This window comes from Nycticebus coucang, chromosome 3 (assembly GCF_027406575.1).
Source record: "Nycticebus coucang isolate mNycCou1 chromosome 3, mNycCou1.pri, whole genome shotgun sequence".
Classification (NCBI taxonomy): domain Eukaryota; kingdom Metazoa; phylum Chordata; class Mammalia; order Primates; family Lorisidae; genus Nycticebus; species Nycticebus coucang.
In genome coordinates this window covers 18194405-18338583 of record NC_069782.1, presented here as the reverse complement: position 1 = coordinate 18338583, position 144179 = coordinate 18194405, and the positions used below count along the sequence as shown (strand labels likewise).

General features: G+C 40.3%; 2 protein-coding genes across 4 annotated transcripts; both read left to right on the top strand.

The window, feature by feature from the left end:
- Positions 1–67322: 67322 nt before the first annotated feature.
- On the top strand, positions 67323–143782 carry TXNRD1 (thioredoxin reductase 1). Of its 3 annotated transcripts, none has more exons than XM_053583578.1 (15): positions 67323–67544; positions 69224–69331; positions 89253–89375; positions 91204–91276; positions 93275–93394; positions 96543–96685; positions 96879–96994; positions 99231–99456; positions 101738–101830; positions 102657–102733; positions 103185–103341; positions 107203–107310; positions 125685–125780; positions 129321–129455; positions 141883–143782. In XM_053583578.1, exons 3-15 carry the CDS (start codon positions 89289–89291, stop codon positions 141943–141945), a joined length of 1494 nt encoding a protein of 497 aa, XP_053439553.1. In that variant the 5' UTR covers positions 67323–67544; positions 69224–69331; positions 89253–89288; the 3' UTR covers positions 141946–143782. The 3 variants fall into 3 exon arrangements, with proteins under 3 accessions (XP_053439553.1, XP_053439554.1, XP_053439555.1); XM_053583580.1 differs by lacking the exon at positions 67323–67544 and adding an exon at positions 67553–67681; XM_053583579.1 differs by lacking the exon at positions 69224–69331 and having other exon boundaries at positions 67324–67544.
- Positions 79762–81959, top strand: EID3 (EP300 interacting inhibitor of differentiation 3). The gene has a single exon (XM_053583581.1). The coding sequence runs from the start codon at positions 79840–79842 to the stop codon at positions 80950–80952; it is 1113 nt and encodes a 370-aa protein (XP_053439556.1). The 5' UTR covers positions 79762–79839; the 3' UTR covers positions 80953–81959.
- Positions 143783–144179: the final 397 nt, after the last annotated feature.

Here is a 144179-nt window from a genome sequence, read left to right as displayed (position 1 = left end):
TTGGCCTGCTTGGCTGTGAGCTGATGTACCTTGATCTGTACCCTGTTTCTTAGGTTCCTAGAAAACTACCCAAAACAGCTCACAGACCTCTTGTGGACACAACTCTACTAAAGGAAGGGAGGGAGAGAGAGAGAAAAGAAAGAGAAAGAAAGAAAGAAAGGGAAGGGAAGGGAAGGGAAGGAAAAAGAAAAGAAAAGAAGAAAGAAAGAAGAAAAGAAACTAGCTGGGCGTGGTGGGCTCCTATAGCCCCAGCTTCTCGGAGGCTGAGGCAAGAGGATTGTTTGAGCCCAAGAGTTTGAGATTGTGAGCTATGGTGATGCCATGGCATTCTATCCAGGGTGACAGGGTGAGACTCTGTCTCAAAAAAATAAATAAATAAATAAATAATTACCATTTTAAGCTTTAAGCCAGGTGTGTGGCTTGGTGCCTGTAGCTCAAGCAGCTAGGGTGCCAGCCATATACACCCAGCACGGGCCGGTCAGACAGCAGTGACAATTAGAGTTAAAAAATAGCTGGGTGTTGTGGCAGGTGCCTGTAGTCATGGCTGCTTGGGAGGCTGAGGCAGAAAAATCGCTTAAGCCCAAAAGGTTGCTGCGAGCTGTGATGATATGGCACTCTATAGAGGGTGACATAGTGAGACTATCTCAAAAAAAAAAAAAAAATAGCCAGTTGTGATGGTACATGCCTGTAGTCTCAGCTACTCGGGAGGCTAAAAAGGGAAGATCATTTGAGCCTGGGAGTTTGAGACCAGCCTGGGCAACATAGCAAAACATCTCATAAAACAGTTTACCATTGTAACCATTTTGAAGTATAAGTTCAATGACATTAAGGACATTCATATTATTGTGCAACCATCACCATCCTTGATCCACTGAACTCCTTTTTATGTTGTAAAACTGAAATTTTGTAGCTATTAAGTAAGTACTCCCCAGTCCACCTTCCCCCAGCCCCTGGAAATCACCGTTCTTCTTTCTGTCTCTATGAATCTGACTGCCCTAGGTACTCCAAAAGTGGAATTGCACAGTGACTGACTTATTTCTCTTAGCACAATGTCTTCCAGATTCACCAGTGGTGTATGTAGCACGAAACAACATTTCCTCATTTTTAGGCTGAATAACATTTTTTTTCTTTTTCTTTTTTTTTTTTTTTGTAGAGACAGAGTCTCACTTTATGGCCCTCGGTAGAGTGCCGTGGCCTCACACAGCTCACAGCAACCTCCAACTCCTGGGCTTAAGCGATTCTCTTGCCTCAGCCTCCCGAGTAGCTGGGACTACAGGTGCCCGCCACAATGCCTGGCTATTTTTTGATTGCAGTTTGGCCGGGGCCGGGTTTGAACCCACCACCCTTGGTATATGGGGCCGGCGCCTTACCGACTGAGCCACAGGCGCCGCCCCTGAATAACATTTCAATGTACACATATACCGCCTTTGATGTACCTACTCCTCTGTTGATGGACACACGGGACGCATCCACCTTTTGGCTGTTGTAAATAATGCCGCCAAACCTGGCTGTAGAGTCTCTGCATTTTATTAGTTGTGCACTGGGAACAGCGAAAGCTTTATTCTAGAATTCAGATCCTGGGCCCTGAGAGTTGCAGCCGCATCAGGGGAAAAGCATGCTGCATGTGTAGGCAGAAGACGTGGCCTGAGGTCCCCACTCTGCCACACGTCAGCTACATGTCGTTGGACAAGTCACCTCTCTGAACCTCACCAGGATTTCTGAGGGGACTCAGATGGAAGTAATAAATGTGAAATGACGGGAAAGATGGACGAAGAGGGAGCAGAACTAATAATTGTGTACTTTCTTAACTCCTTTACCCAGCTCCTGGCACGAGGGAGACCTGAAACGTCCTAAGTTCTCAGTAAATTTCTCTTACTCAAATAAATTCCGGAGTCTTTGGGTAGAGTTGATTCATTTTTAAAATCCCTTTCTTTGTAAGAGCATCATTAAATTGTGAATGTGATCAGACGCCATCTTTTTCCTTTTATTACTGTGTAGATAAAGATTCCTCAGGACAATATTTTTCAAATAGCGCACAATATTGTTTGTTTTTTTGTTTTTGAGACAGAGTCTCACCATGTTGCCCTCGGTAGAGTGCTGTGGTGTCACAGCTCACAGCAACCTCTAACTCTTGGGCTTAAGCAATTCTCTTGCCTCAGCCTCCCAAGTAGCTGGGACTACAGGCACCCACCACATACCCCGCTATTTTTTTTTTGTGGTTGTAGTTGTCATTGCTGTTTGGCAGGCCTGGGCTGGATTCAGACCTGCAAGCTCTGGTGTATGTGGCTGGTGCCTTAGCCGCTGAGCCACACAATATTGTCTTAATATGGAATCTAGTTACAGGAGCATCTTTCTACAGGACACCTGGGTCCAGAAGCTCAGAGCTGAAAACCCATTTTAATAAAATAAAAATCCAATTTGTTCCCAAGCTGGTTGGCCTTAATCCTCAGAGTTCTTAGGCTAATATGATTTTCCCCTCAGAAGGCAACTGATTAGAGTGCCATTGAAACTCATTCCTCATTTGCCTGACACAGGAAAGAGCCCCAGTTCTCATCTTAAAGCTGTTCCCTCATTATAAATGCAAAGATTCCCTCTGAAAGGACCATAAGAACCCACTATCAGTAATTGCCTAAAGGCAGAGGAATTTGGGGGTTGGGGTAAGATGGGAGAGAGACTTATTTTTTAGTGTAAATTACATGCTTTTGCTTTTTTAGGAAAAAATGTTTATATTGTTTTTCAGAGTTAACTAAAACAGAGTACTCCAGAAATGCACAGTATTTAGATTGCCAGCATTTAGAGATTAAAGTCACCAAGTGATTGTGGAACTTAACTGAACTGAGACTTTATAGCCTTGTTCATAAACTCCAACTGTGGAGTGGCCCTGGAGGTGGACTGATAGTTTATTTTAAATTGGATATTCTGATTGTTGTGTGTGAAGTACTTACAAAACAAAAACAAAGATCCAGTATTCTTTTTTGGGGGGGAGGGGATAGTCTCACTTGGACATCCTGGGGTTGAGTGCCATGGCATCATCATAGCTCACAGGAACCTCAAACTCCTGAGTTCAAATGATTGTCCTGTCTCAGCCTCCCAAGTGTTTGGGACTACAGGTGTCTGCCACAACACCTGGCTAGTTTTTCTATTTTTAGTAGAGATGGGGTCTCGCTTTTGTTCAGGCTGGTCTTGAACTCCTGAGCTCAAGCAATCCACCCACCTTGGCCTCCCAGAGTGCGAGGATTACAGGCGTGAGCCATTGTGCCAGGTCAAGACCCCCAGTATTCTCAAATCAGGAATAAGTACTAGCCACGTGTTAGCCAACTCTGAGTCCCTGGGAGGGAAAATTAAAATGGCAGAGGAAAGGGTTCTTATATTAGAAGACAAAGCCAGTGCTAAGAAAATTATTCATTTGTGACTAAATGAAGTTGCATTAGAGGGAATAGGATACACCGTTTGGCAACACCACGAGAATCAGATAAAATTGCAAGTTCTAATTTTGCCCCCCTTTTGCCTTTTTTTGTTTGTTTAGCAGGCCCTGGCCAGGTTCAAACCTGCCACCTCTGGTACACAGGGCTGGTGCTCTAAGCTTTTGCCTTTTTGTGTATAAAAAGAAAAGAAACGTTCTGGGGCGGCGCCTGTGACTCAGTTGGTAAGGCGCCGGCCCCATATGCTGAGGGTGGCGTGTTCAAACCCGGCCCCGGCCAAAACTGCAACCAAAAAATAGCCGGGCATTGTGGCGGGCGCCTGTAGTCCCAGCTACTCGGGAGGCTGAGGCAAGAGAATCGCTTAAGCCCAGGAGTTGGAGGTTGCTGTGAGCTGGGTGAGGCCATGGCACTCTACCGAGGGCCATAAAGTGAGACTCTGTCTCTACAAAAAAAAAAAAAAACACAAAAAAACCCCCCTACAAATTCTGGTTAAAAAAAAAAAAGAAAGAAACGTTCTGTATCTGGATCACCAGTGTTTAAAGATTAGATTAAAAATGTAATTGTAGAAGTCTTTTTTTAGGAGCAAAAAGTTTTCCCACTTTTTAGACTCAAAGTCATGGTTTCCTCATTTGCAAAATGGGGATAGTAAAGCCCATCTGTTATCACAAATGCTGTCAGGTTATTTGGAGTTTTTTCTCAGGAGACCTTTGGAGGACACAACCACCAAGGGACTCAACGCCCATTTCTCGAATTGTTTATCGTGTGCTGTTTACCATGCTGTGTGCTTGCTTTTATTTTATTTAACGTTCATAGCTATCATGCCAAATAGGCATTATAACAGTTCCCATTTTATAGAGAACGTGGAGGCTCAGAGAAGTCCAGTAACTTGTTCAAAATCACACAGCAAATGAGTGCCAGAAGCAGGATCCGAATTCAGGTCTGCCTGCTAATGAAGCCCAGCTGCTCACCCTAGTTGGCTGTAATTTCAGTTGCAGGACTGCAGTTTGGGGGACCAATCTTGACTAAAATGCATCAGGAAGATTAGCCCTTCAGGTACCAATCCCAGTGACCTGTCACAGATGGTTTAGGAGTTCACCTTTCCATTTACCCGAAATACCGTAAAGGAAACTAGCACTCATTTTATCTTTATCTGGAGCCTGACATAATTGGTTAATTTCTTTGGCTGAATAGACCACAGATGGTCCTACAAATAGGTAACCCAGTGTAATGATCACCTTTAAAATGCAACCTAGAGTTTGTGTGTAACTCAAGCTAAAGTTCTAATTAAAGAAGTTAATACTGGAAGAAAATATTCCAGGAAATGGCTTTAACATCTAAATATTTCCATGAAATATTTCCAGAAAATGGCTTTATAAATCTAAATTCCAGTGTAAAATTCAAACAAGTAGAAAGCTCAAATAACCAAAATGTTTTTCGATGTATAATCGAGCAGTGTTCTCTTATAGGTTGGTCACATTAATTCTCTTAGCCACTAAGGGACTCAAGGTGAATTAGACACAGGCCTGCCCTTAACAAGTTCACAATCTTGTAGGGAAAACAGTGGTGGTTTCGCAGGGTAGCTTGGGGGGAATTGTAGTTGTCCACTCTCCCAGCCTCCCAGCCTCCTCCGTCCCTTGATATGGATAGAATTTTCTCAATCTCAGGTGAAGTACTGGGCCAACCCAGCTTTAATTCTTTTCCTATCCAATCTCTGCCTTTTGAAGTCCCTTGAGGAGGTAACCACAGTGCAGCCCAAGTGCAATGATGGAAAAAGGACAGAATATTCTGGAAGCGCTTGGCCCAGACAGCTCAGGGCTGAAAGAGTAGGGGTAAGCCCGCCCAGGGAAGGTGTTGTGGTTTTGCTGAGCACTTCCCTTTCAGGAAAGCAGCAGGAGCGCAGCTGAATGAAGGGCCAAGTCCTGCACCACACCAGGGAATTTGCACGCTGGGTTTACACTGAGATGGCAGGACACTTGTTTTATTCTTCTTTGGAGACCTGACTCCTATCACAGTGACTGATCAGGCTATAGAGACATCAAATATGTATGCTAAGTGCATGCAGGTTTGGGGAGACATAGCAGGTGGGGTGTGTGTCATGGAAGGACACAGTGGTGACCATGCAGAGGGGAGACATGAGGGGAACAAGACAAAGACACTGGAGGTCAGGGCCCCATCAGGGCGGGGGTGGGGAGACGAGGCCCTGACAGCAGACGGTCTGGTGAGCAGCACAGGGCTACAGAGGAGGTAAAATGGGCGTCACTTGGCAGGGTAGGGATGATGTCTGGATGGTACCAGGAGTAGGCGGGGGGAGGACAATCCATGTAGGGCAAACAGAGTTAGCTAGAACATGGTATTCCAGAAATGCACAGTACCGGGATTGCCAGTACTGAGAGATCGAATTCAGAAGTAACTGGGAACCACATTTTGGGGGGGGAATTTTCAGCCTCGTTCATAAACACCCCTCTGAGGCGAACTGATGGTTCTTTTTTTGAGACAGAGTGCTTACTTTATTGTCACAGCTCACGGCAACCTCAAACTCTTGGGCTCAAGTGATCCTCTTGCTTCAGCCTCCCAAGTAGCTGAAGGGAATACAGGTGCCTACCTGTAGGGAATACAGGTGCCTGCCACAATGCCCGGCTATTTTTAGAGATGGAGTCTCACTCTTGCCCAGGCTGGTCTTGAATTCCTGAGCTCAAGCAATCCATCAGCCTCAGCCTCCCAGAGTGCTAGGATTATAGGCATGAGCCACCACGTCCAGCCCTGATGGTTCATTTTAAATGGGCTGCACTAAATCTGGTCTGACAGCTTTTACGTCAGCCGTCCCAATCTGAAAATTACAAATCTGCTAGTAGAGGTGGTGGTGAGGGTTAGTTCTATAAATTGTTATCCTGTGGTGACTAGAATAGTGCCCTGAGCATAGCAAATGCTCTCGGGTGAGCCCTTGGGTTGGCCCAGCACTTCACCTGTATTTTTTTGAGTGAATGAATGAATAATGTCCCAAGATCATCAACTTGTAAATCACTCTGATGTTCCTTCTTTCCTTCCTTCAGCAAGTATTTATTAATTGCCTGCTGGTGCCAGGGTGTTCTGGGTGCAGAGGGAACTGGAGTACAAACACGACAGACAGGAATCCCTGCCCTGGTGCTTTCTGTCCTTCTGTGGGAGGCAGATATTCACCAAGTTGATTAAGTGAAAGGTAGATAGCGTATCCCAGTATGATGGTATACTACAGATCACCTTATGGTGTCATGATCATTTCAGGTTGTATTATCCAGGTGGTGATAATGTCTAAGGAGAAAATTAAAGCCTGAAAGGGAGAAGGAGGGTGCTGGGGTCAACAGCAGAGTTGGGTGGGGGTAGGTTATAATTCTGGAAAGAGTGGCCAGGGAGATCTTTCTTAAGAAGGTAATTTTGAGTTAAGATCTGAAGGCAGGGATGAACGATGGAGATGGACCAGGGAAGAGTGGTTCCGGTGGGAGGAATAGCCTGTGCAAAGGCTTGAGAAGACAGTGTACTTGGTGGGCTCCAAGGAAAAAAGGTGTCCAGTGTGGCTATGAGGAAGGGAGCAAGAAGGTCACCCAGTACAGGCTGATGATACAGCACGGAAGATCTTTTAGGCCACTGGTTTCACTTTGAGAAGACTGGGGGCCATGGACATTTCTGGGTAGAGGAGAGACACAATTTTAACAGGATCCCTCTGGCTGACTTGCTGGGAAGCCGGGTTGGACATGGCGGAGGCAGAGACACCACTTGGAGGTCGTTGCAGTGGTGCACATTAGGGCAGGGTAGCAGCAGAGACACTGAGAAGTGATCATGTTTGGATCATCTTTTAAAGACTTCTCATTATGGAAAATGTCAAATATATAAATTAGAGTAAAAGGCCGGGCAATCCTAGCACTCGGGCACAGTGTCTCATGCCTGTAATCCTTGCACTCTGGAAGGCCAAGGCAGGTGGATAGCTTGAGTTCATGAGTGTGAGACCAGCCTAAGCAAAAGTGAGACTGCCCATCTCTACTAAAAATAGAAAAACTGAGGCAGGAGGATCGCTTGAGCCGAAGAGTTGGAGGTTGCTGTGAGCTATGATGCCACGGCACTGTACCCAGGGTGACGGCTTGAGACTGTCTCAAAATAAATAAATAATAAATAAATAAATAAATATTAGAGTAAAAGCAGAATAAATTCCCATGCACCCATCAGCCAGTTTCAACAATCCATACTCGGCTAATCTTATTTTATCTACAGGGCTGACAATTAAGTTCACGAACTCATCTTAGAGAAAGAGCTTCGTACGTCATTGCTGAATATCACCAAGGTCACATTCTAAGTACTCCTCTTGGGAAGCTATGCAGTGACACCAGAGCCTAGTTCATCCCTCAGAGAAGTTTTGGAACTCTTTTTTCTGAAATAGCCATCAGAGCTCTCACCGGACTTGTAGATTCCCAGTGTTATGCAGCCATCACACCATCCACGCCCAGAACTTGGTTGTCCTCCCAAACTGAAAGGCTGTACTCATCAGACACAGACCACCCCACCCCCAGCAACCAGGCAACCACTGCTCTCCTTTCTGTCTTTGTGAATTTGACTACTCCAAGCTACATCCCAAGTCTTAGTGATAAACTCCCACTTCCTCCTTTTCTTCCCTTGCCATTAGTATAGTTGTTGATGAAATGGCCACAGTCTGGATTTGGCTGACTACAGCCCCGTAGTGTTGGTGCACTTGTTCCTTTATCCTCTGTTTCTGTAAATTGGATATAGATCAATTTTTGTTTGTTTGGTTGGTTTTTGATTTTTCAGTGTCATTTGAAGGTAGAGAAAATTGAATGTGGGATGTAAGAGAGAGGAGTTAAGGATGACTCCAAGGTTTTTGGCTTGAGTAACTAGACTAATGGAGTTGGCATTTTCCTGAGATGGGGAATACCAAGGGAGGGGTAAAGTTTGGGAAGAGGACAATCTGTTTGGACACTTTATTATTTATTTATTTTTTGAGACAGAGTCTCACTCTGTTGCCCTGGATGGAGTACTGTGGCATCATCATAGCTTGTAGCAATCTCAAATTTATGGACTTACAAGATCCTCTTGCCTTAGCCTTCCCAGTACCTGGGCCTACAGGCACCAGCCACAATGCCTGCCTAGTTTTTTTTTATTTTTATAAGATATGGGGTCTTGCTCTTGCACAGGCTGCTCTCCAACTCCCAAGCTCCATCAATCTACCCACCTTGGCTTCCTAGAATGCTAGGATTATGGGCTTGAGCCACCATGCCCAGCCTGTTTGGACACTTTAGACTTACAATGTTTATCAGACACTCCGTGGAGATGCCAAGTGCCAGATGGAGCAAGAGATAAACATTTGGGAGTCATCAGCAGATAGATGACAACTAAAGCTTTGAGACTGGGTAAGATCACCTAGGAGCAAATGTCAATTAAGAGAGAGAGAAGCAATGAACATTCAAAGACTGAGCATTAGGGTGCTTCAATATTAAGTGCCGGGGACACTGGGGAGGGACCAGCAGAGAAGGACTGAGAAGGGGCACACAGCACAACAGCAGGAGATCAAGGTGACTGTGGTATCCTGGAAGCCAGTTGTTCTAGGAGGAGAGAATGACAAAGGGATTAAATACTGTGGACAGTGGAAGTAAGATGAGGACTGAGAATTAATTATTACTGGGTGAAAAAGAGATGTCTTCCTCTTTGATGGTCTAAAACAAATTCTCCAGGGAAGCTTTTTTTTTTTCATGCATAGGGATTATAGACTACAATGTTATAGTAACTAGAGTGGTTAATGGTTAAGAGAAGAGGCTTGGAAATCAGGAAAACTGGAACTAAGTATCAAGCTATTTGATTTTGGACAATTAACCCACTGAGCATCAGGATTCTCATCTGTAAAATGGAATAATTCTGGTCCCTGCTACATGAAGATAACATGAGATGATGCAAATGGAAGACTTAGCAGGGTGCCTGGCTCATTATAAGTGTCCCCCCAAATGTCAGCTATCACACATGAGATACGATGACACAGGTAGGCACATGAGTCTTAGCTATTTTTTCTCGGGTACTTTAAAAAATGAGAGGCTTGGCAGAGAGGCTCATGTCTCTAATCCTAGCACTCTGGGAGGCCAAGGTGTTACTGGACAAAGGAGTCCACATGCTTTTCACTGTCAGCCAAAATGCAGAGACTGGGATAGAGCCACCAAACAACTTGTCAGAAGGCACAGTGAGAGTGGTCTCTCCAAGACTGTTCTGTTCTTTCATTTCTAAAATCACAGTTTTATACATAAAAGTTAAAAGCAAGAACCATACTAACCCTTATCTTAAACAACAGTATTTAGCCCTTATTTTAAACAACACCAATTGCCGTAACCCATGATCCGTAGTAAAAAAAATAATTGATGGGCGGCGCCTGTGGCTCAGTCGGTAGGGCACCGGCCCCATATACCGAGGGTGGCGGGTTCAAGCCCAGCCCCGGCCAAACTGCAACCAAAAAATGGCCGGGCGTTGTGGCGGGCGCCTGTAGTCCCAGCTGCTCAGGAGGCTGAGGCAGGAGAATCGCTTGAGCCCAGGAGTTGGAGGTTGCTGTGAGCTGTGTGAGGCCACGGCACTCTACAGAGGGCCATAAAGTGAGACTCTGTCTCTACAAAAAAAAAAAATAAATAAATAAAATAATTGATATGGGCGGCGCCTGTGGCTCAGTCGGTAGGGCGCCGGCCCCATATACCGAGGGTGGCGGGTTCAAACCCGGCCCCGGCCAAACTACAGCCAAAAAATAGCCGGGCGTTGTGGCAGGCGCCTGTAGTCCCAGCTGCTTGGGAGGCTGAGGCAAGAGAATCGCTTAAGCCCAGGAGTTGGAGGTTGCTGTGAGCTGTGTGAGGCCACGGTACTCTACCGAGGGCCATAAAGTGAGACCCTGTCTCTACAAAAAAAATAATAATAATAATTGATATATCCCATGATCCATATAACAACATTTCAATTCAAAAGTTAATCTCTTAAATCAATTGCTCTAAAATACTCAAGATATACACTTTTAGGTTAAATCCGAATTTGTAAAACCACAAGGATGGAAGACAAGAGGTGAAAGTCACATAGGACCTAAACCAGCCAGACCAGCTGTGTTGTCTCACCCCTAGCCTACCTGACTCCATATTATTTTCACTACTGCACTCTCAAGGTGGGAGGATCTCTTGAGCTCATGAGTTTAAGAACAGCCTGAGCAAAAGTGAGACCCCCATCTTTACTAAAAATAGAAAAATTAGGCTGGCATAGTGGTGCTTGCCCATAGTCCCAGCTGCTTGGAACACTGAGGCAAGAAGATTGCTTGAGTCCAGGGGTTTGGGGGTATTTTGAACTAGGCTGATTCTGCTGCACTCTAGCCTGGAGGGGTGAAGAGTAAGACTCTGTCTCAAAAAAAAAAAGTCATCATTTCAGTTAAACATGGGCTTTAAATAGAGAAAAGGTAAAGGACAACTATAACTGAAATTTTGCTACTAAAGTAGTAATTTTTGCATAAATTGAAAGCATGTTTTAAAAAAAATCTCTGAAACAATCATCCCAATTGAACAAAAGAAATATAGACCTTTTAAAAGGTCCTGGCTTAGTTTTATTAGTTATTATTATAATAGACACCAAACACTTGGATGAGGTTGTTAATAAGATTTACTTTAGCTTTGTGCCGTGTCTGTTTTTAAAAGGCTTTGGTTCAAATTTGTTTGTTTTATGTACTTAAGCAAATAAACACCCAGTGTTTTCCAAGAGCATTTTGACTCTGAACTGCTCTCTGGAAAGGCAGGATATAATCTTGCCCACAAACCCAACTCAAAACAAAGCACCATTGCCACACACATGGTGACCAGACAAGTTTACTAACCCTCAGCTGGGTTGGAAGTTCCTTAAGATTGGGGAATTTGTGTTATTCGCTTTGTAACCCTGAACAAAGTGGGGCATGAGTTGTATGCTTAACATGTTAGTTAATTGGAAGAAGGAAAAACAGCACCGCACTGATTAAGGACAGTGACCCTGTACCCAATGTGGCACCATGTGGCTTTGGTGTTAAAAAATCACTCTCATTCATTACTAGTGGGTGTGCAAAGGGGGAAGGACCACCATTCTGGAGAAGCAATTTGGCAACAAATAACGAGAGCCTTGAAACCATAACACAAAGATGTTCTCTGCGGTCTTATTCATAATATTTTAAAATAAGAAATGAACTAAAGACCTGTCTTTGTGAATTTGTTCTAACAATAGAATAGTCATTCTGTTGAATGGACTATTGATAGTTATTCAAAATTATGTTTCCCTCCTTCTGCTCTTCTTTCTTTCAATGTTGAATTCATATAATGTCCCAGGCATTGCTCTAGACGTTTGGGATACATCAAAGAAAAAAAAACACAAAGGTGTGATTTTTAGCAAAGTTTACCTTGGAGGATGAGGGGAATGGGAGCAGGAGACAGAAAACACAAGGTAAGGGAGCAGGTTCTCAGTGCTGGTAAAATAAAACAGAGTAAGGTATGGGTGGGGTTAGAGTTGGGGGTGGGTGACCAGGCTTCTGTTGTTTTTTTTTTGTAGAGACAGAGTCTCACTTTACCACCCTTGGTAGAGTGCCATGATGTCACAGGACTCACAGCAACCTTCAGCTCTTGGGCTTTGGCAATTCTCTTGCCTCAGCCTCCCGAGCAGCTGGGACTACAGGCGTCCGCCACAACACCTGGCTATTTTTTGGTTACAGTTCAGCCGGGGCTGGGTTTGAACCCGCCACCCTCAGTATATGGGGCCGGGGCCCTACTCACTGAGCCACAGGTGCCACCCCAGGCTTCTGTTTATAAAGAACGGTCTTTTTGCTGTGAACTTAAAACTGCTCTAAAAAAATACACATCACTTAAAAAAAAACCCAAACACAAAAAACCCTTCATCTATTGGCAAAGAGGCAAAGACTGTAGCAAACAGGTGCTTATAGGAAAGGGTGTCTCACAGGACTATGTGACAGGGGATATAGTATGAAAAAAGCTCTTGTAGTGAAAATGCTTGTATCAAGTGGAAAGCAAAAGTATTCATAGGGAGGGAAAACTGGAAAAAGTTAATAAATAAAGCAACAGAAGTTTCTTTACAAGATGAGTTTTTATTGTCATATTATTTTTATTAATTTTGAATTAAAATCATAACTGTATACATTTACGGGGTACAATGTGATGATGTGACGTACAATGTGGAACGCTTAAATCAAAGTGATTAAATCGCCATCACCTCCCTTATTTATTTTTTGTGGTAAGACAAAATAAGAGCAAATTTTATATGAAGGATGAGAATTTGGATGATGGTTGTCTTCCGGTTCTGCGAACCCATTATCTTTAGCGGACGTTTTTTCAAAGCTTAAACAAATCAGGAACTTGACAAAGAGGCGTGAGTTGCCGGCCTCTGGGATGGCCCCGCGCGCCCCGCCCACTTAGTGCCACGCCCACCTCTAGCCTCGCCCACCGCGTTTTTCCGCCCGCGGCCGGCAGGGGGCGCGCGGCCCCTCTCGGCTTCCCTCAGTCCTGCGCGTTCCCCACAGGGCGTCGCGCACCGTGGGTTGCGCAAGGAGCAAGAAGGCGAGGGCGGCCACCCGGTCCCAACTAAAGGCCGAGAGCAAGAGCGGGGGTGGCCGTGGTGGTCGGGTATAACCAAGGGTGAAGGCGCGGCCCGGCGGGGCGGCCGGACTTAGGCCTTCCCTCCAGGTCTGGGGGTAAGGTGCCCCGGAGCCCCCGGCCGTGAAGGTTGCGGGACCGACCGCGCGCCGCGCTGGAGACCCGGAACACGCGGGCGGGTGCTGCCGCGCGACCTCGTCGGTGCGCGCGAGGACCGGGGCCTGCAGGCTGCTTCGAGCGAGGTGGGAGGCGGAAGGACGACAGAGGCGCGTTCGGACCCAGACCGCGGGGCGGCGACCCTCGGAGCCCGTTCCCGGCCCTTGGGGGCTGTACTGTGGTTACGAGCACCGTGTCCCCAAGAAGCGTTACGGGGGGTCGCCCTTCACCTTTCGGGACGCCCCGGCCTCTCACGGCGTCCTCCCTCGGAGAACCTGGAGGGACGGAAGTTCCGTTCCCCCAGCGCTGTCCCCCCCTCAGCCGGGGGCGCGTTCCCGACACCACGACCCGTGTATCCTTTGCGTTATGCCCCGAGGCGAAAAAGCGGCTCCTGCTTCTCCGCGCACCTGATTAATAATCGTTATAAGCAGTGGCCGCGCCAGGGGCCTGTTGGAAGCGCTTTGCACGGGTGATCTTGTTTCGCCTTCCTAACCACGCAGTGAAGTGGGTCGGAGAAGTTACGGAACTTGCCCGAAGTCGCGCAGCTCGAGGGTGCTGGAGCTGGGTTACAAGCGGAGGCAATCTGACTCAGAAGCTCTGGTCAGGATCCCGGTGCTGACTCCTTCCGGTTTAACTGGACTGGAAAAGTGAGACCCGAAATTTAAGTGCCTCGTCCAATCGCTAGGATGATCAAATGCTGCGGGATCTGGCTCTTTCAGAGGCCACAGTTTAGTTACCAGGCTGTACATGGCAGAGTGCTAAGAGAAATGGTTAAAAAAATAAAAAACTCAAAACCAGCTGAGCAAGGATGACAGCTCCCTTAGAGCAGCGGTTCTCAACCTGTGGGTCGCGACCCCTTTGGGGGTGTCCTGCATATCAGATATTTACGTTACGATTCATAACAGTAGCAAAATTACAGTTGTGAAGTAGCAACGAAAATAATTGTATGTTTGGGGGTCACCACAGCATGAGGAACTGTATTAAAGAGTCGTGACAATAGGAAGGTTGAGAACCACTGCCTTAGAGGATCTGGCAGGGGTATCTCTGTGAGTGGGGAGAACGTCCTAGAAAAATAGAGGTACGTCGAAGTTGAGGACTTGGGTTGCGAGGAGAGGATGAGAGAGAAGAGGAGGAGCAGTTCCTGATGAAGGTCAGGCAGCTAGTTAGGGGCCTGTGCTTATTCTCATCTGTACAATGAAAGGATTGAGTAGGTGGATCCCAAATTTACCTTTTTATGTACTATCTTAAGGATTTTCCTGATATCCACGAACTGTCTTTTATTTACTACATTCACTTTTATTGTGGTAGAAACACATAACACAAAATTTACCATAATAACCATTTTAAAGTATAGGGTTTAGTAGCATTAAGTATAATATATTCACGTTGTCATGAAACATCTCCGAAATTGTTTCATGTTGCAAATCTCAAACCCCATACCGTTAACTAGAAGCTATACAACTCCCCATCCCTCCCCACTCCAGCCCTTAGCAATCACCATTCTACTTTCTGTTTCTGTGAAATTGGTTATTTTAATTTAATTTTCTTTTTTTTTTTTTTTTGTAGAGACAGAGTCTCACTTTATGGCTCTCGGTAGAGTGCCGTGGCCTCACACAGCTCACAGCAACCTCCAACTCCTGGGCTTAAGCGATTCTCTTGCCTCAGCCTCCCGAGTAGCTGGGACTGCAGGCGCTCGCCACAACGCTCAGCTATTTTTTGGTTGCAGTTCAGCCGGGGCCGGGTTTGAACCCGCCACCCTCGGTATATGGGGCCGGTGCCTTACCGACTGAGCCACAGGCACCGCCCTTAATTTAATTTTCTTTTTTAATTTCAGATTAATGTAAGAGTACATATGATTAGGTTACATTGTTTGCTTTGTTAGGTAAAGTCCAAGTGGTAGTTGAGCCCTTCGCCCAGGAGGTGTGCCATACACCCCTACATTGTGCCTGTTAGGTGAGAGCACACCAATCTCCCACCCATCTCTGGTCATGATCCCGGTGCTGACTCCTTCCGGTTTAACTGGACTGGAAAAGTGAGACCCGAAATTTAAGTGCCTCGTCCAATCGCTAGGATGATCAAATGCTGCGGGATCTGGCTCTTTCAGAGGCCACAGTTTAGTTACCAGGCTGTACATGGTAACTGAAATAACCCCCCTTTAAATTCCTCTTCTAAGTGGAATCACACAGCGTTTGTCTTTTTGTGACTGGCTTATTTCACTTAACATAATGTCTTCACATTTCATGTATGTTATAGCATATGACAGGATTTCCTTCCTTTGTAAGGATAAATAACACTCCCTTGCATGTACAGACCACATTATGTCCATCCATTCAGTACATTGACCTTCTTAAATTATTTTTTTATTGAATTATATATATAGAAAAGTGCACTTATCCTAATAAAATTTGCTAAGTTTTCCAAATTGATCATATGCATGCAGCTAGTACCCAGCTCAGGAAACAAACCTTTCCAGTACCCTAGGAGCTCCCCAATGTCCCTTACCCACATGCCAACAGCAACCACTACTCTGATTTTTAACAGCATAGAAGAGATTCACATGTATTGCATTTACTTTTTAAAAGTTAAATTTAGGCTTGTTTTAAGTGTTAATCTATGAAAGCACTGCATTGTTCTAGTTTTTATACACACACACTTATACATAAATATTGACATTAAAAGTGAATGCTTTTTTGTCTGTGACCTACAAACATTCTAGAAGCCCTCTTCCTTGAGTACACTAATGATCTGCTTACCAAATTTATGAAATAGTGGATCATATGCTCTCTAAATTCCTTTCCAATTTGAAGTTAGGAGTCAGGTGTGATGCTCATGCCTATAATCCCAGCACTTTGGTAGGTCAAGGTGGGAGAATAACTTGATCCCAGAGCTTAAGACCAGACTGGGCAACATAGTGAGACACTTGCCTCTACAAAAGAAAAGAAAAAATAAAATTACGTGGCTAGGTTTTAAGAAACTGGTTTCTTAAATAAGCAGGCAGAATTTAATATAAGTTGTCTCACAATCTAGTCCAGGCTGCTAATGACTCTTCAACCAAGCATCTATTATTTATCAGGGACTGAAGACTCAGGAGTAAAAAAGGCATGACCTCAGCCCTTCAACACAGTCAAATGGACAGAAAATGCAGTGTCACAATGTGTAATCATAAAGGTAATGGGTCCAAGGTACTTCAGGGGAATGGTGGAGGGAGTTAACATCTTGGCCTTAAGCATTCAGTATGTATTTTGGCTGTGACACACATTCCATTCTATTTAAATTACCTTATAATAAACATTTTTCCTGCTGTTCTTTTGAGGATCAGCAATTTGTCTTGTTCTTTATTTTATCTCCCACAGTCCTCGACACCCTAGACTTTATCTCCGACATCCTTGGCATACTGGACTTTATTTTATCTCCCACAGTCTTTGGCACACTGATCCTACAAATCAGTAAATAGTTCACAGGGCAAAGGCAAACTTTTATAAGCGAGGAGACTTCTACAGCCAATGCTGTTAACACTGACCAGCTTCTCTAGTGAAGAAAGGAGACAGTGTTTCTTAAAGTGTAGTCCTAAGACCACTGGCAAGGGAGTTAATAACAAGCTGGAGATTTGTAGCTTAAAAAGTGGCTGGGCGAGGTGGTGCAGCCACCTGTAATCCTAGCCCTCTGGAAGGCCAAGGCAGGTGGATTGCTTGAGGTCAGGAGTTAAAGACCAGCCTGAGCAAGAGCGAGACTCCGTCTCTACTAAAAACAGAAAAAGTAGCAGAGCATAGTGGTGCACATCTGTAGTCCCAGCTACTTGGGAGGCTGAGATAAGAGGATTGCTTGAGCCCCAGGAGTTTGAGGTTGCTGCGAGCTTGACACGATGGCATTCTTGCCTAGGGTAGCAGCGTGACACTACCTCAAGTAAAACAAACAAACACCCCACCTTATTTTCCTGGTCTCCACCTTAAGCCAACAAACTCAGTTTCAGAGCCAAGAGGGACCCTGTTGGTGCAACAGATGCTTTTATTTCAGTCAGGATCTGAGATCAGCACAGTATGGTGTTTTGGCCAGAGTTAAATTACCATTTCTGAGCAGAAGTCCCTGTTCTCAGCAGTGGAGTTGAGGTTGGGGTGGAGGTAGCCACTGCAGATCATTGAAACTGAGTGAGTCGGATTTAAAAAGAAGCAATTAAAAGCTCTGGAGTGGAAGATCATCCCGACTGACATGCAGTCATGCAATCTGGAATCAGAAGTTAGTATTGCATGATGTACTAGATAAGTGTAGGGTAAACTTGCTTTTTGCTCATTAATCAGATGATTTGAGGACTTATTACTTGGATTTTCACACTTGAACGTCTACCTCTTTGTATTAATGTGTACTACGTATTTAAAGCTTTGAAATTAGTCTCTTTAAAAGTGTCTTATAGACTTACAGTTGGATTAAATCCTTGTAAGAAGGACTTAATCTGTAATGTCTTTATCTTCATGGAAAATGAGGAAATATTTCATGAGTTGTTCCTCATAACCTGGTCTCTGGCTCGGAGCTGTACTTTGCTGGGGGAAACTAGTCTACATGTGTATATCTGTAAATCACTATCACAAGTCAGTCTTGGATGTTAAAAACAAACTACCTGCAAGGGTCCTCAAACTGCGGCCTGCGGCCCACATGAGGCGGTGTGAATTGTATTTGTTCCCGTTTTGTTTTTTAGTTCAAAATAAGGTATGTGCAGTGTGCATAGGAATTTGTACATAGTTTTTTTAAAAAAAACTATAGTCCGGCCCTCCAGTGGTCTGCGGAACAGTGAATTGGCCCCCTGTTTAAAAAGTTGAGGACGCCTGGATAGTGCATTGGTTTTCAGCTTTCAGCTTTCAGGTGTGCCGAGAGTGCCTTATAGATATACTACTAACCTTGACTAATGTGTCGGTTATTTTTGCCACAATAAGTGTGTGTGTGTTTGTTGAAGGAAGGTCTATGTACAGACACATACACTTCAGATGCTGGTGTCAGATGAAAAACTGAGCTGGGCAGGTGGTGGGAAGTGCTATAGACTGAGGAATAACTCATTAGGAGAAGAGTTAAAAGACTATATAGTCGATGGATTGAAACTTAGAACTGTCTCTAGCAGTGTGTTCCAACCTTTTTTACCTCATGGTACCCTTGAACCTATAGTTAAGCTTCCAAAGCACACTTAAATTATGTTGATTTAAAAAAAAAAGTAAAAAAAAAAAAGAAAAGAATATACTCTCTGTGCTTCGAACTTCTTTCAAAAATGATGTAATTAATGATATTTAAAAATTTTCTCTGCACACCTAAGATCCTCTCAGGGCACATCAGTGTGCTGTGGCATACAGGTTGAAAATTACCGCTTTAAACTCTAATAAAATGGTAATAGCAAAGTCAGGTACAGATACACTTTTCTTAGAGAATTAAATGATCCTTGGGTGGGCCTGTTAAACATGCTCCAGTATGGCATTGAAAGGACAGTCAACTTCTTCCTTTATTTCCAAGTTTTGGATACTTTTAAGTATCCAAATATCTTAACAAAATTCTTTTTCATGTATGTGCAGCAGTCTCTCAAGTACATGCTTTTAAACTTTTAAACCTTTCTAAGTTTAAAAAGGTTTAAAACCACCATGAGCAAAATGAAGCCTTGCCCCACTCCCTATCCAGTCAGTGATCATTTCACTGAGTGCTTTATTGCAAGGATTGGTCTGGAAGTCGGCATAGTGTTCTTGGTCATCAAGTTTTAGGTTTACAGAAGTTGTCTTAACTATTGGAGCAAGAGCTAGATTTTCTTCTTTTACATAATAGAGATCAAGGAAGAAGGAGAGTAGAAGGAACTAAAACTCAGTAAACAGCTCTCCACTCCCAACTCAATTTTGCCAGAAACAATACCGGACGCTACCGTTGTTAGGAGAGCAACGAATATGGTTTCATTGTACCTTCAACAGGGCTCCATGGGATCTTCCTGGATGTGGTGTTATGTGTTAGACTGGTAATGCACAATCCTCAGGATTTGGCCAGGCTGATCTGGGTGGAAGGGGTTGTGGTCTGGGTGAAGCAGAATAAAAGGAAATCTGAACAAGGACTTGGCCTTCAGTCAAGCACAGAGAATAAGTGGTAGAAGCTCTTGAATTACTAAGAGGCAGCTAGAAAGGTAGGATTGGTGAGGGGAGCCTGAGCCAGCTGTGTCTGGCAGCTGGTTTAAAGGTACAGTAGCTGGAGCAGCTACAGGCTAGCTAAAGAAGGCTAATTAAAACAATAGCAACAGGGCTGTGCCTGTGTCTCAGTGAGTAGGGCGCCGGCCCCATATGCCCCAAGGGTGGCGGGTTCAAACCCAGCCCCGGCCAAATTGCAACAAAAAAATAGCCAGGTGTTGCGGCGGGCGCCTGTAGTCCCAGCTGCTCGGGAGGCTGAGGCAAGAGAATCGCGTAAGCCCAAAAGTTAGAGGTTGCTGTGAGCCATGGCACTCTACCCAAGGGCGGTATAGTGAGACTCTGTCTCTACAGAAAAAAAAAAACAACAGCAACAGCAAAGGAATCAAAGTTCCTATGGCCCTGGGTGAGGGTAGAGTAGTGTGGGAAGGAAAGACCATATATTTTAAATCCCTTTAAATATTGGATTTGGATGTGAGATATTTTATTTTTGCACTGATTAAAACCATTCACACTAGTGTAGATCAAAACTATAACTCCTGGTGAGCTTCTCTTAAGAATACAAGACCTTTGACAGGTTTAGGCTTCCTTTTAGGCAAGTAATGCCATTTTTTGCCCTGTCCCCTGACCTTGCCAGGTTCCCTCATTCATCTGTTCATGAATATTTGGTCTCTTCTACCTAGAATACCCTTCCTTATCCTCTAGGCTGATCCAACTTTCCTCACCCATCGAGACCCAGTCTCAGTGATAGTTTTGTGATTCCATAAGTAGGGGTAGTTTTGCCCTTTGTGGACTCCCGTGGCCCTTCCAATTTCTGTTATCGGACATTTAACATATTGTTAGTATATTCTAATAGACCAAGTTCTCAGAGGCAAGAGTTCAGAGCTGAATTTCCTGTTTGGGGTAGTTCATGGCACATAGCAGATGTTCAGTAAATGTTTGAGTCAAATTTGGTTCAGTTGAGTCAAGTTCTTCCCTCCTGTCTTATTTCTGTCCAGGAGGGGAATTACCGGAGTCCAGGAGGAATCCTGCTTTCTCCCTTGGAAACTTATTTACCTCTTTTGCCTTTGTTTGAAATCTTACAAATGGACCATCTCAGGCAGGTAAATAAATCCCAGTGCCATTGTTACCAGGGTAAGAGAATGGGGACTTTTTACAGGGTATTTCCAATATCTCATATGGAATATTGTATTTCTCAGGAATACAGTTTTTGGAAGGATGAGATAACTCCTGAGGAAGTCTTAGGTGCATAAAGTAGGTTACATTTATTCATTGAACACTTAATAATCACCTTCTACATGGTAGGCCTTGTTGTTGGTGATGGGGAGACATGAGTAAACATGGACTTATGCAGTCATTTTCCAGAGTAATATATAACTTCTGAGACTTTTATGAAAGTAGTAATATTTATCAAATGCTCATTATAACCCAGGAACTGTGCTGAGTGCTTTATATGTATTAAGTCATTTAATCATTGCAATAATCAAATGAGGAAAATGGGGCCCAGAGAGGTAAATGGGATACAACTAGTAAGTCATGGAGCCAAGATTCTCATCCAGAAAGCCATGTTCTTCTTTTTTTTTGTATTTTTTTTATTGTTGGGGATTCATTGATGGTACAAGAAACCAGGTTACACTGATTGCATTTGTTCAGAGAAAGCTGTGTTCTTAACCACTGTACCATACTGCCTCACTTAAACGGGCACATCTAATCTAATGAGAACCCGGATTCTTCCATCCCCTCATAAGACTTGAAAGTAAAGCATTGTTTTCTTATTAAAATAAGCAGTTGGATTAAAATCAGACTTTTTGGAGGATTGCCAGTATCTGGAAACAATAGAAAATGGAGCATATTCAGAACAGTTTAACCTTACATTTAGGGATAGGTAGAAATTAGTCATAGAACTGCTTAAGGAAGCCAACAATGTCCAGCTGAGGTTGTGATCTTTGCCTGTAAAAGCAGTGCAGAAAACCTTTATCACTTCATGGCCCCAAATTTAATCATGCCCCTAGAACACAATCTTGAACTGGAAGAGCTTGATATAAAACAATTCAGCGGCTAAGGTTGATCCCTAATATAGGACTGATTTACATAGCACTCTGTTCTATTTAGGGCTACTTATTTAGATACATTATGGCTCCACAAATCACCTGAGGGGGAGTGGGAAGAGAATAACAGTCAAGAGAAGAGAGTTCTAATTCCTCTTATAATATCAAATAGCTATGTAGTGTTAGACAAGTTCCAAAATACCTGTGGCTCAGTAGTAGGGCGCCAGTCCCATATGCCGGAGGTGGCAGGTTCAAACCCAGCCCCGGCCAAAAAAAAAAAAAAAAAAAAAAAGCCAAAATACCTTTGACTTCCCTCATTTGCAAAACAAAGTGAATGGATAAAGCCTGAGTCCTTTCAAGCTCTAAAATTCTATAGATCTGTCTCCCAGAAAATTTTAAACATTAAGCCAATAAGTACATAGAACGTACCTGGCGTTTTATAGGATTTCACAATACACGTACGCAAGGTAATTTCACATGTATTATGTACGACATGTCTTTTTTCCAGTCTTCACTCCAGAAATGCGAGTTTGAATGACTACTGAGTTTTTAATTCATTCACTTCATTTTATGTCGGCAAGTCAGTAACCAGATAGTAAGGAAGAGCTTGTTTTTATGTAATAGATATGTATTTTAAAATCCAAAATACCATCAATTGTATTTGGAAAAGATTTGGGTAGAGAATTTGTATAAATTCAAGTACATTTCTAGACCAGTTTTCTGGAAGGTATGATCCTTAAATTCATGTTCCTTCTCTGTGCATAAGATTGCTATTGCAGTCTTGGGTTTTTTTTTTAATAACAACTGCTTGATAATGAGTATATCTATTGGGGTATCTTTAAATTTTTTAAATTAGCATACAAGTAAAATTGACTATTTGGGGTCACTTTCTGAATATTTTTCTTTTCTTTTCTTTTGGAGTCAGGGTCTCACTTTGTCATCCAGGCAAGAGGGCAGTGTTGCAATTAATCACAGCTCACTGCAGCTTTGAGCTCCTGGGCTCAAGCAATCCGCCTGTCTCAGTCTCCCAAGTAGCTGGTACTGCAAGTGTATGCCACTACATCCCTCTAGATTTTTCTTAAATTCTTAGAGATGGGGTCTCACTATATAGGCAGTTCCTGAGTTACCAATATCCGACGTAAGTATAACTTGCATTACAAATGGAGGCTATTCCAGGTAATAGGTAAGTATACATAAAAATTCAATTTAAGAACAAATCTGCAAAACTTATCTCATTCGTAACCCAGGAACTGCCTGTATTGCTCAGGCTGGTCTCAATTCTTGGTCTCAGATAATCCCCCTATTTCAGCCTTCAAAGTAGCTGGGAGTTCAGGCATGAGCCACCACACCTGGCTCATTTTTATGAATTTTAACACATATATACATAATCAGGATACATAACAGTTGTATTACCTTCCAAAATCTCCCTCATGCTATTGTTTTGTGGTTGCAACCTCCCCCGTGTCTAATTCCTGACAATTACAATATGTCTTTTCAGCAACGTCACATAGACGGAAGCACACAATATGTGACATTTTGAGATCGGTTTCTATCCCACAGCATAATACCTTTGATATTTATCCAGTTTGTTGTATATATCTGTAATTTATTACCAAGTAGTATTACAGGACAAAGTCTGACAATGAAGTTCATGAATTTGCCACTATGCCCTTATGATGGCAGTGCTGCACAAACAACTTGGTAAGGTTTCATACCCTTGGTACATCAGCATCTCACAACTGTGTTTGTGTCTACGCGTGTGTGGCAGTGTCTTGCTGAGTCGCATTCATTGTTGTTGCATGTTCTGTGTGCTGTCAGAAGAATGTCAGAACTTGAATTAGAGCAATGAACAATCATTTGTAAATTTCTCATTAAACTTGGCAAGAGAAGAAGTGAAATCAGGGACATGTTAGTCCAAGTTTATGGAGATATGAAGAAAACAGCAGTGTACGATGGAGTAAACATTTTTCTGAGTGAAGAAAAAGCATTACTGATGAAGAGAGGTCAGGGTGGCCAGTAAAAAGCAGAACTGACAAAAACATTGCAAAAATTCATTGAATTGTCCATCAAAATTGTCAGCTCACTGTGAGAAACATAGCAGACCAAATAAACACAATAGAGAAATAGCATTAGGGAAATCTTAACTGAAAATTTTGGCCAACAACTCATAGCTCTTGCACCAGTTCACACATCACTGTCTGAGGGAGCTTTTCTTTGTGAGACAGTCTCACTTTGTTGCCCTTGATAGAGTACTTGTCACGTCACAGCTCACAGCAACTTCAAACTCTTGGGCTTAAGCGATTCTCTTGCCTCAGCCTCCCAAGTAGCTGGGACTACAGGTGCCTGCCACAATGCCTGGCTATTTTTTTATTGCAGTTGTCATTGTTGTTTTAGCTGGCCCAGGCAGGGTTTGAACCCACCAGCCCTGGTATATATGGCCAGCTCCCTAGCCACTGAGCTACAGGCGCTGAGCCTATGAGGGAGTTTTTAGCCAGCGAAGTGATACCCTCCCTACTCACCTGATCTGGCTCCCAGTGACTTTTTTCTTTACCTGAAGATAAAGGAAATATAAAAGGAAGACATTTTAATGACATTCAGGACATCAAATGTAATACAATAATAGCTTCGAGGGCCATTCCAGAAAAAGGCTTGCAAGTTGCTCTAAAGGGTAGACTAGGGACTAGTGTTGTACACAGCTTCCTAAGGGGAGTACCTCAAAGGTGACTGTAGTGATGATATTCAGCAATGAAGCAGGCAGAACTTTTCCTAGGATGAGTTCACAAATTTGTTAGACCTCATGTATGAATGTACCATAATTTGTTCACTGGATTGTTTCCATTTTTTTTGGCGATCTTAAAGTTGCTAGAAATAATTTGTGTATAGGTTTTTTAAAAATTGAGATATAATAACATACCATAAAATTAACCATGTAAAAGTACACAGTTCAGTGGGCAACCATACCATTGTCTTATTTTATAACACTTCCATTTCTCCAAACAGAAACTCTACACCTATTAGCAGTAACCCCCACTTTTTCCTACCACTAGGACAAGGAAATAGCTAATCTACTTTCTGTCTCAATAGATTTACCTATTCTGGACATTTAAAAAAATGGAATTGTACACTATATGGTCTTTCGTGATTGGACTCTTTCATTTAACATAATATTTCAAGCTTTGTTCACTCTGTAGCATGTATCAGCACTTCCTTGATCCATTGTTCAAATATATCAATTTTATCTACCTGGTCGTCAGATGGATATTTGGGTTGTTTTTATCTTTTAGCTATTATGAATAATCTGGAGAATCATGCAAATTTTGTGTGGATATATATATACACACACATATGTCTATACACACACACACACACACATATATATATACACACACACACATACATATATATATATTTAAAATAAGGTCTCATTCTGTTGCCCTGGCTAGAGTGGAGTGGCATCATCACAGCTTGCTGCAACCTCAAACTCCTGGGCTCAAGTAAGAGAGAGAAAAAGAAAATGTTGCCAAATCAAAGAAACCTCATATTGGCTAAATATGTTAATGTACTATGCTTACTTCACTTATTGGCTGTTATTAACACTCACCAGGTAACATTGTAACATGAAAAATGCAAAACGTTTTCTGTGTATTTGAATGAGGCATGCTTAGCGAAATTGTGAGCTGTTTGTCTAGTATAGGTAAGAGGATTTTTTAGTTTTGTTTAGTTCTTAATTGGTACTGAGTTATGTGTGTGTATGAGGGATCAGTTTAGTGATTTTCCTGATTCCTTTTAATGTTAATAACTGTAGTTCAGCTTTTATAATCAGAAGTGGAACCTACATTGTGTTCCAACTGTATACTTTTTGTCTATAAAAGACTTATCTGCAGAAATTTTGTATGTATCTAAACTACCTCCTATGTCACAGATAAATACAGAAATTGCAGTCCAGAAGGCATTATTAAGCCAAGGTTATATCTCTCACAAATGAGAAAAGAAGAGTCTTTTGTAAAAGGTGGTATGCTAAGAAAAACTTGAACCATGTAACAACTTTTATGTTTACTTCTGATTTTTAAAGTTTTATAGTATTGCCTTTAAAACGATTTTCTTACCTTGTTAACAACATCGATGTTAAACTTAACACCTAGGTGAAAGGAAGGTGGATTTTTTTCTTCTTCCTTCAGTAACCCTTCCAGGTTGCCTATGGTAGACCCTGACCTGACAGGATAATGTTTGGGTTGAGTGATCTAGTAACCCTCTCTGTTCCCCTACCCCCGACACAGAGTCTGCTTCTAGTGGTACTGCCATAGTATGCTGTCACTAGAAGTTTCTGACATAGTTTTTCTCATCATAAACCATTCCATAAACTAGTCTTTAGGGGAAGACTAAAGACTAAATACACATTCCTTTCAAATGTGTATTTTCAGGCTTACACAGCTTTCCAATCCTGGACGGGGCACAGAGTCAGAGTAGAATACAATCGTGAAGTGAGGCAAATGGGAAATTCCTTCTAAACCAGGATCCTTCATTCTCAATATGCACAAGACGCATCACCAGGATATGGTAGTCCTTTTTTATAACACTTGCTTCTAACCCAATTAGTCACTTCACATGATGTAACAAGTTCTTTGGAAAAATTAAAAGGCCTCCTCCCTTTTTTTTTGAGACAGAGCCTTAAGCTGTTGTCCTGGGTAGAGTGTAGTGGCATCACAACTCACAGCAACCTCCAACTCTTGGGCTCAAGCGATTCTCCTGCCTCCACCTCCTAAGTAGCTGGGACTATAGACGCTTGCCACAACGCCCGGCTATTTTGGTTGCAGCCATTGTTGTTTGGCAGGCCCGGGCTGGATCCGAACCAGCCAGCTCAGGTGTATATGGCTGGGGCCTCCTCCCTTTTTAAGAGACAGTCTCACTCTGTTTCTCCAGGTAGAGTGCGGGGGCATCGTCACAGCTCACTGCAACTTCAAACTCCTGAGCTCAAGCAATGCTCCTGCCTCAGTCTCCCAAGTTGCTGGGACAATAGGTATGTTCCACTATGCCTGGCTATTTTTCTATTTTTTTTTTCTTTTGTAGGTATGGGGTCTCGCTCTTTCTTAAGCTGGTCTCAAACTCCTGGTCTAGAGCAGTCCTCCCACCTCAGCCTCACAATGTGCTGGGATTACAGGTGTGAGTCAATGTGCCTAGCCAATAAAAGCCCCCTTTAAAGCCAAAAGCTGTCCTAGGATTCTATTTCAATTTGGTAAATAAATAATACTAAAAATTAAGATGTATTATCTTCAGCATCTGAAATGTATTATCATGTCCTATTACAGAGTCTTTATATTTTCTTCCTTGTGTTTCCCTAAATACTTGATTCATTTTTCCCACATATCTCATACCCTGCAAATTTTAATGAGTTAAACTTCTTGCCTTCAGTTCATAGACCATGTTAAGTTACTCTTTTCAGCCTTCCCACTCTTTTTTTTTGAGACAGAGTCTCAAGCTGTTGCCCTGGGTAGAGTGCTGTGGCATCACAGCTCACAGCAACCTCAAACTCTCGGGCTTACTCAATTGTCTTGCCTCAGCCTCCCAAGTAGCTGATACTACAAGTGCCTGCCACAACACCCGGCTTTTTTTTTTTTTTGCTTGTAGTTGTCATTGTTGTTTGATAGGCCTGGGCTGGATTCAAACCTGCCAGCTCCGGTGTATGTGGCTGGCGCCCTAGCTGCTTGAACTACAGGCGCCGAGCCAGCCTTCCCATTCTTAATGTCTTTTATGGAATAACTTCTTACTTGATGGAGTCTTGTTAGACTGAAGAGTAGTCTTTTGTGTGCCTTTGGGGTTGAATAACATACTATACTAAAAGTTATTAGTTGGCCGGGCATGGTGGCTAATGCCTGTAATACTAGCACTCTGGGAGGCCAAGGTGGGAGGATCACTTGAGTTCAAGACTTTGAGACCGGCCTGAGAAAGAGCCAGACCCTGTCTCTACTAAAAATAGAAAAACTAGCCGGGGGTTGTGGCAGGCAGCTATAGATCCAGCTACTACTCCAGAGGCTGAGGCAGGGGGATCTACATGAGCCTAGGAATGTGAAGTAGCTGTGAGTTATGATGCCATAGCCCTGTACAGAGAGGGAGAAAGTGAGACGCTGTCTTAAAAAAAAAAAAAGAAATGATTAGTTTGTTAAAATTACTCTTCTGTGAATGGTGGTATGTTTGCTTAAGTCTTTGTACTTGAACTAAATAAGTTTTCTGACTTCTGGTAGTGTAGATGCTTTTAACCACAAGCAACAGAGTAAAGATGTGCATGTGACAGACCTATAAAACAAAGTGACGACAGCAGTAGAGTGAAGTGCTGTGACATTTTTATCATCACATGTGAAGGGATCTGTTGCTTATTAATGGTGAAACTTCGAGTTCTAACAAGTAGCACTTTCATATGTGTGCAGCCTGCCAGGGTGCTTTCTTTTGCCAGCTCCTCTTCACTTCTTTCTTGTTGCCCTGCCTCGAAGTTCACTTCTCTCATCCTCTGACAATTCTAATCGATTAACTCCAATAATGACCTTCTGCTGTTTTTCTTTTTTAAGTTTGTGACACCACAGAACAGAAATTCAGGCCTTTGTAGCCTATTACATTGTATAAGGACCAAAAAAGAAGGGAATATTGATGAATCTATTCCTAAGTAGGCGTCAAATTATTAACATATCATCTTTTTTTCTCCTACATTTTGTTCTAAGTGGTCTGGAATTGGAAATCGCAACAGTAAAAACATCCTTTTTTTCTTTTTCTTTTTTTAAAAAGGACTGAAGGATTGCTTTCTCTGTAGTAGTTTTGGGGACTCTAGAAGACAAGCCAGTTTATGTTCATTTCACTTAGTTTCAAGAGAAGAATTTCCTTTTGGTCAAAATTTTAGTTCCAATTGAAATCTCATTTTTTACATATTCTTTTTTTTTTAAACTTTTCAAAATGCCAAAGGTGGTTTTTGAAACTTTGGCTTCTGGACTACTTTATTCTTAAAAATTATCAAGGTTCCTGGGGTGGCACCTATGGCTCAGTGAGTAGGGCGCTGGCCTCGTATACTGAGGGTGGAGGGTTCAAACCCGGCCCTGGCCAAACTGCCAGGCAGTTGTGATGGGTGCCTTTAGTCCCAGCTGCTCGGGAGGCTGAGGCAGGAGAATCACCTGAGCCCATGAGTTGGAGGTTGCTGTGAGCTGTGACACCACAGCACTCTACCAAGGGCGACAAAGTGAGTCTCTTGTCTCTTAAAAAAAAAAAATTATCAAGGTTCCCCACAGTGAAAAGGCAAAAAACATATTATTATTATTATGACAATAGTTTTGACCTCAGGGATTCCAATCAGCCTTTCCACACCCCCACCCCCCAGCAAATGTGTGCCTATCTCATTTTGAGGGCCAGTGGGTCTAGGAAGTTACTTTTGGAAATGTTAAAGTCATTTAGATTGTACCTAAACAAGGAAAATCCAAAGATTTGGCCCAGTAATTCCTTATTAGCTATAGGTTGATATACTCAAGGTTGGCTGACTTCCAACTTACTAAGTTTTTCAAACTCAAATCAGCCAGCGTGCAGAGACATAATTGAGGTGATGGAGTGAAGATCAACGAAACAGACTTTGTCCGCAGTTCTGAATAGGAATATGCTATTATGGGCTCTATAGAAAAACGTGGAAAGCTGCTGCTCCTATAATTCTAGCAGTTGACCCAGTCAACAGAAAATTTGGAAGAATAATACATTAAACACTCATATTCCCTGCACCAAATTCACATTTTGCTACAGGTGCTCTATTTCTTTCCTTATGTTCCTCTCTTCTGTTTCCCCTAATAACTCCCTCTACACACACACACACACACACACACACACACACACCTTTTTTCCTGAAACATTAGAAATAAGTTGCAGGCATTACGATTTTGCCTTTAAATATTTCAGCATGTTGTCTCCTGAGAACAAGGACATTCTGCTATCTGAATATAAGGCATTTAATGTTGCTACAATAATATTATTTCATATAAGTCCATATTATAATTTATTCAATTGTCCCCCAAATCTTTTTGGATTCAATATCTAATTAAGGGTCATATGTTACAATTTGTAGCATTATGTTTTCCAGGGTTATATAATAAGACCCCTTCAAAGACGGTGGCTAGTTTGAAGGAGGTGCCTTTCTACGTTTAGATAAATGCCTGTGGCACACTGGGTGTCTTTCACCCGTAAGAAGTCAGATGTGCTGACATACCAAATTATCCTATCAGCTCTGTTTGCACATTTGACTTGACTCATTACCTTGGTTTGCTGTAAAACATCATTTCTGGATAATTCAAAATAAGAGGGTAACTTTATTGACCTGTGCTTTTCATATTTCACAGTACTCTTCCTGTTTTCCAGTTATCCTCAGTGAGTTTGCGTTTCTTATGTGCTGTGATGTTCCTATATTGTCATGCTAGAGCTTCTTCCTACAGCTACAGGTGGATGATCTTAGTCTCTCCAAAGAGATAAATATCAGTTATGTAGCCCTGTGAGCCACACACAGACTGAGTGAGAACCTCTCCAGGCTGGCTCCCTGGAGGTCTTCAGGTGCTGGTGTCATCTTCCACTAGCAGATAAAAGCACCTAGGATGAGATGGGAACCTCCTCTTTGAGAAGGAGTGTTCCGTACTGGGAGTGTTTCCCTTTAATAATCCCATAGGTCAAGGTCTCTTGCTTTATCTTCCAAGAATGCAAAAATTCAAATGGATTTTCTTTGTTTACGGAGTTCAGAGAGAATTTTGTTGACACTTGGGAGCAAATATGATAGGCTGGTATGCAACTTTAGTATTTCTACTTTAAATTTTTTTATTAAGTTTGGGAAATACGGGAAAGAAAAAGTTATGCGTAATTCTATCGTGCCAACATAACTATGGCCATTTTGCTCATCCTCATGAGGATATCCTTCATAGGTTTCCATGGTACCTTGTGGTTGGGAATTGATCTTAGGCAAAAATGTTAGAGCGAAGACTTATAATTTTATCTGAGTTGTTCTGACTACTTGGTTCTGTGCTATTTTTGCAAAATTTACTTAATATATTCTTTGAATGCTGCTTCAAATTTTATTTCAAAATTGAAGGAGAGAAATTTAAAAGTAATGATAAACATAAAATTGAATTTGCCTTTTTTGTTAAAGGCAGAATTTAAAGAAAAATTCTGATGATTTTGATTATGGGTAGTTGGGTAATCGCTTATTTATCTATCCATTTGTTCATTTATTGCATTTTTAATTTTGGTAAATAGTCTCTCCTTAGTAAGACTGCAGGTTTTGATCACAGGACATACTCCTTTCCTTGTGATGGCCTTCGGTACTGTGTATTCTGCTTATTGGCAAATATCTGAACTTAATAGTTGGGTGGTGCCCTTAGCAAAGATGTTATGTAAGGAATTGTCACCTTCTTTTAGAGTCAGTCATCCAGGAAGTCAAGGAGTCAATGAGGCATTATGGAATCAGGAGGCTGGTGTGATAGCCCTGACTCCAACACCAATGAATTACCTCTCTGGACCTTGGTTTCCTCATTGGTAGAATGAATAGGATGGTGAGGTGACCCCAAATGTCTTTCCCAGGCTGACATGCTGTGGTTCCCTTCCCATGAATTGTTACTAGGAGGAATCCTTACTTCTATGTTGCCTTTTAAAATAAGAAAAAGAGCAAATGAAAACTGACGTTTAATTTAAAAGACTGAAGTGTTATCAGTGAGGCTCTAGTGATATGTCATGTTGCTATAGTCCAATAGTTAAGAGTATGTACTACAATTACCAGGGAACATTTAAAATATATGCTTATGTGGGTATGCACATACATACGTATGGACACACACACAAATATACATGTTTGGGTGCACATGTCCAAATTCTGATTCAGCAGATCGAGGATGAGACCTAGGAAACCTTGGTGATTATGATACAAATAATAAAAGTGGAGAGGCCTTATACTACTTAGCTTATGGACGGCAGATACTATAGGTATAGCCTGGTTTGATATATTCTGCAACGAAATACAACATTTCAGTGCTCTTTTGGGATCCTATAATTTTTTTTTTTTTTTGACACAGAGTTTCACTTGGTCACCCTTGGTATCATGCCGTGGCGTCACAGCTCACAGCAACCTCAAACTCTTGGGTTCAAGTGATCCTCTTGCCTCAGCCTCCCAAGCAACTGGGACTACAGGTGCCTGCCACAATGCTCGGCTATTTTTTAGAGACAGGGTCTTGCCCCTGTCAGGCTGGTTTTGATCTCGTGAGCTCAATCCACCCACCTCAGTCCCCCAAGTGCTTGGGACCACAGGTGCAAGCCACTGCACCCGGCCTTGGTATCCTATAATTAATTGGCACAGATTTTACTTTAAGTCCATTTCTCAATGTCTTATCTGTTCAGACTGCTATAACACAATACCATAAACTAGTGGCTTATAAACAAGAGAAACTGATTTATCACAGTTCTGGAGGCTGGAAAGTTTGAGAGCAAGGTGTTGGCATATTCCAAGTCTGGTGACAGCCCACTTCCTGGCTCTTAGGGGACACTTCTCACTGTGTCCTCACATGGTGGAAAAGGCAAGGAACGTTTTTGGTTCTCTTTTATAAGTGCACTAATCTCTGGGGCGGTGCCTGTGGCTCAGTGAGTAGGGCGCTGGCCCCATATACTGAGGGTGGCGGGTTTGAACCCAGCCCTGACCAAACTGCAAAAAAATAGCCAGACGTTGTGGAAGGCCCCTGTAGTCCCAGCTACCCAGACGTCTGAGGCAAGAGAATTGCTTAAGCCCTGGAGTTGGAGGTTGCTGTGAGCTGTGATACCATAGCACCATAGCACTCTACCGAGGGTGATACAATGAGACTCTGTCTCTAATAATAATAATAATAATAACTGCACTAATCTCATTGATGAAGGCTCCTAATCACTTCCCCAAAGTCCATATTTTCTAATACCATCACCTTGGGAGTTAAGATTTCAACATATGAATTTGAGTGGGGGAGGCAGTAGAATTTAGACCATATTACCTAATACACATATAAGGGAATTTCTATTTTCCTTTCGCTTTTCTATCCATATTTTAGGTATTAATAGTATTTCAATGTTTGGTATATAAAAAACAGTCTCTTAGTTGACCCTGTCTTAACATTGTATAATAGGGGTTACTTAAAATATTTTCTAAATTGTTTTTTTAAAACTATTTTAGAAAATTATATATATATATATATTTTTTTTTTTTTTTTTACAGTTTAAAAAGAAGTATATGCTGAAAAGTGAAAGTCTAGCTTACCAGAGATGATGACTATGAACGTTTTGGAAGATTAGCTGATTTTCTTAACACTCAGCTTAAATATTGGTCTGGGTGCAGTGGAAGTCGAAAGTGTGGGCCCTGCCCTTACATTTCTAATCTATGGATTTTTTGGCAAGGGCGAAAAGATACATCCATAGAGAAAGAATAGTTTTTTCAGCAAATGGTGCTGAGACAACGGGTTTTCCACATGCAAAGGAATGAAGTTGGATTCCTGATTCACATAATACACAAAAATTCACTTAAAATGATCCAACTGAGCCCTAAATGTAAGAACTAAAGATCTAAAAGTCTTAGGAAAAACATAGGAGTAAAATCTTTGTGATCTTGGAATAGGCAAACAGTTTCATAGATGATACCAAAAGCATAAGCAAAAAAAAAAAAACAAAGGATAAATTTATCAAAATCAAAAAGTTTGTACTTCAAAGGACATCATCAAATAAAATAAAAAAAGAAAACAAACAGAATGGGAGAAAATACTTGTAAATCATGTATCTGGTAAGGGTCTTGAATCCAGAATATATAAAGAACTCTTACAACTCAATAATAAACAGCCCTCTTATAAGATAAGGATTTGAACAGACTTTTCTCCAAAGAAGAAAATATAGTAGAACCTCTGTAAGTTGACCACCCAAAGGGCTATAACAAACTGGTCAACATATGGAAGTGGTCAACATAAGGAACTAGGCCTACTGTACTAATATATACATGTAGTGCATATCCAGCCTATGAAAAGTAGGTCAACTTAAGGAGGTAGTCACTGTAAGGGAGGCGGTCATCTATAGAGGTTCTACTATAATGATGAAAAGTTGCTCAATATTATTAGCAATCAAAGAAATGCATGCAAATCAAAACCACAGTGAGGGCTGGGCATGGTGTCTCATGCCTATAATCCTAGCACTCTGGGAGGCCAAGGCAGGTGGATCACTTGAACTCAGAAGTTCCAGTGCAGCCTGAGCAAGACCCCGTCTCTATTAAAAATACAAAACCTAGTCAGGTGTGGTGGCAGGTGCCTATAGTTCCAGCTACTCAGGAGACTGCAGCTAGAGGATTGCTCAAGCCCAAAAGTTTGAGGTTGCTGTGAGCTGACGCCATGGCATTCTACCTAGGGGGACAGCCAGGGTGAGACTCTATCTCAAAAAAATAAAACAAATACCCACAGTGAGTTACCACTTATACCCACTAAGTTGGTTGGAATAAAAAAGTAAGTGTTGGCAAGGATGTGGAAAGATTGAGACCCTCATGCATTGCTGGTGGAAATATAAAGTGGTGGTGTTGCCTTGGAAACAGTTTGGAAGTTCCTCAAATAGTTTAACAGAGTTTCCATATGATCCAGCAATTCTTTTTTACTCAAAAGAATTGAAAACAGGTACTCAAAAACTTGTACATGAATGTTCATAGCTCTATTCACAATAGCCAAAAGGTAGAATCAACCCAAATGTCCAGTAACTGATGAATAGATAAATAAAATAGAATATTATTTGGTAATGAAAAAATGACGCTCTGAAACGTGCTATAGCAGGGGTCCTCAAACTATGGCCTGTGGGTCACATGCGGCCTGCCGAGGACATTTATCCAGCCCACTGGGTGTTTTTACCACAGCTGCCTGTCCTGCTTAGTAGCCCACTTGTCCCGCCCGGGCTGCAGTGCGCATGTGTGGAATGTGTGCCAACTCTCCGACTCTGTTCCTTCTCTCTGTCTCTCCCCTCCAGGTGTTATTGCCCTCCTGCTTAGCAACCCACTGTTCGGGCTGCAGTGCGCATGTGTGGAATGTGCCCCACACTCTCTAATTCCCCTCCTACTCTCTGACTCCCCTCCTTCTCTCTGTCTCTTGACTCCTCATCTCAGTCTCTGGTATAATCGGAGGAGTCACCAGGTTGCCTGTGCAGAGCCTGCTGCTGCCTAAGGACTGAGGTAAGAACAAGTTAGGATTTTTTTTTTAAGTTAGGAGGTCTTTTTCTTTTATTTTGCAGTTAGTAGGGCCTTTTTTTGCAGTTAGGGGGGCCTTTTTTCCTGAAATTAGGAGGTCTTTTTTTTTTTGCAGATAAGGGGCACCTTTTTTTGAATTTAGAAGAGCCTTTTTTTTTGAAGTTAGGAAAGCCTTTTTTTTTAAGTTGGTTTGTTGGTTGTGGGTAGTTTCTAGGGGGGTTGCATCACAGCGATAAAGCAAATAGCGCTCAGTGCTAACGCAAATTGTCAGTGCTCAGAGGTAATGCAAATGGTCAGAGCTCAGAGGTAATGCAAATAGTCAGTGCTCAGTGATTATGATAATTGTAAGTGCTCAGTGTTAATACAAATTGTTAGCGCTCAGTATTAATGCAAATTGTCAGCAGTCAGTGTTATTGCAAATGGTCAGTGGTCAGTTTTAATGCAAATGGTCAGTGCTCAGTGTTATCGCATGGGGGCCCCAAACTAGTAATCTGCCTAGGGCCCCATGGGAACTTAATCTGGCTCTGCAGACAGCCAAGGAGTAGGAAACCCAATTTAATTGCCAGTAAGTGCATTTATATTCTGATTGCTATTCAGTTGTGTATGATGTTGTATGTTGTGTGCTGTGTAAGCCCCAGTTCATACTGTTGCGATCTCTGAGCAGTGAGAGTTCAGCCATATGCTTGTACAGCTGAACTCGCATTAGATTTGGAAGAGAAAAGGCATACGTGCCTTCTTTTTTCCTGCAGTGGAATCTGATCACATGGGTCTTCTCACCCATGAGATCAGATTCCTGTGCAAGTTCACAGATCACAGTGCGGTTCGCACAGGGTAGTGTGAACTGGAAAGGTGATGGAGGAACCGGCTCTGTAATCATGCCTATTCTTGCACCACACCAGTGTGAGCCTGAGGTAAAAGCGGAGTTCCACCATATGGGCACTGGCGAGGCTGAAATGATGTGGACTGGCAAGGCTGCATTGATGGACACTGATAAGGCTGCATTGATGGGCACTGATCAGACTGCATTGATGGGCAGTGCAGTCTATATGTCTCTGTGTGGGCAAAGTTATTGCTGGTATATTGTTTTTGGAGCGCTGTATATATATATTGGTATTTTACTAATAGCAATTTGGAATCCCTAGGAAACAATGATATCAAGAAAGAGAAAAATTGACTTGGAGTGTAGGATATTCAAAGAACAGTGGACTTACGATTACTTTTTCATGTAGTACAAGGAAAGAGCTGTGTGTTTGATATGCCAGAATATAGCGTCTGTGTTCAAAGAATACAATTTGCATCGACATTCTCAAACTCAACATAAAGATAAATATGATAGTTTAGTCAGAGAAGTGAGAAAAGATAAAATATTAAAACTGAAATATACATTGACAACTCAGCAAAATACTTTTGTGAAGCAGAAACAGCTAAATACTTCATCACTGTGAGCAAGTTTTCAAGTTGCCAAGATAATAGCATGCACTGGCAGACCATTCGTGGACGGATAATTTGTTAAAGAATGCCTTCTTTCTGTTGCCAAAGAAATGTGTCCAGAGAAGGCCGATTTATTTAGGACAGTGAGTCTTTGAGGACCCTCAATTACACGAAGGATTGAAGAAATGGGAGACAATTTGCATCAGCATTTGGAAAACTCTGCAAAAAACCTTTCTTATTTTTCCTTGGCACTTGACGAAAGTAATGATGTTCGTGATTCTACACAACTTCTAATTTTTATTTGTGGTACGAATGACTATTTCAAAGTCACAGAAGAGCTTGCTGCACTGCAAAGCATCAGAGGAACAACTACAGGAGAGGATATTTATGAAAAGGTTTCCCAAACTGTGAATGGTTTGGAGCTGGACTGGGCAAAACTAGCCACTGTGACAACTGATGGTGCTCCTAGCATGGTGGGGTCTAAGAAAGGAGTAATTGCTTGCATTAACCAAGAGATGGACAAACATAACCATTCTCATCCAATAGCCATACACTGCCTCATCCACCAACAAGCACTGTGTAGTAAATCACTGAAGTGTGACTCTGTTATGAAAACTGTGGTATCTTGTGAGGTAATGCGCTAAACCACAGACAATTTCAGGAATTTTTGTCTGAGCTACATGTTGCCTGTGAAGATGTTCCGTACCACACAGAAGTCCATTGGGTGAGTCGAGGGAGAATTTTGAAACATTTCTGTGACCTACTTCCACAGATTACAGCTTTTCTGCTTTCAAAAAACAAAGAAGTACCAGAGCTCATGATGCAGAATGGAAATGGCACCTTGCCTTTCTGATAGATGTAACAGAGCTACTCAACAATTTCAATGTGCAACACCAAGGAAAGGGGAAGCTCATCTGTGATATGCAATCACATGTGAAAGCATTTGAAGTAAAATTAGGCCTCCTCATCAAACAAGTGAAAGAGGAAAATTTCTGCCATTTCCCCACAACTCAAAATCTGTTAGCAGAAAGTCCATTGGTTGCATTCCCAAATAAAACATGTGTGGATTCACTGGAAAAGTTGTGAAAGGAGTTCCAATTTAGATTTAAAGAGCTTCATCTCCATGAACAGGACATACAGCTTTTCCGTAACCCATTTTCTATTGACATAGAAAATGTGGATGCGATTTACCAAGTGGAACTGGCTGAACTTTAGAATTGTGACTCTCTGAAAGATGCATTCAAGTCAAGCAGCCTTCCTAATGTCTATGCATCTCTCCCCTCTGAGACATATTCTAATCTCAGGAACCATGCACTCAAAATGGCAACCATCTTTGGTAGCACTTATGTCTGTGAACAAACTTTTTCCAGAATGAAACATCTGAAATTTCCAACCAGATCTAGACTAACTGATGCACACTTGCATCACTTGTTACAACTAGCAGTGACAAATATGGAACCAAACATTGACCATCTCATTAGCCAAAAGCAGGCCCATAGTACCCAGTGAAATACTGGTAAGTTTGTTGATTTAACTTTACTTGTTCTTCATTTTAAATATTGTATTTGTTCCCATTTTGTTTTTTTACTTCAAAATAAGATGTGTGCATAGGAATTTGTTCATAAATTTTTTTTAAACTATAGTCTGGCCTTCCAACGGTCTGAGGGACAGTGAACTGGCCCCCTGTTTAAAAAGTTTGAGGACCCCTGTGCTATAGTATCAGTGAACCATGAAAACCTGCTAAGTGAAAGAAGCCAATCAAAGAAGACTGCATGTTGCTGGACGCCGTGGCTCTCACCTGTAATCCCAGCACTTGGGAGGTGGGTGGATTGCCTGAGCTCACAGGTTTGAGACCAGTCTGAGCCAGAGTGAGACCTCATCTCTAAAAATAGCTGGGCATTGTGGTGGGCATCTGTAGCCCCAGATACTTGGGAGGCTGAGGCAAGGGGATCACTTGAGCTCAAGACTTTGAGGTTGCTGTGAGCGATGATGCCACAGCACTCTACCAAGGGTGACAAAATGAGACACTGTCTCAAAAAAAAAAAAAAGCACATGTTGTATAATACCAGAAAATAGATTACCGGTTGCTTAGAGTTTGAGGGGAGGGGAGTCTGCTGGTGTGCACAGGGGAGTAACTTCTGAGGCATATGGAGTTTCTTTTTATGTGATAAAAGTGTTCCTACATTGGTTGTGATGAATGTCGCACAACTAAATATACTAAGAACGATTGAATTGTACACTTTAAATTGGCAAATTCTGTAGTATATGTATTATATGTCAATAAAGCTGCTTTTTAAAATAGTGGGGGTTTAGAGAATGATATTTCAATGATGTTTGAATTTTTTTATTTGGTTATTTTTCCTAAAGGTCCTACTGATCAATAGGCTTGAATTTTAGCTACATTACTTACTGTAAGCTGTGCATCTGTGGGGAAGTTGCTTAACCTCTCTGAGTCTGTTTCCTTATTTCTATAATGGGGGTGATGGAAGCAGTACCCATGCAATGGTATTGTTGTGAGGATTAAATGAGACCATGCATTAACCCTCTGTCTAGTTTTGGATATATAAGAATATCAACTATGAAGATGATGAGGAGATTGAAGAAGAATGGATCAGTCTTACTTAGATAAGAGGAAATGAAAGGAAATCACTTAAGGAGCAAATAATAAGGGTGGAATTGATCTTGGTTTATTTGTGGGCCTTGAAGAAGACAGCTAATATAAATATATTTTTTTTTTTTTTGCAGTTTTTGGCCGGGACTGGGCTTGAACCCACCACCTCTGGCATATGGGGCTGGCGCCCTACTCCTTTGAGCCACAGGCGCTGCCCTAATATAAATATTTTTACAAGCTGGAGGTAGCAATCACCTGGTGGTTTTGACTGGTGATGCTTCCCAGGATGACAGTGCTGTCATGTGGGGATGACATGCCGCTAAGCTGGATCATGTTTGCCTTGATGCCTGATTCGGCCAGAGCAAAATCCTGGGGAGGACACAGAGAATGTGCAGAAAGTGTTTTTATTGAAATCTTTCTGTGTCTGTGGCCTAAAGATCCTGTGTGTGTTTATCCAGGAGTTAGCTGGAAAGAAAAAGTGTTAGCCTTAGCTTCAATGGTCTTCCCCTGTGTTCCTGAGCAGGGGTATGTGAGAAGAGGACTTAAGTCTGAGCTTCAGCCTCCCTGCATATGTGTATAAACCATGAATGGGCTCACAAATGGCTTAAAATGTGTCTCTCAGCGTTCAGAAAGTGTTACTTATTCTCTGAGTCCAGCAAGGGCCCAGACTGTGGATTATCATTTGTCAGGAACCCTGAGAACTGATCTTGAGCATGACAGTCTGACCCGGGAATATCGAGTGAGTTGCCAGAGTTCTCCAGTCAGATGAAAGAACTAAATGTGTAATCCACGTTTGAGTCCTTCCTTCTTCAGGTTCCTTATTTTGGCCCGTGTGCCTAAATTAGTGAACCTAATATTAGAATACATCATTATGTCTTCCTTTCTGATAATTACCATCTGTACTTCCATTATTTCCAGCTAAAGATCATCACCCTAGTAAAACTTCGTCAGAGAACCCAGCAGGATCCACCAGCAAGGCTACTGCAGACCCCACAGCCCAGCTGGAGGCCTACATAGACAGTTCTTCTGTGGTCATCTTCAGTAGGTCCACGTGCAGACGCTGTGCGGAGGTAAGGCTTTAAACTCGAGGGCAAAAATTTTGTTGAATTGTAGGAATTTGACAGACTTTTGGCTCAGGTGTAAACAAACTGGATTTCACCTAAGGAAGGGTGTGTGTAGGGTGTACTTGCTTCAGAGTAATTGTAGAATGTTGATTTGGGAACAAAATACTGCTTGTTATATATGTTTTTCTGACCTTGTGCAAAGTATGAGATGTTTTTAGGTAGGAAAGGTTAGAGTGGTGGTGGGGTGGGGGGTGTTACCAGACTAGTTGATTTGCTGATCTTTTAGGCACGTCTGTAGGAAATATTTCATGAGGAACTGTTACTTAGGGTACTCCTGAATTTCAATAAATATCTCTTCATGCTCTGGTTAATTATGGGGAAAATTACTTCACAAAGAATAAACCGTGTTTTCTACTTGGTTTCTACTTAGATTATCGGGGAGAAAAGGTCAGTATCACAGCCCTGGGGAGGATTGGCTTACTCCACCCTGAATTAACCACAGAATGAAGGTCAGAATTAAAAGACAAACCTGATGTGGTGCTTTAGGTCCAGAAAGGTCCAGGGCATTTAAATGTCACTGAAGTTTAGCTTTAAATTAGAATCATTGTAGCTATAGGCCTAGACACAATGGACTCTTAAAAGAAAACCCAAAAAACAAAAACCTGGCCATCTGTCCATCCAGGTTCACCTGCAGGGTAATTTATCAAGTTTAGCTTTCACTCCGCTTGACTAGCTTTTGACTTATTTTCTGGATCTCAAGGAGGTTGATTTTAGAAGCCTTTTTATTTTGCAAGTCTAATATAGATAGAAATAGGCTTTTTTGACAATGTGCGTGTGTGTGCATGTGTGTGTGCGCCTGTGTCTTCACCTGTGTGTTCTCTTTTTTCCAAATAAAGAAAAAGCAGAAGTGGGCAAGCAGTGAAAACACTTACGTAGGAAAAACTCTCCATCTTTGTCTCTCCCCTGAACCTAGTCTGTCTCACTGCCACCTTAAGCTTCATCCCTGTCAGTTTAATAGGGGGTGCCTTTTGTATAGGACATCATATTGGGAGAAGGGTTGCAAAGAGATAGGAGACCTGAGTCCTGTCCCTAGGGGATTTGGTTAAACTGAAAAGGCAGAACATAGGCTTAAAAAGAAAAATGCTCTGGGCAGCGCCTGTGGCTCAAAGGAGTAGGGCCTTGGCCCCATATGCCAGAGGTGGTGGGTTCAAACCCAGCCCCGGCCAAAAACTGCAAAAAAAAAGAAAAAGAAAAATGCTCTAAGATAACCATGCTAAAATCTAAATGATTGGTACAAGCAGTAAATGTTAGAGAATTTAGAAGAGGGCTAGGTATTGGAAATCCAAGTGTGTAATTCTTGGCTTCTTGGGGCTTATTATCTAGCTCTTGCGATCTTGTCTGCTTTTGGGACTCCCCTTAATCCTTTTTGGGTAATCTTTAAAATTAGAGGCTTGGACTAGTTGATTAGTAAGGGTTTTTTAGCTCTGAAAATATGTGGTTGTCTAATCCTTTTTATTACCAAATAATGGTTAAGAGGCTGGACTCTGAAGTCAGAGTTTGGATCTTGGCTCTGTAACTTATTAGCCATGTGACTTGGTTAAGTTATTTCCCTGCTGTGCCTCAGTTTCCTTATCTGTAAAATGTGGATAATAATAGTACCTATTTCGTAAGTTTGTTGTGAGGATTAAATTAGTTGATACTTATAAAAGCCAAAGCACATGCCTGGCAAACAGTTAATGCTGTGTAAATATTTGTTAAATAAAAGAAAAGGAATAAAAATAAGGAAAAGCTCTTCTTTTCTGATCGTAACTTAAAACGTTCCTTCTATTAGCGCTGAGGCTTGATTAAATGGCAGTCAACACATCTCTGACTTAAGTCCAAGTATAATTAACCCTTTCAGTAAGGTAATAGCTAACATTTGAGTGCCTGCTATTGGCCAGGCATTATTTGGTCACTCTATGTTTTAAAACATTATAAAAGAATTAGAAAATTCCAATTTCGACCCTGCCCTAGTTCTGCAATGAAGAATCCGTCTAGTCGTCAGGATCACTCCTAGTGGTAAGTAGTTAGATTCTCACTGTGCCTCTTGCAATCCCAGATCTTTTCCACCTGTAATCATTCCCATCTTGCCTCTTATCCCTGCCTCTGACTCCCTCATTTCCAAGCTCTCCTGCCTATCCCTGAAAGGTAAAGCCTTGCCTTCCCTGTATTTCCCCTGTTTTACCCAATTAAATTTACTGTGGGAATGAAGAACTTTTCCTATAAAACTTGTGTTTATTTATTTGCATACTTATTTAAATGTATAGTTATTCTGGCAAGTTTATTTAATGTTATTATCTGAATAATTCCTAGGTGTGTCAGGTCTTCTAGATAAACATCCTCTGGTTTTACTTTGGCAAATACTAATTCCTTAACTTTTCTGAATATATAAGCTGTTTTCAGATTGATGTCAATTAATATGGAAATTAATTTTCTGTTAGTGTCTTTGGCCATTAAAGATGGTTAGGACGCTTTCCTGATTAAAAGAGGTAAATTTCTTCCGAGGGAGTACAATTCATATACTTAGCCATTCACATTTATTTATTTTTAAAGTTACCTTGAAGTAGAATTTTCCCAGGTTATTTCCTTCTGCTTTGATTTAAACAATTTCGTAATTGTGACTTGAGTAAATCAGAATGGAGAAACTTTGTTTTTATATTTGTATTCAGTCTAATTAATGTATATTTCTCTCTAGGATGAGTAATGTAATTTGCATTAATTCAAGTTGGGAAGTGCCCACAAGGAAATTAACTTCTCCATAAAGTTAGTTTCTCACTGTTGTGTAACACATTAATTACTACATATGTTTTGAACGTATTAATGTGAAGAGTCTGTTTTTTTTTTTTGAGACAGAGCCTCAAGCTGTCACCCTGGGTAGAGTACTGTGGCATCACAGCTCACAGCAACCTCCAACTCCTGAGCTCAAGCGATTCTCCTGCCTCCACCTCCCAAGTAGCTGGGACTACAGTTGCTCGCCACAACACCCGGCTATTTTTTTGGTTGCAGTCGTCGTTGTTTGGTGGGTCTGGGCTGGATTCGAACACGCCAGCTCAGGTATATGTGGCTGGAGCCTTAGCCGCTTTAGCCACAGGTGCCGAGCCTGTGAAGAATATGTTTTAAAGTGCAAAGATAAACCCTGTCTACCTTTTCAGAAAATGCAATATTTCTTTCTTAACAGCGTTTCAGTGGAAAGTCAGAAAAATTAGCAAATGTACCTCATTATAGTCTATCTATTGCTTGTTATCTAAATCCACTGCTATTTCTCAATATGTGTTTATTTTACAGGCAAAATTTACTATCTTCTACTTTTATCAATCAGAATGCTCTGGAAATTCACACTTCTGATCTTCAATATAGATTTTTAATATTGCACTATGGAACAATGCTAAAACTTCACCAGAATTAAACTAACCTGTAAAATAGCAGGTTCTTAAACTTGCTTGGGTTTTTTTGGGGGGGTTACAAATGGCAAATGTTTTAGCTCTAAAACTAAGTGGCTAAAGAAGTCTTAAGAGTCTGTGATTTTTATGTGTTTATAAACTTTTTGTTTTTAAGTCTCAGAAAGTAAGCATTGGAATATGAATTGGCTTTTAACCCTGTGGTTTCCTACTTACACTTTCCTTGCTCTTTCTTTAATGTCCCTCTTTACTTTCCCCACCATTCTTTAGAAATATTCTTATCTGGGCGGCGCCTGTGGCTCAGTCGGTAAGGTGCCGGCCCCATATACCGAGGGTGGCGGGTTCAAACCCGGCCCTGGCCTAACTGCAACCGAAAAATAGCCGGGCGTTGTGGCAGGCGCCTGTAGTCCCAGCTACTCGGGAGGCTGAGGCAAGAGAATCACTTAAGCCCAGGAGTTGGAGGTTGCTGTGAGCTGTGTGAGGCCACGGCACTCTACCGAGGGCCATAAAGTGAGACCCTGTCTCTACAAAAAAAAACAAAAAACAAAAAACAAAAAAAAGAAATATTCTTATCTATTTATTTATTTGCAATTTTTGGCCAGGGTTAGGTTTGCACCCGCCACCTGCGGTATATGGGGCCAGCGCCCTACTCCTTGAGCCACAGGCGCCGCCCTAAATATTTTTATCTTTTTAAATGTGTATTGCCCTGAGGGCTTAGGCTTTCTTTAGAAGAGGAAGACCAGTGAGGTCTGTGTGGATGAAACCTTCCCATTTTTTATACAAAACGTTAAATGTAGTCCTTTAGAAATGGTCACTCTTTCAGTGTATTTCTGTTCAATGGGAAGTCTGCTCTTTTAGTAATTAAATATAGAATGGGGCAAGAATACATTTTCTTCATAGATGATTTCTGTGAATTTCACACTACTCTGACCTTTTTAATTTGATTGTATGAACTGGAAGAATGCGGTTCTAAACTTTCCTAAAGTATTAATGACAGGCTATTTGTATTTTTACTAGTAGAACTTGTATCATCTTGAGCATATGATTTTTTTTTTTTTTGGTAACTGATTTGTTGGTTAAGGATTACTCAGACAAAAACTAATAATACTTTGATTATTGTGAGGATATATTCCCCCCCAATCAGGGATGCCACATAATATTTCAGAAATATTAAGTATTCTAGAGTATTAAGCCTATTTTATAGTAGATTAGACTACGTCACTAAACATGTAAAATGTATTTTATGAAGTGATACACGTGAATCATTGACAACAGAATAGAATCAGCAGACTTCAAATACTATTTTAAATATCATTGCTGTCAACAGGGAGAATCTTGTGTGTTACATTAAAAAAGGAGAAGGGTGGTAGGGTTGGAAAGTAACAAAGCTGGGTAAGAATCTCTCCTGTTGGTTGTAACTTCTTGTTTCCTTTTTCCCCTTGTTTTTCAACTTCTTCCAGGTAAAGAAGTTATTTAAGACTATGTGTGTTCCTTATTTTTTGTTTGAACTTGATCAAACAGGTAAGATTCTGTTTAATATGTAAATTGTATTGGCTGGACTTTACATTTTATTTAATCTGTTCTATCTGGCTTTCATTTTTCTTTCTCTAGATTTTTATTGTTTCGTGAGCTCTTACTAACTGATCCCTCTTTTTTGACCATTTAGACAGGGCACTCCCCTGGAGTTAATCGGATTTACCTTTAGCCTTTATGTAGTATATCTCCTTTACATTACTCAGAGTTTCCTGTTACTGAAATCATTCTTCCTTCATGAATCTAGTTACAGGTACAGTATTTGATGATTTTAGGGTAACTTTGTTGCTTTTTGCAAATTTGTCTCCTTTCTGACAATTATACCAAATAGTATTTGAGTGTAAACTGAGTGCGTTTAGAAATTGAGGCACAGACATATAAAGATAAGTAAAGATAAAGATCCATGAAAGGAGCTACTGGGAAATAGTTGTGTTAAGCTGGAAATCCCAGGGAAAGAAAGCTTGGTAGAGTTTAATGGAAAGCTTCTTTCTAGGAGCTCATACTCTTTGTTTGTGGTCAGAAAATCCCAAGGGTCCACAGACAAACATTATTAAGAATCTGCCCAGCACTGCAATTAGGAAAGTTAAGTCCCTCCAGATTAGGAAGAAGAGACAACTTTCATGCCTAGTAGCTTGAGGGAAGCAGAGTCCTGGGTGTTTAGAGTCTTTACTCAGTCCCCAAAAGAATATGACAAGAGAGGGGATTCAGCTAGGGAGAGAAAGATACGTGGTAATTGGGTGATACGAATAATTGGGCTAAAGATTCATTTCTAGGGTCAGGAAGGAGATAATTGTGTGGCAAAACATTATAGCTGGATACTTCTAAAAACAGATTTTTGTACCATAGGGAAAACCATATATTGAATGCTTGCTGTTTTGTGGATACTCTGATGGGTTTAGTATAAAAGCCATTAATCTTCCCAAGAACTCTACAAGGAAGATATTACAAAGAAGGACATTGAATCCCAGAGAAGTCAACTATCTTCCCTAATGTCATATAAGTAGTGAATCTATAATTTGGACACAGGCCTAATTCTACAATCAGTGTTCTTTCCATAATACCATGTTGTCTGTCTCCCCTACCATGACCTTTTTCTTTCTTCATCAAGGAAGTGAAGGGGGGGGCACTCGTTAGGAAGACCGTTACCTCTAACTACTCCATAGTATATGAGGAAGAAAATGCCAATAAATAAAATTTTATCTGAGCAAAAGTCACCTTTTAAAAATATAAGTTTTTCTGGGAAACTTAAGTTACTTACCACTTGGTGTGGCTTAGGGACCAAATAAGCTAATTAAACTAACACAAGATAAAAAAAAGAGCAATGTTCTTCAGCTATAAGAAAAATAAAGAAGTTAATGTTGCGAGAGATGGCAGGATAGAGGTACTAAGTGCTTGGGAGGCATGAGTTGGAAGCGGAAGAGGCTGAAAGGGTGCCAAAGGATGGCGGGAAGATCATAAAAGGCAGTGCCAAGACTTTGGAATTTCAGTTCTGGCAACTGTAATGAGGCAGGACCCTTCTTCCCTTTTTTATGAAAGAGGCTATAAATCCATAGATCATGGGTGGGAGCTGCCACTTACCCTGTGCTGAAGTCCTACTGCCTAAGAAAACCTAATGTATATAAGTTGGGTTAGGTTTAACTAGAACCAGCCTTGTAGTCAAAGAATAGTGGCCCCGCATGGCGGCTCATGCCTGTAATCCCAGCACTATGGGAGGCTGAGGCGAGAGAATTGCTTGAGACTTGTTGGGGGAGAATGAGATCCTGACTCCTTAAAAAAAAAATGAAAACAAGCTTGGCACCTGTAGTTAGCGGCTAGGGCGCCAGCCCCATACTCTGGACCTGGTAGGTTTGAATCCAGCCTGGGCCTGCCAAACAACAATGACAACTACAACCCCCCCCCCCCCCAAAAAAATAGCTGGGCATTGTGGCGGGTGCCTGTAATCCCAGCAGCTTCCAGAGGCTGGGGCAGCAGGATGCCCACAGCCAAGTCTGAGGTTGCTGTGAGCTATGACATTATTGCACTCTGCTCAGGGCAGAGGGTGGGACTCTATCTCAAAAAAAAAAAAAAAAAAAACCAAAAACAATGGTAGCATTTTTGTTAGCTAAAGGAGGTGAGGATTCTCTGGGTCCTCACTTTTGTTCATCACACATAAGAAGTTATCTTCCTTCCTATGCTTTCTTTTAGTCTAGAACACGAGCAGCTTTCAGGGACAAACCAGGATTTATAGAATAAGGCAGTAGTTTTCAAAGTATGATCTGAAGACCCCTGGCAGTGCCTTTGACCTTTTAGGGGTCCTTTAGGTCAAAACTAAATGTCAAAAATAAATGTCATAAAAATAAGACATTTATTTACCAGCTTTCCTGTTTTGATGTTAGTATTGATTGTGGAAAAGTAATGGTGGGTAAACCTGTTCATAGCATGGATCAAGGCAGGGGTAGGGGCACCAAACTGTACTAGTGGTCATCATATTCTGCATCACCACATATAGCAAAAGAAAATGTCTCCGTGAAGTAGTAAAAATTATGAACCTTATTTAATCTCAACCCTGTGAGTATACATCCTTTTAGTATTATGCCATGAGGAAGGTATGCATAAAATGTTTTTGCTGCATGAAGTACTATGGTTTCTCAAGGAAAAACGCTTGTGCAATTAATAGTTTGAATTGCAAACTGAACTATTTCCTTTCCTTTTTTTTTTTTTGTTTCTTTGTGGAACACCACATACAGTCCTCCCTCTGTATCTGTGGGGAATTAATTTCAGAACCCCAGTAGATACCAAAATCTGTGCATACTCAAGTACCATAGTAAGGAACCCGCAGATAGAAGAGTCAGTCCTTGTATCTATTGATGTCCCATCTGTAGAATACTGTATTTTCAACCTTTGTTTGGTTGCAGGTCTGTAGAACTAGCAGATATGAAGGACTGACTGTATTTCTGAAAAAAATTCATGTATAAATGGGCCCATGAAGTTCAGACCCATATTGTTGAAGGGTCAGGTGCGTACTTGAATGATTGAGTCAAACTATGTTCAGATTTGGGTATTTGGCAGACATTTCCCCTAAAATAACAAAGTGACTTTGTCACTTCAAGGAAGACAACTGACAGTATTTGTTAGCAGTGATAACATTTGAGCTTTCAGGTGAAAATTAAAATATATCGGCCATGTGAACTCAATAGTTTCTCAATACTTACACACCTTTTTGATGAGATTGATAACGTTTATTGGGTAATTTTTATACTACATGTTAAAATATGTCAACAATTGGAATATCTGCATTTAGTGAATGGAGTCATTTGAAATCTATTAAATATCCCTTCTTTTCTAATTACTTTTCTGTGTGAAACAAGATTTTCCATTTACTTTTACCAAAACAACGTGTATTGCAACAAACTGGATGCAGAAACATATGTTAGCCATTCTACCTATGGTTGGCCAACTAGTCTTTTATCAATTTTTTGCCTTTGTGGAATAATGGGTTAGAAATATTTTGGGCCAGGCACAGTGGCTTACGCCTATAATCCTAGCACTCTGCGAGGCCAAGGCGGGTGGATTGCCTGAGATCACCAGTTGTAGACCAGCCTGAGCAAGAGTGAGACCCTGTCTCTAAAATTAGGTGGGTGTTGTGGCGGGCACCTATAGTCCCAGCTACTTGAGAGGCTGAGGCAAGAGAATCTCTTAAGCCCAAGAGTTTGAGGTTGCTGTGAGCAATGACGCCACAGCACTCTACCAAGGGTGACAAAGTGAGACTGTCTCAAAAAAAAGAAATAAATATTTTTCTTTGTACAGAGAATTTTTGCTGTATTTAGAATTATTTTCTTAGGATAGATTCCTGGAATGGTTTTCTGTGTATGAATGTTTCTGTGCTCCAAGCACAGAAATGAACGATGTGTACTAATCTATAACTTTACAGGCTCAATGAGTTACCTGTACTTAGTGAGTAGTAAGAAATAATAATAGGTTTTAAAAAATTGTTGTTTGCCAATTTAAGAGGCAAAACATGTTTGTTGTATCACTTTAATTATTAATGAGGCATGACATTTTTTCCTAATATGTTGTATTACACTATATGAATTGCCTGTTCATGTTCCTCATAGAATAATAATAGGAGGAAACTCTACTAAGCAATCTCTATGAACCACTTTAAGCATTAACTAATTTAATTACATAGTTTTGTGAGATAGATATTACTATTATCTCCATTTCACAGATGAGGACATGAAGGCACAAAGAAATTAGATAACTTGCTCACAGTCATACAACAGAGCCAAAGCTTGAAAAAAGGAAATTTAGTTCCAATGTCTAGGCCAGTGGTTCTCAACCTTCCTCAAGCGGTGACCCTTTAATACAGTTCCTGTGGGTCACGACCACAGGTTGAGAACTGCTGGTCTAGGCTTTTAATCAATGCTGAACTGTTCTCTTATCTAATCTGTGTTTCTGATCCTGTTGATCATGGCATTCCCCACTAACTCCTACACACACACAGCCAGGCAGCTTCCAACAAATGCATTAGGTGCTATTCATGGAAATAATCACTGCATAGATTGGGCCCCTAGTGGGTGCTTTACTCTTATATAAATGGACTAAGAGGAGTGGAGACCAGTGATTATAAAGCATTCATATAATAATCTATACACACATACCTCTATTCAAGTAAATTTATATTTCAGAATAAACATAAGGAGTGTAAGAAAGCTGACTATCCATTTAAGAAAATAACCCACATGTTTTATTAAATGGTTTCTCCTAAATAGGAAGTAGAAAATATACTTTTGTATCTTACAGACCTGGGTTCAAATCCATGACAATTAAGGATAGTATTACTCCTCTGGTTGAGTTGTTAGGATCAAAGAGGATAATGTGGGATTTTTTGTTTTTGTTTCTGTTTTGAGATGGGGTCTTGCTGTTTTGCCCAGGATGCGTTCTAACTCCTGGACTCAAGAGATCCTCCTCCCTCAGCCTCCAGAGTAGCTGGGACTACAAACGTGTGCCACTATGCCTGGCTTAGGATAATGCTTGTAACGCATCTAACATAGTGTTTAATTTGGCTCCTTCCCAATGTATTTAGGTATGAAAAGGATAGATTCAGATTAAGTTTTTCATAAAGCAAGACAAACCTCTTTTTAATTGACAGGTATACATTCTAGTCAGTTGTTGATTTTTTAATTCTTTCAACAAGTATATGAGGACCTGCTCTTAGATGTAAGTGATAGGAATCTTCTGCTCTTACATATAAGTGATATGAATTCTGTCTTCCACGGGCTTATGATCTATTGTGGGTTATTAGCTGGAGTCGCCACAAGCAGAGGGCCCTTTGCTCCTCTCAGCCTTTGTCTCCTTATCTATAACGTGGGGATCTAATGAGGACGTATGTAAAATGCCTACTGCATTTTCCTGACACATAGACAGTGCTTGGTAGTAGCTGCTAACTCATATAATATTACCCAGACATTAAAAACGATTCGTAGAGAGTATTAATAGCAAGAGGAAATTTTCTATGCTATAATGTTTAATGAAAAAAATAAAGGGTTTAAAATAGTTTTTGTAGAATAATTATGTCTTACTTCAAAAAGCATGGGAAAAAGACTGGAAAGAAAAACATAAAACCATGAATAATCATTCCAATATTTGTACATCTGTCTTGCCAGCCCAGTAGGTACTGATGAAACATAAGTGAATCAGAACTAGCTCTTAAGAAAGTAAAGTTTTGATAAGGAAGATCGATAATCAATCCAGGGTGGGATATAGTGGCAGGAGAAGTCAAGGATGCTGCCCAGATTTCTGTCACGAAGAAGGGAGAACGATGGTATCATTCACTAATAGAGTACATAGGGGGTCCGCTCCCGTAGCTCAGTGGCTAGGACTCTGGCCACATACACGGAGGCTGGTGGGTTTGAACCCGGGCCGGGCCAGCTAAAACAATGACAACTGCAACCAAAAAATAGCCGGGCCTTCTGGCGGGTGCCTGTAGTCCCAGCTCCTTGGGAGGCTGAGACAAGAGAATCTCTTGAGCCCAGGAGTTTGAGGTTGCTGTAACCTGTGACCCACGGCACTCTACCCAAGGTGATGTAGTGAGACTCTGTCTCAAAAAAAAAAGAAAGAGTATGTAGGATTTAGACTATGTAAGTGGCTGAATTTGGCTTTAGACAAGGGATTGTCCAAAGCAGACGTATAGGCTGGTGGGTATATAGATCCGTATGAGCTAGAAATATACATTAGGTAAGATTTTATCTATAGGTGAAGGTTGAAGCATTCTGGGATGGGCATGGTGGCTCACACCTGTAATCCTACCACTCTGGTAGGCTGAGGTGTGTGCATTGCCTCAGCTCATGAGTTTGAGACCAGCCTGAGCCAGAGTCAGAGTGAGACCTCATTTCTAAACAAATAGCTGGGCATTGTGGTGGGCACCTGTAGTCCCAGCTACTACCCTGAAGGAAGAGAATTGCTTAAGCCCAAGAGTTTGAGGTTGCTGTGAGCTGTGATGTCATTGCACTCTATTGAGGGCTACAAAGTGAGACTGTCTGGAAAAAAAAAAAGAGCATTCTGGGAATGTCTGCGGAGTGAAATGAGAGCCTTAGATCTTGATTACATCTAAATGATTATATTCTGGAAGACTCTTTTTCTTCTTTTGCTTTATTTATTTTTGTAAATGTGTTTCCTACAATGTAAATGTCATAATTAGGATTAGATTTGGCCACATGCAACGGCAAACCCAAAACAATGGTGGCTTAAACGAGGTGATGGGCATACCTTGGAAATGGTGCAGGTTTCGTTCCATACTATTGCAATCAAGCAAATATTGTAGTAAAACAAGTTGCAAAAAATGTTTCGGTTTTGCCTTGCATATAAAAGTTATATTTATGCTATAGTCTACTAAGTGTGCAATAACATTATGTCTAAAAAATGTACTTTAATTAGATAATATTTTATTGCTAAAAATGCTAATAATCATCTGAGCCTTCACTGAATCATCTATTTGCTGTGGAAGGTTTTCTCAGTATTGATAGTTGCGGACTGATCAGGTTAGGGTTTGCTGAAGGTTGGGGTGGCGGTGGCAGTTTCTTAAAAGAAGACAGCAATGAAGTTTGTGACATTGATTGACTTTTCCTTTCATAACAGATCCTCTGTAATGTGCAGTGCTCTTTGATAGCATTTTTCCCCATAGTAGAACTTCTTTCAAAATTGTCTCTCAAACCCTACCTCTGCTTTATCAACTAAGTTTATGCCATATTCTAAATCATTTGTTGTCATTTCAACAGTGTTCGTAGCATCTTCACCAGGAGTAGACTCTGTCTTAAGAAATCACTTTCTTTGCTCATTCTTATGAAGCAACTCCTCATCCAGTCAAGTTTCATCCTGAGATTATAGCAATTCTGTCATGTCTGCAGGCTCCACTTCTAATTCTCGTTCTTGAGCTATTTCTACCCCAGGTGAGTTACTTCCTCCTCTGAAGTCTTGAGCCCCCCAAAGTCATCCCTGAGGGTTGGAAACAACTTCTTCCAAACTCCTATTAATGTTACTATTTTGACTTCTTCCCATAAATCACAGATGTTCTGAATGGCATTTAGAATGGTAAATCCTTTCCAGAAGGGTTTCGATTTACTTCGCCCAGATCCATCTGAGGAATCACCATCTATGGCAGCTATAGCCTTATATGTTTCTTTTTTTTTTTTTTGTGGTTTTTGGCCGGGGCTGGGTTTGAACCCGCCACCTCCGGCATATGGGACCAGCGCCCTACTCCTTAAGCCACAGGCGCCGCCCCCTTATATGTTTCTTAAATAATAAAGTGGGAAAGTGGAAAGTACTCCTTGATCCATGGCTTCAGAATGAATGTTATATTAGCAGACATGGAAATAACATTAATCTCCTTGTATATATCTCCATCAGAGCTCTTGGGTGACCAGGTGCATTGTCACGGCAGTATATTTTAAAAGAAATCTCTTCTTGGGCGGTGCCTGTGGCTCAGTGAGTAGGGCGCCGGCCCCATATGCCGAGGGTGGCGGGTTCAAACCCAGCCCCGACCAAACTGCAACCAAAAAAATAGCCGGGCGTTGTGGCAGGCGCCTGTAGTCCCAGCTGCTCAGGGAGGCTGAGGCAAGAGAATCGCGTAAGCCCAAGAGTTAGAGGTTGCTGTGAGCCGTGTGATGCCAAGGCACTCTACCCGAGGGCGGTACAGTGAGACTCTGTCTCTACAAAAGAAAAACAAAAAAGAAATCTCTTCTTCTGAGCAGTAGGTCTCAACAGTGAGCTTAAAATATTCAGGAAACCATGCTGTAAACAAATGTGCTGTCACCTAGGTTTTGTTGTTACATTTTTGTTTGTTTGTTTGTTTTTGAGGCAGAGTCTCACTATGTCGCCCTGGGTAGAGTGCCATGGCATCACAGCTCATAGCAATCTTAAACTCTGTTGTGCTTAAGCAATTCTCTTGCCTCAACCTCCCAAGTAGCTGGGTCTACAACGCCCGGCTATTTTTTTGTTGTAGTTGTCATTGTTGTTTAGCAGGCCCAGGCTGTATTTGAACCCGCCAACCCTGGTATATATGGCTGGTGCCCTAACGGCTGAGCTACAGGCGCGGAGCCTGTTGTTCCATTTTTATAGCACAGAGTAGATTTAGCGTAAATCTTAGGGGCCCTCACATTTTGAGAGTGTTCAATGAACATTGGCTTCAACTTAAAGTCACCAGCTGCATTGACCCCTAACAAGACAATCAGCCTGTGCTTTGAAGCTTTGAAGCTAGGCATGGACTTCTCTCAAGCTCTGAAATTCTTAGATGGCATATTCTCCCAATAGAAGATTGTTTCATCTGTATTGAAAATCTGTTGTTTAACATAGCCACCTGCATCAGTTACCTTAGCTAGGTCTTCTGTATAACTTGCTATAGCTTCTATATCAGCACTTGCTATTTCACCTTGAATTTTTATTTTATTTTATTTTTATTATTACTATTATTATTATTTGAGACAGAGTCTCACTTTGTCACCCTTGGTAGTGCTGTGGCATCACAGCTCACAGCAACCTCCAACTCCTAGGCTTAGGCTACTCTCTTGCCTCAGCCTCCTGAGTAGCTGGGACTACAGGTGCCCGCCACAACACCCGACTATTTTTTGTTGCAGTTTGGCTGGGGGTGGGTTCGAACCTGCCACCCTCAGTATATGGGGCCAGTGCCCTACCCAGCCACAGGCGCCGCCCCACCTTAAATTTTTATGTTATGGAGGTGGCTTCTTTCTTTAAATCTCATGAACTAACTCCTGCTATCTTCAGACTTTTCTCTTGTAGCTTCCTCACTTCTCTCACCCTTCTTAGAATTGAGGGTTAGAGCCTTTTTCTGTATTAGGCTTTGGGTTACGGGAATTTTATGGCTGGTTTAATCTTCTATCCAGACAACTAAAACTTCCTTCATATCAGCAATAAAGACGTCTCACTTTCTTATCATTCATGTGTCCACTGGAGGAGCACTTTTAATTTCCTTCAAGAACTTTTCCTTTGCATTCACTTGGTGCAAGAGGCTGAGCTTTTAGCCTATCTTGGCTTTCGACATGCCTCCTCACTAAGCTTAATCATTTCTAGCTTTTTAATTAGAATACTTAGAGGCCAGTGTAGGGTTAATGATTTTGCTATAATTGTGTCTCAGGGAATAGAGAAAACTGAGGTCAGGAAGAGAGACAGGGAACAGCCAATTGGTATGGAGAGTCAGAATACACACCTTGTCAATTAAGTTCTCCATTTTATATGGGTATGCTTTGTGGTGTCCCAAAACAATTATAATAGTGACATCAAAGATCACTGATCACAGATACAACAATAATGAAGATATCTGAAATATTTGAGAATTACCAAAATGTGACAGAGATTTGAAATGAGCACATGCTGTAGAAAAGTGACACACAAAGATTTGCTTGCTGCAGGTAGCCACGGGCCTTCAATTTGTAAAAGACATAGCATCTTTCATACACAGAAAAGACAAGTGCGGTGAAATGAGGTATGTCTGTATAAGCATGTTTCTGTTCTACGTAAAAGAAATCTGGATAGCGGCAGCCTGTCCAAGACTTATATGATACTCCATAGCATTGTTCCAGTGTTGAGTCCTCTTATTTTCATGTTTCACAGTCCTCAGCATTGTCTTCCATCTTATATTCTAAGTGGATGTCCAAACCCTAGCCATCAATTGGACCAAGGTTGAAGGAGGGCATACCCTTTCCATATAAGAACATTTCCTGGAGTTGGGCATGGTGGCTCAGGCTTGTAATCCTAGCACTCCAGAAAGGCCAAGGCAAGTGGATCCCTTGAGCTCAGGAGTTTGAGACCAGCCTGAGCAACAGAAAGACCCCATCTTTACTAATAATAGAAAAACTAGCTGGGTGTTGTGGTGGGCACCTATAATCCCAGGTACTTGGAAGGCTGAGGCAAGAGGATCACTTGAGTCCAAGAGTTTGAGCTCTTGCTGTGAGCTATGATGTCATGGCACTCTCCCCAAAGTGACAGAGTGAGACTCTGTCTCAAAAAATAATAAAAAAAAGAGAAAGAAAAGAAAAGAACATTTCTTAGAGGTTTCACATGACAGTTTGCTTTTATCCTATTGTTCAGAATTTAGTCACTTAGCCAGTTTTATATATGCTGAAAAGAGACTGGGAAATGAAATCTTTATTTTGAGAAGTCTTGCGCCTCAGAATCCATTTAGTGATGCCACAGTAATAACCTCTTGGTTTTGATTGTGGAACTGCTGAGGTCAGTTCCTCTGAAGGGATTAACACGATAATTTCCACTATAAACCACATTTCCACATTTGTCTCCTATTTAAATCATTAAGTATAGAGACACTTTAGTATGGTCATTATATGACGGTAGTGAGATGGAAAATACCTTGTCCACTTAGGAAGGCCAATGACTGACCTCTGTCTTAAGGTATGATTTATCACTGAGAAGGAAGAAACCCATTAAATGGCAAACATTGAACCTTATCAAGAAGAGCAGAAGGCATTACAACCTTCTTTATTATAACACAGCCTCAGAGAGTTCCTGAGATTATTGAAAGATTAAATAAGCATCTTAAGTGTGTAGATGAAGGACTTTAGAAATATTTTGGTGGAGAGCTACAAAGTTCCATCTGTATTTATAGTGGAAAAATTGGTCTTAATATGTCTAAATGAGATATAAGTCACTCTCTCTTTTTTTTTTTTTTTTTTTTTGTAGTTTTTGGGCCAGGGGTGGGTTTGAACCTGCCACCTCGAGCATACAGGGCCAGTCCCCTACCCCTTTGAACCACAGGTACTGCCCTGTCACTCTTACTCCAAATGAGGATTTAGAGCATTAGTTACCAATCAGGAAGATCCAGGGCTACTTCAGGATGAGCTCCACGAGGTGACCATAGGTCTCCACTAATGTCATGTGTCATGTGTTGTGGAATTTTGACTCTTGGAGAAGTTGGAGGAGGATGTTCTCAATATCAACTACCAAATAGTGTCTAAGAACGTAGAGGTTAATAATAATAATGATGATATCTGTAGTCCCAGCTACTTGGGAGGCTGAGGCAAGAGAATCACTTAAGCCCAAGAGTTGGAGGTTGCTGTGAGCTGTGACGCCATGGTACTCTACTGAGGGTGACAAAGTGAGACTCTGTCTCAAAAAAAAAATAATAATAATAGTGATAAGCTACATGGTGCTTCTTTCATCTTAGGACCTAAAAGCTGTTTACCACCACTTATTAATACTCACGTAACCCCTTGGCTGGTGGTGAAGGAACTGATCTCCAGTTTTATAAGGCAAGACAGCTGACAGTTGACTGGAATGGAGCCTGTACTCCTCAGGCGCTTCTGGGTAATGGGTTGCTACATTAAGAACTCTTCCTTTCTTCTAGGACTGAAGTGGGATCTGAAGGACCTAAAGCAGGCGGCATGCAGAAGGGGAATATTTTGCATGTACCGGCATATGTACATTATGTGTGTATGTACGTGTAACACAAAATGCATGTACTAATTTCTTAAATTCTTCATGTTCTTTCTACTCCTTTTAGCAGGTTAAGAAAATTCTTTTTTTATTCTACCAGGGAAAGACAAGCTCTGAGTAATGAGAACGTATGCGCTGTGGAAAATGGTGTGCTTAGCCAGACTGCTAATTAAAAGAAACATGAATGTGTTACTCCTTGAACTAGCTTTTGATCAGTGTCTAATATAACACCTTTGTGGCAGTTACTGGAATGACTAGCTCATAAAAGGGGAAAATCCAAACTTCTAACCGTACCGAGGTCTTCATGGATTTATAGCATGCATGAGGACATAATGATGGTAACAACTCATTTATTAAATGACTACCACCTTCTGAGTCCACCACATTAGGTGTTGATACTCTATCACTATGTTATAGACAAGTAAAGTGAGGCACAGAGAGATAACAGAACTTGCCTAAAGGCACACAGCTTGCTAGCAGAAAAGTTAGGTTATCGACTTCAGAGCTGGTTCTTACAACTGTTGGGCCACACTGCTTGTCAAAAGAAAGCTAGATGAGGCTGTGGGATTAGCTCAAAGAATTACAAAAAAGGAAACCTGCATACATTTGAAGGCAGAATGGATTGAATGGTACTGGATACAAAATAGGAAGAGGATGGATCTTAAGGTATGTGTGTACCCTAAGACCATTTGGAATTGGAACAGATTGTGGGGCTCTGATAAAGGTGAGCTTTAGCAGAGGTAGAACAATATCCTCCTCTTCTGTGGTTGTAGTTAAGTCTATGTCTGGGGAATTGCTGTGAAGAGAAGACTCAGAAGCGAAAGTAGCTTGTACCTGATGACCTTGAGCCTTTGGACGGTGTGCTAGAACCAGCTCCTGCCAGCTCAAGAGCCATCGTTAAACACTGAGGAATTTTGTAAGTCGGTTGGTAGCTCAAAATCAGCCAAGGTATTTATACCCAAGAAATTGGCCATTGCTGCAAATCAGGGCTGCTTCACCACCACTGAAAACTGATTCACCAGAGTACCTTAAACTCTCTTGCCTTCTCCACTTCACTAACATTCTAAAGCCCTCTGGATGCCAGTTGAATTCAACCTCAAGTGAGCGCCCTCTGTAGGAAAGGCATTGTGCCAGGTACCAGGGAAACAAAGACCTGCCCCTGGAGTAAATAATTCTGTGATGGAGAGAGAACATGCAGGTGTAAATCCCCACCTAGTTGTGAAAACTTGGGCAGCCACTTAACCCTGGTTACTCATCTGTAAGTGAAGACTATACATATCCCAAAGGACTATTGAGATGATTAATGAGACTATCTAAAGCTTCTGGCCCAGAGGTGCACAGTAAGTGAAGTTCTAAGGGTGGCAGACGTGTAAACAGATGTCTTTAATGTGGCTTGAAACACTGTGACTAGTTCAGTGTTTGATCAGGAAAGTCTTCACAGAAGTCATGTACCCCCAAGCAGGATTTCAAAGTTTTCTGGATGAACGTTTCATGAATGAAGTCTTTCTTTGTCCTTATCAGAAAATTACCGCTTTTTTTGGTCCCTACTGCAAGTTGCTTTTACCGCCTTTTAGCCTGTACCTCACCATATAGGTTATTTAATTGTAAGACAAACAATGAATTTGGAGATAAGGCCCACCTGGATTTATATCCCATGATTCTTAACTTCCTGGAATTCAGTTTCTGATTTCATAATATAGATGCAATGCTTCGATGATTTGGGGGATTAACTGAGAATACATGGGAAAGAGTCATTTACCCATCTGCCTTGTCAGTCTCAACCTGAATCCACCTTAACTTTTATTATATTAGTTAAGTAACTATGGGCAAGATAATTATCCTTTTGTTTTTTCTTGAGACAGAGTCTCACTTTGTTGCCCTCGGTAGAATACCATGGCATCATAGCTCACAGCAACCTCAAACTCTTGGGCTCACACGATTCTCTTGCCTCAGCCTCCCAAGTAGCTGGGACTACAGGTGCCTCTATTTTTAGAGACAGGGGTCTCGCTATTGCTCAGGCTAACATTGAACCTGTGAGCTCAAGCAATCTACCGTCCTCAGCCTCACAAGTGCTAGGATTATAGGCGTGAGACAAGGCCCAGCCTGGCAAGATAATTATCTTTTTTATACCTTAATTTTTTTCACTTGCAAAATGGGGAAAATAATAGTATCTCTTTCATTGGATTGTAAGGAAGATTAAATTGATCATGTAGATTTATGACTGACACATAGGAAGCACTGAAAAATTCCTGGGCATTACTCCCATTCTTACTACACTTCCTTCATTGTTTCTAAGATAGGGTTTAAAGGGGCGGCGCCTGTGGCTCAAAGGGGTAGGGGGCTGGTCCCATATGCTGGAGGTGGCAGGTTCAAACCCAGCCCCGGCCAAAAACTGCAAAAAAAAAAGAGTTTAAATATCACTTTGTGAGGCCTTCCCCAGTTTCGCCATAGTATAATTTGCTTACTCTCTGTGTACACATTGAAGCTGATAGACTGCCACTTTTCGAGTGCTTATTATGTTCTAGGTACTCTGCTATGTATATTTCAAATATCATTTTATTCAGACTGCCCAATATGTTCTCATTTATTACACAGCAGATGAATGGCAAATTTACCTTTATAGGAGAAGTTAGGACCTCCTGACATTTACCAAATAAAAACTCTGTTCCTTTCCTCTGTGAAAAAACAGGAAACCTACAAGTTAACTAGTAATATCCCCATTTTACACATTTAATCTCCCAACAAATATTTATTGAGTAATTACTGTGTGTGTGTGTGTACTGTTTTAAGTGCTGTGAACATGCTTGTGAGCATAAATAATCCTGGCCCCTGCTCACATATGGCTGTTTACATTTAAATTAATTAAACTTCGAGAAGAACTTCAAATCCACACTTATACTAGATATCTTTTAAGTACACAATAGTCACATGTGGCCTGTGGCAATTGGGTTGAACAACGCAGATTTAGACCATTTAGTCATCACAGTTCTTTCAGACTGTGCCAGGAAGAAGCTGACATTGATCAAATAATCATAAATAAAAGTATGTTTGCAATTGTGGTAAGTATTAAGCAGAAAGAATACATGTTAATATGGCGCCTTTCTTAGAGGGATTAGACTTCTCTACTGGCTTCCCCAAGGAAGACATGTTGGAACTAGATTTGCTGAATGCTTGGGAGTTAGCAAAGCCCTGTGGTGGGAGGGAGCACAGTAATTAAAGGGGTCTAGAGAAGGCTAATAACTGGAGCGTAGGGTTGATCAGGAAAGTCTTGGGTGAGATGAAGAGGTCGATGGACCACACAGGGCCTTGTACAAAGAAGATGAAGAAGCTGGAGGCTAAGTAACTTGACTCTGTAGTTGGCGACAGACTCTGGATTTGACTGTCTGTACAGCGTAATAAATGTACTGTGTGTTTAAAGGACTTTGGTTCTGCAGGGATCTCTTATTCCCTTCCTCTAGAAATTGCCAAATTTCCCTCTATTGGATCATTCCTTTAGCGTAAAAACATGCTATGTTGGACAAACAAAAAGCTCCCCAAAGCTTCCTTGATCCTGCATTTCTCTTCAGCTCCTTTCTTGGTTTTCTATTTTTATAACAAAATTCCTTGAAAGAGTAGGCTATACTTACTACCCCCATTTCTTTATTTTCTGTTTCTTTGTTGAACTCCCTCTAATTCGGATTTCTTCTTTCCATCTTTTCCACAAATGACCTCCATGACTCAGCCCTTACCTTACAGGATTTCTTGGCAGCGTTTGATACCGTTGATCTTTCTTACTGGACCACTTGGTCGGCTTCTGAGCACCACACTGTCTTGGTTTTCCTTTTGCCTCCTTCCAGACCCTTCTCAGGATCCTTTGCTGGATCCTGCTCTTCCTTTGCAGTTTAAGTGTGCCAGGTCTCTGTCCTAGACCATTTTCACTTCTCTGAACATATTATTTCCCTGGGTAAGTTCATTTAGTTCCATTCAGGGGTGGGGAACCTATGGCTTCAAGGCCTTCCAGATCCTTGAGTGCAGCCCCTCTACCAAATCCAAACTTTATTAAAAAGATTTGTTCTGTGTAATTTGGATTCAGTAAAAAAGCTACAGGTTCTCCAATTAGATATAATTAATAATGAAATCAGTAGACTTTGAGTAAAGCAGCTTATCTTCAGCTTATCTTCTATAATGTGAACAGTCTTCATTCAATTCGTTGAAGGCCTTAAGAGAAAAGACTGAGGTTTCCTAAAGAGGAAGCAGTTCTGTGTGCAGACTGCCTTTAGTCCAAAGACTCTAATATCAACTTTTCAATTTCCAGGCTGCAGACCAGTCCTGTGGTTTTCAGATTTGTTAGCACCCTCAACTGTAATTCTTCAAAAAGGTTTATGTTTTCTTTTTATCTCTCTCTCTCTCTATCTATATAAATATACATACACACACATATACATACATGTAATCCTTTTCGTTCTATTTTTCTGGAAAGTCCTGATTGATACACATAGCATTAAATATCTTTCATATATATATATATATATTTTTTTTTTTTTTTTTTTGGCAGTGGTTGGCCGGGACTGGGTTTGAACCCACCACCTCTGGCATATGGGGCCGGTGCCTTACTCCTTTGAGCCACAGGGCCACCCAATATCTTTCATATTTGACTCCAAAATATTTATTTCTAGCCCCTGAACTCCAGATTTGTATATCCAGCTGCCTATTCAGCATCTCCTTTTGAATAACTGATAGATCTCTCAAACCATACTATGGATCCGTCCCCACTACTGCTTTCCATCTTTCCCATCTTCCCTCCCCCTCCCTGAGCATTCCCCCTTTCATTAAAGAGTGCCCCCATTTACCAAGCTGCTAAGGCCAAAAAATCTGGAATCATCATTGATTGTCCTCTTTTACATCTCTCATGCCATCCATATACAAAACTTTTTAGCTTTAGCTTCAAATATATCCTTACCTCACTAATTAGTCTTTATCATCTCTAGTGTGGACCACTAACATAACCTCCAGGGTGGTGTATGTACCCCCACTCTTAAGTCCACTGCTTACCTTATAGATCCTTGGATAAGTCAAGCAGACTCCTGGCTAAGGGATTTAGCATGTCAAAGTAAAAATAAAAATGAAGAGATGAATCTCTAAATTAAGATGTTTTATTTGGAAAGAAAGAATTACAATTCAGGGCATCCATGCAGATTGGGTGGTCTTTGGTATGTCTGAAGAACAAAGAAAAAGTTAGAGGTTTAGAAAAAGGAGAAATGTGTGTAATGTTCTTTAAGAAAATTCATTGGTGCTAGCAAGAGTTTGGGGAGCTGGCAAACTCTGACAGGTGGATGACAGCAGTGTGTCATTTAGTTCTAAGTTGCAGCAAGTTATTTCAGCAGCTGTAGAGAAAACCGATCTTAGGCTACAACAGGCAGTTTCAGCAGCCAGGCTTGCAGAGAATAACATTCTTGGAGCAATGTTTTGTACCCTGAATGCTCTACCCTCCCCACCCCTGTGCTCTGATTTCTTTGGGTATAACAAGAATGACCCAATGTGTATGAGCAACTGTCACAAGTGCTGTTTCGTCAGATTTGAAAGCTAACTCCCCCACAAGATACTCTCATGGCTTGTTCCCTTATTACACTTTGATCTCTGTTTAACTGTCACATTCTTGTATCTTTCCTCACCTACCCACCCTACTTTATTATTCTTCTGGGTACAAAGAACTCTTTCAAAGAGGCTTTTTGTCTGTGAAGGGGAGCAATGAAATCGAGTAGTAGCTATGAGGGTTGGGGTACGTGAGATCACAGGAGGCTTTTTTTTTTAATGGGAAAACTACATTCTGTTTGTATGATGACAGGAATGATCAGGTAGAGATCAAGCAAGCGATGATGCTAATTTCAGGAATAAAGTTCTTGAAGATTAAGAAAGCCAGCAAAGACAATAATCTAAATACATATAGAGAAGCCGGCCTTGATTATACCAGGAATGAAGGCAGAGAATAGAGCAGCTTGGTGGTTGAGAGGGAAATATAAAGGAGTTCTTTCTGACTCTATTTTCTTAAAGTAGAAATCATAGGCCATGAGTTAATCGTGAGGCATTAGGGGTATTATAAGTTTGAGGAAAGAGGAATAAGTATGAAACAGTCACTTTGGAAATTGGGAAAACAAATATACCAGGAGTGCAAAGGATTGTTGAGGTTTGTGGTTTTTACTTTAAAGTGAAATCCCTTTTACTTTCTGTATTTTCTCCAACATTGTTTTGCTGCATAAGTGAGATAGCTAGGTTTATCAAGGGTAGGCGTTTCTTTTCTTTTCTTTTTCGTTGAAATAGAGTTTCACTTTCTTGCCCCTGGTAGAGTGCAGTGGTGTCATAGCTCACAGCAACCTCAAATTCTTGGGCTCAAGCCATCCTCTTGCCTCAGCTTCCTCCCACGTAGCTGGGACTACAGGCATCTACCACAATGCCCAGGGCCTCCCACGTAGCTGGGACTATAGGCATCTACCACAATGCCCAGGGCTGGTCTCAAACTGGTAAGCTCAAGCCATCCACCAGCCTCGGGCTCCCAGAGTGCTGGGGTTATAGGCATGAGCCACTGGGCTTGGCCGGGTAGGCCTTTCTATGTCAGTACAATTGAGAAGTTTGGACTTCATTTTGGGGGCTCTAAAGAGCTACTGAAGGTTTGAACAGAGAAGATTTGGGTATCAGATTGTTCCAGCTCAGTGGGGTGTGTGTGTGTATGTGTGTCTTATTACAGGCAGACCAGTAGTTTAATACAATAAGACCCTTGATTGTTGCAGGAAGATGAGGCCCAGTGCAGAGAATGAATACCCAAACACTGTGTTCAAAAGAGGAAGGGCTTGGGCTGCGCCTGTGGCTCAGTATATGAGGAACCGGCCCCATATACCGAGGGTGGTGGGTTCAAATCCGGCCCCGGCCGAACTGCAACAGAAAAATAGCTGGGCGTTGTGGCGGGCACCTGTGGTCCCAGCTACTCAGGAGGCTGAGGCCAAGAGAATTGCCTATGCCCAGGAGGTTGCTGTGAGCAGTGTGACACCATGGTACTCTACCGAGTGTGATAAAGTAAGACTCTGTCTCTACAAAAAAAAAAAAAAAAAAGAGGAAGGGCTTTATTTCAGCTGGGTGAGCATTGGCACAGAAGAATTATTCAAAATGGCTGTGCTCCGCGACTGGCTCAGTCTTCTCCTTTTTATCTCCAGTCAGAAAGTTCGGCAGGGGTACCTTTCTCATTTGTCAGTTTGAATCAAGCTGGAGAAACTGGTTTTTACAGAACCCTGGGCTTTTACAGAAATGGAAGCAAGCATTAGTTTCCAGGTCCCAGGAAGTTAAGTTTCTACAAATTCCTATGAGCTGAGTCACTGCGGTATATCACTGGGGTTTCCTTGAGAAGACCTCTGTTCTCTTACACCTTACTTTATCCTCTCTCAGATCAAACACTTGCGTTAAAAAAAAAATTAAAAAAATTAAAACACATCTGCATAGATCTGTTTACAGCTTAGAGGACAGCTCAGGAACATAAAGGATCTTTTACCAGCATTTTTTGAGTACCTACTATATACCAGATTCTGTGAAGACAAGATAAACAAGTGCCTTTCCAAAGCACTTATAGAAAATTTACAACTATCATTAAGTATTTAGGTTACAGAAGACGGAAGGAGCCATTAACACTGGATTGGGCATCAGGGAAGCCCTCTCAGAGAAGATATTTCAGATTGATACAGGGTTCCCCCACTCAGGCCTGGACAGGGTCCCCCCTCCCCCATTCTCTAGGCCTATGTGAGCTTAGAAATCAGACTCCCCAATCTCTAGGGACACCCTTCTTTCCAGGCTACACCCTCTCGGCTCTAGCAAGGTCATGAACAAAGGAGCCTGAAACATTTTGGGGTGGTTCCACCTTGAGTAGGGAGCACATACTCTAGTCCCTTCCCTGAGACAAAAATTGCAAAGACCTAATAACCTTGCCCTAGCAGAGGGACTTAGTTCATTTGTTAATACACTCATTAACTTTGAAAAGGTGTTTTTCCACCTACTAAGTCCTATCCAAAATGTAATGTATATCCCTAGACCAGAGGTTCTCAATTTGTGGCTTGCGACCCCTTTGTAATATGAAAATACATCGAGGCATTAGGAAGGTTGAGAACCATTGCCCTAGATAGAGGACCCATGAGAAGACTTCCCACTTGGGTCTTTCCCTTTGCCAGAAGCTCTGGTGCTTTATACTCCTCTGTATCCCTTTCTGCTTAATAAAATCCATTTTACCAGTGGTCTGTGGTCCCCTGGGTTAATTCTTTGAGTTCCTGAGCCTAAGGACCTATTGAAGAAAAAAATTGCTATAACAAAATAAGTTTTGGATTAGGCCTTCAGAGAAGGAAAATAATTTAATAAGGGAGAATAACAGCAGCCCACTTAAAAGATGTAAGATGTATGATTAGAACAAATGCTGCATGATGAGAAATGGTGGAAGATGAAGCTCTTTTTCCATTAACCAGAAGCTAAATTGAACTATAAGGGATTCGCATTCTATATTTTATGACAAGGCTAAGGCAACTGGGCCCTTAACAGCAGCAAGAAGGATTTGAAAGTAAAGTAAAGAAGATACCTTTAAAAAGGTAATTTTTTTTAACTTAAAAAAATAACACCATAGAACTGCTCTGGGATTTGTGCTATAATTTGCTGAGGTAAGAATAGTGTGAAGATTTTGTTTATTTCAAATTAACATAAGGGGACAAATTTTTTAGGTTATATTGTTCTCACTTCCAAGGTAAAGTTCAAGTTGTAGAAGAGCCCCTCACCCTAAGGGTGGGTGTGCTGTATACCCTAACTTTGTGCACTTTAAGTGAGATCCTGCCAATTTCCCTTCCTCCTCCCACCAATCACTTCCCTCCTCGCCTCTGCCCTCCTCCCTGCTGACTATATTTGTCTTTTATCCTTCATGTGAGTGTGTAATTGTTTATATATTGGTTTCATATTAGTATTGAGTACATTGTTTTTTCATTCTTGGTTTACTTTACTAAGAAGAGGGTGTCTCAACTCCATCCAGGTAAACATAAAAGATATAAAATCTTCATCTTTTCTTATAGCTGAATAGCACTCCGAGGTATACATATGCCACAGTTTGTTAATCCATTCATGGGGTAATGGCATTTGGGTTGCTTCTATGACTTGGCAATTACGAATTGAGCTGCATTAAACATTCTGGTGGATACCTAATAAGGGAATTATGGGATCAAACAGCAGAAGGTAAACTTTCAGTTCTTTGAGAATTCTCCATACTTCTTTTCATAAAGATTATGTTAGTTTACAATCCCACTAGCAGTGTAGAAGTGTTCCCTTCTTTCCAAATCCTAACAGTGTGACCAGTTAAAAGACCTTATCTGGCCTTTTCTGGACTGCTGTCAGAAAATATCAACTAGTCACTCTGACCTATCTATCTGTACATGATGCTTTCAAATAGCAAGACTCTTGAAATCAATCCCTATCACCACCTTTTAGTATATTCAAGTTAAATTATTTCAAAATCCCTCTCTGTCTTGAATTATGCTTTTGAAATAAGGTATATTTTCTATGTATTTTTAACAATAAGGAGGTAATTATTGGGGTAACCCTGGGTACCCCAGGAGTAACCCTGGTTCATGGGTTGTTATGGTATAGATTAATAAAGGAAGGCATATAAAATGGTTAATACAGAGCTTGGTTCTGGAGCCAGGAGTAAATGTTCCATGTTCTCCCTTACTCCCAGCTTTCTTTTCCTCACATTTTTTCATTCTTTGGTTCTCAAATGACATTGTTTCCTGAACACTCATGTTTTGACCCATCCTGTGTTCTAGGCACTCAGATAATCACAATATAGAAGAAGTGCCTGGTTAGTGTGTGAGGTGTGTGTGGGCATTTAGAAGGTGAAAGGGCTAACCCAAGGAGCTGGAAGGAGCTGGCAGTGGTGGCCAGCTTTGTCAGAAGAGTCGTGGCTTCTGTTAGCTGTTAGAAGCCAGCAATCTTTTCACCTGAATGTACTTTAGTCCGGCATTATCCAAAGAAGTGGAAAAGACTTTATTTATTCAGCAAATACTCATAGCCACCTACTAAAGTGTGGTGCTGAGTAAGAACACGAGTAAGAGCAGGGAAGCATGACAGTGCAGTGGCTTGCCTTAGCAACTGCAGGTGGCTTGGCGCGGCTGGAGTTAAATACACTCTCAGTTTTCCTCAAAGCAAACACGATAAACTAGATAACAATAGTGGGATAAGGAGGAAGTAGTCTAAGGGGAAGTTTTGAGTTGCTGAGAATTTGTCACTTCTTTTCAAGATTAGTCCGGATGAACTAGATGTTTCTTCTAAAAAGCCTAATAACTTCCTTTAGGGAATTGTCATACTGACTAATGCATTACCTTAGGGCAGTGAGTCCAAATCTTTAGTGCCAACTAGAATCACCTTCGGAGTTTTTGAAAACTCAGAGGGCCTGGTCACACCTCCTGTCAATGATATCAGAATGTCTGGGGGTGGGGATCAGGCGTCAGTCAGTAGTCTAAATATCCTCACGTGATTACAGTGGGCAGCCCAGTTCTGAAACTACTGCCTTAGGGCACTGTCCAGTTTCTTCAGTTAAAACACTCTTTTTCTTGGTTCTAAACTTTCCTTAAATTGTTTTTGTCCAGTGGTTGGGCTGGGGAGGGTGTGCGCAGGCGGAGGATGTGGCGTTATCCAATAAGGAGCTCTCACTTTGCTAAGCGGAATGGCATAGGTTGCCAGGGCTGCACGAGCAGTGGATTTTTGCTTTGTCATTCTGACTTTGGCAGTTTGCCCGCCCCCTCAGAGCAGGGCGTGGCTTGTCGTAGCCATTAAGAACTAGCAACCCTTTCACCTCGGTTTCCTTCAGTTCGGCCTTTGCAGCCGCGCGGAACGCGACCGCTCCTTTGCAGAAGATCTTGATGTCTTCATCGTCGCATTCATGTAAGCTCTGCGTCGGGTGAAAATAGACAAAGCTGCGAGCCTTGGGATGGGAGCACGCCGGGGATGGTTCGCTGGTGGGGACGAGAGCCTGAGAGGTGCATCAGGAATCCAGGGGAAGAAGTGAAGCTTTAAGGCAGGTCTGAATGGGGCGAGGGTCTGGGTGTGGGGCTAGGCTTTGTAACCCGATTGAGATTTTTGGCTGTATGGCAGCATGCCGCGTTTCACCCGGGTCACATAAAGTTTCAGCATGTGGTAGGCCAGAGCGGCCCCCTGTCGGCCGGTGGTTTCCTTCCTCTTGCTCTTTATGGAGACATTTTGCACAATGTCTGAGAAAATAGATTTTTGTGTCATTCCTTACATCGTGAATTTTGAAATGTAGATGACAATGTGGTGGCGAGTGGGTCGATCCTTGACAGCAGGAGAAAATGTAACCGCATAGGGCGGCGCCTGTGGCTCAAAGGAGTAGGGGGCCGGACCCATATACCGGAGGTGGTGGGTTCAAACCCAGCCCCGGCCAAAAACTGCAAAAAAAAAAAAAAAAGAAAGAAAAAGAAAATGTAACTGCATAAGAGTGCCTTTCCGGGAATTTTCACAGCATTTGATCCCGACAAATCCTAAGAGGTTGGCAAAGCTTGTGCAATTTCCATGTTGTACAAGTGGAGAAGGCAAGGTTCTGAAAGATCCAGTGGCTTGCCTGGCTTGACACAAGCTGCTAAATGGGGCAGCAAAAGCTGGAACCCAGTGCTAACCTCACTACACCAAGCAATACTGGGTAGTTAAGAGCATAGACCACACTGCCTGGGTTTGAGTCCTGCCTCTATTGTTGATTAGCTTCTTGACCTTGGGCAAGTTACTTAACATTTCTGTGCCTCAGTTTTTCTGAGAAATGGCCCTGGTAATTGTAATAAAGGGTAGTTGTGAAGATTATTTGTATATGCAAAACACTATAGAAATGTTATCTGCGGTTATTATTACTATTAAACAAGTATACTTTTGAGTGTTGGTGTGATTTTTGTTTCATGAATGGTCCTGACGTCAGAGTGAATGGTCCTGACGTCAGAGTGGAGTCTTGTCTGATCTGTCATTGACTCATCTCCACTGAGTTTACCCCTTTGAAACAGTCCCCTTCGTTCCTGCTCCCATCTTTAGTGTTGCCTATTGCTTCAGGATTCTTTTTCAAAAACACTGTAAATAAGCAGTGTTCTTAATTTACTCCATGGTTTCAAATTTCGGGAAACCCTGGAAGTCGTGTTTTAGCATTTTGTATAGATGCAGAATTCAAAGCAGGATCAAATTGCGAAGTATTTTGTGAAAGCTCAGATATTTGTATCTAAAGCTTTTTTATTCTGAGCTTTTTCAAAATTATGGATTTACTGGAACAGTAGCATGTTTCATTTTAGCTGAGTCTTGTAGTGATTTGACTCTGACCGGAACTCTGACGTTAATAGCTAGCCTTGAGGCCATGTTTTCTGCTAGTGTGTAGATTTGTCGGGGCCACAGGCCAAGCCTTATTGTGGGTTTTAGTCACTGTCAGAGAGGGAGCCAGTGGTGCTAACTTGGGAGTCTCCGCGGGCGCGGTCGGGGCCGGCCGGGCCGGACGGAAGCCCCGCCCCTGCGCCCTTCCCGCCGGGCCGCCTGGGAGGAAGACCTGACGCGCCCGCTCTGCTTCTGTGCTGCAGAAGACCGCTCGCGCCTGGGAGCTGCGCTGCCGGGGTTGACCGCGGAGACCCACGCGCCGGATGTGTTCGTGAAACAGAAAGACAGGCGGCCGCGGTGCGATTTTGAAGGTAGGCGGTAGTACTGCGCCTTTTAAACTGGGAGTGAGCTCATGGAGTCCAGCGTGCTCGCAGCCATCCTTTTAAAGCCAGCGTGGATGCGAAGGAACCTCCTTATCGAGCACAGAAACCCGCCAGCTAGCTCACACGTTGAGCAGAGTTGATCCAGACGATGGGCGAATTTCACAATGGGGGACGCTTCAAAGGAAATTTGTAACCATTTTCATCTTTCACAATAACTTTTTAAAAATGTCAATTTCCTCCTATTTTCACTTCCTTTTTCTCTCCAGAAAGGTAAATAAAATTTTTTAGTAGTAGTGCAATCCACTACGTATTAATTGTTTAGGGAAGTCAGGAGAAAAAGGGACCAGGAAAGGCTTAGCTTCGTCATCAGGTCCGCCCTGTTTCTTCCATTAATTCTCTGGGGGCTGCAGGATCCCCAAAACCTCAGGCTCTAAGGAAAGCAACCAGGTGTCTCTTTTTCTAGCCCAGAGTTAACAACTGAGTGAAGGGTGGGGGGAGGAAGAAAAAGAAATCTTCCCTTTGGCAGATGGTAAGCATGGTGGAAATCATTCCTTGGGACTGTGCCTGCAGTGTTGGAAAAATGCTGGAAGGCTAGGTGTATGTTTAATGAATGGACAACCTGGATGATGCTCTACATACTGTGTAGTTGAAAGCCTTCCATAATCGGATCACCGTGATCCATGTGATTTTTGCAAATTATGTATTTGTCTTTACCCATTTATATCTGTGTGATTTTTAACAAGTGAAACTCACATTTGAACATTGCCATCTTAAAAGGAAACCTGAGGCCCAGGTTAAATGTAAACTTATATTTAGATGTGTGCATCCTTTGGAAGGATAGTAACAATTTGCATTTTTATTTACTACCTTTTCTTCTAAAAGTATTTATCTTTTTTTAAAGAATGGTTATAGGAAATGGAGCTAGACTTCAAAGACATAGCAAATTAATGGAAAATAATTAAAGGGGATACAAAGACTTTTTTAACTTTAGTTAAAATTTATTGTGTTACTCAGACCTTAGTTTGCAAATAAAATGAGACAAAGGTTTATTAATATTCCTTCCTGTCTGATTATTCTGTTCCATTCACCTGTGTTGTAAGTTTACCTTTTAAAAGTTACAGTCATTTGATCTTTATAATGCTACTAATGCTCCTGGTTTTCACGGCAATGGGAGTAAAAGAGTCCCTTTTTTATAAGCTTGGGAGCTTACTTTATTGATATAATTTGACGTTTTTAATTTTTTTTTTTTTTTTTGTAGAGACAGAGTCTCACTTTATGGCCCTTGGTAGAGTGCCGTGGCGTCACACAGCTCACAGCAACCTCCAGCTCCTGGGCTTAAGCGATTCTCTTGCCTCAGCCTCCCGAGTAGCTGGGACTACAGGCGCCCGCCACAGCACCCGGCTGTTTTTTTTTTTTTGTTGTTGTTGCAGTTTGGCCGGGGCTGGGTTTGAACCCGCCACCCTCGGCATATGGGGCCGGTGCCCTACTCACTGAGCCACAGGCGCCGCCCTAATTTGACGTTTTTAATTCCATATGATCATAATTAATTTGGGGCATTTAGTGACATATTTAGTGCTGTGAATGAAATGGGAACCAAGGTAAATCATTCAGCACATCTCTTAAGTCAACTTACCAACTTTGTATCATTTTATTTATTTATTCATTTTGAGACAGAGTCTCACTATGTCGCCTTTGGTAGAGTGCTGTGGCGTCACAGCTCGTAGCAACCTCCAAGTCTTGGGCTTCAGCGATTCTCTTGCCTCAGCCTCGCAAGTAGCTGGGACCATAGGTGCCCACCACAACACCCAGCTATTTTTTGTTGTTTTTGTTGCACTTGTCATTGTTGTTTAGCTGGCCTGGACTGGGTTCAAACCTGCCAGCCTGGGTGTATGTGGCCAGCACCGTGACCACTGTGCTATGGGTGCCAAGCCTATAGGTCACTGCCTAAAAAAGAAGGCTTTCCAGGAGAGTGTTTCAAACAGGTGTTGTCCACAGACTACCTGCATAGAATTCTCTGGAGTGCTTGTTATATAAACATGCCCAGGTTTCTGAGGTAGACCTGGAAGGAGCTAGGAATTGGTCCTTTTGTTTTTTTTTGCCCAGCAAACCCTCTGGTAATTCTGAGGATGAATATCAAATTTGAGACTTTTAATGTATAAGATAAAGTTGGTCAAGATCAATTGGTAAAATAATTAGAATTAGGGCGGTGCCCATAGCTCAGTGGGTAGGGCGCTGGCCACATACACCAAGGCTGGCAGGTTTGAACCCAGCCCTGGCCAGCTAAAGTTAACAATAACAACTGTAACAGAAAAAATAGCTGGGCATTGTGGCAGGTGCCTGTAGTCCCAGCTACTTGGGAGGCTGAGGCAAGAGAATTGCTTAAGCCCAAGAGTTTAAGGTTGCTGTGAGCTGTGAGGCTAAGGCACTCTACTGAGGGCGACATACTGAGACTCTGTCTCAAAAAAAAAAAAAAGAATTGGTGAAGCCAAAGGACTACTGTTTTAATATTCAAAAAATAAATAGTTAGAAAGCAGCAAATGGTAACTGAATAGGGGGTAACACTTTATATTGAACACTTAGCACTGAATAGAAAAATAGGGAAATGTGCCGCTTTTCTTTCTTTCTTTTTTAATCAACACCTGTGAAAGGAGGGAAATTTGCTATTTGTGGCCAGGTCTTGTATGTCCATGTGTAAAATTGGAACTAGGGAGCCACTAAATTCTAAGAACTGTCAGTAGAGTTTCTACCGCTTAAAGACATCTGGCTTTGTAAGCATCTTAGTTTTTAAGGAAAGATTCCAGTGTTCTTACAGAGAACTTGTCTTGCATACAGTAAGTCAGTGTCTCTAGGATTACAGAGTTTTGAAGTGACTTGTATTGGTACTGAGAGGAAAAGCAAAGTGAATGAAAAAATACTTAGGGAACACTGTTAGAAATATTTAAGACTTTAGTAAAACTAAATAACTGGCAACTCAGGGCTTAAACAGTTTCTTCAAGGCAATAACAGAAGAGATGATAGGTGCAAAACAATGTATGGCTTATATCCAGGTGAATTATGGAGCCAGTTTTAGTGAGAGCTCAGGTGTGATCAGGCTGTACTAAGGCTTGGTGACCCCGATTTGCAGAAGCCTTTTGGGGTAGACAGTGCAACAAATGCAGGTCTCCTTTCAAGCCCAACTTCTAAAGTTACCAGAAACCAGACTCATTACTGAATTGACATCAGGAAACAAGTAATTGAATAACTCTCCAACTTTCTTCCCTACTCTACCAAAACTTGACAGAAAACTCCATTTCTTTTCTTTGCTCAGAGACAATCAAATCACCTTCTCCTTGGGAGGATTAGTAATGTACTACTTTCAGCCTATGTAAGGTTGAGGCCTGAGGAAGGTTGGAGGATTGCTTTGGAGATGAGGGAAGTGAACAGGTCTTCTTTAAAAGAGGCATAGATTATTAGGATTGCAAAGAAATTCATCAGGTGATATAGTAGAATTTTACTGTTTGTAAATTCATGTTAACACCCATTGCCCCCTCCTCTCACTTCTCCCAAGTAACAACACAAACTTTTTTTGGTGTGTATCTCTGTTCTTTTACAGTAGCATCCCTATTCTTCTGGTGGCCCAGGCTGCAGGTTTTCCCTCACCTCTCCTATTTACCCACCAGGGCCTCCTGAATGGAGGCATCAGTCTACTGTCTCCATTTCCTCTTGTCTGGTCTAGGGTACTCATTTTCTCTTGCGTAAACCATCTCATCACTAACTGGCCTCCCACTTGTGATCACCCTCTTCTAGCTCATCTGCTGCCCTAATCATCTTCCTGATTGTTGCTTCACTGCCCCCAGATCTGCATCCAGGATGAAGTACACCCTTTGTAGCTGGGTATTCAGTGCCCCTGGGGGTCTGCCCTAACCTGCTTTTCTGGTTATATCACTCACTGGACTGGGAATACAGTTGGAGCTGTAGTCCTTAAATTTTTCTCCTGGGTTCTGTTCTTTCAATTCTTGTCTTCTTGCCAAAACCCACTTTCCCAGCTACCTACCTGTTCAGAATACAATGCCAGATTTGGCCATTCCTTTCCTCTGTGCTCCCAGGTACTCCCACAAATCCTTACCTTTGGGAAAGGAGGAATCCTGTCACTGATAGTGTTTTGGCTTACAAATTGAGCTTAGGGACCTAGTCTTTTGTTTGTTTGTTTCTTGTGAGACCTAGTCTCACTCTGTTACCCCAGGCTATAGTGCTAAGGCGTGTCATAGCTCAAAGCAACCTCAAACTCCTGGGTTCAGAGGTTTCTCCTGCCTCAGCCTCCCAAGTAGCTGGGATTACTGGCGTCTGGCACGATGCCCAGCTATTTTTATTAGAGATGGAGTCTTGCTCTTGGTCAGGTTGGTCTTGAACTCCTTAGCCTCCCACATTGCTGGGATTACAGGCATGAGCCTCTGCGCCTGGCCAGGCTAGTCTTATACTTTGTGCCTGTGGTTTCAAGAATGTGTTAAAGCTCAGCAGATACCTAAGTGAACTATGCCCATTAATAACTACCATGTATCCAATGCCTATTATGAGTGTACTTAGTTGTAATAGTTAAATTCTCACAATGGTCCCGTGATGGAGATGGTATTATCCAGTTTTACAGAAGAGAAAATGGAAAGCTGCCCAGATTACACAGCTAGTTAAATGGCAGGGCCAGGACTGGGACCCAGGCCTGCTTGTCTGCAAAGCTCACTGTGGTATACTCATACTTGTGGCACTTTGCTTTGTGCTATTGCTATTGAGATGCATGCCTGTCTCCTTGATGCAATTGCATGCTCATGATTCAGGGTCAAGCCCATGCAGATCTTGGTATTCCTAGCATAGTGCTGGCATATAGTAGGCATTCATTCATTAGATGCTTGTGGAATGGAACTGCATTCCTCTGTGCTTGCTAAATTGATAGTTTCCTTTAGGAGAAGAATGATATTTTTATATCTTCCATGTGCTTTTTAGTAGCTGATATGCATTTGGTAAATATTTGTTGATTGAATGGATGATGATAGGGTCAGAAAAGATTCACTTAAGTGAAGGATTTGGCTATAAGGAGTCTGATTTATTGAAGATGGACCAACTCTCAGAGACCAATCTCAAAGTTGTTCAGAAATGATGCTAGGCAGAATATTGTAAAGCAGTTCAGAATTTTAAAAAGCTATATGATAGGGCAGTGCCCGTAGCTCAGTGGGTAGGGTGCAGGCCACATATACCCAGGCTGGCAGGTTCGAACCTGTTGGGGCCAGCTAAATGACGACAACTGCAACAAAAAAATAGCCGGATGTTGTGGCAGGGGCCGTAGTCCCAGCTATTTGGGAGGCTGAGGCAAGAGAATCGCTAATGCCCAAGAGTTTGAGGTTGCTGTGAGCTGTGATGCCACAGCACTCTACCGAGAGCGACAGAGTGATACTCTGTCTCAAAAAGCTGTATGACAGCAACATCGCCTGCTGTCGGCATTTTATGCAGGTATATCCAGGTCAGTTGGGAAGAAAATCACATCCATGTCCATTTTGGCTACTATTTTTTTATTGTAAATTCATGTTAACACCCATTGGGCTAGGCACTGTCTTTGTAGTTTCTACCACAAGTTTATAGGGTAATGTACATATTTAAAAATATATTTGTCAATAAATATTTGTAATGTATGATTTTTTGAAAATGGCCAAAACTACTCTCTATGGCAGAGTGAGACATCCACTAGACTGATGTTACAGACTAGTAAGTGGAAACTAATAAAGCGATTGTTTTTGATTTGAACCCGGGCCTGCAGAGCTGAGTTCCTTTAACACTACCACCATTAATAGCTCATACCTAATGTTTTCCTACTCTTCCAGTCTGTCACAGTGATGCTCCTGATCATTGCAGACTTCTCAGTTGATATTGAGCCTCCTGTAACCTGAAGGTTCTAGTCTCTTCCCCTCACACCTTTGTTTATGTTCTTGAGGTTTGGCAAGTCAGCCAGCACTGGGGTTTCTAAGTGTCATTAAATGTCTCACTTGACCACAGAGCAAGGGTGGCACTTTGCTTTGTGTTATTGCTATTGAGATGCATGCCTGCCTCCTTGATGCAATTGCATGCTCATGATTCAGGATCAAGCCCATGCTTGAGCATATAAAACTTAACGTATTTCAGTGTGTGGGTTCAAATTATGTAGTGAGATTTGATTTTATCTTTTACTCCACTATAATAATGCCACCTTATTTGAATAGAGCAGTTATTCATAGCCTCTTTTTAGATTCTGGACTTTTTATTTTTATTTTTATTTTTGAGACAGAGTCTCACTTTGTTACCCTCTGTAGAGTACTGTGGCGTCACAGCTCACAGCAACCTCTAGCTCTTGGGCTTAGGCGATTCTTTTGCCTCAGCCTCCCAAGTAGCTGGGACTACAGGCCCCTGCTAGAACACTCGGCTATTTTTTTAGTTGCAGTTTGGCTGGGGCCGGGTTTGAATCCACCATCCTCAGTATATGGGGTCAGCGCCCTACTCACCGAGCCACAGGCGCCACCCAGATTCTGGACTTTTTAAAGAATCTGCTGTGAAGTCCCAGGAACCAATCATGAGAAAAATGCACTTAAATCATTTTGCATATACATCCAGACTACTGGCTTGAGACTATCTGGTAGAGAGGTTTACCCTTCAGAGTGAACTGTACACACTTTCATTAGGTGAAACCTTAAGTGGACTATACACACTTTCATTAGTTGAAACCTTTTGTTTATGGCAAATTTCTTTTTACTGGTATTTATTATAGTGGAATATTATTCCTGTATTCCTTCTTACTGATTTAACCTTTAAAAATATTTTTCTGTTCCTAAAGCAATATCCAGAAGTGCAACTAGGGGTGTATGATTTTTTTACATTTGTTATCTTTGGGATAGTATATGATTTACTAAGTACTTATTCAGTAGTTGAAAACACTATCAGATCTTTTACATAATTCTCATTCAATATAGTAATTGTATGATGTAAGTAAAGTTGTCTCTGTCTACTCGGGGGATTGGTTCCAGGACCCCTGAGTTTACTCATCGATGTATACTCAAGTCCAGAAATCATCCCTACAAAATCCACATATGTGAAAAGTCTGCCCTCTGTATTCTAGGGTTTCAAATTCGGCAAATACCATATTTTTGCTCCTGATTTGGTATAAAAAATGGACCTGTACAGTCCAAACCTGTGTTGTTCAAGTGCTCAGTGTGATAGTATTTACATCTTACAAATGAGGACGCTGGAGGGTGAGATGTTAAGCAAACTTCCCAAGATAATATTAATAGCTCATAGATTAAGATTGGAACCAGATTTGTCTTCTCCCATAGTCCATGGTTTTTTCAGAAACTCATATAAGAAATAGTTATCTGTCTTGCTTATAGCAAAGTTTATCTTAAATACTAAAAATACTTAAAAAAAACCCCATGTGCACACGAACATAGCTTTGAAGAAAATTAAGATGAAAGAGGAACTATGTATGCTATCTTGCTACTCTGACAAGTCAGACTAGGACTTTCCCTACATTTTTCACAACTCAGTATTAAACAGCTATCCTGATGGTATGGAGGAGAAAAGCTGTGATGAAAGAAGGAACAGAAAAGTTCACGAGGAGGTAGCTGATAGCAAGAGAAGCATGGATATCTCACTCAAGACTGACTGTTCCCTGCTTTTGTTAGAGATTAGTCTTGCAGTAAAAACCCAATTGGAAAAGAATAGTGAGTGCTGTGTGAGTTCTTGTTTGGCCTTAGAGAGACCTGTAAACTTTGTCATTGATCCTGTTTGTTCTGGGCAGGACAGATTGTGGAAAGAGTTTGAGAATGCTTAGAATTAATCTAGAAAAGAGACTGAAAAGAAAATATAGGTGAAAAGAAGAAAGGAAATGGAGGTTTATATTGAGCCCTGGGTGGCAACTCTTGAGCAAAGAAAGGAAGAAAAAGGGGAAAAAGAGCTAGAGCTAAATCTCTGAGACCAATTTATGTCTCATGGTTGCCCGGACTTACTGTGGGAAGAAGGTAAACCTTCCTGGTGTCCTTGAAGTACCAGTGTACTTTTGCTTTCTATTCCTAGTCATATAGAAATTTACTAGTATACCTTGAAATTATGTAGGGGTTTCTTCTTTTAAAGGTGCATTTAAGTAATTACTGGTAGCAATTGAACCTTAGGTTAGAAAATGGCTGTTTAACCAAAAAACGATTAGGGGGAAATTATTAGACTTGGTTGTTTTTCTTTGTAGCAGTGTCTAAAACCTTCTATTCTGAAGGCAGATTTTTAAGGGCAAAATACAATGCAAGTCTGCCTTTCTGAGGATTATCTAAGTTACATGTTAGCTAAAGTTCTTAGCGATCTCACATAGAATAAATTCAGCACTGGAAATCACGACTTAATAATATGAGGACGATTTAATAATATGATGCTTGCCTTCACATGCTCTGTTGCTCTGAGCAAGTTGTGTGGGCTGTTATCGCCTGAGAAATCCCTGTAAATAGTATTAGTAACACTTTATAAGTAGGTTGGGAGAATTAATATAGTTTTCTAAAACATTTTGAAATTCTTAGATGAAAGTCTGTGTATAGGGCAAATTGGTGTCCGCCTGTTTTCCCTCTGAGCCATAAGCACATCTTTAGGGAAGGGGGTTGGCTTAGTCATTTGGAGTTTTTTTATAAATTGCTCTTACTGAATTTAAATTGGCTATTAGAAGCTCCCAAGAACACATGTATAGTTCACCGTAAAACAGACTTTTTGGATTTAGGTATTGGAATCCTTAACTGTATTTTCACCTAAGATTTAAAACAGATTGAAATAGTATTTTGTAATTGGCCAGATTTGGGAAAGGTACGATCCTTTAAAGATCCTGGGTCTCAACTTACTTTTTCCTAAGACTTTTATTTCAGAGAATGGTTAAGACTTTTTCTGAAAAGCTGCCAATTTACTTTCATTGTGTAGGATCTGTTACTTAAGCAAATTGGGGAATTTGATCTCTGCTGCCAAATAATTTACAATAGGTGCTGGAACAAAGTTTTTAAGCTACATTAATTTATACATTCATTGTGCACTTAGTGCATCCATGTGAAAACAGCTATGGTTGGAAGATTTAAAACAAATTCTTATTTTTGAGAAGCTAACAGGACAGGATAATGTGTGTGCACAAGTAACCCTAGTACATAGTTCTTTTGAAAAAGACACATTTCTTCCTGAATTACCCATAGTTAAAAACATAATTGTGAACGAAGGATTTTGTAGTAGCGTAATACTGCTAGGTTTTGCCATTCATGCATTTGCAAGAAACTTTCTGCTAATGCCAAAGAAAGATGAACTGGTTTAGATGCTTAGAAGATAAGAATAACTCACTGTTGCTTTGAAACCCATGAGTAATAGGTACTATTTTGGGGTCCCTCTTCCTTTTCTGAGGCACACTTGTTGCAGGCTAAAACGCTGTTGATCTTGTAGGTTGGCTTGTGTGCATGTTCTTTTTAAAAACAAGACGTATTCCTTCCAACTGTTAGATATTCTTTGCTATTTGCTACTTCAGTGGCTGATAAAACAGAATTTCTTCAACTGCAGGTGAATTTCCAGTGACCACCCCCCTCCATCGAGCCAATGGGTGAATTTTCCAACACAGACTTGAGTCACCCAGATAATAGATTAAACTTTTTTATATCCTTTTAATAGATCAGGTCTAAAATCTTAACAGCTTTGCTCACATTTTAGGGTTCAGATTTACTACCAACCCAGAATCCGCGGCCTTGAATCTTTGGCAAACTTCCTGATAAACAGCTCTTTTGCGGAATATCCTACCCACTCTGTTCTTATTCTCTACTACCTGGTGGGGAACCAAAGTTCACTTGAGTGGTGTGCGATCCGAGCACCCTCTTGTGTCATGCATTGGCCAGGATTCTCACGGCTTCCCGCTACCCCTAGGCCAGCAGCTGGCTTTTGAAGAGCTGGGAAAGTAATTAACTCGATTTACATTTGTAAAATGAGTTCCAAACAATCACCTTGCAAAAAGAACCTTGCCTTTTTGTGGTGGAAGTTCTGCATTTCAGGGTACTCAGGCGTACCGGCAGTATATAGTTTAGTTCAAACAAAACACCAAATAAAACACTTTCAATCATAGTAAGAACGAAAAATGTAGGTCAATTGAACAGCAGTATATGGCGGCGAACGTTTTAAAGCGTAAGACCTTTAGTCTCCCCCAACTTGTCACACGGTTGCTCAAATGTATTTCTTTAAAAGTTAGGTGACAGTAAACGCGAAAAAGAATACCTGTCCCTCGATTAGTCTCGGGGTATTATTGCCGGGTTCTGAGCGCTAACGCGCCGAGCTGGGGCGGGGCGGGGCGGGGCGGGGCGATTTGCCGCGCTGCGCTGGGGGCGGGCCTGGCGCTTGTGCGCATGTGCGGCGTCCTCAACTCCGGCTGCCCCTTCGATTTCCGCCCGCGTCGGTAACGCTGAGGAGGCCGTTAGCACACCGCGGTTTCCAGAGCGACGCCGGTTGCCGATATGTCTCTTGAAGAAGGTTCCTTGATGGGAGACGAAGAGAAGGGAGGAGAGCCGGTCCTGACCTTCACCGTTAGTGAGTACTCGTTGAAACAGATGATGGAGGAGAAAGAACGGAGGAAGGCGGAGGAGGCGGTGGGGGCTGATGGCTTCTCTGACGACCTCAGCTCTGGGGAGGCCGACATAGACCCACAATTCCTGGGGCTTACAGAGGACGAGGGGAAATGTCGCACTATCCGCAAGCAGTACCGTGAGCTCATCTACAGCGTCCAGCAGAACCGCGAGGACATAGTGAACACCGCGAGCGACTCGTTAACAGAGGCGCTTGAAGAAGCCAACGTCCTGTTTGATGGAGTGAGCCGAACAAGAGAAGCGGCCCTCGACGCCCAGTTTCTTGTTTTGGCTTCTGATTTGGGTAAAGAAAAAGCAAAGCAGTTAAACGCTGATATGAGCTGTTTTAATCAAGTAACATTTTGTGACTTTCTGTTTATATTTGTGGGTCTGAATTGGATGGAAGACGATGAGCGTGATGAGTTGAGTGGTTGTGATGATAATATAGCTCTTAACTTCTGGGAGACGATACATAAAGAAGCAACATCTTGGCTGTCCCAAGCAGAAACATTCCACTTTATTTTTGGCTCATTCAAGCTAGAACCTTCTGCTCGAAAACCCCGACAACATCAGAAGAAAGTTCTCCAAATGGAAGAAAATAGGGATATGCCTACAAAGCTGAGGAGATTAGACCTAAATAGTAATCACGAAACGACAGAAGTAGAAGTAGAAAGAATTTTGGGACTGTTGCAAACCTATTTTCAAAAGTATCCTGATACGCCTGTGTCCTATTTTGAATTTGTGGTTGATCCGAACTCTTTTTCTCGTACTGTGGAGAACATATTTTATGTTTCTTTCATAATAAGAGATGGCTTTGCAAGAATAAGGCTTGACCAAGACAGACTGCCAATATTAGAGCCAACTAATACTAACCAAATTGGTGAGGGAAATGATCCTAGTTCCTATGGCAGGAAACAAGGAGTTATATCTTTGAGTTTACAGGACTGGAAAAATATTGTGGCGACTTTCGAAATTTCGGAGGCCATGATCACAAATTCATACTAAATATTTCTTGGTATGGGGTCCTTTTTTTGGTTTTTCTGAAGTATCCCAAAATGGACAGTAAAATCTAAACAGAAGCACATAATGTGTCTCTTGTAAAGTGAAAAAGTATTTTCAGAAAGTCAAATTGTTTTACTGTGAGTGTATTTTTCTTGGTAACTTAAAGGTCACAGTCTTATTAAAAAAAAATTCACTGGTATGTTTATGGGAAAGTTTTTTTTGCACGCCTTCTAAGACTATTCTAATAAAAAAGAAACATTGAATATCCTAAAGGGTATTTGGTAATTTGCAAAAAGAACAAAAATAGTTTACCAAAATCAGTTATGATGCTCTGTGGTACGGCATTGCTTTGCCTTGTCACAGAGAACTAAGAGAATCCCGGAAGGGGGCTCCAAAGCAGGTTGTAGGAAGGGTGGGTGAAGAAAATTAGGAAAAACTACTTGTAAAACTTAACATTTTGATTGTAAAAGAAAAATTCATTGCAAAGAGGACTCAGTACAATTTCTGAGTGGGATTCTCTGTTGTACAGAATTTCTCCTGTGATTGGACTCAGTAGTAGAGTGTCTGTTGTAGTAGTAGAGGCATCTCACTAATTGCCAGAAGGTGAGTCAGAATTAGAGGATGGGAAGAAGCATTCTAGCCAGGAGAATAATATGATCAGACGGACACATGGAATTAGAAGAAATTATGGCATGAAGGGACCATCAGATTTAAGGAAAAACTATTCTGTTTGAATGTTAAGTGGGGCAACAATTGAATGATTTCATTTATTAGTGTCCTCAAAGGCAGAAGATAATTTTTGTTCAGCTACTTCAAACAAAATCCAGTTGTAGGCTTTCACTACTTAGTTCCTTGTGGCCCTAAGTTTCCTTTTGTTACCTCTGATAGTACACAGTGTCCTTCAGAATCAGCAGGCAGTACACAGCGTCCTTCAGAATCAGCAATCTCTCATGTAACAGCTTTGATTATTTGTCCCAGTTCAATTTTGCATTTCTTAGAACTTTATATGCCTGGAAATAATATTGTTTATCCAAATGTTCTTCACTTAATATAAAGCTGTCAAGATTTTCTTTTTTTGTTTGCAATTGTTTTTGAGACTGTAACTTACAACTTTATTTGGAGATTACTGCTAAAAATTGGGGTTGTTAAAAAAACTTTAAAAAGTGCAGTAAACATGCTTATAACCTTTTTTTGATCCATATAGGAGCTTAATCTTTGGTAGTTGTGGAATTTTGCCATTAACCAGTAATTTGGCAAGTACATAAGTGTCTGTTATACACAACAGTAACATTACTCTAGTGATAACAGGGAAGGAAAATCCAAAGACTAAACAAATGATAACCAAGATTAAGAGGAACGATCATATGAAATGTGGGGGAAAGAGTCTTCAGTGATAGAGTGGAAGTTTTAGCAAAAACAGAATTTTCTCATGAAACTGAGCAAGTTATTTTCTAAACTACTCATTTGTTGCCCTTTCTCACATGAAGTAGTGCTAATTCTTCCCAGTGACTACTCTTTGATTTAGCAGTCATGGCAGCAACATTTGGCCTCACTGATCCTCACTTTAGCCTGTCTCTACCAACCAAATTCCTTGGGTTTTGTAGAGCTCTGTTGCTGGAAGAAAAAGTACTCTTTTTTTTTTTGAGACAGAGTCTCACTATGTTGCTCTCCAATTCTTAGGCTTACGCGTTTCTCTTTCCTCAGCCTCCCAAGTAGCTGGGACTACAGGCACCTGCCACGACACCTGGCTTTTTTTTTTTGGTTACAGTTGTCATTGTTGTTTGGCTGGCTCAAGGTGGGTTCAAACCTGCCAGCTTGGGTGTATGTGGCTGGCACTATAACCACTGTGTGCTATAGACGCCAAGCCAGAAAAAGTACTCTTAAAACTGATAGCAAAAAGATCCTGCCTCAGTTCTTTACTGCCAGATTGTTCTGTTGAATGCCTCATGTCTTTACTTGGAATGTCTAATGGTGACAGCCTAAAAGCATTAAGAGAGAATGTGGAGGTTTTGGGAGAAGTAATTTTGACCTCTAAAGTTAATAGGTGTTAAAATATAAATCAGGCTGACCACTTGTTTCTGTGTTTACCAGTTGTCATGACACACGAGTTACCTGATCATTTTGAAATTAACATGATTGTTTACTTTGAAGTAAAAAGGAGGTAAAAATTCAGTTACAAAGATTAAGGACCAAACTGTAAATCTGCTAGTTTCCCATTAAGGAAGAACCTTAATTGTGTAGGTTTAATAAAATAAACTGACCTTGAGAATATTACAGATCTAAAAAGCATGGAACTTTATAGAATAATAGAACCACTGGTTCTCGTATCCCAACTCTTAACATTCTAGTTATATACTTTGGGTAAATTATATAAGCTGTAAACTTCAGATTTTCGAACTGCCAAGTGGAAATAATATCTATCAAGTTTACAGTAAAAATTCAAGTATGAAATGTTTGTGAAACAAACTTTGAAATATAAATTACTGGGTATGGTATAATTGGAAAACAAGAGATTTATAATCCTACAGATCTGGTTTCAATTTTTGGCTCTTGAGCAAATTTCTTAATCTCTAAAGGCCTTTCTGTATTATCTTCTATATGAAATGGGAATATCTGCTTAGAAGACTTTACTATGAGAGTTAAATGGAATAATGCATTTAAAACATCCGGCATGGTATCTGTCTCATTGCAGACACTTTTGTTAGTGCTCCACTCTCTGGATCGAGGTCAGCAAATTTCCATGGTGCCACCTCTTTTATGGTAACATCACTAATGGTTCATTCACTTTCCTTTGAGTCTAGACATGAGTTTTTCATAGTTTTATTTTACTTTACTTTTTTGAGATAGTCTCACTATGTCACCCTCGGTAGAGTGCTGTGGCGTCACAGCTCACAGCAACCTCAAACTCTTGGGCTTAAGTGATTCTCTTGCCTCAGCCTCCCAGGTAGCTGGGACTTCAGGCACCTGCCACAATGTCTGGCTTGTTTAGTTGGCCCTGGCTGGGTTTGAACCCGCCAGCCTCAGTGTATGTGGCTGGCACCATAACCACTGTGCTGTGAGCGCTGAGCCCATAGTTTTTATTCATTTTGTTTGGAGACAGAGTCTCACTTCATTGCCCTTGGTAGAATGCTGTGGCATCATAGCTCATAGCAACCTTAAACTCTGGGCTCAGCCTCCCATGTAGCCAGGACTATGGGCGCCTGCCATAATGCCCGGCTATTTTTAGAGACTAGGTGTCACTCTGGCTCTGGCTGGTCTCTTTGAACCTGTAAGCTCAGGCAATCCACCTGCCTTGGTCTCCTAGAGGTGCTAGGATTACAGATGTAAGCCACTGCACCTGGCCCTTTCTCATAGTTTTTGACCTTTGCCTTTGTCCTGGCAACAGACTGGAATTACCAACAGACTGGAATTGGCACATTGTTAATATACTCAACAACTGTTTGAGTAGCCATTGTACCAGTCACTGCTCTAGTCACTGGGGGAAAAATGATGGATAGAAAATCCATGGAATTTATATTTTATTATTATTAAAATATAGGAATTTATATCCTATCGCTGCTGTAACCAAACATTTAGTGGCTTTAAACACAATTATTTTACAGTTCTGGACATTGGACATCCAACCAAAATTGGTTTCCTTGTGCTAATGTCAGAACTGCTAATTAGCAGTTCTGGTTCCTAATGGAAGCTTTGAGGGAAAAATCTATTTCCTTACCTTTTTCAGGTTTTGGAGGCCACTTGTCTTCCTTGACTCACTCTTTCCACCATTTTTAAAGTTGGAAACCTCTTTTGTCATCACATCTGCTACTATAATCAAGTCTCCCCCTGCCTCTTCTAAGGACACCTGTGATTACATTGGGCCTACTGAGATAATCTGACCTAGAGAGTCTATCTCTACAATCTTAATCACATCCCCAAAGTCTGTTTTACAGGTAGCATGTTCACTGGTTCTAGGAGTTCAGACTTTGACATTAGGGAACTATTGTTCAGCCTATCACAGAGAAAGAGACAGCAATTTTCTGTTGATTGCTGTGAAGAAAAATCGTTTAGATCTTTCTGAGGTGCTGCATCAGAAAGGGGGGTACAGGAAGGCTTCTGGGAGGAGGCAGAGATTGAAATGTAATCTCATTTATCAGAGTATAGTCATGTACCACGGAAGGTCAATTGTGTACTGCATGAGATCATGTGTGTGCGCCACTATACCTGACCCATTCCATTCCTGTTACTGCCCCTGAAGACCTTTTAGTGGAATAAGATTTGAAAGTGAAAGAGTGATATTGATCCTGACTCTCTGTAGGCCTAGGCTGATGTGTGTGTTATGATTTTCAACAAAAAGTTTAGAAAGTAAAAAAATAAAACTTTAAAAATAGAAAAAACAGTGGCTGGTGTGGTGGCTCATGCCTATAATCCTAGCACTCTGAGAGGCCGAGGAGGGTGGATTGCCTGAGTTCATGAGTTCAAGACCAGCCTGAGCCAAAGCGAGACCTTCTCTACAAGTAACTGGGCCTTGCAGTGGGCTCCTGTAGTCCCAGCTACTTGGGAGGCTGAGGCAAGAGGATTGCTTAAGCCCAAGAGTGTGACACAACAGCACTCTATGTAGAGCGACAAAGTGAGACTCTTAAAAAAAAAAGTTTATAAAATAAGAATATAAAGAAAATTTCTTGTACAGTTGTACAATATATTTGTTTTGTTTAAAAAAGGTTAAAAAAGAGCTAATTTGTTATTGATGAAAAGATAAAAATTTTTAAATAAATTTAATGTAGCCTAAGTGTAGTTGTGTTTATAAAGTCTACAGTAATGTCCTAGGTGATCACATTCTCTTGCTACTCACTGACTCATCGGGAGCAGCTTAATAGTCCTGCAAGCTCTATTCATGGTCGGTGCCCTATAGACGTGTACCTTTTTTAATTTTCTATACTGTATTTTTACTGTGCTTTTTCTGTATTTGGATATACAAATACCATTGTGTTACAATTGCCTACAGTATTGAGTGCCGTACAGGTTTGTGGACTGGGAGCCATGGGCTGTACTGTCTAGGTTTGAGTAAGTATACTCTGGATCAGGATTTGATAGGAAGAGGATACTTCAGGTGGGTTCCTGCAGGGATGCTCAGGGGCTCCTATAAAACATACTCCAGACTTTCTTGACTTAGTCCCAGGCAGTTTCCCTTCTGTAGGAAGTGGAGAATTAGTAACTTAAAGGGATTTGTTCCTACTAGCCACTTCACTAACATGTATTATCTCCCTTAAACCCAGCCATGTGATAAGGTCAGGGGTTAGTTAACTTCATTAAGGATTAGGTGAATGGTCCAAGTCACCTATCCTGAAAGTGATAGAGCTGTATTTTAACCGGGGTTAATTCAACACCAGTGTCATCTGTGATGTCATGAAAAAAAGAAAACTAAAAAATCTGGCAAAGAATAGGAATCATGTTTTGGGGGAAAATCAGGATAGCTTATTCTAATTTTAAAGAACTCTGACACTCTTGCATTGCTTTTGTATTATGCTTTTTTGTGGGAGTCTGGAGCAGAGTTTTATTAGGAGTGGGGTGGGGGAAAGGCACATGATGGGCAGTTGGAAGAAAAGGAGGACTACGCATTGTGTAAGCCTGGTCAACAGGTAACAAAAACCTGAAGGTGAGGTGTGTGTCTACACTTGTGTCCTACAGAAGTCTCAGTGGGTCTTGGTTCCCTGGGGGCTCCTGAAGTTTTTTCAGGGGTACTTTGAGGTCAGAATTATTTTCATAATGCTAAGATGCTATTTGCCCTTTTCACTCTTAAGTCTCTTAAATGTTTACCATGGAGCTTTCAGAGGCTACATGACAGGTGATATTGCAAGAGATTGAATGGAGAAATAGATTTGAGCTGTTTTTTATTAAGCCAGATGTTAAAGAGTATTGCAAAGAAGGCAAACGATGCCACTCTTCTCATTTAAAATTTTTTTTATAAAAGTGTAATAGGTATATTATTTTTAAATGTATTAATATTTTTATGTTTTTTCTTAGTTTCATTTTGTAATGTAGTAAATACTAGCAGATAAAACTCACATTAACAAAGAAAGCTCTTTGAAGTCCTAAATAACTTAAGATTATAAATAGGTCCTGAAACTAAAGGGGTCCTGTATCAGCCCCCATAGTCAGCAGTCATTTCTTAACGATTGTAGTTGGAGGAAGATGTTCTCTTGTTTTTCCTTACCCCAACTCTGTGTTTCATTCATATGCTGTCTGGTGCAGCTGTCTTCTATTCTCCTGATACCACTTATGTGGTGCTGAATGACGGTGCTTACAATTTTAAGTTGAGTTAAAATTTAAAATAATATTAAGTTCTAGGGTCAACTGAATGCTTCAATTACCTGTCTCTTACTGATTTTTACTTTATAGAGTTAACAGTGTTCACATTCACCCACAGCTTTCTTTGTAAAATCTCTGCACTGATTGATGTAATTTGACTTTAATCTTGAATCGTAAGAACCCAAGTTAGATACAGAACTTCAATAAAGGACAGATTGTAAACCTTGCTGGAGGGGAGTATGTGAAGATATATTTTGTTTCAGTTGGGGGAGGTTTTTACAACAGTGGTTTTCATTTAGACAGCCAATTCCTGTGTGTTGCCATCCCTGGGAACTTTATGTAGATAAAGTGAGGTTGAGAGAAAAAAATTAAGTTGTATTTTCCAACAGAACATCTAGCAGCATTTATTAGTTATCTTTTAAACCAGCAAGTCAGCTTCTTGCTTCTTGAGATCATCTAAGGAGGAACAGTAGTTATCTGAAGCTTATATTCATCTTTTGATCTGAATGACTATTGTTACCAATTGTTTTTCCCCCACAGTGCCATGTAATGGAGGAGGAGCCTCAGCCATAATGCCAGTTGATGAATACTGGCTGTGTTCACCAGCCTCTCACCTTAGACCTTTTGTGCAGACTGTCAGGGTGGTGCTGCCTTGTCCCCACTGTTGCTGGTTTCCAGGTGTTCTCCCTTCGGTCCCTGTGCCACCGTGTGTGCCTGCCAGGCTGCCCAGGGACAGCCACAGTATTGTGCGTCCTTCTCCACATTCTTCCACCACACCCCCTTCCACAACCCAAGCACCCTGTTCTGCTGAGCCCAATCTCTGCCTTCTCCCCCCTGTATCTGATGGTAGGCAGGAGAGAAATGCGCAGTCTAGGCTGGTAAGTTTGGGGACTTCCTTGGTTATTAAGACTTGAGTTTTAAAAAATACTTTTATTATACTTGTTAACAACTTTTCCAATCATCTCTTGTTAGCACAGATTTTTAATTTATTGAAAGGTAGTAGTAAATACATCACCAAAGCAGCATTCTAAACCAATACGAAGTATAACTAATTTGTGTAAAAACGGATTTTTTAAATTAAGAAAGTTATGAAGTTTGTTACATCATCTCTGTGGAAACTAAATACAGTACTAAGTCTGTACTAAATTTAGGAGACTTCATGCATATGCAGATTAAAGGAATGAGCTTCACAGAATTGTGCTTATATAAAATACCCTACAAGAGCAGCAACTTTTACGTTTAGTTTTTCATGTAGGTCAGTATCAATAATTTGTTTTGAATTTCTAGATTTTACGCCTCAGCTAAATAGCATAGAAAAGTCTTAAATGTTTGACTGACTTTTTCTCTTTAAACTTTAGGTATTAAGAGGGGTGCAAATGTTTTAGGTTACATGGATTACTTTTGTAATGCTGGAGCCATGGCTGTAGGTGTGCCTGGTCTCTCAAATAGTGTTTATTGTACCCATTAGGTAGGTTTTTACCCCCCTCCTACCCGTCACCCCTGGTTGAGTCTTACTTCCCTCTGCACATGTGTGCTCATCAGTTAGTTCCAATTTAATAGTAAGTATATGTGATGTTTATTTTTCCATTCCTGAGATACTTCATTAAGGAGAATGGCCTTCAGTTCCATCCAGATTGTATGAGTTCATCTTTTTTTTTCTTTATGGCTGTGGGAAAAAAGACCTGATGATTAAACTTGATTTAGGCCTAAACTGGTTTTGTTGGGCTGTCAGGGCCTCACTTATGCAGAAGTACTTTATGAAGGCTTTAAAGTAGTTAATGATGATGTGAAAAGCTAGGACAGAGTCCTTAGGAACAATAACCTAAAAGAAAGCAACTTACTCATTACCACCTGAAAAGAAGGTTGAATATTCCATTTGTATGCTGTCATATGAATGAAACAACATTTTTCCTTTGAAAATTTTTCTTCTTTAAAGAATGGTTTTCTTACATGCATTTTTGGACATTGCTGATTTTACGTTAATACTTGTTTTCCTTTCCATCATTTTTCTTCAGGCTTATCAGGAGGGCAGACTTCAAAAGCTACTAAAAATGAATGGCTCTGAGAATCTTCCTAAGTCTTATGACTATGACCTTATCATCATTGGAGGTGGCTCAGGAGGACTGGCAGCTGCTAAGGCAAGGTTCCCTGGGTTGTGTGTTATCTGGATTATGGTTAAAATATTAATATCCCTGATGGAGTTCTTCACATTCTCTGGGGAATTTATTTGATCCACTCTTGTGAAATTTGGCAGATTAATTGGGCAAGACATGGACAATGTTAAGGGACAACTTCATAAGTATTTTTCTAGATTGAAATTATGTTTTTTATATAAAAAGTACAGGGCCCAGTATTTACAACACGTTTTTATTCATTTTAAGTTTGGTTGATTTTTCCAAGATTGTAAGGATATTAGAAATGGTTTGAAATTAAACAAATTTATTTCTTTATACATATTACTGATTGTCTGTTTTTTCACTTTGATGATTTCCCTATTACAACTCCTTCTACCCAGTAGAAAGGTAGAGAGCAGCTGGATCTCTTAAACTTATTTATTAAAGGTGATTTACAACTGGCTTATTGTACCCTCAATGAATCCCCAACAATGAAAAAAAAAAAAAAAAAGGTGATTTACTTCCTGTGTAAATGGAGTTATCTAAGAGAATTACCGTTAACTCTGTGGCTTGGGGGTGATTGGGAAAAGGACATATGAGTAAGGAAGGTTAGGAGTGAGGCTCGTGGTTTTGAAGCAAGATACGTTTCCTATGTGAGGAAGGAGCCTTTGGGCCTGTCATCCCCACTCAACAGGTTCTCCTAAAAGATGAAGTAGTTATATTCCCCTATGGTGTAGCTTATGGTGAATCAGTAAAACTAGATTCAAATGAAGCTTTCCCAAATTAGGAGCAGGCCAGTGTCTAGCATGATATATTTTACTTCAGTAATGGTGTGTTTGAAAGACAAACAGACTCAGTCTTTTCAAATAATCTTTAGAGACCTAGTTGCCAGTACACAAAGCTTATTCTCTGAGATAGATAAAGGATATTCTGCAAAACAAACTTCTGACTATATTCTTTATGCTTCTATAAATGGATTTGGAAGCCTTATAGATGCTGTCAACTTTTTCATGGCTCCTCATGTGAAAATTTTAGGAAATCTGACAGTTTCAGAAGAAAAACTTCTCCCAACATTGTGCCACAGAAACCAAATTAGATGAAACATTGAAATGCTTTAAAAAATATTATCTCATGGGATACAGGTTCAGTCAAGGGCTGTAGAATATCTGCCCTTGTGTTCCACCTACTTAGCACTTGCTTGGAAATGGCCACTTTTTTTTTTTGTTTGTTTGTTTTTACCAGAATATTGCTTAATTTATTCTTGTTTGGGTGGAATTACATAAGGGGATTTTCAAGTTTCTAGTTCATTCTAACAATTTTATAACTGTAAACCGCATAATTTTCTTTTCTTTCTTTCTTTCTTTCTTTCTTTTTTTGAGACAAAGTCTCACTTTGTTTGCCCTCTGTAGAGTGCTGTGGTGTGATAGCTCACAGCAACCTCAAACTCTTGGGCTCAAGTGATTGTCTTGCTTCAGCCTTCTGAGTAGCTGGGACTATAGGCACCCACCACAACACCTAGCTATTTTTAGAGATGGGGTTTCACTCTTGCTCAGGCTGGTCTTGAACCTATGAGCTCAGGCAATCTGCCTGCCTCACCCTGCTATAGTGCTAGGTTTACAGGCGTGAGCCACTGTGCCCAGCTGTGTAATCTGCATAATTTTCAAACCTACTCTCACAACTATGTGAATATCACTTTAATGAACTAATCATCATGGTGTATGAATTCTCACATATTAATAACTAGTTATGCTTTAGGCATTATAGTTTGATAACAACAGAATGAATTTTAACAGCCCATTTCCACTCTAGCATATTAACTTTTCCAACTTGTTTTAATAATTTTATTTTTCAGGAGGCAGCCAAATATGGCAAGAGAGTGATGGTTCTGGATTTTGTCACTCCCACCCCTCTTGGAACTAGATGGGGTAAGCTTTTAAAGTAATTCTCGATGTGATTTTGCAGAAGCACAATTTTCTCTGGCACTGATTTAACTGGCTTCTAAAACCTGATTAAATTAAACCAAACAAAACATACTTCTTTCCTTTGAACTAAGTGAAGATGTTCTCAAGTTAAATGCTAAAAATTTAGGTCCTTTGGCACAGAATCAAAAAAGTAAAAACCTTATCCTCAAACTCTGAAGGTAAAATTTGAGTAATTTATTATATTTAGGAGCTTAATAACTAAAAATTTTAACTTCTTATCTATGGATTTCTGTTTTAAATCTTCCTCCTACCTTCAACAAGAATTAGAACCAGATACCTTGCTGCTTCTGAGTCTTGGTGAATCATATGTTTATTATTCGTTTATTTAACAAGTATTTATTGAACATATACTATGAGCCAGGGTCATGGGATATAGCAGTGAACACGATACACACAGAGTTCCTGCCCTTGTGAAGCTTACACTCCACAGTGCCACTCTGATGGCGTTCTGCTCAGAGGACTGATGGAGTCCACTGCTGTCTCGCGCTCATTTTGGCCACCTCCCCACCTGCCTGCATATTGTTTTAATGAAAACAAGCTATTATACTTATCATATTCTTTAAGTTTAGGGATGGTTAACCTTTTCTAGGGGATGAGGGGAGTCAGGAGTCCTTGAGAATCTAAGAGAAATAATCAAAAGGTATAGGCTACCTCCTTTAAAGAAATGTACACATACGCTAAATTTTAAATGTAGTTTTAGACCCACTGAATTCTAGGTCCAATTATAAGAACCTCTTTATCAGGTATTCTGTGCATAGATTCAACGGCACAGATATGGTATAGATGCTCCTCAAATTATGGTGGGGTTGTGGCACGGATAAAGCCAGTGTAAGTTGAAAATAGCCTAAGTTCAAACTGCATGTAAAGTTCATGCTTGTAATCCCAGTGCTTTAGAAGGCTCAGGTAAGAGAATTGCTTGAGGCGAAGAGTTTCAGAATAGCCTGGGCAACATAGGCAGACCCTGTTGAAATGAAAAAATTAATCAGGTCTGGTGGTGTGTGCCTGTACTCCTAGCTGCTTGGAAGGCTGAGGCAGAAGGAACCCTTGAGTCAAAGGCTGATGTTACAGTGAGCCATCCTGGGCAACAGAGGAAGAGAGCAAGTCCTTGTCCTTAGCTCAGCCCAGACTACTTTATTTTTTTATTTTTTTATTCTTTATTTTTTAGTTTTTCCTTACCTTTTCTTTTTGTTGAGGTAGTTAAAATTTTAATGTGTAGTTTATTGTAAGGATTGATAAGGTCTTTCAGATTGAGGCAGAGAGCAGCAATGCTGTCCCCCAGTCCCACACCTCTGCCCTCTACTGATCAACTTTATTTCTTGGCGGGATGACTTCCTTTGCTCCACAGTCCACATGGGTGGTAGAATAGTGCCATCCAGATTCCCAGCTTCAAAAGTTGCAATTCCTGCCATGTACTGGCGGGACTCTTTAGCCCAGACTACTTTAAACATGCTCAGAACACTTTAACATTAACCTGCAGTTGGGAAAAGTCATCTAACACAAAGCCTGTTTTATAATAAGGCACTGAATATCTCATGTAATTTATTGAACACTGTACTGAAAGTAAAATAGAGAATGGTTGTATGGGTATAATTATAAAGTTGAAAAATTAGAAGTAAAACCAACTGTGGGCCATCTGTGTAGGGTTATGCATAGTGTAAAACTTCAATTCTGGGATCTTTTCAGCAATCAATTTTGTGTCTTTGAAATACATGGAAATCTGCCCCCTTTTTTTGTTTTGTTTTAGGATGATGTTATTGTGTTTGGTAAATAAAGCTCTCTGAACTTAGAAACATCACGAGATCTAGGAATAAACTTACATAAACAGAACTGGGCACATTAAACAAATAAAATACGATGTTTTATGGAATTGTAATAACCATTGACCTTTTTCTTTGAAGCCTTGGAAAGCAGTCTATAAACTGATTTCTCTGTGTTTTGCAGGTCTTGGAGGAACATGTGTAAATGTGGGCTGCATACCTAAAAAATTAATGCACCAAGCAGCTTTGTTAGGACAAGCCCTACAAGATTCCCGAAACTATGGATGGAAAGTTGATGAGATGGGTATGAAAGAAGCAACTCTTCTGCTTGTGCTTTTAGGAGTTTGAGCTCTAATCTTGGAATGTACTTTTCATTTTTATTAAAGCTAACAAATACTCTGGGAGTTTTTATTGTTTACATTTTTTATGAATAAAATCACTGTAGTTATCCTTTGTCAGTTAGTTACTGTAGTAACAATAGATATTGCTCTTGGAGTATGGTGTTTCTTTTCTTTTTTTTTTTTTTTTTGAGATAGATTCTCACCCTGGGTAGAGGACTGTGGAGTCATAGCTCATGGCAATCTCAATCTTTTGGGCTTGAGCAATTCTCCTGCCTCAAGCTCCCGAGTAGCTGGGACTACAGGTACCTGCCACTACTCCCAGCTAGTTTTTCTATTTTTAGTAGAGACAGGGTCTCGTTTTTGCTCAGGCTGGTCTCAAATTCCTCAGTTCAAGCAATCAACCCACTGAAGCCTTCCATAGGGCTAGGATTCCAGGCATGAGCCACCACATGGGCTGAAAACCAGAATTTTTTTTTTTTTTTGAGACAGAGTCTCTATGTCACCCAGCTCACAGCAACCTCCAACTCTTGGGCTTAACGTGATTCTCTTGCCTCAGCCTCCCAAGTAGCTGGGACTACAGGCGCCTGCTACAATGCCCGGTTATTTTTTTGTTGCAGTTGTCATTGTTTATCTGGCCTGGGCTGGGTTTAAACCCTCCTGCCTTGGTGTATGTGGCCGGCGCCCTAACAACTGAGCTACAGGCGCTGAGCCCAGAATTTTTTCAAATAAGTTCATGTATAGTTTTTGTAAGAAATTATAAAATGTTTGTAATTTGCAAGAACGTACTAACTGCATTTGCTTTCTTGTGAAGCTGTTGCATTTTTCTCTTTCCAAAGAAGTCTGTTTCAGCATCTGGTATTTGTGGGGAGTGATGATTGTTTATGGAGGGGGCGATTAAACTTTGTTGGATTAAAAATATTAGAGTAAGGGACAACTTACCTTTCACTAGGGCATACACAACTCAAAACATTGCTTAATCTTTTTTTTTTTAAAGTGGTTTCAAAAAAGAAATTGTTTCCTTGAAAGTCATATAAACATATGGGCACCGTACACTACTGCGTTGACATTACTTGTAAAAGCCCTTCCCTATAAAAGATTAGTTTTTGACAGGGTAAAATGAAAGATCCAAATTTAATTGTGAAGGGATTTACTTTTTTCAAGTTAAATACGAATTTTTAGACCTGTTCTGAATACATTGAATTTATTTTTAACCAGTTTATTATGTAAGTAGTTTTTTCTTGCATACTTAGTAAATGTATGCAATTAAAAAAAAAATTTAATGTACCCTAGAGGCCCCAGACAAGTTGGAGAGGGAATTGTTAATTTTTAGAAAGTAGATTGCATTATCTGGTAGGAGAAGAAAGTGAGGCTTGGCCCAGCTTCATGACTAATTATTAACATAGTTCACTCTGTGAACTATCTATAGGGGTTGAGAGTGAAACTCCAACCCCTATAGATTTCAGATTTACAGACTGTAGAGAATTTGAGGGAAAATATTACAGCCAGTAGGTAGGATAAACTATTTTGTGGCTTTTCAGATTTTAACAGTTTATAAAATAAAAAAATATGACAAATACATGCTTTGAAAAATTTTGCTTCTACTCAAACTCGTTAGGCTTCCTTTGATGCGTCTTCCCATTTAAAAATACTACTACTACTTATTCCCAAGTCTGGAATCTTTGAAAATCAGTTACCTTAAAGTTTTCTTAAATTGCTCACATCTATTTGCTTAGACCCTTATGAGAGAGAGACATATAAAAATAAATTTGGTAAAATGTTGGTAAATATTGCAGCTAGATGACTGGCACATGCATGAGTCAGGTACTATTCCTGGTACAGAAACAGCGATTCCTGCCTTTAAAAAAAAATAATGATGGTAGAAAGAGGCCAGGCAAGCTGGGCCAGGCTCCCTACAGCCCTTCCCACTACGAGGCACCGAGTTCTTCTACCACCACAAGCACAGTGGCCTCGGCAGTTATTTATTTTTTAATTGAACTAATCTCTTATGTTTGCTCTGGTTCTAACATTTTGTGGTCAGATGAATGAAAAGTCATGATCTGTTCTATAGAAGGCCACAAACCTGTCATTTAGGTTTGTCATTTGGCGGTTAGGTGTCACCACTTGGTTTCACCACTTACTGTTTGGCCAAGCTGCTCAACTACTGAATTGGAGACTCAGATTTCCTCATTCCCCTGAGAGAGATTGTTAGTATGTATTTTCTTATTCCCTCTGTACCACCCCTTCCCCAGGACCTGCCTTCATAAGCCTACTATTGTGGTGTATTTACCCATACCAATAATAATAAGGAATTGATTACTAAATGACAAAAGGTTGATTTTTATTCATTAACATTTTGGAATTTAGTAATACTTTAGTGCCCTAAGGATCACCTAATTAAATGATTAATTATGATAGAATAAAAATATTTTTCTTTTTGATTGGATTGAAGTCTGAGGAGAAATGAAATATAAGACTCTTAAAATTCCCTGTCTAAATGAGGAGTCAATGAATTTTTCCTGTAAAAGACCAGATAGTATTTTAGGCTTCTTGGACCATATGGTCTCTGTTGTAGCTACTCAACTTTGCCATTGTAGTGTAAAAGCAACCCTAGAAAATATGGAAATAAAGGAGCACGGCTGCATTTCAGGAAAACTTAATTTACAAAATGTTGATAGGCTATATTTGGCCCATAGTGTTATGATTTGCCAGCTCCTGGCATAAACTCTTAACTAGTTTAGCAACTCCAGACCTGGCTATATTAAAATCTCTTGGATTTTATTGCAAATACAGAATCTTAACCCTTAATATGCCCCAGCAATCAGTATATACAATCCAAACTAAAATTTTAGCTCATTTCTAGATAAAGAAGAAAAAGTTTATATAAGGTTATTTTAGTTTTGAGGATTGCCAGGAATCCTTGCATTGTTTAATTGCATGGTAGTCTTTGAGAAGGCAAAGAATATTTGAAGATAAAAAGAAGTATATATGCTCAAAATGAAAGATTTGTCCTTTTAGACTAAAATCTCTGCTGTTTGTATTTCCTTTGAGTAGTTATTGGGATTTTTGCCAGAAGTTGAAAAACTGAAAATTTTGTCTTATTTTCATATGCAGTTAAGCATGACTGGGAAAAAATGACAGAAGCTGTACAGAATCACATCAGCTCGCTGAACTGGGGCTACCGAGTAGCTCTACGGGAGAAAAAGGTGGTCTACGAGAATGCCTATGGGCAATTTATTGGTCCCCATAGGATTAAGGTAATCATGACATCCGAGTAGCTTTTTCTAATAATGCTTTGCTATTAGCTACTCAGTCTTAATAGGTCTTTCTTACTGTATTATCAAATTATGAGGGTCAAATGAGACGTAGTGAAGTGGATCTTGTTAACTGTAAAGTTTACAGTTTTAAGGGTAATCACTTACTAAAGTTTTTGTATTGGTTCCTTTGTAGGCAACAAATAATAAAGGCAAAGAAAAAATTTATTCAGCAGAGAGATTTCTCATTGCCACTGGTGAAAGGCCGCGTTACTTAGGCATCCCTGGTGACAAAGAATACTGCATCAGCAGGTAAGAAAAAAAAGCAGAGGAGGATGGAAAGCCCATTGTGGATTTTGCTTTTGCTGTTTTCTTCAAACCCAGTGAGTCCTTTTCTTGAACCTCAGAGTTTTTTTTGCCACATTTTGTCCTCTCTGGGTAGGGACAGGGGTCTGAGAAAAAGTGAAAAAGTAAAAATTATTTTAAATGAGAACATTGAAAAAATTGAAAACTCCAAGCGTTGGTGATCTTACCACATAAAGTTAATATTACTATCAATATATATAGATCTATACTTAATGTACATTTTTATTTGTGTGTTGTATGTCAGTATATAATAAATAAAACAAATGGATATCTGTGAATACTTCGTAAAATAAATATGATACATTTAATTTTTCTTTTTTTTTTTTTTTTGTTGAGACAGAGTCTCACTGTGTTGCCATTGGTAGAGTGCCCTGGTGTTCCAGGTCACAGCAACCTCAAACTCTTGGGCTTACGCAACTCTCTTGCCTCAGTCTCCCAAGTAGCTGGGACCACTAGTGCTTGCCACAATGCCCAGCTATTTTTTGTTGCAATTGTCATAGCTGTTTTTAGCTGGCCCAGGCCGGGTTCAAACCCGCCACCCTTGGTGTACGTCGCTGGTGCCAAGCCACATTTAGTTTTTCAAAAAGTAGGATCATGTGTTACCTATTAACACTTGCACAATGAATACTAGAAGAATTTGAGGCTGGCAGGCCATTTAGATTTATCAGACTCTACTCAGCTATAAGAATGGTTACAGTGTCAGTGTTGAAGGACTTTCTGAAATAAGTGAATCAAGCAAGGAAGTTTTGTTGTATGGTTTATTTTTGCCCTGTAAGTGGTAATCCTGCTGACATTGTTCAGGAATTTTAAATTATGAAATTATTAAAACAAGATTGTTGATAAATATGTCCCTTAGGAAAAAGCAAATAGCCAATGTATTCAGTACTAATATGAAGCTAGTAGATGATCTACTACACACATAAGAGAAAAACTCAGTTCAATTCAAGCTGGGAGGAGAAGGAACCGGGGAGGGAGGGAAGAGGATTGGTGTGTTCCCACTTAATGGGCACATCGTAGGGGCGTATGGCACATCTTCTGGGTGCAGGACACTATAACCTAACAAATGCAGATATTGTGGCCTAGTCGTTCATACCTCCACATTAACCTGAAATTTAAAAAATATATGTCCTCTTAGCTGTTTTTTGTCTATGATTTGTTTATGATTGTATTATGAATTACTCATCTCCTTCAGGCCCCTTTTTTTCTTTGGAAATACGATTTTATCCCTGTGTCTTATCCAGGAGCAACCCAGATGGCAGCTGCTGTCATTGCTGTCTTGGAGGAAATCTCTTAGTCCATTTAGGCTGCTATGACAAAATATCATAAATTGGGTGGCTTATACAGAACAGAGATTATTTCTCACAGTTCTGGGGCTGGGAAGTAGAAGATGAAGGAGCTGTCAGATTTGGTGTCCTAGAAGGGCCCTCTTCCCCGTTCATGGGCAGTGCCTTTTCACTGTGTCCTTACATGGTGGAAGGGGGTGAAGGGGCTTTCTGAGGTCTCCTTTTTATAAGGACATAAACCCCATTTATGAGAACTTTGCCCTCATGACTTAATCAATTCCCAAAGGCTCCATCACTTAATACCATCACCTTGGGATCTAGGACTTCAATTTATGAATTTTGGGAGCACAAACAGGCCATAGCAGGCTGTCTTGTATTTTTAGAAACTCATTCTCTAACAATGCTTTTATGATCTACGTCTTATATATTCCTAACTCGAGTAGAAGTTTTTGTCTCGTTTGACTTTTTATATTACAAAAATAAGACACTGAAAGTTTTTCTCCACCCTTCTCCCCACTCTGGATAATTGATATTTTAGTTGAGAAGTAACAGGTTTTTCAACTCAGAGCTGAGTGATAGATTGAGGGTAGGGGTTTGGGTTTGCAAATATATGATTTATTCCAAAAAGTTCACAATAGTTTTATGTGATTTGGATTTGGACCAGTATCTGAAGTTACATGGTTTGCTATGTGTAGCCATGGGTAACTTGAGCAAATGAGTAGCCAGAAAGGGACAGCATCCAGGACCTTAGATACTCTCATATGTTATTTGCGTAGCTAATGGAACGTTTATAATCTTATAGTATTTTGTTCTTAAGAAAGTAAAAATATTTACTTTGATTTGATCATTATTCATTATCACATTTTCCCCTCTTATCTCATTTGTCTTTAACTTTTCAGTGATGATCTTTTCTCCTTACCTTACTGCCCGGGTAAGACCCTCGTGGTTGGAGCATCCTATGTTGCTTTGGAATGTGCTGGATTTCTCGCTGGTGTTGGTTTAGACGTCACTGTTATGGTACGGTCCATTCTTCTTAGAGGATTTGACCAGGACATGGCCAACAAAATTGGTGAACACATGGAAGAACATGGCGTCAAGTTTATAAAACAATTTGTACCAGTCAAAGTAAGTGGGGTTGTCTGTAGGTCTGTTGGTTCTATACTAATACTAAAAGGCAAGAGGAGAGTTGAGCTGGTGGTAGAAGCATCGTCTTAGCATTGTAAACCGTCCGGAATGCTGTGATTCCTCCTCTTGTGTATACTGGTATATTAAGTTGTACCTGCCCACCACCCAAATAGCTTTTTTCTTTATAGATTAATATTTTCTTACTTTGTCAACTTTTTTAATCTTTAGTTCTCTTCTGTTAAATGAAAATCTTTCAATAAAACTGACAAAATTTATCACTTAGTATATTTAGTATATCTTCTTCATACTAATAGATAATTGTTCTACAGTACAGGGATTATTTTGTTAAAGTTAAGTTGTCATTTAAAAGGTAATTTCTTAATGGGTTAACTTGAGTTCTTTGCATAACTGTGAATGTTCAGTGCTGATACACAAGAGGAAGAGGTCTGGGGAGAATGAACTGGATTCAAATACTGTTCATACTCTCATATGTTATTTGCATAGCTAATGGAATAAATTATATGAATTCAGGAGAGTTATTGCTATATGAATTTAGGAGAGTTATTTAACCTCTCAAAAGCTCAGTTTCTTCTGTAAAATGAGGTTGATAGTAACATCTATCTGAGAGTTCATGTTAAGTTTGCATTAGCCAATACTTACAAAGTAATTAGAACAGTACTTAGCAGACAGTAAGTCTAAAGCAATTCTAATAATACTGTAAAGATTAAGTAGCAAATTTCCTAGGAATTATTAGTGCTTGATTACTGTAGCTGTTTTTTTAGGGAGTAAAGGCATGCATATACCTATATGTTATGTTTATATTAGAACTATAATTAGAAAATAGCTGGGAGCAGCTCAAGGAGTAGGGCACTGGCCCCATATACCAGAAGTGGCAGGTTCAAACCTGGCCCTGGCTAAAAACTGCAAAAAAAAAAAAAAAAGAAAGAAAGAAAATAGCTGTATGTATATGATGTGCTAACATTTGGGGTCCTCTTGAAAATCTGGTGGACTACACCTAGTAAAACAGGGTCACCAGGGTTTCTCATTCTCACAGCTGGACATTAAACTCTTGTATATTATTTGTTCAGAAAGTAACTTGAATATAAGTAGTCTTTGGTGGAGAGAGGGGAGAGAATGCATTTTGGACAGAGAATATAGTATGTCCAGAAAGACTCTGTGGGGAGGAAAATTGTTCTAAATATGTAAAGGTCTGACTGCAGCACAAAAGTGAGTTACAAGAGAGGTGGGATGAGGCCCTTTTTGTTTACCGTTTTGAAACAAATCTTAAGATATGGGCCAATTTAGCTCTTTTCCAAAGATGAGAACATTTTAATATAAATTAAACAGGAAAGATTTTTCTTAGAGAGGTTTAATTATATAAGAAGGGAAGGAATTCAAGAAAATAAATCTTTACTATTTATTGATGTTGAAAAGAAAGTGACCCTTGACAATTTCCCCAAATAGACTCATCCTATTTTAAAGGTAGTCTCCTAGGAAATATTTTATACGCTGTTATTCAGAGAAAAGGATAACTACATGCTTAACAAAGCTTCTAGGCGATGGGGTTTCTTAAGTCATTGTTACCTGGTTGACATTTTTGTGTAGTAGGTTGGTGTAGTCCTTCTCATTTGCCATAGTACCAGGGCCAAGGCTTGCTCATTCTTTACTATACATCCTTAGAACCCTAGTGGTGACAATCACACACACCTCCTACCCTGTTTCCCCGAAAATAAGATAGTGTCTTATTTTAAGGTGTGCTCCCAAAGATGCGCTAGGTCTTATTTTCAGGGGACGTCTTATCTTTCCTCTAAGTAGGTCTTATTTTTGGAGGATGTCTTATCTTCGGGGAAACAGGGTAGTCTACCATGACTGTTACCTGTTATCTGTATCATTATTGAGGAACTCCAATATCGAGTCTCCTTGTCAATGAATGCTGAACGTCTATTGTCAAAAGCAAATCTCTGAATTTGGGTAACAGTGGCTCTCCATGGGATTAATGGTTCTGGATGAATGATAAGATAAGAAAAACAGTCACTGGTTTGATCTTTGGGATCACAGTGTGCTTTCTCTGGCTTTCTTCTTTTCCCACTTTCTTCTCTGAGTTGTATTATTTGAGAATTATTTGAAAGGAAGGGAGAATAAGTGAGGGACATAGCTCATAAAAGAGCTCTGAAGCAAGATTTTATGTTTTAACTTTGGGTTAACAAGATAGAGGGGAAGCTACACTTACCCCCCTTGATAAATGCCTTTATTTCAAGGTAAAACTTTATCACTTTTATAGGTTGAACAAATTGAAGCAGGGACACCAGGCCGACTCAGGGTGATAGCTCAGTCCACCCATAGTGAGGAAACCATTGAAGGAGAATATAATACGGTAAGAGTGGGCTTGGGTCAACACCGTATCAGAAAGCAGATAAAATACTTATTTCGTACTTAGAATGATTGTTAAATATTTCTAAAATGCACTGCTTTCATGCCCATTCTAAGCTATGTTAATAACTTATGATATTAAAATTAATTCTTGTGCAAGGATGGCTTTAGAGTTTTTCCACTGTAACTTAAAATATTGTCAAATAACTATACATAGGCACCAAAATTTTTAATGAGCTAGGAATTTGTTTTTTTTTTTTTTTAATTGAGACAGAGTCTTACTTTGTCACCCTCGATAGAGTGCTGTGGCATTATTCTCTTGCCTCAGCCTACCTAGTAGCTGGGACTATAGGTGCCTGCCACAATGCCTGGCTATTTTTGTTGTTGTTTAGCAGGCCTGGGCTGAGTTTGAACCCACCAGCCCTGAAGCATGTGGCTGGCACCCTAACCACTGAGCTATGGGCACCTGGCCATGAGCTAAGATTTCTGTCCCATGTTCTTCCCTTTCGTCTCTCTAGCTACCACTTAAAAATATGTAAGTGAATTCAGTCATAGGCTATGCTGGTTTTGTCTTTGAACTTGGATGGCTTTATTAAGGAATTATTAACTCTTTTAATAAGAAATAAAAAATGATTTCTGCTATATAACATTCAAAGGATTTTTTTCATAAAGACTTTATTTAAACTTTGGCTTTATTTTCTTTATGAAATATTTATTTCCAGATTTAGAAAATGAAATTAGATTTGTTGAATAAGCAGAGAAAAATGTGGTTAAGTAATTCATGCAAAGCCTTTTTGTTGATAGTCACTGATACATTAGTAATTTTTCAGGTATTGCTGGCAATAGGAAGAGACGCTTGCACAAGAAAAATTGGCTTGCATACTGTGGGAGTGAAGATAAATGAAAAGTAAGAAAAAGTCTTTATTACATCATTTTGAATATTCAGTTATTTACTGCCTTGATCAATTCTAGAGTGTTAGATTTTTCAAGTTAATTTTATTATAGTTAGAGAGTTCCCCTTTTAGGTTCAGCCTAGAAAACTCTTCTTCCTGTGCTTTTCACATTAGTATTCCCTGTTGTTTTCTTTTTTTCTCTTTGGTTATTATTATTTAGCATCCTCAGTTTTAACCACTCTGTTACAGTTCTAAAATTCTGGTTTTTATAGTTTTCATATTTCTTCAATTTTTCAAAATAGTAGCCGGAATTGTCAGGAGGCTTTTTGGTTCCTCTCAGCAATTTTGTTACGTTTTTAATGCCTTCAGCTAGAGTTATAGGTTGGAGCTTCCTTGGGAGAAAGGGGATTTTGTTTTAATTAGTAGTGGTAATTGATTATGATTTTTAACTGGATAAATTTACAGAACTGGAAAAATTCCTGTCACAGATGAAGAGCAGACCAACGTGCCTTACATCTATGCCATTGGCGATGTGTTGGAGGGTAAGATGGAACTCACCCCAGTAGCAATCCAGGCAGGACGACTGCTGGCTCAGAGGCTCTATGCTGGTTCCACTGTCAAGGTGAGTGTTGTGGCTGTCACCCACTAGATACTGTTAATAATACTCCCACTTCCCTACATAGGGGTAGTTGGGAAGTTTTCCAGGTCTTAAATAATTTAGTTATTTTGATCATGGGATCCTGCTTTATTCCAAACAAGACATTATTGCAATTGCTATTCCTTTGTGACTTTATTATAAAAATTGTTGTTCTTGGAATCACACACTATGAATAAGAAGAACTTTTGATTAGTCAAGTTTTAGCACTGTTACATTCCATGTATTATACTCTTAACCATTGGGTTTTACATCACTTTCATTATTACCAACATATAATGATTTTTAAGTTTTTTTATAGCATCTATGTAGGTTATAAAAGGATTTGGGAATGTAGGTAATGGTGTCAGTATGCAGAGCAGCTTAAACTGCTCTTCAGAACTTATTATCCCATCCTTTCTAAAAAATCCTTTCATCTTAGAATGTTGAATGTGTTAAATGTTGTATTAGTGTTTCAAAATGACTTTTTTTTTTTTTTCTGAGACAAGAGTCTCACTTGGTCAACCTTGGTAGAGTGGTGTGGCATCTTAGCTCACAGCAACCTCAAACTTTTGTTCAAGTGATCCTTTTGCCTCAGCCTCCCAAGTAGCTGGGACTATAGGTGCCCTCCACAATGCCCAGCTGTTTTTCAGAGATGGGGGTCTTACTCTGGTGCAGATTGGTCTCAAACTTCTGATCTCAGGCAATCCACCTACCTCCACCTCCCAAGTGCTGGGACTTATAGGCGTGAGCCATTGTGCCCAGTGTTTTTTTTTTTCTTTCAGAGACAGAATCTCACTTTATCGCCCTCGGTACATAGAGTGCGGTGGCGTCACAGCTCACAGCAACTTTTAACTCTTGGGCTTAGGTGATTCTCTTGCCTCAGCCTCCTGAGTAGCTGGGATTACAGGCGCCCACCACAATACCCGGCTATTTTTTTGTTGCATTTTGGCCGGGGCCAGGTTCCAACCCACCACCCTCCATATATGGGGCCGCCGCCCTACTCACTGAGCCACAGGCACCACCGCAGCCAGTGTTTTAAAGTGACTTTTTAAAGTCAGTTTAGGAAATTAAAACTCTTCAGTATGTTTCATAGGACTAGATGCCCAGAAAAGAATAAATATGGCTGGGCTGTGCCTGTGCCTAAAGGAGCAGGGCACCAGCCCCATATACCAGAGGTGGCGGGTTCAAACCAGGCCCCGGCCAAAAATAAAAAAATAAAAAGAATAAATATGGCTTAACTTTTTAAAAAGGATTCTGAAAACAATAATTGTAAAAGAATATTTTCCCTACCCATTTTCCTCTAGTATAAAACATCATGGATCAATTTTGGTTTTCAGTAATGGAAACCTCATCAGAATGATGCTAATCAGATTTTTTTGTGACTTGAAGTTATTTTTTTATAGCATAATAAAGTATTATATTTTGAAATTAACAGATTAGAGGTAAAAAAAAAAAAAAAAAGATTTTGAATACCAGATTGATTATCCTGGGAGTAGTCAGTTGTTTCATTCATATTAGGGCTCATACTAATTTTTTTGTTTTTTTTTTTAAGACAGGGTCTCACTATGTTGCCCTCCGTTGAGTGCTGTAGCATCACAGCTCACAGCAACCTCAAGCTCTTGGGCTTAAGCAATTCTCTTACCTCAGCCTCCCAAGGAGCTAGGACTATAGGCACCCGCCACAGTACCCAGCTACTTTTTGGTTGTAGTTGTCATTGTTGTTTGGCAGGCCTGGGCTGGATTCAAACCTGCCAGCTCCAGTGTATGTGGCCAGTGCCCTAGCCACTGAGCTACAGGCGCCAAGCCTAGGGTTCATACTATTATTGGTAATAAATTTACTTAATAACAAGACTGCCTCTTTGAGTTACATCTTGTATTCATTGGTATAATTGTTTAGTATCTGTTAAGCCAAGAAAAGGTATTTAGAAATATAGCTTGAGGCTCCGCACCGGTGGCTCAAGTGGTTAAGGTGCCAGCCACATATACCTGAGCTGGCGGGTTCAAATCCAGTCCGGGCCAGCCACACAACAATGACAACTACAACCAAAAAATAGCTGGGCGTTGTGGTGGGCGCCTATAGTCCCAGCTACTTGGGAGGCAGAGGCAAGAGAATCGCTTGAGCCCAGGACTTTGAGGTTGCTGTGAGCTGTGATGACACAGCACTCTACCCAAGGCAACAGCATGAGGCTCTGTCTCAAAAAAAAAAAAGAAAGAAAGAAATATAGCTTGAGATTGAGATACATTTATTTAATTTGTTCTTGAATTTATATCTTTGTGGTTTCCTAAACCAGAAAGAGATATAATAGAATTTCCATGGTTGACCACTCCTAAAGTTGACCTAATTTTCATAGATTGAACATATTAGTACAGGAGGCCTAGTTCCTTATATTGACCACCTCTGTGTGTGGACTAGTTTGTTACAGTCCCTAGGGTAGTCAGCTTACAGTTCTACTGGATATTTTTTCATAGTTCACATTAGTGTATTACAGATTCTGAGAAATCTGATAGTAGAGAATCCTGTTTGCTTAATTCACCTTTTTTTTTTTTTTTTGAGACTCACTATATTGCCCTCAGTATAATGCCGTGGCGTCACAGCTCACAGCAACCTCAAACTCTTGGGTTTAAGTAATTCTCTTGCCTCAGCCTCCCAAGTAGTTGGGACTACAGGCGTCTGCACAATGCCTGGCTATTTTTGTTGCAATTGTCATTGTTGTTTAGCTGGCCCGAGTTGGTTTCATACCCACCAGCCTTGGTGTACGTGGCTGGTGCCATAACCACTGTGCTACTGGCGCTGAGCCTTAATTCACCTTTTTAAGAACCCTTTTGTCATCTACACCTATTAACATCATACCATAGGCTTTGAAAAATAGTGTCGTAAGTCTTAACCATTTTTTCCCATATGGTCCTTGTCATTGTAATGGCTTCATAGTGTTACATTGAAAATATTACTGCAGAGTCACTTCTCAATTGTGGAAATTTTAAAGGCACTCCAGCATTGCCACTATTGAGTACCACAGCAATGCTCAAGTAATAGATGCCGCCTTTTCTATATAATAAGTTATTATTAAATTAGTATTATATATTATAGTATAACATAATAATATGATATATTGTTATATACTGTAGAACTTCTGTAAGTTCACCACCTAAGGGACTATAGTTGATCAACGTAAGGAACTAAGCCTACTATACCGATATGTATACATGTGGTGCATGTCTGGTTTATGAAAATTAGGTCAACTTAAGGAGGTGGTCAACTATGAAGGTTTTACAGTATGTTAAATTATGATAATATATTATTTGCAATCTTACTGTAGATTTCTGAAGATAAAATTATTGGGCTAGAAGTATAAAATTCTTTTGTGGCTCTTAATATGGATTACCTAGTTGATGTTCTTTAGAAAGCTGTTAATTTTTCTCGCTAAAAATATGAGACTGTCAGCAGTGAGTACAACAGTATTGTACTGGGCAGTGTTATTAAGGGGAGACAAAGCGTGCCGTTGTTAGTGACATTAGTTGGTAGATGGATGGACTAATATACAAAATTTAACACATTCAACATTCTAAGATAGGAGAAGCCACATGAAATCTTTTTTTTTTATCATCAGTTTTACCATACTTCAAACTTCTAAAACTTTCCTTATAAGTTAATGATTCTCAATCTTGTACAATCAATATCCAAGATGGGGATTTTACATACTTTGGGTAGAAATTTATTAGTCTGCTTTTCTGTCTCAGTTTTGAACTTCTTTATACTTGATGTCAGCTAGAAGGCTGAGAAGTGATTAATTTTGAACTTTCTTGAGTGTACTTTTTTTAAAGTTATGACTCTTCCATTTTTAAACAGTGTGACTATGAAAATGTTCCAACAACTGTATTTACTCCTTTGGAATATGGTGCTTGTGGCCTTTCTGAAGAGAAAGCTATCGAAAAATTTGGGGAAGAAAATATTGAGGTAAGTTCTTCTTTTCTAATTTTCTCCTAGGTTAAATTACTATTTTTTGTTCAAAATTTTAAAGTAATTCCACGTGTGCAGAAAAGTTGAAAAATAGTACAAAGGTCCAGATTCAGTTATTGTTAACATTTTGCTCATTTGTCTCATATACTTTTAATATTTTTTTGTTTCTATGTCTGGTGCATGTTTGTGTCTATCTGCATTTTCTTTTCCTTGAACCATTTGAGTGTAAATTGAATGTTCCTTTACCCTTAAATATTTCATTGTGTGTTTCCTGTGAGCAAGATGTTTTCTTATGTAACCACAGTGGAGTTACCACTTTTAGGAAATTCAGTACTGATGCAATACTAAATACTTAATACCGATAACTACTGAATACTGATAAATACTGACATTATCTTTCATTTATTGACCCAGTAATAGTTTCTGTTACATTTCAAACCACATTATTAGTTTCTTTTGATCATGAAAACAGTTTTGTTGGAAATCTGAAAAATACAGAGAAATGAGCAGAAGGAAACTAAACATTAAGTACGTTTCTACTGCTCTGACCATTAGTATTACAATTGTCAGCATTTTCTTTCAATTCTCTAAAAACACCATTTTAAAAAACATAATAGTTCTAAGGAGTGCTATACTATAATTTGTTAACCCATGCTTTTATTAAGTAGTTTATAGTTTTCACTATTATAAATAGAATGGTAAACATCTTTATAATTCATTGTTTATTTCTCTGATTATTTGAAGTTATATTTTCTATCAAAAAGCATTTAAATTTTAAGGTTCTTAATATATCTTCCATATTTCTTCATAGATAATCTTTGACTTTTTAAATTTTGCTTTTTTTTATTGTTTTGCAAATTTTTGCTGTGCTTTCACAGGACACAGGGAGCTATACCAAAGCCAGGTTTTACTTTATTATCTGTTAGCTATGAAAACCATGTTATACCACTAAATAAAGTAGAAATAAACTAGTAATTAAAATAACTTAGAAGTTAACATGCATAATGTATTACATATGCATGTTAACTTTATTCTAATAATACATAACATTTTAGTTCTTTAATCTTAACCTATAAACAATAACAAAAAGTCACATATTCCTGCTTTGCAGACGGTGTCATCAATTGGCTAAAAATGTTTTTCACATCACTTAGAAGCACAGCAGATTTCTATAGCAAAACACCAAGCCAGAAGTCTTACATTTTAGTTTCCAGCTCTGCTACTCAAAGTGCCTGGGTCCTAGTGCCTTAATCTGGGCTATGGTTTCTTCAAATTTATTTCATTTTATTTTTTAATTGTTAAATCATGGCTGTGTACATTAGTGCAATCAAGGGGTACAAGGTGCTGGTTTCATATACAACCTGAAATATTCTCATCAAACTGTTCAACGTAGCCTGCATGGCATTTTCTTAGTTATTGTATGTAGACATTTGTATTCTGCATTTAGTAAGTTTCGCCTGTACCCATTCTAAGATGTACCTTAGGTGTGGCCCCACCCATTACCGTTCCTCCACCCTAACCTCCCCCCTCCCTTCCCCTTCCTTGGCCTGTTCCCCATATTCTTGTGCTATAGTTGGGTTATAGCCTTCGTGTGAAAGTTATAATTTAGCTTCATAGTAGGGCTGAGTATATTGGATACTTTTTCTTCCATTCCTGAAATACTTTGCTAAGAAGTATGTATTCCAGGTTCATCCATGTAAACATGAAAGAGGTAAAGTCTCCATCTTTCTTTAAGGCTGCATAATATTTCATGGTATACATGCACCACAATTTGCTAGTCCATTCGTGGGTCGATGGGCACTTGGGCTTCTTCCATGACTTAGCAATTGTGAATTGGGCTGCAATAAACATTCTGGTACAGATGTCTTTGTTATATTGTGATTTTTGGTCTTCTGGGTATAAACCTAGTAAAGGAATTATAGGATCAAATGGCAGGTCTATTTTTAGATCTCTAAGTATTCTCCAAACATCCTTCCAGAAGGAACGTATTAGTGTGCATTCTCACCGGCAGTGTAGAAGTGTGCCCTTTCCTCCACATCCACGCCAACATCTCTGGTTTTGGGATTTTTTTATGTGGGCTACTCTTACTGCGGTTAGGTGATATCTCAAGTAGTTTTGATTTGCTTTTCTCTGATGATTAAGGATGATGAGCTTTTTTTCATGTGTTTGTAGATCGTGCATCTGTCTTCCTTAGAGAAGTTTCTCTTCAAGTCCCTTGCCCACCCTGAGATGGGATCACTTGTTTTTTTCTTGCTAATATGTTTGAGTTCTCTGTGGATTCTGGTTATTAAACCTTTATTGGAGGTATAACCTGCAAATATTTTCTCCCATTCTGAGGGCTGTCTGTTTGCTTTACTGACTATGTTCTTGGCTGTGCAGAAGCTTCTTAGTTTGATCAGGTCCCAGTAGTGTGTTTTTGATACTGCTTCAATTGCCTGGGGAGTCCTCCTTATAAAATATTCACCCAGGCCAATTCCTTCAAGAGTTTTCCCTGCACTTTCTTCAAGTATTTTTATAGTTTCATGTCTCAAGTTTAAATTTTATCCAGTGAGAGTCTATCTTAGTTAATGGTGAAAGGTGTGGGTCCAGTTTCAGTCTTTTACAGATCGCCAGCCAGTTCACTCAGCACCATTTGTTAAATAGGGAATCTTTTCCCCACTGAATGTTTTTAATTGGCTTGTCAAAGATCAAATAACAGTAAGTAGCTGGATTCATCTCTTGGTTCTCTATTCTGTTCCAGACATCTACTTCTCTGTTTTTGTGCCAGTACCATGCTGTTTTATCACTATTGATTTATAGTACACTCTCAGGTCTGGTAGGGTGATTCCTCCTGCTTTGTTTTTATTTCTGAGTAATGTTTTGACTATTTGAGGTTTTTTTCTGATTCTGTATAAAATGAAGTATTATTTTTTCAAGATCTTTAAAATATGACAATGGAGCTTTAATAGGAATTGCATTAAAATTATATATTGCTTTGGGTATTATAGACACTTCAACAATGTTGATTCTTCCCAGCCATGAGCATGGTATGTTTTTCCATTTGTTAACATCTTTAGCTATTTCTTTTCTTAAAGTTTCATAGTTCTCTTTGTAGAGATCTTTGACGTCCTTTGTTAGGTATACTCCCAAATATTTCATTTTCTTTGGCACTACTGTGAAAGGAATTGAGTCCTTGAATGTTTTTTTGGCTTGGTTATTGTTGGTATATATAACGGCTACAGATATATGGGTGTTGATTTTGTAGCCTGAGACATTGCTCTATTCCTTGATCACTTCTAAAAGTTTTGTAGTAGAATCCCTAGTGTTTTCCAGATATAGGATCATATCATCTGCAAAGAGTGAAAGTTTGATCTCTTCTGACCCTATGTGGATACCCTTGATTGCCTTTTCTTCCCTAATTGCAATGTCTAAAACTTTCATTACAAGAGCAATGGAGACAATGGGCAACCTTGCCTGGTTCCTGATCTAAGTGGAAATGATTTCAGTTTAACTCCATTCAGTATGATATTGGCTGTGGGTTTGCTATAGATGGCCTCTATTAGTTTAAGAAATGTCCCTTCTATATCAATTTTCTTTTTTTTTTTCTTTTATTGTTGGGGATTCATTGAGGGTACAATAAGCCAGTTTACATTGATTGCAAATGTTAGGCAAAGTCCTTCTTGCAATCATGTCTTGCCCCCATAAAGTGTGACACACACCAAGGCCCCACCCCACTCCCTCTGTCCCTCTTTCTGCTTTTCCTCCCCCCCATAACCTTAATTGTCATTAATTGTCCTCATACCAAAATTAAGTACATAGGATTCATGCTTCTCCATTCTTGTAATGCTTTACTAAGAATAATGTCTTCCACTTCCATCCAGGTTAATACGAAATATGTAAAGTCTCCATTTTTTTTAATAGCTGAATAGTATTCCATGGTGTACATATACCACAGCTTGTTAATCCATTCCTGGGTTGGTGGGCATTTAGGCTGTTTCCACATTTTGCCGATTATAAACTGGACTGTTTACAATATTGAGCTGCAATAAACAGTCTAGTACAAGTGTCCTTATGATAAAAGGATTTTTTTCCTTCTAGGTAGATGCCCAGTAATGGGATTGCAGGATCAAATGGGAGGTCTAGCTTGAGTGCTTTGAGGTTTCTCCATACTTCCTTCCAGAAAGGTTGTATTAGTTTGCAGTCCCACCACCAGTGTAAAAGTGTTCCCTTCTCTCCACATCCATGCCAGCATCTGCAGTTTTGAGATTTTGTGATGTGGGCCATTCTCACTGGGGTTAGATGATATCTCAGGGTTGTTTTGATTTGTATTACTCTAATATATAGAGATGATGAACATTTTTTCATGTGTTTGTTAGCCATTCGTCTGTCATCTTTAGAGAAGGTTCTATTCATATCTCTTGCCCATTGATATATGGGATTGTTGGCTTTTTTTCATGTGGATTAATTCTCTATAGATCCTAGTTATCAAGCTTTTGTCTCATTGAAAATATGCAAATATCCTTTCCCATTGTGTAGGTTGTCTCTTTGCTTTGGTAATTGTCTTCTTAGCTGTACAGAAGCTTTTCAGTTTAATGGAGTCCCATTTGTTTATTTTTGTTGTTGTTGCAATTGCCATGGCAGTCTTCTTCATGAAGTCTTTCCCCAGGCCAATATCTTCCAGTGTTTTTCCTATGCTTTCTTTGAGGATTTAACAATGAAGACACAAGCTACCAAAACCTGTGGGATATTGCAAAACCAGTTTGGAGAGGAAAATTCATCGCTTTAGATGCCTACATTCGAAAAACAGAAAAAGAGCACATCAACAATCTCACAAGCCATCTTATGGAATTGGAAAAAGAAGAACAATCTAAGCCTAAACTCAGTAGAAGAAAAAAAATCTCCAAAATCAAATCAGAGATCAATGAAATTGAAAACAAAAGAATCATTCAGAAAATTAATGAAACAAGGAGTTGTTTTTTTGAAAAAATAAATAAAATAGATAAACCATTGGCCAGACTAAGGAGAAATAGAAAAGTAAAATGTCTAGTAACCTCAATCAGAAATGATAAAGGGTAAATAACAACTGATCCCACAGAGATACAAGAGATCATCTCTGAATACTACCAGAAACTCTATGCCCAGAAATTTGACAATGTGAAGGAAATGGATCAATATTTGGAATCACCCCCTCCCTAGACTCAGCCAGGAAGAAATAGAGCTCCTGAACAGACCAATCCCAAGCACTGAGATCAAAGAAACAATAAAAAAATCTTCCAACCAAAAAATGCCCTGGTCTAGATGGTTTCACGCTAGATTTCTATCAAACCTTCAAGGAAGAGCTTATTCCTGTACTGCAGAAATTATTCCAAAAAATTGAGGAAGAAGGAATCTTCCCCAACACGTTCTATGAAGCAAACATCACCCTGACACCAAAACCAGGAAAAGAACCAAACAAAAAGGAGAATTTCAGACCAATCTCACTCATGAATATAGATGGAAAAATTCTCAACAAAATCCTAGCCAATAGATTACAGCTTATCATCAAAAAACTCATTCATCATGATCAAGTAGGTTTCATCCCAGGGATGCAAGGCTGGTTTAACATATGCAAGTCCATAAATGTTATCCACCATATTAACAGAGGCAAAAATAAAGATCACATGATCCTCTCAATAGATGCAGAAAAAGCATTTGATAAAATCCAGGATCCTTTTCTAATTAGAACACTGAGGAACAGGCAATTGCACTAATGTACACAGCTATGATTTAACAATAACAAAAACAAAACAAACAAAAAAAAAAAAACAGAACACTGAAGAGTATAGGCATAGGTGGCACATTTCTAAAACTGATTGAAGCTATCTATGACAAACCCACAGCTAATATTTTACTGAATGGAGTAAAACTGAAAGCTTTTCCCCTTAGAACTGGAACCAGACCAGGTTGTCCTCTGTCACCTTTACTATTCAACATAGTGCTGGAATTTCTAGCCAATACAATTAGGCAAGTCAAGTAAATAAAGGGAATCCAAATGGGAGCAGAGGAGGTCAAACTCTCCCTCTTTGCTGATGACATGATCTTATACTTAGAGAACCCCGAAGACTCAACCACAAGACTCCTAGAAGTCATCAAAATATACAGTAATGTTTCAGGATATAAAATCAATGTCCACAAGTCAGTAGCCTTTGTATACACCAATAACAGTCAAAATGAGAAGCTAATTAAGGACACAACTCCCTTCACCATAGTTTCAAAGAAAATAAAATACCTAGGAATATACCTAACGAAGGAGGTGAAGGACCTCTACAAAGAAAATTATGAACTCCTCAGAAAGGAAATAGCAGAGGATATTAACAAATGGAAGAACATACCATGCTCATGGATGGGAAGAATCAACATTGTTAAAATGTCTATACTTCCCCAAGCAATCTACCTATTCAGTGCCATTCCTATCAAAATACCAACATCGTACTTTCAAGATTTGGAGAAAATGATTCTGCGTTTTGTATGGGAAAAATCCCATATAGCTAAGGCAGTTCTTAGTAATAAAAATAAAGCTGGGGGCATCAGTATACCAGATTTTAGTCTGTACTACAAAGCCATAGTGCTCAAGACAGCATGGTACTGGCACAAAAACAGAGACATAGACATTTGGAATCGAATTAAAACCAAGAAATGAAACTAATCTTACAACCACCTAATCTTCGATAAACCAAACAAGAACCTACCTTGGGGGAAAGACTCCCTATTCAATAAATGGTGTTGGGAGAACTGGATGTCTACATGTAAAAGACTGAAACTGGACCCACACCTTTCCCCACTCACAAAAATTGATTCAAGATGGATAAAGGACTTAAATTTAAGGCATGAAACAATATACCAATTTTCTTAAGTGTTCTGATCATGCAGCGATGCTGGATATTATCAAAAGCTTTTTCTGCATCAATTGAAAGAATCATATGGTCCTTATTTTTTAGTTTGTTTATGTGTTGAATTACAGATTTACGTATATTGAACCAGCCTTGAGAGCCTGGGATAAATCCCACTTGGTCATGGTGTATAATTTTTTTGATGTGTTGTTGGATTCTGTTTGTTAGGATCTTATTGAATATTTTAGCATCAATATTCATTAGTGATATTGGTCTATAATTTTCTTTCCTTGTTCGGTCTTTCCCTGGTTTGGGGATCAAGGTGATGTTTGCTTTGTAGAATGTGTTGGGTAATATTCCTTCTTTTTCTATATTTTGGAAGAGGTTTAGTTATATAGGTACTAGTTCTTCTTTAAAGGTTTTGTAGAATTCTGACGTAAAGCCATCTGGTCCTGGGCTTTTCTTTTTAGGGAGATTTTGTATAGTTGATGCTATTTCAGAACTTGATAGAGGCCTGTTCAACATTTCCACTTTGTTCTGGCTAAGTCTTGGTAGGTGGTGTACTTCCAGGTATTGGTCGATTTCTTTCAGATTTTCATATTCTGAGAGTAGAGTTTCTTGTAGTATTCGTTAAGGATTTTTTGAATTTCTGAGGGGTCTGTTGTTATTTCATCGTTACCATTTCTGATTGATGAACTTAGGGATTTTACTCTTTTTTTCCTGTGTAGGTTGGCCAAAGGTTTATCTATTTTATTGATCTTTTCAAAAAACCAGCTTTTGGGTTTATTGATCTGTTGTATAATTCTTTTGTTTTTAATTTCATTTAATTCTGCTCTGATTTTGGTTGCTTCTTTTCTTCTGCTGGGTTTTGGGCTTGGAATGTTCTTCCTTCCTTCTCCAGTTGCTTGACATGTCCCATCAAGTTATTAACTTCCTCTCTTTGCATTTTCTTGAGGAAGGCTTGCAGTTCTATAAATTTCCGTCTTAGGACTGCCTTTCCAGTATCCCAGAGGTTCTGATAATTCGTGTCTTCATTGTTGTTTTGTTCCCAAAATTTGGTGATTTTCTTCTTAATCTCATCTATAACCCATCTATCCTTCAGCATAAGGTTGTTTAGCTTCCATGTTTTTGTATGGGTATGCAGGTTCCTGTTGTTATTGAGTTCAACTTTCTTTTTTTTTTTTTTTATTGTTGGGGATTCATTGAGTGTACAATAAGCCAGTTACACTGATTACAATTGTTAGGTAAAGTCCCTCTTGCAATCATGTCTTGCCCCCATAAAGCGTGACACACACTAAGGCCCCACACCCCTCCCTCCATCCCTCTTTCTGCTCCCCCCCCATAACCTTAATTGTCATTAATTGTCCTCATATCAAGATTGAGTACATAGGATTCATGCTTCTCCATTCTTGTGATGCTTTACTAAGAATAATGTCTTCCACTTCCATCCAGGTTAATACGAAGGATGTAAAGTCTCCATTTTTTTTAATGGCTCAATAGTATTCCATGGTATACATATACCACAGTTTGTTAATCCATTCCTGGGTTGGTGGGCATTTAGGCTCTTTCCACATTTTGACGATTGTGAATTGAGCTGCAATAAACAGTCTAGTACAAGTGTCCTTATGATAAAAGGATTTTTTTCCTTCTGGGTAGATGCCCAGTAATGGGATTGCAGGATCGAATGGGAGGTCTAGCTTGAGTGCTTTGAGGTTTCTCCATACTTCCTTCCAGAAGGGTTGTTCTAGTTTGCAGTCCCACCAGCAGTGTAAAAGTGTTCCCTTCTCTCCACATCCACACCAGCATCTGCAGTTTTGAGATTTTGTGATGTGGGCCATTCTCACTGGGGTTAGATGATAACTCAGGGATGTTTTGATTTGCATTTCTCTAATATATAGAGATGATGAACATTTTTTCATGTGTTTGTTAGCCATTCGTCTGTCGTCTTTACAGAAAGTTCTATTCATGTCTCTTGCCCATTGATATAAGGGATTGTTGGCTTTTTTCATGTGGATTAATTTGAGTTCTCTATAGATCCTGGTTATCAAGCTTTTGTCTGATTGAAAATATGCAAATATCCTTTCCCATTGTGTGGGTTGTCTCTTTGCTTTGGTTATTGTCTCCTTAGCTGTACAGAAGCTTTTCAGTTTAATGAAGTCCCATTTGTTTATTTTTGTTGTTGTTGCAATTGCCATGGCAGTCTTCTTCATGAAGTCTTCCCCCAGGCCAATATCTTCCAGTGTTTTTCCTATGCTTTCTTTGAGGATTTTTATTGTTTCATGCCTTAAATTTAAGTCCTTTATCCATCTTGAGTCAATTTTGTGAGTGGGGAAAGGTGTGGGTCCAGTTTCAGTCTTTTAAATGTAGACATCCAGTTCTCCCAACACCATTTATTGAATAGGGAGTCTTTCCCCCAAGGTAAGTTCTTGTTTGGTTTATCGAAGATTAGGTGGTTGTAAGATGTTAGTTTCATTTCTTGGTTTTCCATTCGATTCCAAGTGTCTATGTCTCTGTTTTTGTGCCAGTACCATGCTGTCTTGAGCACTATGGCTTTGTAGTACAGACTAAAATCTGGTATGCTGATGCCCCCAGCTTTATTTTTGTTACTAAGAACTGCCTTAGCTATTCGGGGTTTTTTCTAGTTCCATACAAAACGCAGAATCATTTTTTCCAAATCTTGAAAGTACGATGTAGGTACTTTGATAGGAATGGCATTGAATAGGTAGATTGCTTTGGGAAGTATAGACATTTTAACAATGTTGATTCTTCCTGTCCATGAGCATGGTATGTTCTTCCATTTGTTAATATCCTCTGCTATTTCCTTTCTGAGGAGTTCATAGTTTTCTTTATAGAGGTCCTTCATGTCCTTCGTTAGGTATATTCCTAGGTATTTCATTTTCTTTGAAACTATGGTGAAGGGAGTTGTGTCCTTAATTAGCTTCTCATCTCGACTGTTATTGGTGTATACAAAGGCTACTGACTTGTGGACATTGATTTTATATCCTGAAACATTACTGTATTTTTTGATGACTTCTAGGAGTCTTGTGGTTGAGTCTTTGGGGTTCTCTGAGTATAAGATCATGTCGTCAGCAAAGAGGCAGAGTTTGACCTCCTCTGCTCCCATTTGGATTCCCTTTATTTCCTTGTCTTGCCTAATTGTATTGGCTAGAACTTCCAGCACTATGTTGAATAGTAAAGGTGACAGAGGACAACCTTGTCTGGTTCCAGTTCTAAGAGGAAAAGCTTTGAGTTTTACTCCATTCAGTAAAATATTGGCTGTGGGTTTGTCATAGATAGCTTCAATCAGTTTTAGAAATGTGCCACCTATGCCTATACTCTTCAGTGTTCTAATTAGAAAAGGATGCTGGATTTTATCAAATGCTTTTTCTGCATCTATTGAGAGGATCATGTGATCTTTATTTTTGCCTCTGTTAATATGGTGGATAACGTTTATGGACTTGCTTATGTTAAACCAGCCTTGCATCCCTGGGATGAAGCCTACTTGATCATGATGAATGACTTTTTTGATGATAAGCTGTAATCTATTGGCTAGGATTTTGTTGAGAATTTTTGCATGTATATTCATGAGTGAGATTGGTCTGAAATTCTCCTTTTTGTTTGGGTCTTTTCCTGGTTTTGGTATCAGGGTGATGTTTGCTTCATAGAATGTGTTGGGGAAGATTCCTTCTTCCTCAGTTTTTTGGAATAATTTCTGCAGTACAGGAATAAGCTCTTCCTTGAAGGTTTCATAGAATTCTGGAGTGAAGCCATCTGGACCAGGGCATTTTTTAGTTGGAAGCTTTTTTCTTGTTTCTTTGATCTCAGTGCTTGAAATTGGTCTGTTCAGGAGCTCTATTTCTTCCTGGCTAAGTCTAGGGAGAGGGTGTGATTCCAAATATTGATCCATTTCCTTCACATTGTCAAATTTCTGGGCATAGAGTTTCTGGTAGTATTCAGAGATGATCTCTTGTATCTCTGTGGGATCAGTTGTTATTTCCCCTTTATCATTTCTGATTGAGGTTACTAGAGATTTTACTTTTCTATTTCTAGTTAGTCTGGCCAATGGTTTATCTATTTTATTTATTTTTTCAAAAAAACAACTCCTTGTTTCATTAATTTTCTGAATGATTCTTTTGTTTTCAATTTCATTGATCTCTGATTTGATTTTGGATATTTCTTTTCTTCTACTGAGTTTAGGCTTAGATTGTTCTTCTTTTTCCAATTCCATGAGATCTCTTGTGAGATTGTTGATGTGCTCTCTTTCTGTTTTTCAAATGTAGGCATCGAAAGCGATGAATTTTCCTCTCAAAACTGCTTTTGCAGTATCCCACAGGTTTTGGTAGCTTGTGTCTTCATTGTTGTTATGCTCAAGGAAGTTAAGGATTTCCTGTTTTATTTCTTCCTGCATCCATCTGTTATTCAACAGAAGATTGTTTAATTTCCATGCCTTTGGGTGGGGTCGAGCATTTTTGTTAGAGTTGAGTTCCACCTTTAGTGCCTTATGGTCTGAAAAGGTACAAGGTAAAATTTCAATTCTTTTGATTCTGTTGATATTTGTTTTGTGTCCCAGGATATGATCAATTTTGGAGAATGTTCCATGGGGTGATGAGAAGAATGTATATTCTTTGTCTTTGGGGTGGAGTGTTCTATATGCGTCTATCAAGCATTGTTGTTCTAGGGTCTCATTGAAATCTCTTATATCTTTGTTTAATTTCTGTTTAGAGGATCTGTCCAGCTCTGTAAGAGGTGTGTTAAAGTCCCCTGTTATGATGGTATTATCAGATATCATATTGCTCAGACTGAGTAATGTCCGCTTCAAGAATCTGGGAGCATTTAAATTGGGTGCATAAATATTTAGAATGGAAATGTCTTCTTGTTGTAGTTTTCCCTTGACCAATATAAAGTGACCATCTTTGTCTTTTTTGACTTTAGTTGCTTTAAATCCACATGTATCTGAAAATAAGATTGCAACTCCTTTTTTCTTCTGAATTCCATTTGCCTGAAAAATTGTCTTCCAACCCTTGACTCGGAGCTTTAATTTGTCTTTTGAAGCCAGGTGTGTTTCTTGCAGACAGCAAATGGATGGCTTGTGTTTTTTAATCCAGTCAGCCAATCTGTGTCTCTTCAGTGGGGAATTTAAGCCATTAATATTTATGGAGATAATTGATAAGTGTGGTAGTATTGTATTCGTCTTATTTGGTGAGAGTCCATTGCTTAGTTTTATCTTTTGCATCAGTGTGGAGGTTAGGTTCTGTCCTTTGATTTCTGAGTTCTTACTTTGCTGCTGATCCATTGTGGTGGTCAGTGTGCAGAACAGGTTGAAGTATTTCCTGTAGAGCCGGTCTTGTTGTGGCGAATTTCCTCAATGTTTGTATATCCGTAAATGATTTGATTTCTCCGTCAATTTTGAAGCTTAGCTTAGCAGGGTACAGAATTCTGGGCTGAAAATTGTTCTGTTTAAGTAGATTAAAGGTAGATGACCATTGTCTTCTTGCTTGGAAAGTTTCATTAGAGAAGTCTGCGGTCACTCTGATGGATTTGCCCCTGTAGGTCAACTGGCGCTTACTCCTGGCAGCTTGCAGAATCTTTTCTTTTGTCTTGACTTTGGACAGGTTCATCACAATGTGTCTTGGAGAAGCTCGGTTAGAGTTGAGGCGACCTGGGGTCCGATATCCCTCTGAAAGCAGTGTGTCAGAATCTTTGGTGATGTTTGGGAAATTTTCTTTTATAATATTCTCTAGTATGGCTTCCATTCCTCTGGGGCATTTTTCTTCCCCTTCTGGAATTCCTGTAACTCGTATGTCGGAACGCTTCAGAAAGTCCCATAATTCTGACAGTGAACGTTCTGCTTTCTCTCTCTTCTTTTCTGCCTCTTTTACTACCTGAGTTATCTCAAGAACTTTGTCTTCTACCTCTGAAATTCTTTTCTTCTGCATGGTCTAACCTGTTGCTGATACTTTGCATTGCATCTTTAAGTTCCCTGATTGTTTCATTTCCTTCAGCTCTGCTATATCCTTTTTATATTCTTCATATCGTTCATCTCTGATTTGATTCTGTTTTTGGATTTCCTTTTGGTTATCTTCCACTTTATTAGCAGTTTCCTTCATTGTTTCCATCATTTCTTTCATTGTTTTCAACATGTGTATTCTAAATTCCCTTTCTGTCATTCCTAACATTTCTGTATAGGTGGAATCCTCTGCAGTAGCTACCTCATGGTCCCTTGGCGGGGTTGTTCTGGACTGGTTTTTCATGTTGCCTGGAGTTTTCTGCTGATTCTTCCTCTTCCACAGATAAAAGTGATTTCTTTTATCTGTTTCCTTGCCGCAATTTTCCTTTCAGTTCCTCTTGCTCTTTAAGTTCTTGTGCCTGTGGACTAAGGGTTACAGGACCAGAAGTGTGAGAAGGTTGAGGAGCAAAAAAGGGATGAAAGAATGGAGGACCGAGTGATAAGAAAAAAAAGAAAGATAGAGAAAGGAGAGGGGGTGGGGATAAGGAATATTGACAAAAAGAAGAGAGGCACAGAAAGAGGGAGACAGGGCAATATAGGTGTACAGTAGGGTACTTTGACACAACCTTAAAAAACCCCACCTTCTGGGGGTGCCCAGTTGGGTGGTTCCCTTGAGGTCAGCAGCTCTTTGGTAACCTGATCAGACACAGTAACCCACCTCCACCAAGTAGAGAGGAAAGACAAAAATGCTATAAATCAAACCAAAACAAGCAAACTGAAAACTTTACAGGGATACAATTGGGTGAAAAACCAAATGATAGGGGTAGAAACACTAGGAAAAATGAAGTTGTAGTTATTAAAAAAGGCAGCAATGGGAAATTATAATTAAACTAGAAAAAATGAGAAAGAAAAAGGGATCTGTATGGAAAAGATTGAAATTATAAAACAAAAGAACATCAACAACGTCAAAATAAACAAACAAAAAGAAAACCAAACAAACAAAAAAAAGGAATAAAATACACAACCAAAAACCAAGCAGTTTGTATATGTTATTGAATATTGTCTGGGCAACACGTGGTCTTCTGGGGTATGAGATGTTAGTCACAGTTCTGATACGACTGGAGGCTGCTGATTTCTCAAACCCCAGCAGGTAGACACCCTAAATCTCTCTTCAGCCCACTTAAAAGGCACTTTGAACTTGTAAACTTGCTGAGCAGAAGCTTTCCCAGCTTTCTCGCTGGAATCCCTGCTGAAGTGGCTATCCACTTACCCAGTGTGCCAAAACCAGTCTAACTCTGCCCCTGAGGGTTAGGGCTGCAAGGCGGCTCAGACCCCACCCTCAGGCTACTTGGTTGCTGGGTTACAAGCTCCCACCCGTTTCTAGCTCTGCGACCCTGAGGGCGGAGCTTGCCAGGGCAGATCACTGGCAATGGTTCCGTGTGACCCACCGCCAAACACTATTAGCTCCGTCTGGCTCAGCGGCTCAGACTGGGGCCCTAGACAACGGCCAAAGTTCTCTGCACTCCCGCTCAGGCCTTCCCCAGGGCAGTTCAACTCTGTGCCAAGTCCAAGGACATCAAAACAGTTCACAGGTAAGGCCTTTCTGGTTTGCAGTCTCGCTGCTACTGAACTTACAGTTGTGGGCGGGTTTAGACGGATTGAGCACATGCGACCACTTGCCGGTTTTCCACTGTTTTAGTCCTCCTCTTGGGGTCCAGAAGTCTCTCGCTGACTCCCTGTATCCTCATAGGAGTGATGCGAGGCAGTTCCCACCAGCCGGAGATGCCTGGAGTCCTATCTCCCCAGACTCACGGTGCCCAGATGCAAGGAAGCTGTTACTCGGCTGCCATCTTGCTCTGCCCCCAAGTTCAACTTTTATTTCATGATGGTCTGAGAAGATGTAAGGAATAATTTCTATTTTTTTTAATTTGCTGAGGTTAGATTTGTGGCCTAGGATGCGGTCGATTTTGAAGTATGTTCCATGGGCTGATGAGAAGAATGTGTATTCAGTTTTTTTGGGATGAAATGTTCTGTAGATGTCTGTTAAGTCCAGATGTTGAATGGTTAAGTTTAAATCTAAAATTTCTTTGCTTAGCTTTTTTTGGAGGATCTATCCAGTACTGCTAAAGGGGTGTTAAAATCTGCAGCTACTGTGGAACTGGAAGAAATCAAGTTTCTCATGTCTGTTAAAGTTTCTCTTATAAATTGAGGTGTGTTCTGGTTGGGTGCATAAATATTAATAATTGAAATCTCATCATATTGAGTATTACCTTTAACAAATATGAAGTGTCCATCCTTATCCTTCCTTATTTTGGTTGGTTTAAAGCCTATTGCATCTGTGAATAGGATTGGAACGCCTGCTTTTTTCTGCTTTCCATTTGCCTGGAGTATAGATAACTATCCCTTCACCTTGAGTCTATATTTGTCTTTTAATGTAAGATGCGATTCTTGTATGCAGCAGATTATCTAGCTTGAGTCTTTGTATCCAGTCAGCCAACCTCTGCCTGTTTAGAGGACAATTTAAACCATTCACATTAATTGAGAATATTGATAAGCCTTTCGAGAGTCCGGTGGACATTTTTGATCCTTTTGCGACTGTGGAAGTTGGAATTTGATCAAAATTTTCTGTGTGTGTTTACTTTTGTGGTGGAGGGTTATGCTGGTCTTTATGGAGGATAGGTCTGAGAATATCCTGGAGAACTGGTTTAGTTATGGCAAATTTCTTCAACATGTGAATGTCATTAAAGTATTTAATTTCTCTGTCATAAATGAAACTCAGTTTAGCTGGGTACAGGATCCTGGGTTGAAAGTTATTTTGTTTTAGGAGATTAAAAGTCGCTGACCATCCTCTTCTAGCTTAAAAGGTTTCAGCAGAGAGATCTGCAGTTATTCTAATATTCTTCCCCTTGTAGGTAATGGTTTTCTTTCGTCTGGCTGCTTTCAGAATTTTCTCCTTCATATTAACTTTAGTGAAATTGATTATGATGTGTCTGGGGGACGTCTTATTTGGGTTAAGTCGTGCTGGAGTTCTGAAACTGCTATCTGAATTTCAGAATCTCTTGGCATGTCTGGAAAGTTCTCCTTCATAATTTCATGGAGAAGAGACTCTGTGCCTTGTGAAGCCACTGCATCACTTTTGGGGATCCCTATAAGACGAATATTGGTTTTCTTCAAATTATCCCAGAGCTCTCTGAGAGAGCGATCTGTTTTTGCCCTCCATTTCTCTTCCTTTTTGAGAGTTTGGGAGCGTTTGAAAGCTTTATCTTCAGTGTCGGAAATCCTTTCTTCTGCTTGCTGCATTCTGTTACTGAGGGATTCTACTGTGTTTTTCAGATCTTTGAGGGATGCAACTTCTCGTCTCAATGTGTCAAAATCTTTGGTCATTTGGTCTTTGAATTTGTTGAATTCTTGAGATATCTTTTGAGTTACTGCTTGGAATTCTAATTCAATCTTATTTGGTATCCAGATTCTGAATTTGATTTCTGACATCTCAGCTATTTATTTGTGCATGGGATCTTGTGCTGTGTCTGCCCCATTGATCCTTGCGGGTACTCTGATTATTCATATTGCCAGAGTTTTTCTGTTGATTTTGCCTCCTGATTGTTTTTCACTGTTGCCTCTGGCCGTCCCCAGAGTTGGGGAGGTGTCTCTCCAGGATTAGACCCCGGGGGAATCACTATTGTTGCTGGATCTTTGTAGGGAGTGACCCTGTGTAGCTCTTCTGGGGCTGCCCTAGCCAGGGAGTTCTGGTTGTGGAAGCAGCTCTGGAGCGTGACACACTGGATCCAGCAACAGGGCGGAGTGTGGTGCACATGGTTCTGGGAGTGCCTGTTGGCCCAGTGACTTTGGCAAAGAGCCCAAGGCTCCTGCAGTCTCTGGCTAGGAGAAGGGCTCTGCCAGAGGCAGGGAGGGCTCTGGAGGGCACACGGCTACCAGAGTCCCTGGCCAGACGAGCAGCCAGTGTGGACGCAGGGAGGATGCAGGGTTGCGTGGCTCCCACAGTTCCTTGTCAGGGCGTGCGGAAGGCCCGGCCAGCGCAGGTCAGGTGTCGCGGTGCAGCTCTTACCGAGGTCCTGGCGGGCGCGATCACAGTTGCCACGCAGCTCTTACGGAGGTCTGGGCGGGAGCGGATCGCAGACTCGGCCGGTTCCTTGTCTCCTTCATGAGAGGGACCCACTTCCAATTCTCTTGGAAGAGCTCTAAACTTTCACTTCCTAAATAAAATCTGTCTTATCCCAGGAAGGCAAATGGAATGTATGCAAGAAGGAAGATGAACTGCAGCAAAGGCTTTGTGACATGATAGTGGCCTAGCAGGCTGTGAGGGTGTGTGTGTGGTTTGCCCTCAGCGGCCAGTCAGGGTTTCTCTGGAAAAGTGCAGAGGAGCTCGCGGAGCCGCTCTGCCTCCGCTTCACTGTACGCTGCTCCACATACAGTACATAGCTTATTTTTGTTATAAAAATGTGTTTGAGTTGAAGAAATGTTGAAGATCATAAGAGAAAGAGGAACAAGTTACTCATGGTTTTATGTCTGTAACACAGCAATTGTTAGCAATTTGGGGTAATTTCTTTAATATTTATTTTTTCACTATGTTGCCCTCTGTAGAGTGCTGTGGCATCACATCACAGCTCACAGCAACCTCAGCATCTTGGGTTTAAGCGATTCTCTTGCCTCAGCCTCACAAGTAGCTGGGACTACAGGCACCCGCCACACCACCTGGCTATTTTTTGGTTGTAGTTGTCATTATTGCTTGGCAGGCCTGGTTTCGAACCCACCAGCTCCAGTGTATGTGGCTGATGCCCTAGCCACTGAGCTACAGGCGCCGAGCCAATAATCTTTTTTTTCATGTAATTGTTGATACTATATCAGCATGCCTTTAAAAGGTAGCCAATCATGTTTTGAAGTAAGGCTAGCAGTTGGAAGAGAAAAAATGCATCTGATCATCCACGACGTGCATGTGGTCAAGCGTCAGTAAGGATGTCTGTCCTTTCCTTCCTCCTTCCCTGTCTTTCCTTCAGTGCATTTTGGTGAATGATGCCAAAGGAGGAAATGCCTTTTAGAAGCCATAAGCAATAAATAATTTGTGTGATTATTGCTGGCATTTTGTCATTTCTTGTCCAAGTTGTCATTCCTATGAGTTAATGACATCATATTGAGGATTTTTTTTTTTTTTTGAGAGCGGGTGTGTGTGTTTTAATTCAAATGTCAAGTAATTACACTGGTTATTTATGTCGTTCCATAGTTTTTTGTTGTTGTTACTTAAGGTTTTCTCTTTTGAGATTGAGATTTATGAGGGCTGTCCGGAAAGTATCCAGCCACAGAATGTGAAAAATAGTATTAATGGCTGGATATGCTCCAGACAGCCCTCATACATAATTAAGTTATGAGCTTATACCAAAGTGCCTGACAGCAAGGAGTTTCACATCATCTACCATTTGTAATAGATTCTTATTGAGTCCATGAATTTTATTGTTTAATGAACAGCTAGTTAGTAAGGAATCTTTGTTGTCTTTCACCATATCTAATGTTTGATAAACTGCTTGAGATGATGGGTCTGAATTGTGCTTATATCTTCTTAGGTTTACCATAGTTACTTTTGGCCGTTGGAATGGACAGTTCCATCAAGAGATAACAATAAATGTTATGCAAAAATTGTCTGTAATATTAAAGACAACGTAAGTACAATTCTCATTCAATCCTTTCCAATAATTTATTTGGTTTTTAATGTGTGACTATTTGAAACATGTGGCATTCCTTTAGTATTTCACCTGTTGGGCTTCCCAGCTATGTGGCCATCATCGGGGGGCAGGACCTTGGCTCCAGTGCTTTCTGTCCTTTTTCTTCACTGCCCTGGGGCCCTATACATCATCAGCAGATGGCCAGAACTTCTATATATCATCAGCAGATGGTCAGAACTTCTTGAGTAAAGGAACCAAGTTGAACCAAAGGCATACAACTTGAGAACTCCCTGTGTTTGTGTTTGTAAAAGAGGAGAAATGATGTCATTGTCTATCTAAAAATATTATTAACAACTAAAAAGAACAGGAGTGATGCAAGTTTGATCCTCAGCAACTTGGTACTAATGGGAAAGAGCTCTTACTTGAGTTCTGGTTTAAGATTACATTACCTGCTGCTATGCATAAAACCTGGCAACTGAAGGCTTGTGGACAAAATCTTTTACCTCACAAAGTTTTTTCATACCTACAAAATAAGGGATTGAGTAAATTGGTGTTTTTTTCAACTTTTTTTTTTTGAGACAGTCTCACTTTCTCACCCTCAGTAGAGTGCGTGGCGTCATAGTTCATAGCAACCTTAAACTCTTGGGCTCAAGCAATTCTTTTTATCTCAGCCTCTCTCTCGAGTAGTGGGACTACAGGTGCCTGCCACAACACCTGGCTATTTTTAGAGATGGGGGTCTCGCTCTGGCTCAGGCTGGTTTTGAACCTGTGAGCTCAGGCCGTACACCTGCCTTGGCCTCCCAGAATGCTAGGATTATAGGTGTGAGCCACCGAGCTCAGCCATTTTCCAACTTTGAGTGTTGCCACGTAGTAAGACATCATTTTTTTTAACATTGTAACCTGGAATACACGTATGTACGTACGCTTACACTCTTTAAGTATTGTACTAAATCTTATGAAACCGGAATTTTTAGTTTAGCTGGCACATCACTTTAAAAAAATGTCCCAGTAAAAATATAAACAATGCTAAAGAATCCATGCTACAAGCCTAATATACTCTGATATCTTGTTTAATATTGCAATTTGAATATAACTAAGCCATGTATCCTGGTTAGAAACTACTGCTCTAGACAATAGCACAGCAGTTCTCAACCTGTGGGTCGCGACCCACAGGAGCTGTATTAAAGGTCCATGGCATCAGGAAGGTTGAGAACCACTGCAGTAGCACAATGCTAGGGTTTTTTTGCAGAACCCAGGATTTTAGAAAACATTTTTCTGGATCCTCTACAAATGAATATACTAGGATATCACAGTTGATATAAAGCACAATGTTTTGTAGAGTTTTCTTTTTCATTTTAGATGTAAGTTTTATTATCATTTCTGTAGACAAAGGGAGGAAACACGATTGGCAGTCTATTAACTGCCTCTAGAGCTTCATTTGCACATAGTGATGAATGAAACTGAAAGTTAACTTACTAACAAGCAACTCCATTTTAACCATCTGTGGTTACTTAGCTCTTCCTTCATTGTTGCATTTGTTCAAATGGTGTTGCTTGTATCATATGAAAAATAGTTTCACTGCCAGTAAAAGTGTCTTAATTAAAATAGTTGAGGTCATAAGGAAGGTGACACTGTTTTCAGTTATTTTCATAGGTAAAGATAGTAGTAGGGAAGATGGATATTATCATTGTTTTTGTGTCCTGAGCAATCTGATGTGAAAGACAGCTTCTGGAACTTGACTGTCCTTGGGGCATGAGAGCTCTGTTCCTTTTGAGTCAGTCACATGACTTCCTGGTATCTAAATGTCCTTGATTTTAGGTAGTACTTAGAATGTTTATTGTCTGCTGGTTTTTCTTCTGTGCTATTCTTTGTTTATATAAAATATTTAAAATATACATAAAGATGGGGAAGGTACCCACCATCCATATTCAATAAACATATTCAATGTTTATTCAATAAACATATTCAATGCCTCCTATGGAGAGATCTACAGGTATTAACTTATTTAATCTTTATATAATCCTGTGAGGTATGGGCTATTGTTATCTTCATTTTTATCAGTGAGGAAACTGAAGCACATGGAATGTGTAAGTAATTGTGTTCCGGTCATTTATCTCCTAAAGGGCAAAGCTAAAAATCAGTCCTGGACTGTGGAGATTCCATTGTATTAACTAGTATCCTATGCTAGTGTGGTCTTTTGTATTCATTCCTTTACTGCCCCAGAAGCTGGAGTGTCTCTCACGTTTATTTACATGTTTGCACCTATTTAGGTACGCTGAAACATTGTACAGTGTCGTGTGGCTTTATTAAGAGTGGCGCCGTCATTAACTAGAGCCCTGTAACTTGTTTTTTTTTTTGTCTCCTTATCATTTGAGAACTTTATACATTATTACATGGAAATCTAGTATATTTTAAGTGCATTATAGTAGTTTATCATACAGGTGGCTATTTATTATATCCTGAACCCTCCTGATCATCAAGTTGAGTAATATATGAGAGTATAATATTGACTGTATCATTGTACTTCAGCAGCAGAGTGACCTCTTGATATTTCCAAGGAGTGATGGAACCTTTGATAAGCTCTACTGCATAGCCTGAGTTGCCTCTTGAGGAAACTGGGCTGCTTAGTCAGAGTCAGCTCTGAAAAATCTATTAACTGAACAGTAGAACGTGTCAGATTTCTCTGCTTTTGGCAGAGGTAGCCTGAGTTTGAGATGTAGAATTTATCCAAAATAATTCCTACCAAGGTATTTCAGAGTCGTCCAACATTTCTCTTTCATTTTCAAAAATATTTCTAGGCACGGTGGCTCATGCCTGTAATCCCAGCACTTTGGATTACCTGAGCTCATGAGTTCGAGACCAGCTTGAGCTAGAGGGAAATTCCATCTCTAAAAATAGCTGGGTATTGCTGTGGGCACCTGTAGTCCCAGCTCTCAGGAGGCTGAGCCAAGAGGATCGCTTGTGCCCAGGAGTTACAGGTTGCTCGTGAGCTATGACACCAGGGCATTCTTATTGGGACCAACAAAGTGAGACTCTGTCTCAAACAAACAAAATAAAAAAAAATTTTTTTTAGGTTGGAACAATCTTACTAAAAATATGTAATTGTGGAATCTATGCCCAAAACCTTAGTTAAGGTGATTTTGTAATTTGAATGATTGCCCTTAAATGTCACAGCTCACAGACGGTATACCTGGATCTGAGACAACCAAAAGCAGAACGCGCGGACACCACTATCTTTTGATAGTGTTTTCTAGAACATTTTGATGGTTAGGGATTTGCAGATAACCGTATTTTTTCTCATCATCATTCATAGCTGGCTCTTGTCTCTTGCTTCCTGCTTGAAATGCACATCATGCTCTGTTTTACCCCATGCTGGGAAATCTTCAGTCTAAACATCTGTTAGCAGCAAGCATTAATTTAAATCTTTGGCTATTTCTGAATTAGATTGTTTAGAATAGACTGGGTAAATACTCTAGGCTGTATAGGAAGAGAAGGGGAGAAAAATCAGCTTAATTGAACATTTTATCTTTGTCTTAGGAACGTGTTGTGGGCTTTCATGTTCTGGGCCCAAATGCTGGAGAAGTTACACAAGGCTTTGCAGCTGCACTCAAATGTGGACTGACCAAAAAACAGCTGGACAGCACCATTGGAATCCACCCTGTCTGTGCAGAGGTAGGTTGCCTACACTTGCACAGCTCTGTTTAAAAGTGCACATCTGAGAGGCCGAAGCAAGTGGATTGCCTGAGCTCGCAGGTTCAAGACCAGAGCAAGTGCAAGACCCCATCTCTAAAAAATGGCTGGGCATTGTGGTGGGTACCTGTAGTCCCAGGTACTTGGGAAGCTGAGACAAGAGAATTGGGCTTGAACCTAAGAGTTTGAGGTTCCTGTGAGTTGTCTACCGAGGGTGACAAAGTGAGACTCTGTCTCCAAAAAGAAAAAAGGACACATTGCCCAGGTTCTAAGAGGCAGATCTAGGATCCTGAAGCTAGCATTCTTTGTGCTATGCTCGTGCTCCCACTTCTGTATCTCCTGACAGTTTGATAATGATTGAGAACACCTCAAAAGAGGGTCTTGTCTCTAAAAATAAGTTTTCCTCTTCCTATTTGTTGCTCCTGGTACCAACTGGAGACTTCTATCATGCTATTAAATAGTAAAAATTATAAGGGTGATTTATAGAGATATAAATCATTTATTTATCATGTCACCTAAATTATTTTTATGGCAATCAGTTAATAACACCATTCGTACCCAGAAAAAGCTTTCATCTTGGTTATCCCAGAGCTACCTTGAGGCTAAATGATGTTTGCCTCTTCAGCTTGTGGCATCAAAGAATGAGATTTGAAAGTGATGGTTTTCAAAAGATCCAGCAAGTGGTGGTAGAACTGGAAATTGACCAGTCTAGGCCACTGGGTGTCAGTGTTTCTTCACTGTCAGTGATCATTCCGGAGTTGAATGTTCACTCCATGGGAATGGAAAACCAAAACTGGTTCTACATTGGAGAACTTGGTGAAGGTTGGGACGAGGCATCTCATAGTGTACCAGTTTAGACAGGGAGCTGAAAATTGCAGCAATTACCTTTCTACCTTCGCCAGAGTTCCCAAGGTGTACATTGTGCTTACACGCACACAGTAATGTGTATGTATGCCCCTTAAGGCCAGATTTCAGTCAGCAGCTCTGTAACTGTTTGGTCTCTGTCCCCAGTTGCCCATGTACAACTGAACTCTTTGCTGAGTATGTGAAATGTCAGCTTTAAGACCTGGAAAAATGTTTCAGCTTTCTTTTGCTTTGCCTTCTCTCTGATTAGGAATGGTGTCCTCTTCTACATTATTAATAGGCACCTGAGATAGAAGCATAAAATATTAACATGTTGAGAGATTAGGTCATTATTCACAGAAAGCTCCTGTTTTTATGAAGAAAATTAAACTAAACTTCAAAGAAATATAACATAAAAACTGTAGGGTCTAGATTAATGCTCTTAAAGAATGTGTGATAAATCTTTTATTCAGTGTGATAGCTTAGGCTGCTGATGGGGAAAGAGCCAATTAACTTCTCTTTTCTGAGTATATTGGTTTCCTATGGCTACCATAACAAAGCACCACAAACTGGGTCGCTTAAAACAAGAGAAATTTATTCTCTCATAATTCTGAAGGTTAGAAGTACAAAATCAGGGCGGTGCCCATAGCTCAGTGGGTAGGGCACCGGCCACATACACTGGGGCTGGCAGGTTCGAACCTGGCCCAGGCCAGCTAAAGCAATAATGATGACTGCAACCAAAAAATAGCCGGGCATTGTGGTGGGCGCCTATAGTCCCAGCTACTTGGGAGATTGAGGTGAGAGAATCCCTTAAGCCCAAGACTTTGAGGTTGCTGTGAGCTGTGATGCCACAATACTCTACCAAGAACAACATAGTAAGACCCTGTCTCAAAAAACAAAAACAAACAAAAAAAAAAATGAAAGAAAGAAGTACAAAATCAAGGTGTCAGCAGGGCCCACGCTCCCTCCAAAGGCTGTAGAGAAGAAAGAATCCTTCCTTGCCTCTTCTGTGATTTGGTGGCAATCCTTGTCATTCCTTGGCTCATAGATGTATCGCTCCAATCTCTGTCTCCTCTGAATGGTGTTTTCTCCTGTATGTCTGTGTCCACATTTTCCCCTTCTTTCTTATGGGCCCCACTCTAATCCTTCATGACCTTGATTGTATTTGTAAATAAGGTCACTTTCACAAATACTAGGGGGTTAAGACTTGATCCTGTCTTTTTTGGGGGGGGGCACAATTCAACCAACAATAGTGAGTATATTTTAAAAATTTAGATCCTAGTCCGAAGTATTTACAAGCTACAGTAATCATTTCTGATATGGATGAGGGAAAAGATAATTTCCCAGCTTGTATATAAGAGTGTCTAATTTTTTGTCTGAATGCAGCTCACAGTGGGCTGGTTGAAAGAAAAAGACTGCTGCATGCTGGACTCCGACCACTTCACTGGGCTGTGTCCTGTGGTGATGCTGCAGCAGCAGCCCGCAGGCAGCATCTGGCAGGATGACCGCCAGCTGGGCAGAAAGGTGTGAGGAGGTGGGAGGTCAACCAAGGCCTGTTCTCCTTGGTGTGCCTGGCACATTCGCTGCTGTGCCTCTCCATCTGTTGGTCCTCTGATGACTTTGAAACTCAGAGGCTGGATGTTCTGGTGCTTTATAAAGACTTCGATGTTTCATTTTTCTCAAGTTGGTGGCTGGTTATAAGATAAAAAATTGGATGAGATCTCACTCTAAACATGTTTGTTGTGAAGCTACGTGCACAGCACTGCGCTTGGCAGTGGGAATATGGGAGGATTTAGAATAAGCTGAAGAGAGGGTGAGGTAGATGGATGAAAGGCGCTGATTACAATTCAGCATGATGGGTCCCAGGATCAGAGTAGTGTAAAGTGCTGGGGGCACTTGAATGACATCTGTGTGGTCTTTGGCTTAGGGATTCCCTATGATTTTTTTATTTACCAAACACTTCTGACACCTAATATGTAGGCTTTCCTTCACACCAATACCAGTTCTCCAACTTTCCAGACACCAGCTGAGTGTCTACAATGTCATTCAGTTCTGACACTAATTCCTTGGAGTTAGCCTCCAGTCCAGCAAGTTAAGGGCTCAATCCCATAGACTGCCCCCACTGCAGAGCCAGTCTCACGTCCGGGCTTCCTGTATTCGTCTCATCAGATAGCTGTAAAGTCAAGGGGTTCCCCTCCTCAGGTTTTATAAATTGCTAGAACTGCTCACAAAATTCGGGAAAACACTTTCTTTCCATTTACTGCTTTATTATAAACGATGCAACTCCAAATGGAAGGAAAGTTGGATGGGGTGTTGGGGGAGAGCTGCCATACCCTCTCTGGGCCACTTTCCCAGCACCTGGATGGCCACCAGCCTGGAATTTTTCTATTCCCCTTCATTTAGGAGATTTTGTGGAGTCCCTTTATATAGGTATGATTGACTAATCATTGATCACTGGTGATCAGCTTAATCTTCAGATCCCTACCCAGAGGTTGATGGGGGAAATGGGGCTGAAAATTCTACCTCTAATCACAAGATAAAGATAGGTTCTTTTGACTAGGAGCCCTCATTCTGAAGCCATAGGGGGCCCATCAAGAACTACCTCATTAACATAAACTCTGGGGTGATTGAAAGAGGCTCATTTTAGGTAACAAAAGCTACTTTTCTCACTGCCACCACTCAGGAAATTCTCAAGGGTTTTAGAAGCTCTGATGCCAGAAACCAGAGATACATATTTTTCATTATATCACAGTAGCTCTGTGATACTGGGGCAAGATGATTGTGGAGGGATTTTTTTTGTTTTTTTTTTTGAGGCAGAGTCTCACTATGTTGCCCTCAGTAGAGTACAGTGGCGTCACAGCTCACAGCAACCTCAAACTTGTGGGCCTAAGGGATTCTCTTGCCTCAGCCTCCCGAGTAGCTGGGACTACAGGCACCTGCCACAATGTCTGGCTATTTTTTGGTTGTAGTTGTCATTGTTGTTTGGCGGGCACCAGCTGGGTTCGAACCTGCCAGCCCTAGAGTATGTATGTGGCCGGCGCTGCTAAGCTACAGGCGCCAAGCTGTGGCGGGGAGTTCTTAAACTAGAAGAAAGTGTTCTGTAGTCAAAAAGAACACTGTATAAAAGACCTGGTGGAGAGAGCATGGCTCATTCAAGGAACTAGAAAAGACCCTGAATGTTGCTATAGCTTGAAGAGCTTAGAGAGGTAAGACTTTATGTTGGAGAAACAGGTGGGCAGGTCATGATCTTGTAAACCAAGCAAGGGTATTCTGTCTACTTTTGGGCCATTGGGATTCAGCTGAGTGGTTCGGAGCAGGGGAGCCACATGGTCATCACTGGCCACATAGTGGAAGATATGCTAGGACAGGCACATCTAGTGGCAGATGCAGGTATGTGCCTATTAAAGTAGATGTGAGAGGAGATGATGGTAGCCTGACCAGGGTGATGACAGTGGAAAGCAAGAGACGTTGTATTTGGCATAGAGATGATAGTATTTGTCCACTGACTGGAAATGGCAAGAGAGAAGGACTGAGAAATGGCTTAGGTTTGTGGCCTGAAATAGGAGGTAATAGCAGCAAGAACAGGCTGGAGGGGCTAGACCGTGACAAGAGCACTAACAAGTGTGACTGCCTGCTGGGTGCCAGACACTGTGCTCTCTGCTGCTGTTAAGAGAGCCCCATGATGTGGGTGGGAATAGTGTCTCCATTAGAATGACAAGGAAACTGAGGACAAAGAGGTTGGCTGAGTAGCTTGCCCATAGGTACACAGCCTGGCAGTGGCCGAGTGGGGGTCAAACTCAGGCAGTGCAGCTCCCAGCACCACAAGGTGCAGGTGATGCTACATTTCACCGACCAGCCTACGGTATTTGGCAGAGTTAAACAAGGGAAATGGTTTCTTGGTGGCCACATGAATGTAGTGGCAAGACTGAGACCCGCAGTGTAGCCTCCCTCAGCAAATTCTTCTCAAGATGGGGCCATGTCACCCAGGTTTTCCAAAGTTTAGTTTCCATATTAAATGAAACATGTAATATCTAACTACAGGATTGATTAGAAATGCTATCTGTTAAGCATGTTAGCAGAGTTCTTGACATCAGATAGATACTCAATAGCTGTATCTGTGGGCTGTTTTTTTCCCAGAGACTTCATTTTAAGGGTGTGGCTTGATGAAAAGTCATGATTACATTATTTTTAATGGGAGTGTGGAGAGGGATGTATATGTTGAAAAAGCTCCCTGAGCTATTGTTTTTTACAGTTGTTTTCCCTGGTTATGAACTACTTGTTTACAAAATAGATTTTGAAAAACCAAGACTTTTGACTCCTAATTATGGAAATTTTAAAAAACTAATTTATCTTTGATGGACATAATTATACATATTTATAGGTTACATAGGAATGTTTTGATACCTACAGTGTGTAGTGATCAGATCAGGGTAGGCAGCATAACCATCATCTTTTAAACACTTTTATGTTGGGAACATTCAACATCTTCTCTTTTGGCCATTTGAAAATATATATTATTCCTCCTATGCAGCTGTGAGTTCATAGGCTTTAACAAACTCTTCTGTCTCCCCTCCCCTTTTCCCACCTCTGGTAACCTCTGTTCTACTTTTTGTGTCTGTAAGTAAACTAGTACAGTTACTGCAGAGAACAGCATGCAGGTTCCTCAAAAAACTACAAACAGAACTACCATAGATCCAGCAATCCCACTACTGGGCATTTATCCAAAGGAAATCTGTTTTTAAGGCTTCTTGATCTAGGGAAAGCGAAGTCTGATTGGTAGAGGCTTCTTAGGAACTCTTTTTTCCTGCCAAATGCTAGTTTCCAACTTGAATGGTAATTGGATTCCCACTGTTTTTAGTGGCCAGACATAGACCATAGGGGATGCTGCTTGAAGATGGTCCATAAAAGTTTGTTACGAGATAAGGTGAGAAATGAAGAATAAAGATTTAGAAACTTTAAGAATAATTTGACAGTGTCCAATAATTTAAAATTGGGTTTTAATTTTTTTTTTTTTTTTTGTAGAGACAGAGTCTCACTTTATGGCCCTCGGTAGAGTGCCGTGGCCTCACACAGCTCACAGCAACCTCCAACTCCTGGGCTTAAGCGATTCTCTTGCCTCAGCCTCCCGAGCAGCTGGGACTACAGGCGCCCGCTACAACGCCCAGCTATTTTTTGGTTGCAGTTTGGCTGGGGCCGGGTTTGAACCCGCCACCCTCGGTATATGGGGCCGGCGCATTACCGACTGAGCCACAGGCGCCACCCAATTGGGTTTTAATTTTATATGCCTTTGAAAATTTCATTTTTCCAGTACATTTAGTGGATTTTCCAAATGTCAGTTCACTGGATGAATTAGAAATAATAATTTAAAAACTGGTCCTGGGCGGCGCCTGTGGCTCAGTCTGTAAGGCACTGGCCCCATATACCGAGGGTGGCGGGTTCAAACCCGGCCCCAGCCAAACTGCAACCAAAAAATAGCCGGGCGTTGTGGCGGGCGCCTGTAGTCCCAGCTACTCGGGAGGCTGAGGCAAGAGAATCGCTTAAGCCCAGGAGTTGGAGGTTGCTGTGAGCTGTGTGAGGCCACATCACTCTACTGAGGGCCATAATGTGAGACTCTGTCTCTACAAAAAAAAAAAAAGAATAAAAAAAAAAACTGGTCCTGGGCCCTGCTTAAAGTACTTAGAAATAGCCACAGCTTTGGGGCCAGCTGTGGTGGCTTTGCAGAGTCAGTCAGTGAACTCTTTCATAGCACTTCGATAAAACAGCCTGGGCAATTGAAAGCAGTCTTTGGTTCTGAGTAGTAGTAACTACAAAACTTGACAAATTTCTTAGTTGAGATTTGCTCTTTTGAGCAAAATACTTTCCAAAGGGCTTCTTTCTAGAAGTTCCCCAGGAGGAGGAGAGACTACTCTGTTTGACGAAAGCCCTGTAGGAGGGCAACTCAGCGCCTGCCGCATCAGTAATGCATTTGCATTATTCAGTGTGAAATGAGATGGTGATAATTTATTCTGGACATCTGAGCAGCAGTCATAGGGTAGGAAACTGATTACACATTATTTGAGTAGTGAATTCAGCTAATCAAGTTAACTTGTAGGGTAAAAACAATTGCTCAGGAGAAAAACATTTGAAAAGACCCCTTTGAAGTGTCTTAGAATTTTAGTGGCAAGTATCAAACGCTTTGGTTTTGTTGTTTTAACAGTGAACATAATTCCACTCTAAAGAGAGGGCCTTGTGAGGCTAGGAAGTATTGGGCTAGATACAACTATGGGAGGTGAAAACTTCCAGCAGCACTTGACCTCTGTACGTGTCCCGTATATTGGGATAGAAGGTATGGAGGCTGCTCCTCCTCATTTTAGGGAAAAAAAAAAAAGTATTGTAAGGAAAATTTTAAAATAGCTGTGTACAAATGAAATTTGTGTTAATAAAAATTGAGCCCATCTGGGTTTTTTTCATTCAGACTGATCAACAATGGCAGCTTGGCTTCCTCTGTCTTTTTAACATAAGCATGTCGTCAGTATGAAAAATCAATAACTATTATCCACTTTCAATTTTGATAGATCTAGTTTTGTATCCAAATCTCCTACAAGTTCTATTTCTAAATCAATTCCTGAGAAACTGAACCTTATGCTTTCAAATTCATTAAACTGGAATATGTTAAAATACATTCTTTGGCTCTTTATTTTTTCCCATTTTAAAATTGAAAAGAAAGTATGTTTGTATTGCTTATAAAACCTGCGTCCTAACATAGTTATTTTCATTATCACATATTGTTTCCTTGTTCTTATCCTTACACTTTTTTTAAAACAAAAGAATTATATTGCTTTTCAAAAAAGTTGCACTAGTTTACAGTGTCATCAGCATTGAATATAATAGTGTTAATGAAAATGTTGCAAAATTCAGTGTAATGTATTTTTTCTATAGAAAAATACAAAAGGGATAACTATTCCTATAACTAAGTTTTGTAGTTATTACTACTCAGAACCAAAGACTGTTTCAATTTCAAGAATTTTTACATACCTTTACTAACAACGATAACCTCTTCCTTTGTAATTATTTTTTGTTTGGATGTGAATTGTCTATGTTTTCTTCTAGCTTTGTGTTTTAAATGTTGTAAGATATTGGCCATTAGTACTTGAGTCTTATTTTTTGAGGAATGGAGACTTTGTCACTTTCTGAGACTAAAGCAGACCAAAAGTTTTTCTCATCTTTTTCCTCCTTTACAAAAGAATATCTTCCCCTTTATTCAAAAGCATTTTTGGTTTTATGTACAGGTAGTCTTGAGCAGTGGTAAGTAAAAATTATCTAAAGCTGTTAAGGTTTTAAGTCTACAACTACTGAATGTTTGCAAAGATATGAAACAAAGGGAACGTACTAGTCACTGAAAATGAAAATATGAGTTGAGGCATCTTGGAAATCCAGTCACATTGTCATGTTGAAGTTTCACCCTCTATCTTCCCCTGAGGTTGTGTTTCCAGCTCTGTGTTCAGGGAGATGGACTTGAATACCGCAGCAGTATATTGGCAACAGCTTTGATGGCCAGTAGACGGAGCTCAGATGTGTGATTCATAACATCGTCACCATTTAAATAATGGAATGCTACAGTATATGCTAGATTATGTATGGAAAATGTCAGTGGAAAAGAACCCAAACTCTATAAATAAGTTAAAGAGCTTTATTCTGAGCAGAGTGTGTACAGCCACGGCCCAGAGAGCCAGGCCCAGGAAGCCTTGAGGAATTGGTCTCACTGTGGTTGGGTTGCAGTTTGATTTTATACATTTTGGAGAGGAACATTTTACATTTAGGAATTACATGTAAAGTCATGAATCAGTAATACACTGAAGGTGTACATTGGTTTGGACTGAAAAGGCAGGACGTCTTGAAGTGGGACATGATAGGTTATAGGTGGATTTAAAGATTCTTTGATTCGTAATTGGTTAAAGAAATGAGGTTTGTCTAAAGACTTGGAATGTTTTACATCAGATAAGGAAGTCTGCTAATCAGAGACAAGCCACAGTTGTAAACCAGGACTCATTTATCTGTTAAGTAATGGATGACCTGCAGATGTGGTTTTAGCTTTGTCTTAGGCCTATGAATGAATTGAAAGGGAGATCTCCAAGAAGCAGGGGGGCCTGAGGAGGCATGTCTGACCTCCTTTATGGCCAGCAACTCAGTTTGAGGGTGTTCTCAGGTCCCGCTGGCCAGGATGGGGTCCATTTAGTCAGTTCGGGGGCTTAAGATTTTATTTTAGTTCACATATAATACAGTATAGTAATTGAATTTGAACTTCCCATTCAGTGAAAAATGAAAAAATTAGAGCTATTGTATCCATATGGGTGAATTACATAAATACAGTATTGAGCCAAGAAAGCAGGTAGCAGAAGAGCATGTGCATCACCTTGCCATTTGCACGTACAATTAAAAATTAAACGCAGGAAAAAATGCATGGGAATGATGAGCACGACTGGGTGGGGGTAGGGAAGAGAAGGCCATCAGGGAGGGGCAGATGTTGGACTTTGTGAGCATAGGGGGCTTTGTAATAGTATACCATATACCTGGGTATGTATCCAGAATATTTCATAGTGAATTTCTTTTAGAAAGTTCACAAGCAACTGGGGTAACTGATTTAATTGTTTTAATCATCTTTATGCTGATAAAATTTTTTATTAGATATAACCTAAATTTTCTTTCTTGTTTTGCTATTGAAAATAAAAAATTATTAAAAGGTACTTACAGGACGACACCTGTGGTTTAGTGGTGGGGCATTGGCCCCATATACCGGGAGTGGCAGGTTCGAGCCCACCCCTAGCCAATCTGCAATAACTAAATAGCCAGGTGTTGTGGTGGGCACCTGTAGTCCCAGCTACTCAGGAGGCTGAGGCAAGAAAATCGCCTATGCCCAGGAGTTGGAAGTTGCTGTGAGCTGTGTGATGCCATGGCACTCTACCAAGGGCAATAGAGTGAGACTCTGTCTGTACAAAAACAACAACAACAAAAAGTTACTTACAAATAAGAACAAAGAACTTTTGTTTGTCCTGAGATTCCCGAAGATTTCTTCTAGGATTTCTTTTCTAAAAGGTTGATAGTATTGCATTTTATATTTAATTTTGTGATCAATTTTGAGTTAATTCATGCTTTAAGGTATAAAGTTTTTTATTTGTTTGTTTGTTTTGAGACAGAGTTTCATTACATTGCCCTTGTTAGAGTGCTAAAGCATCACAGCTCACAGCACCCTCAAACTCTAGGGCTTAAGTGATTCTCTTGCCTCAGCCTCCCAGTTAGTGGGACTACAGGCACCCACCACAATGCCTGGCTATTTTTTTATTGTAGTTGTCACTGTTGTTTAGCGGGCCCAGGCTAGGTTTGAACCTGCCAGCCCCAGTGTATGTGGCAGCACCCTAACCACTGAGTTACATGCACTGAGCCCAGCTATAAGGTTTACTTGAGTTTTTTAACGTACGTATATTCATTTTATCTGCTATTATTCATTAAAAAGACAAATCTTTCTTCCTTTAATCGCTTTTGTAAAAAAAAAGAGTTGAGTATATTTGCAAGAGTCCATTTCTGGGTTCTTTATTATGTTCTACTGATCTGTACATTCCCACCAGTGTCATACTGTTTGATTACTGGTAACTACATATCTACTGAACCTTAATAGCTAGGAAGATCCTTCTTTATTCTTTTTCAATTATTTCAGCTATTCTAGGGTCTGATGTTTTTTATATAAATTTAAAAAATAAGCTTATGTACACAAAATCTTGCTGAGGTTTTCTGGGCTTTTTAATGCACAATAATTTTTTAAATTTCAAAATATTGAGAGTACAAATGTTTTAGGTTATGTGGATTGCTTTTGTAATGCTTGAGTTGTGGCTATAGGTGTGTGCCACTTGCCCAAATAGATCTCATTATACCCATCGGGTAGGTGTTTGCCCCTTCCCTCCTGCCGCCGGGTTGATGTGCACTGAGTTTTACTTCTCTCTGTGCACACGTATGTGCTCATTGGTTAGTTTCAATTTAGTAGTGAGTACACATGGTGTTTGCTTTTTCATTCTTGAGATACTTCACTTATGAAAATGGTCTCCAGTTCCATCCAGATTGTTGGCAAAAGGTGTGAATTCATCTTTCTATGGCTGAGTAGTATTCCATGGTATACCTGTATCACATTGTATTACACTCACAAATTGATGGGCACTTGGGTTGATTCCACATCTTTGCAGTTGTGAATTGTGCTCCAGTAAATATTCCAAGTGCAGGTGTCTTTTTTGATGAAAAGTCTTCTTTACCTTCAGGTAAATACCTAGAGGTGGGGTTGCTAGATTGAATGGTCTGTCTACTTGCAGCTCTTGGAGGAATCTCTCTGCACTCTTTTCCATAGATGGTATTCTAGTTCGCAGTCTCCCCAGCAGTGCATAAACATTCCATTCTTTCTGCATCCACACCAGCACCTATTTTTGGAATTTTTTAAAAGCCCATTTTCACTGTGGTAATGTGCATTTCCCTGATGATGAGTGACGTTGAACATTTTTTCATATGTTTATTGATCACTTGTCTTTCTTCTTTTGAGAAGCTTCTGTTTGTGTCTTTTGCCTATTTTTTAATAGGGCTGGTTTTTTTTTTTTTTTTTTTTTTTTTGCTGATTTGCTTGAGTTCTTTATAAATTCTGGATATTAGCCCTTTATGGCATATGTAGCTTATGAATATTTTCTCCCATTTTGTTTGCTCTATTGTTTCCTTAGCTATGCAGATGCTTTTTAGTTTAATCAAATCACATCTGTTTTTGTTGTTACCCTTACTGCCATTGGGGTCTTAGTCATAAATCCTTTGCCTAGATTGGTATCTAGAAGAGTTTTTCCTACATTTTCCTCTAAGATTCTTCTAGTTTCATAGCTTAGATCTACGTCTTTTATCCTTCTTAAAATAATTTGTGAGTGATTAGAGGTAGGAGTCCTGTTTCATTCTTTTGCATCCAGTTTTCCTAGAACCATTTATTGAATAGGGCTTCTTTCCCCCAGTGTACATTTTTGTCTGCTTTGTTGAATATCACTTGGTTGTAGGTAGATGGTTTTATATCTGGGTTCTTTGTTCTGTTGCACTGGTCTATGTCTCTGTGTTTGTACCAATACCATGCTGTTTTTTTACAATAGTCTTGTAGTGAAGTTTGAAGTCTGATAATTTGATGCTTTCAGATCCGTTCTTTTTACTTAAGATTGCTTTGGCTTTTTAAGCTCTTTTCTGGTTCCAAACAAAGGATAGAATTATTTTTTCTAGATCTTTCAATTATGACATTAGTAATTTGTTGGAGATAACATTCAATTTGTAAATCACTTTGGGTAATATGGGCATCTTAACAGTGTTGAGTCTCTAAATATTTTTTCCTCTTTCACCTTGGTTTTTAATGTTGTCCTTCTTTTATCCTCTGGAGAATTAGAGGATATCCTCAGTCACATTACTTTTTCATTCATTTTAAGTAGTCACATAGGTCATTTTTAACATGTGATAGTATCTGGACTATTCTCTGTTAATTCATTTGTTCAGGTGTCTGAAAATGTTGCTCTTCCTCTTTGCCCTGCAGGTCTTCACAACCCTGTCTGTGACCAAGCGCTCTGGAGGAAGCATCCTCCAGGCTGGCTGCTGAGGTTAAGCCCCAGTGTGGATGCTGTTGCCAAGACTCCAAACCACTGACGTGTTCCATGCCCAATCCAAGGCAACGTTTTCAGGAAGACTCTTAGGCTCCTGGCACCTGTGTGGCATGTGTTTACCACCACCCTTGGATCTCTCGGGTAGGAGTCAGTGAATGGAAGGCAGGCAGCATCACACTGGGGTCACTCTGACGGACTCGAAACTGACCTCAGCAGTGCATCAAAGGGATGCGTCCATGAAGTCACCAGCCTCAAGCCCGTGTGGTGGGCAGTGATGGAACAACTGCCGAATCAGTTTCTGTGTCACCTTTCCTTTGCTGGTTTTCTTATTTTCTTTGTCAAGCTTTCTAATATTGATCGTTTTTTTCTTTTTTTCTCCATGTGTTAATGATGCTAGAGATGAAAAATGTTAGCAATTGATTTTTATGCAAAAGCAAGTCATGGCTAGAGCATCAGATAAGGTGTCTCGTTGCATAAAAGGAGTGAATTGGCTCACTTGGAGGCAATGTAGGCTTAGCCCATGAAAGGGTGTTGTCTGATGGCTGAAGTGGACTGTTTTACTTTACTGACCTGTGTTGCAGTTTCTCCTTTAATAAGTTATACATGTTATAAACAAAGAAATCTGTGATTGACTCTGGCCAAATTTGCCCCCCTGTGCTGTATCACTGATTATTTTAAGTTTAGGAAGGGAAATGGCTACTTGGCCAGCCTACTTGAAGTCATATTCCACTGCATGGAGCAAGTTAGTCGTGTTTGGGTCCTTCCATTGTCCATCATGGAGGCAGACGTACACCTGAAATGGAGGAAAAACAGTAAATAGTTTACTTTATTTAATTTACTTTTTGTTGGCTAAGTGAGCTGAGATTGTTTGCAATGGAAAACACGTAACTTGTTTAAAACTCTTTGGGCTAGCTTTATGCTAAAAACACAAAATATGACAGCTTTGTTTTGTGTGTGTGTGTGTGTGGTAGGGGTCTATCCCTTCCTAAGAACTACCCTCATAGGAAAATAGGTCTGTTCGTGCTCATGATTTAAATCTCTTGCCTTTTAAAGGAAGCTGTTAATATCATAAGTTATTATTATTAAACACAGGTGGATATGAAGGATTTTCACTTAAAAACCAAGTGGTTTTGACTTTTTCTGTTCAAGGAATGAATGATGGAGTGTTTGCAGAAGTGTTTATGCTCTGTTATTACTCCAACTTGTATTGTTATAAAGATGTATTAACTCCTCGGTTCCAAACCTTTGCACAGAAATATGTAAGTTGAGTTTTGAACATGTGTTGAGGACATAGGGCCTCCTGCCAGCCGTTCTTATAGCTCCTTTTCCATTCCATTCCCTCCACCTGTGTTATTTCTCAGCTACAGCACTGAGTGGTTGCTTCAAAGTATATTTCTGGGCCACCTCAGGGAACCCAGGTGTCTTCTTGGCATGTAGTCAACAGAGCACCTGACCCTGTCCCACAGGGCTCTGCCTCATGTCCTCAGCCCATCTAGTTATCTGAAGAAAATGGGCAAAGGGAAAGAGGTGAAGGGAATCGAGGCAGTTAACTATTGTTGTTACTGATTTTGTTGATTTGTTTCTTTCTCCAAATCTGCCAATCTCTGAAATTAAAACAACAGGCAGCGTGAGATATCTTGCCTAATCATGTTGTGATTCTCTCTTCTTAGTGGAGTGGAATGTTCTGTGCCACAAGAAGGGTTATACTTTATAGACTTGTTTAGATTCTGTAATTACCCACTGTATTGAAACACATACTAAATTCCATGTATTTTTCTTACAAATCTTCTGAAAAACAAAAATGTGAAACATTAAAAGGTTTTAATATCCGTATATGTCTGCGTGCTTATTGGACTGGTCTTGGGGTTCTTTTTGGGAGTGTCGAATAGACCTCCAGTTTCTTGTTGAAGATGATGAGATCTAATTGCCAAGTAGGCTTCACTGACTCTGTGCCATTAGGCCTGCTGAGGTTCACATGTCAGTATTGTAGGCTTTTCCAGTTCCATTTTCAGCTTGTCCCAATGTGACTTGTCAGCCTTTTAGGGTAGCAAAGCCATCCCCCTTCACTAAAGCTTAGTTGTGCGTCCGTGACTGCATGCTGCCTTTACCACACAGCACTGTGAAGGGAGTAGGAGCCTTTCTTTGTCTCTGGACTGTTCATAGATACATATTTTGGGTATAGATAGACTGGTTCATTGCCATTTCCCAGTCCCTGGCAGTGTCAGACACT

Bases quoted from the DNA above. Each gene is read 5' to 3' on its own strand.
- EID3 (XM_053583581.1), top strand. From the start codon at position 79,840: ATGTCTCTTGAAGAAGGTTCCTTGATGGGAGACGAAGAGAAGGGAGGA.
- TXNRD1 (XM_053583578.1), top strand. From the start codon at position 89,289: ATGAATGGCTCTGAGAATCTTCCTAAGTCTTATGACTATGACCTTATC. The intron at 96,995-99,230 runs GTAAGAAAAAAA...TTAACTTTTCAG, and splicing joins AAAGAATACTGCATCAGCAG to TGATGATCTTTTCTCCTTAC. The intron at 125,781-129,320 runs GTAAGTACAATT...TCTTTGTCTTAG, and splicing joins TCTGTAATATTAAAGACAAC to GAACGTGTTGTGGGCTTTCA.